General features: G+C 33.2%; 6 protein-coding genes and 1 long non-coding RNA gene across 12 annotated transcripts; 3 read left to right on the top strand and 4 right to left on the bottom strand.

Annotated features, from left to right (window-relative positions):
- Positions 1–11,207: 11,207 nt before the first annotated feature.
- On the bottom strand, positions 11,208–108,128 carry LOC119082075 (CCR4-NOT transcription complex subunit 6). 6 transcript variants are annotated; one of them, XM_037191419.1, is made up of 9 exons: positions 107,578–108,127; positions 106,587–106,759; positions 103,750–103,875; positions 103,499–103,685; positions 103,227–103,402; positions 13,466–13,534; positions 13,280–13,386; positions 13,008–13,213; positions 11,208–12,940 (listed from the first exon to the last, which is right to left on the bottom strand). In XM_037191419.1, exons 2-9 carry the CDS (start codon positions 106,606–106,608, stop codon positions 12,163–12,165), a joined length of 1,671 nt encoding a protein of 556 aa, XP_037047314.1. In that variant the 5' UTR covers positions 106,609–106,759; positions 107,578–108,127; the 3' UTR covers positions 11,208–12,162. The 6 variants fall into 6 exon arrangements, with proteins under 6 accessions (XP_037047314.1, XP_037047325.1, XP_037047334.1 ...); XM_037191430.1 differs by having other exon boundaries at positions 107,820–108,127; XM_037191439.1 differs by having other exon boundaries at positions 107,876–108,127.
- LOC119082035 (putative uncharacterized protein DDB_G0286901) lies at positions 75,206–79,222 on the bottom strand. Its single transcript, XM_037191363.1, has one exon. It carries the CDS (start codon positions 78,772–78,774, stop codon positions 76,945–76,947), a length of 1,830 nt encoding a protein of 609 aa, XP_037047258.1. The 5' UTR covers positions 78,775–79,222; the 3' UTR covers positions 75,206–76,944.
- On the top strand, positions 81,738–82,970 carry LOC119082670 (omega-amidase NIT2-like). The gene is made up of 3 exons (XM_037192250.1): positions 81,738–81,926; positions 82,018–82,764; positions 82,831–82,970. The coding sequence occupies exons 1-3, from the start codon at positions 81,908–81,910 to the stop codon at positions 82,917–82,919; spliced, it is 855 nt and encodes a 284-aa protein (XP_037048145.1). The 5' UTR covers positions 81,738–81,907; the 3' UTR covers positions 82,920–82,970.
- On the top strand, positions 89,470–90,705 carry LOC119082657 (omega-amidase NIT2-like). Its single transcript, XM_037192244.1, has 4 exons — positions 89,470–89,624; positions 89,691–90,034; positions 90,092–90,494; positions 90,557–90,705. Exons 1-4 carry the CDS (start codon positions 89,606–89,608, stop codon positions 90,643–90,645), a joined length of 855 nt encoding a protein of 284 aa, XP_037048139.1. The 5' UTR covers positions 89,470–89,605; the 3' UTR covers positions 90,646–90,705.
- Positions 108,129–110,682: 2,554 nt separating the features above from the next.
- On the bottom strand, positions 110,683–112,173 carry LOC119082471 (50S ribosomal protein L1). Its single transcript, XM_037191993.1, has 4 exons — positions 111,854–112,173; positions 111,478–111,787; positions 111,106–111,411; positions 110,683–110,981 (listed from the first exon to the last, which is right to left on the bottom strand). The coding sequence occupies exons 1-4, from the start codon at positions 112,045–112,047 to the stop codon at positions 110,730–110,732; spliced, it is 1,062 nt and encodes a 353-aa protein (XP_037047888.1). The 5' UTR covers positions 112,048–112,173; the 3' UTR covers positions 110,683–110,729.
- Positions 112,174–113,436: 1,263 nt separating this feature from the next.
- LOC119082558 (vesicular integral-membrane protein VIP36) lies at positions 113,437–115,928 on the top strand. The gene is made up of 6 exons (XM_037192084.1): positions 113,437–113,641; positions 113,792–113,907; positions 114,176–114,373; positions 114,438–114,764; positions 114,839–114,943; positions 115,796–115,928. Exons 1-6 carry the CDS (start codon positions 113,515–113,517, stop codon positions 115,898–115,900), a joined length of 978 nt encoding a protein of 325 aa, XP_037047979.1. The 5' UTR covers positions 113,437–113,514; the 3' UTR covers positions 115,901–115,928.
- LOC119082959 lies at positions 113,493–116,520 on the bottom strand. Its single transcript, XR_005088754.1, has 2 exons — positions 116,387–116,520; positions 113,493–113,682 (listed from the first exon to the last, which is right to left on the bottom strand). It is a non-coding gene; the product is annotated as an uncharacterized LOC119082959 (long non-coding RNA).
- Positions 116,521–117,349: the final 829 nt, after the last annotated feature.

Raw genomic sequence — 117,349 nt, 5'->3', positions numbered from 1 at the left:
AAGAGAGAGGGATAAATACAGTCCTTTTCGGCCGGCATGCATAAATACACGATCAATAAACGGTACAAACGTTACTCTGCGTGCGATTTCATATTCGCTGCCGTAATCCGGTGTCATCGAATCCCAGCTCCGGTCTAGTGCCATGGACCATCAAGACTTCAAAACTGGGCTACAAATCGTGCTTCAACGACGTGCACCAAGCATCGACGAAGTTTCATCGCATTCGTTCAAATTCCTCGGCGTACAGTTGAAGACATCATGCCATATACAAAGCTATACATTGATTTCCAAGGGCATCAATTGATTATATTTTATTCAAAAACTGTATGTTCCGCTGGACATTAGGACCAATATTAGTGATGGGCGGCGAGCACAAAGTGGTGGCTGTCGCATCCCCATATCCACGGATCATTTCCATCTGTGAATAGAACCTTAAATCCATACACAAAACGCGAACGGCTGATCGGCCGAGGTGCAATAGAAATGCAATGTCGACACACATCAAACACATGCCACAAAAAAACATAAATAATGCAGCAACCAAACACAACAGCAAGAACACACAAAAACACTATTTAAAACTAAGAAAAAAAAATTTAAAAAAAAAAAAAAAACAAAAAATAAAGAACTTAATGACAAAAAACATAATTTTTTTATGAACAACGATAAAATGAAAAACCACAAACAACAAAAATAAAACGCTAAGAAACTTGAATCAGAAAATAACGTAATATGGTGGAAGGCTAAAGCAGTTGTTTCTTCTTCTTTTGGTTATGTGCCAGTGATGATAGAAAATGAAATTAATTATATTAACATGGGAGAAAATCGAGAAAAAAAAAAACATACAACAAAGCAAAAATTTTAACCGCACTGGAAGTAGTTCAGGCCTTTAAACGATGTATTTTAGTGATTCTATATTCAATTTTTGTATCATCGACAGGCGTGCCAAAAACATTATAATACGGAACATTTTGCTAATATTATCGGAATTTCATTGCGTCGGACGGGACGAGAAAGCGATAAAATTTCAATTTGAAAATATCGAAAACAAAATAATTACACTTATGGACAACGAACAGTAAGCATTTCCGATGTTGCTATTAAATTTTAGATTTTCAATTTTATTTTTATTTACAAATCATTATGACCAACCATCGAAATATCTTTACGGGTTTTTACAGTGCGCTTTTTTATCGTTACTGTTGAAGCATTTTTTTTCTTTTCTTCTTTTTCTTTTGTATAAATTATAGTAAAATGAAACCAAGTTGAAAAGTTAATGGTTAGAGTGTATACTGATGAAGGTGTAACAATTTTGACAACACTTCAACCATACTGATTTCTTAGGTAATCAATTTCATCGATTAAGTCTCTATTTGTACAATCATTTTTCTCTTAAATAAAGTTTTTTTTTACATTTTTTGTCGATCCTTCGATCACAATTCAAATTGAATCGGACATGCTTAAAGAATTTGCAATAATCAATTTTCTCGTTAAAAGCCACATTCACTTCGATATTGAAGCGGCAAAATGGAAATTTTCTTTTAATTTTAAAGCCAATTTAAGGAATTTTTAAAAAATTAACAATTTTTTTATAAAAATAATTTTCGACAAAAATTATTGTGCATCGTTATAGCATTAATTGGAGGTGGAAGGTCTTCCGAGAAAACTATTATGCTCGCCGCAAGTTTCTTTTTTATATTTTATTTTTTTATTTAGTCCATTTACCGTGTTATTAGGAATATTTATTTCTTTTTATTTTGTTTTTAATTTAAAAAAAAAATTCAAGAACGGTATATTGTGTAAAATGAATTAAATTACAAAGAAAGAAAAATTATAATGATTATTTTTTCATTTGTAATATTTTTAGCCCCAAATACACAGACATATGGTATTACGTTTGAGTCGGATAGTGTTGCTGTTAAAACATTAACAGACGCTGTTAAAACAGTTAAATGACGGAATTATTTCCAGATTGTAGATTCATTAGATACGCCAAAAATTAAATATTTATTCGCGATCACAACAGTTTCATTTAACACGGCAGCCAGGGTGCATATCGTGAATTATGCACATTCGTACTTGAAGTTGTCACTTACTAAGGTGTCCATTTCCGAAATGCGAATCTTCAAGTACAACTGTCAACTTGATCAGTTGTCACCTAACACCTAAGTGTAGGTCCATCATGATTCAAATCCTCTCCCACAGAGGAACTCTCACAAGCTTACCGAACTCTTAAATTCATGGGGCAACGAGAAGAATGCATTAATTGGCTGATGTAGATGTTTTTTAAATATTAAATCGAAAGCCGCACTAATGCTGGGAAATTAGCGATTGGCTACTATAATGATTTAACGTATTAATATTCGAATTATCGGTCGCAGTGCAATATTATTACAAATGTTTTAGCAGTTAGTGTCAACTTGAATCCATGATTTTGAAATTATACGAAAACCTACTAAAAACTTTGCTGAATTTAATCAAAGTTGACCAAAAACCAAATTCGGTTAATTTAGGTAATTTCGGTAAATTTTCAAACGTAATTTCAGCATCAGTATTCCCAATTTGTTGCATTTGTGTACACTTTGTATTCAGTGGCTTTACAGATGCTGGTCATCGTAATATTCGACGTGCTTAGCCAACTTTCGTATGGAACTATATAGCTTTATGCGGATGTATGCAGTAGACCAATTTGCAACTACAGAGCTGAAGAAACTTTAATACGACGGTCAAATCAAAATTTATCGAGAGTAAAACTTGAGTGGTTTATGATTGGATTTTTATATACTTACTTTCTTCCGAGTGTCGAGAATTTGTAGCAGTTTTAAGTGTGATACAAAGGTAAATTATGTTTCTGTGTATCATTTGAAGGTATGAGCTTCTACAAGTCTACAATTAAATTTTTAAATATTTCGATGGAACTAGATATTTGATAGTTTAATTTTGCCCAGTTGTCTGTTGGTAATTTTTTCCGCGGTTTCTCATCGTCTCATGTAAGCGATGGATGTTTATGAAGCCTGAATAAATTTGCTCGTACAGCCTAGATTCGAAGAATTTCTTATTTGCTCGAATTTGTTTCCTCAACTCCTAATTGTTGTATTAAAGAGTTTTGCACTCACGTCGCGAAAAGTGAGACTTCCGCTGCTTTTTGCGAAAAATGTTGTATGAAATCGTAGAAAATGATTTTTTTAGGGCAAAAAAAAAAACAGTGCTAGTGCTGAAAAAGCATTTATACTCGGTTGTATAATTGCTAAATGAAAACTATGTTCTTATGAATCGAGTGCGAAGTACTTTATTAAGCCCTAGATGATATTATTATGTAATCGTCAGCTATAATAGTACTTCGGCACGAGACATTCATAAACGTTTTATGTACAGAGGGATATAAAGTTCCGCAGGTTTTCGAACATCATTGATCTCAAGTTGGCAATAAAAGTAAAAAAATCTTTTAGAAATTTTTGAGTGAATAAATTTTTTCTTTAAAATTTTTTCTCAGAGAAATTTTTTGAAATATGAAAATGACCAATTCTGTTTATTTTGTGTGTTAGATTGTGGATTCTTGTAGGACCATGTAATTCCGTGTTAATCGGATCGAGAATTTTGGTTTTTTTTTTTATCCAATAAAATCCCGAACAGAAAATATCTAGTCCGTCATCTTGTTCAAGGCAAAATATATACGCAGATCTGGCAGTTGGTGATCCATGCATGATCATTAAGACATAATCGTGTCGAGTGTTTTCACATTTCTTTCTGGATTGTATACCTTTTTTTAAAATCTAAATTCATGGACCCATTTAGGCGCATAAGACAAGAAGCAAAACAGGAAAGAAGCAATCAACCGTAAACATACATTAATTTAAAGAAATGACATTGCCATTAAAATATACATAAACACACCGTTATACCCTATTTTTTCCCATTTTTTATTAAATAAAAAATCCGCAAAGATGCAACAAAAAAGAAGCAGAAATTAAAATGAAGGCGAAAATCAATTCACTTTTTTAAGTGGTAGTTACGATTTGTAGCAAAATTTCAGAAAAAAACTCTTATTGTGTAGATTATTACTAAAAATGTAACTTTAAATATTTAATCGAGAAATTATAATAGTTTTCAAAAAGAACAACAAAATGAAAAAAGAATAAACAAGAAAAAAACGCATAAATTGATGATTATTATTGAGCTCGCACCGTGTATGATTCTTGATTTTCTGACATTTTTAATTTTTTTCTACAATAAAATACAAAAAAATTTTATTTCAACAATAAAATGAAAAAATAATTTTTTTGTTTCGATGTTTCTATGTTGTCGAGTTGCGGAATCAGCAACAGGTACATCATGACCTGAATCGAGGATTTTGATATGTTTTTTCTGCGCTCTTATGGGTTTGTATGCCCAGAGCCGTGTCTAGTATACTCGTCGAAAACACACCCGCAGTTGCAAAGAATCATTCGTCATGTTGTTAAATTTTTCAAACTCAAGTATGTGTGGACCGACAGAAAAAGAAGTCATTGGAATATTGTAAATATTGGTAGTATTATGATGTGGGCGGGACTTTCATGAGAAAAAAACAGCCATCGTTGCGAAAGACAGTTAGTTGCGTTCGTCGTATAGATTTAGTCTTGCATGAATTTGGTAAGATTTGGACTGTTAGTAACCGGAGTTATAAGGAATGGGTAGAAGTTCTGATATGAGAAATTAAAAGGAATTAATATCAAGCACATGGAACGCCACAAAAATGGTAATTTATACAGAAATATTCTCCTAAACAGTCCCGTTTGGTTTAGATTAGAAATATTTTTGCTAGGCAATCTGGAATGTAAGCTTAGTAACGAAACTATAATGCGCATATATGACGTATATATCGGAGCTGAAACTCAGTTTGAGTCATATGATTCTTCAAATAATATGGCTTTTGTCGACAGGTCTCAAGTTCTGATTCTTAGCAATTCTTGCTTATGTGTAAGTTGAAGCAAAAACACTATATTCATTTGATAATTCATTGGAATTTGACTGTACATTGGAGTAAATTTAAGTCGAGGTTGAATTGCTGTACTAAGTATTGCTAGCCATGATCACTAAATATAAGTGGATTATTATTGTTGCGATCATCGAATTCCTGTACACGTATAATGAGGGATTTTTAAAAGTGGACAGAGCTTCCGAAAAACTTTTTTTTAAGGCTCTTTGTTTACCATCGCCAGACAGCTTTGTCCCGCAATAGTCTAAAACCGCAGTCGTGTTAATTTTAATATTTCTTCTATGCGTTTTTAGCGCGGATTTTGACTGTACTTGGACTTAGAATATGGGCGCTTCTGTTGTGGTTTTTATTGTTTTTTTATTGTTCTGTTTAGCGTCGGTTGAAGTCTTGGATATGGTGAAAAGCTGACGCTCAGAACTGAGTGAACGTGGATCAGTGGCAATTTCCTTTTACGACAGGATAATCCGTAGACTCTCTAAACCTGTGCGTCTTTCTTAAGACGAACAGGTAAAAAAAGTCATTTCTCATTGAAGATGATATCAGATCAGAGCATTGTGTTTAACTGTATATTCTATATTTACAGATGTGGTAATTGGTTAGGATGAATGTGTTACAGACGTAGACAAGACGAGAAGAAGAACAATTGCTGTCATTGGATTGATAATTTGATTCATTAGGTTATAGCTCTTCCAATGAGTAGAGTATATAAAGGAAACGGCAAGGTAGGTTAGTGCCAACCCGATTAGAGAATGGATCGTATATTATTATTTGCGAACTGCTGAATCAATAATGAGCTGAATTTGAGGGCTTGCAGTCTAAATCGTGAAAATTCAATTGGACTGGGAAGAATACAGCTGACGCCGCAAATAAAGAATGATTGAAAGGAAATGAACTTCGCACCAAAAGTCTAAAAGGGTGTTTTTCCGTGATTTATAGGCGCTACAGGTTATGGGCATAACGGGGTTTGGGTTGTGTGGTTCATTTGGATAGTATTGCATGCATTATCGATTGATCTGTACAGATATGCGTACATTATCTGTACATTGTTGATAAATGACAGAATGATTTTTCAGTCAAAAGATAAATTTTGTTGGAGCTTCATTTATACTGGGTGATCTGCACACCTGGCTGATATTTATCTTTGATTCAGTGATATCGACATCAAGAAACATATAATTCGGTGCATTATTTGTTTCGAGTGAAGGAACCTGTCTTCTATGGCTAGTTGGGGTATTATTGTAAACTTATGTAAACTCTCTATACTAATCTAAGATAAATATTCGCAAGGTACGAAGCTCACATCAAAATTTCGGTCTTTGACTGAAACTTATTTTGGTTTATTTTCGACATTGGTCGAACTTGTAAGATATCTGCCCCGTATATCTATGTCAATACCTTATCCAATAGTACAATGATTCATAATATGTGCCATAGCCCGCAGCAACACGCAAATCCGATGGCAAAAGAACTTTTATATGACATATTGTGAAGTCAGCGAATAAAAAAATATTAAAATTAAACATATTTGCGGTTTTAGACTTCTTGCGACAAGAGCTAATCTGGGCAATGTACAAAAAGTTGCATTAAAATAGCTCGGCGACGGAGCCAGGTCCAGGTTTCAAATAAAAATTCCGCTAAAAGCTTTTTCTGTACATCAGCTCGCTTCATCTTTATGCTCCACGTTTCGCACACCATTTTCACGGACAATACAATACGAAGGTCAATTGTTCAGTTTCGCTCAGTTCAGGGAACTTCTGTTTATCACGGCATTTGCGCACGTGAAAAATTATGAAGCCATCGAATGAATTACATGAAAATAGTTCTTTTCTTGTGTGTTCATCGCTTTCAGGTGAATGAGAAAACATTTTTCCATTACTACCTGACAATACAAATATGAACGATAAGCGAGGTTAAGAAAATAGAATTCACTCAGCCTCAAATTTCGCTAACTAAAGCTGTGAAAGTCGTGATAGCTGAGAGTGAATCTGCTAAATATTGTCTTCCTGATTCCTTGTCCGCAAGGAAGAACCTTTGCGATTCGCTTTTTAATGTTCCTCTTACCCGCTAATATTGAGTGATTGTTCTAAATCTGTGATCAATAAAACTTTTTTGTGTCCAGTATTTCACCCGTGCTCTCAAATATATCGATAGCAAATCGAACTTGTTGTTACACCATTGGAGAGCAGACCATTCGTTTTGTTTTTCCATTGGGCTGCAAATGTGAGTATATATTCCAAATTTATCCCTTGAAATTTTTGAGCTGGATTTCATTCAAAGCGATGTACACGGGTGACCACGATCAAGTCGAAATGATGCCAAGTCGAAATGGCAAGTCCGAAGATGATGCAAGTCGTAATGATGGCAATCGAAATGATGACAGCAGCTTATTGAGAAAAGAGAACTTTACTGAGGATAGTCCAATTAAATTTATATTGCATTTCTCTGTAGTCGCATGAAAAAACAAAAAGTGAATTTATAGCAGGAAGAACATTTCTGAAAGTGACGCTCTAGCCACACACACAATAAGGTGTCTTTCGTTTAGTCAGCTGCTGATTGCATTTAATACATTAAAATTGGGTTTTTTTTAAAAATGTGGGGTTTAACTGTGCTAACGAAAAAACGCGTACGCGATATATTTACCATAGCAAAAACCTAGGTCGCAAATGCAACCACACTATTTTCGGATTCGATTGAGCCGAACGAGATTCGTTTCATTTTGGGAATAGTTGATGTGCTTTTCTTGTCTAAGTTCGGGAACCTGGGCCCATAATATAAGCTTAAGTAAAATTTATGATCGCGTGGAGTCGTTTGTTGTAGTGTCATTCTTCAAGAATGGCCGCATTCCAAGTTCACTTGGCCACCTGTGGAAAAGTAAACATCCAATTTTGAAATCATGTTAACATATTCATGTACAAAGATGACCAACAACGCATCGACACAATCAATCTGACTTTGTGTCGATGAGATTGGCTTCTAATAAATGGGGAAAATGGACTCTTTGCTGCGGTCTGTTCAAATGACAGCAATGCCATGTTTCTTTCCAATTTCAACTCAACACCTTCCGGTTGCTTTCCGTCTCCTTCTGCTCTGTGTTCTGTGCAATGTCAACGCATCTTCAATTTTGCCAGCTCCTGGAAAAGTGGCGAAATTCCGGACGTCAACAAAATGCGCTCCACGACAATGGAGTCGTCAATTTTACCTTTATAGTCGATGAGAATAGTAACTGTTGCACAGTGAAAGTACAGTAACGATCATTGTCCAACAGTCCGGATCATTGATTGACGAGATGCGTTGCCTCTTGGACCCAGACATTTGACGCATCTCGGATTAATATTCGATGTTCAAAGGGTGTTTTAGTTCAACGGTTGTTCAAACGGCCAGCTGTCCGATTCGAAATTTATTCGGACTGGATGTCGCCTACTTTGATCTTCTGTATACGTGCCAGCAATACAACCAGATCAAGGAAGAACGAAAAAAATCTTTTGAAAATTTCAATCACTTGCGGATTTTTTTAACATCTTCCGACGAAAGACCAAAAAAAAAGAAAAACAACACACAAATGAAATGTCTACAATACTACAAAATTAGTATATTAATAATGTGACCTGGTTCCAATAATGTATAATCACTTGTTCATCTCAGCCTGTTTGAATTTGAAATTCTCCAGACGTGATCTGCCATTCTTTGGATGTATTATACCGATTTAATTCATTGAACTCATGGTTGATTTCATAAATCTTAATTAGTGATTTGCTGCGAAATGTTCAAAATATTTTCTCTCGAAAAAATGACTAGACTCATTTGACAGTCGCAGATGACAGTTTGACAGTAAGTGCAGGGAGGCAAACCGCCATCTCTTTCTTTCATTTAAATCGAAAAAATTGCATAGAAGCTTGGGCCATTCTGTTTTCAGATAGGCAGCGATTATTTTGTTGAACGAAGTGGTGAACGTATTTTTAACAAAAATAGGTAAACCGCGGAACGGGGTCTGAATAGCATCAAGCGAGAATACCTCCCCAATATCTTCCTCGATTAGATGATTTGAACGAAAATGGTTTTACTATTTTTTGGTCACTTACGATTGCGTCACCTGTCCACCTCGTTACCCTTCAATTATCCTTTCGTGAAACGCTACATTCTCCCAATCTGTTTGTCGGCTTCCATTGCATATGTCACCCGTCATTGCTAAAAATCCGATGGGGTTTGCAACGAAGCTTCCAACCGACCATCATTGTTCAATATCGAAAACTTGCTAGATTCTTATTCTTGCGAACTTCGCTGAGAGTTGCGTAGCATCCAACGTTTTGGGCAGCATTTCGTCGAACTGCAGGCCATTTGTGCTGGCCTTCTTCCTTTGGCCGTAGTCTCGGCATTTTTCGAGAAAATGATCCAGGGGGATTTCCATACAACTTAACTTTTTCAAAATGGTGGGTCAATGGATTGATTGTACAATAACTGGAGAATGTGAATTTGTCATTCGATTGAAAGCGAGCTGTAAGTAGCACAGTTTAGTGATTTACATTGTTATAAGCGAATTTCGTGTCATTGTAATCTTACTGTAAACCTGTCGCAAATATTTTGTGTACAATGATGTGATCACTGAATCGAAAAGTCATAGATGGTGTTAGGGTGAAATGAATAATTTTCTTTGAGATGGAAAGCAATGTATTATAGCTTCCTAGCCGAATTTGCTTAAATAAAACTTTCTCAGGTATAAATAGTGTGTAAGACGTTTCAGTATAAAAGAAAAAATTTTAGGTGAAAACGACGCGGGCAACAACCATGAATTAGATCTTGGAGGATAAAATAAAATGTTGTGAAAGCTTAGCACACACCCCCTGGTCACTGCCGTGAAATTACTCTCGACTTAAATGCTAAAGAAATCCCTATTTTGGGTTCACCTGATCTTCACAAATTGACACCCTGACTCGACCTTTTAAAATATGTGATCCTCTGAACAGCTTAGTAAGAGAATATTATACGATCCACCTATTCATTTCACTCTTGTGAATGGTAGCTGTCGCGGTGATACATGCGCTGCAATCAATGCAGAGCACGGTCCATATGCTGAAAAGCAGAGAGACCATAATAGCATAACACTCTTTCCTTTTGAAAAGCGAATTATTTGCTAACGCTCATTGCTTTCGGGATTTTAGGTTGATGGGTTCGGACACAAGAAATTTATTGACTAATTGGGCCCCCCCCTCCTTTTTAATGAAAAAAGCAACGGGTGAGGTAAAACGAAGAATACTTTTTGCAAAGATCTCGCATGCAAATTCCCGTGGTAACGCTGCTTGTATTCTTTTGGGAACATTGGTAGAGAAGATTGATGATGTTTACTGTTTTCTTTTTAAAGGATTTTCCCTTTTTATTTTAAGAATAAGCGATCAAAAAGACTGCTCACTGCAGCAGTCCAGTTAAAATTCGATCTTTTCAAAACAGAAATTACATATAAATAAAGTCTTTGTCCACTCTATTCCTTCCCCACGTCCAAGAATACAAGCTGCGTTTCTCCTTTGATATAGGCAACTTGTTGAATTCTTGTGCAATAAATTAATCTGTTGATCGCTTTTCCGCTTCGTGAAATGTTTTTTCATCAGATCTAATTTCGCGTGACGAAATTTTTGCTTGCTGGGCCCATGCACCTAAAGATTCAACCAGCAAGCGGCGTGAATAATAATTTTCTTTAAGTTTTTTCTAAATAATGCTTATGCTTTATCTCTCCGCTTTTTCTGCAATCCTGAGCGTTGCCTTTTAAGAAGTTTCAACTATGTATGAAGGAGCCACGTATCACTGCGCTTCTACGTTTGGTGGTTCCCATAAAAGAGATATACCTGACTTCCCCACGGTAATTAGAGTATACCATCAGTCCTTTTACGGTCATCTCTAGAAATTTCTGGTGCTGTACAAAGTTTGGAAATCTGCTAGCAGAAAAAGCAACTGAGAACATCTCTGTTTACAGAATCTGTCGCGCGCGTTATTCCTGTCTTACGGCTTGCATGATAATCCTCGCATTGCAACCGTCCTTTTTAACTAATCACACAGACAAAAAAGAGAGTAGATATATTCTAAAATTTGGGATTTTATAAATTATTAAAGAAAATTTGGTCCAATTTTGCCGCTTCAATATCGGAAGTGAATGTGGCTTTTAACGAGAAAATTGATTATTGCAAATTCTGTTAAGCATGTCCGATTCAATTTGAATTGTGATCGAAGGATCGACAAAAAAATGTAAAAAAAAAACTTTATTTAAGAAGAAAAATGATTGTACAAATAGAGACTTAATCGATGAAATTGATTACCTAAGAATCAGTATGGTTGAAGTGTTGTCAAAAATTGTTACACCTTCCATCAGTATACACTCTAACCATTAACTTTTCAACTTGGTTTCATTTTACTATTAATTTATACAAAAAGAAAAGAAGAAAAGAAAAAAAAATGCTTCAACAGTAACGATAAAAAAGCGCAACTGTAAAAACCCGTAAAGATATTTCGATGGTTGGTCATATGATTTGTAAATATAAAATAAAATTGAAAAATCTAAAATTTAATAGCAACATCGGAAATGCTTACTGTTCGTTGTCAATAGGTAATTCATTTTGTTTGATAATTTTCAAATGAAATTTTTATCCCTTTCTCGTCCCGTCCGCAACATGAAATTCCGATAATAAATTAAGCAAAATGTTCCCGGTATTATATGCTTTTTGGACGCACTGTCGATGATACAAAATTGATAAAGAATCACTAAAAAATACATCGCTTAAAGGACCTGAACTACTTCCAGTGTTAAATTTTTGCTTTGTGTATGTTGTTTTTCTTTCTCCATTTTCTCCATGTTAAATATAATTTAATTTACAATTTTTCATCATCATCTGCACCATCAAAAAAGAAGAAGAAACGAACTGCTTTAGACTTCACCATATCTACGTTAATTTTCTGATTCAAGTTTCTTTAGGTTTTTTTTTTGTTGTTGTGGTTTTTCATTTTATCGTTTGTTCATAAAAAAATTATGTTTTTGTCATTCAGTTTTTCCATTTTTTTGTTTTTGTTTTTTTTTTCTTAAATCTTTTTTTTCTCTAGTTTAAAATAGTGTTTTTTGTTGTGTTTTGCTGTTGTGTTTGGTTGCTGCAATTATTTACTGTTTTTTTTGTGGATGTGTTTTGTGTGTCGACATTGCATTTCTATTGCTACCTTCGGCCGATCAGACCGTTCGGGGTTTGTGTTGGATTGTAGAGCAGTTCTAATTCCACCAGCAATGGAAAATGATCCGATGAGATATGGGGATGCGGACAGCCAACCACTTTGTGCTCGCGCAACCAATCACTAGATATTGGTCCTAATAGTCCCAGCGGAACCATACCAGTTTTTGAATAGAAAATATAATCAATGATGCCCTTGAAATCGAATGTATAGTTTGTATATGGCATGATGTCTTCACTGTACGCCGAGGCCAATTTGAACGAATGCGTAAACTCGTCGAATGCTTCGGTGCCCAACAGTCGTTGCAAGCACGATTTGTAGCCCAGTTCCTTGAAGTCTTGATGGTCCATGGACACACGACCGGAGCTGAGGAATTCGATGACACCGGAATCGGGCAGCGAATTGAAATCGCCGCAGAGTAACAGTTGTACGTTATTGATGTCGTATTTATGCGATGGTCGAAGACTGTGATTGGTTTCGTCAAGAATACTTTTCAGTTCGTTGCCGAGCATCATGGTCTGGATCAGCTTGACATCACAGAATTCGGGATCCCAGTGAATGTGTGCGGTACAAACCAGTATCGGTTGCGTTAATAGCGCCTGTTCGGGTGTTATGGATTCCCATGCCGAATCTTTAACTTTCAACAGTGCGGCCAGTCCGATGTTGTCTTTCGGCATCACACGATTCAGCATATTGTCCGAGCCCTCAGCATTGGCCATAGCAAGTTGATTGAATTCAACTAGATGTTCTTTCAGCAGCATAAACCTGTGGCAAGTTTTAAACGTTGAATTTGGAATGAGATTTTATTCAAACAAGGCACACAGTGACTTACTTTGATGTCCGATAAAAGATTGCACAACCATCCACATATTTACGTTCATTTTCACCCATTGTTTTTGCACGAGATTTTGGTGAAAATATGCCCTCGTAGCCGTCGTTTTTGAGCTCAGGTTTAAAGAAATGATAGAATTGTTCGGTTTCAATCTCTTGTAGACTAATTATATCAGCTGAGTAATGACGAATTTCATCCAATATGGCCTGCAAATATCGATTTCAGAAAATTAATGCAATTCGATCGACCAACGCATATTAATGCGTGTGTACCTTTTTCCTGTAATCCCAGCTGAGTGCCCAACTGGGACAATATCCATACATTTGTCGGGTGGCATATTTATCACACAATACGTTGTAACACATAACCGTAAAGATACCTGCGAAGAAGAAAAAAACGACAATCGAACCAATGTAAAAATCGATAGCAGATTTCGATGTTAAAATTAATTCACTTACATGTCGGCCTTGATCGATTTGGTCGAGCCAACGGAATCCACGGACGTTGAGGTGGTGGCGGCACATTCACTGCAAATAAAAGTAAAACATTAATTTTATGCATAGTCAGCACGAGGATGTGGCATTTGCTTTAATCGGACAGATAAAGGTAAGAAAAATGAATAAATTGTTGACTGTGAAGGATTAAATTGATGTCGGTAGTGTATCGAAACTGTGTCACATATTTTGGATGTTTCATCCTGATGGTCATTGGAATGTTAAATAACATTTTGTGAATATGGCCGGTATAAAATCGCTAAGCAATTCGTCATACTGTACGAGAAGAAATGTATTCATGTATAAACACAGTGTGCTTCAGGCATAGATTTGCATGTTTTGACTTTCAAACACTTTTTGTGATCAATTGGCATAATAAATTTTCATAAAATATTCGCGTATTTGTTCACTTATATGCATACAATTTCGGGTATAGCCTTAAGTGATCGAAGTGAGGAAATATATTTTGCACATTTAACGAACAGTTAGATTTCTCTTCCACGAGAGACACATAGAAATTCATCGTTTTTATGCTATGTATCTATCCGAGTAGAAAATTTCATGTGATTTACAGCAAGAGATCATGTCATTATGGTACAATTGGGAATTAGTGTCTCGATGTATTGCTTAAATTTGACGAACTATTTTTGGTAGTGGTGAGTGGTGAGTTAACATCTTAAAACTCAGCTCAATTTCGGATTAGTCTTTTCAACTTTTCATGCTGCATTGTTGATAACTCCCACCTTTGCCTACCAAGCTTCAATGAGAATGAGCCAATTGCTTATAGCAGTGAATGACGAATCAATCACCATAAATAATTCTAAGTTTTACTTAAATCAGCTGCAAAAATTGTGGACATACTCCTCAGTCCAGTTTTACACCAATGTACTAAAAATGTGATTATATCGAAGGGTTATATCCTTACTAAGCTAGTTTCGTGATTTCATTGATCGACTTTGAGATCATTATTTCATTACGGAAATGTTTTACGGTAAGCTGAGCGACAAGCCTAGTGTCGTTAGGGTCATATATATATTAGGAGCGAAACTAGAAGAAGTGAAATACCGGTTCTCTCAACGTATTGTCGAATTGAGTGCCTTCCTACCGCAGCAGAGTAAAATAAACCAGACAGGAGCGGTCAAATAAGAGACCTAATACACCGTATGAAAATGAACTCAAATGAACATAATTTAAATTAATTGTATTCGCAAAATATAAGACCACTGTGTAGATAATCGAGGTCCATAGTCAAATCAAGCACTCCTGTCTGGTTTATTTTATTCTGCCCTGCTACCACTTAACTAACTTGTTCCAATTACGTTGACGTGAGCTGATAGTATAAGATTACGGAATAAGGACCCTCACTTTAACGCAGTGCATAATATCGTTTGCAGGCAGTCGAAATATTTTCTTATTGGACACTCTAAAATGCAGTTAACATTCAACATATGTCTGTCCCGAACAACAGAAAAACTATACTGCAACATTCATTCATCAATAAAATAATTGAAACGGTCGATGCATTTCCACACGTTTAATAACAAAAGCCTAGCCACAAAACAACATTGTAACCGATACTCATTCAACGTCTAACCATAAATTTAACCTCAGTAACTAAATTCCTAAATTGTAATTGATGCAAATTACAAATCATTAAGCTAGTTTCATCGTTTGTTTAAATGTTTGTCTTTTAAAATATTGCAACATAACTCGAATGGAAAATAAATGCAAAAATTTTTGTGAATTCTGTTCCGTAAATGTAGACGATTTATCGCAGTAAACCGAGAGAGGAACTGTATCATAATTTATATGTTAGGCCGGTGGGCAGTGGGTGTAGAAAAGCAAAAGAACACTTAAAATAGTTTTGAATAATGGGCCTCGTTCGGATGACTGACCATACTCTTTGGCCCGACAATTTCTTTTTTCGAAAATATAATAATGACGATCGGATAGCAATGAGACAGGCAATACAAAATAGCCCATGCAATAACATACGACCTCTCTACATATACTCAACTATTAACCGAAAAATAGATTCTTACCAACAACTTTGCAAAACGTATCTACTTCCTATACCTAAAAGACTGTACATCATACAAAGGAAAATTAAATTAATAAAAACTTCAATCATTTTTTACGGCATGTCTAGTTGATATAGCACATTCAACGGTCTAGCTTTCGTTATAACATTGCACATTGCACATTTGTAAGCCATCAGTAGAGTGAACGTGTAGAACGTATTTAATACAAATATATAAATGGCTTGAGATAAATAAATATACTGAATAAATGGTGTGCCCTTTTCGAACTTATAATGAGCGTTATGGCTAATGATGTTGCACGAAGTTTCTCACATTTAAACCATTTTATTGAGTCACTCCTTGCATAATACCTACCGAACATAGAAAAAAAAATTATTTAAAAACCAAACAAACACAAACCAACTAACAAAAAACATGAAATCGTTTAATTCAATCTTATGCGCATATTGTTGATGATCGTGATCATTTCGATGTTATAAATTTTCTACAAATAAATACAATTTGAAATGCATTATGTGGAAATAATAGAAAGTTCCTACAATTTAAAAAATATGTCTGTCTCGAGCTAAGGTTATTTTTATGATACACATAAGTTAACGTTTAAAGGGCCTTTCAATCCAGCAATATATTCGTTGGCTGGCTTATTTGTTATACACAAAATATAAAAAAAAACTTAATTTGAATAACAATTTTTTTTGTGTGATTTCCATTGGAGATTAAATAAAAAAAAAATTAAAATTAGAGCAATATCCATAATAAATAGGTGTGATTGACTTCGACGAGGTCCGCATGGTATTTATTCTTCTTCTTCTTAGCTTGAAGGATTCAGTGAAATATCGTCTCCGGAATAAAATGTATTTATTGAAGCAATAATATAAAGAATTGGGATAGTCATGGTCGTCAGGCATTACTATTAGACACTTGAAATTAAATTTTATTCAATATCTTCTATAACATAAAGTTTAACGTTTGTTTGTCACTCTATATGAGCCCAGACGAAAAAAAAGCCTAGAGACTTGAAGAAAAGTAGTAAAGATGTACACTTTCATGCTTTATTCCAAGCGTGATTTTGCCTGTTCACTGTTCTTTAAACGAAGAAACATTTATGTAATGCGTGAAATTTTTTAACGCTTAAAAATATTTTTTGGGGACAGCTTATTTCTGAAGCGTGAAAACATGCTTTGGGGAAAATTTAGATTTGAGACGTGAAAATACTTTTGAAAGAAAAATCTACTTTGGCGTTTGAAAATATTTTTGGGGAAATTTAACTCATGAAAATAGATCTTCCCGAAAAATCTACTTTTGGGGAGAATTTAGATTTGATGCGCCAAAATATTTTTGGCCAAAAAATCTATTTTTTGACAGGTCGCGTTAAAATATTTACATATTTTGTCATTATAATAACCCCGATCAAAGCCGGTAGTAGTTCACATGCAAGAAGCTGAAACAGATGAAACTTAAATTCTTTTCATTTAAAAATGAGAAACGATAAAAAGCGAATGACAAATCGAAAAAGAAATCAAAAGTAAAATCGGAAAAAGAAAATAAAAACGAAAAAAAAAAACGGATAGAACTTTATCGAGTATTTAACATACATATACAACAAAACAAACAAACATTTTGAGGTCAAAATGTCTTCGTATGTATATGCACTGCACACGGAAGACAGGTGCATACAGCACAATTACGATTTCTATCTAAAGAGTTTTGTTATTTTCTTTCTGGCACTCTTTTTTGTTTATGCATATTACCGAAACGATGAGCGTTCAGCGTCCTGCTTTTGTATAGACCCGCATAATAGGAGGGCACTAGGTTTAAAGCAAGATGATCGTTTCGTTAATTGTATGTAAAGTGAGCCAAAATGAATGCACACACTTCTTCTTTAGCATTTTTTATTTGCTTTTATCGTTAAAAATACATTATGTTGTTTGTTGTTGAAAAGTCTCGGCTAAAAAGCATTAAATCACGAATTTTGTAACATTCACTGGGTCGCTCTCAAAACTAACAATCAATTCAGCAACAAAGAAAACTAGAACTTAACAAACAGGTGTATTTTATAATAATGAGATCTATAGTATAGTGCCGATCGTGACCACCATCAGCATTAAATGTATCGACAATGCATTCGGCGAAATCGTATGATTGAGATGAATACAAAATTAGAAAATGGAGATTCCTGAGTCCACACAGTGCTAGTAAAAACGAAAAATTTCTGACCTACCCCCGCTAGGGAATGGCACGGTATAAGAACGTCTACAGAGAGTGGGTTAGAAAAAAAAGAAAAATTCAATTGACTTTCATAAAATGATTTGATCGAATGTTTTCGCTGGGTATATGAAACTCAAAGCGACAAAGTAAATGTTCATACGAGATCTACAACGCAATGACTGTCAATTAAATTGTTGTTAAATCCGATACGCATTCGCTATTAGCGCATTGTTTTTTATTTATTTTTTTCTTCCAACGTGCACTTACTCTCACGTAATATCTAACATGGAATTAAATTTTTTTGCGTTCCACCTAAAATTTATTTATTACAAAAGCGGCATGAATTACCTGTTCGTAAGAAAACTGAAACAACTGGACTGCCCTTCAATTGGAAACAAGTTTTTTTTTCTTGTGCCCGTGCTCATTTATAAGATCAATTTTATGTTTGCTTTTTATTTTTAAGAACAATGCGCAGCTATTATTGATGTGTTAATTCGTGTAATATTGCTGTAGGTGACACAAACGCATTTTGTTGAATCAAAGAAACTACATTAAACGAACATTACTCACTCGCTTATTATTGCGTTGTATGATTTTGTTATTTCTTTCCATTAAACACGGACAAGTATACTTGGAATGTGGTGGAGAGCTGTCATAAAGAAGATAAGCTTTTGCTCAAAGCGGCGTATTCATAGTTTCCATTACTGATAGGTAGATGACTTGTTCGATTATGTTGTATCGTTAGAAATTATATTATTGGAAAAGAATGAAAGATGAAGGAAAACAAGTCCGGTGCATAACATTTAGAATCAATAAAAACGAATTTCGGTGTTTTTTTCCCTTATGCATAAATAGGCTCATTTCCAGAATTCTACAAAATTCAACAGAAATCCTTTGCTTTCTCTTAAAATTTTGTGGAATTTTGTAGAATCAGAATGTAATGGCAAACATATCAGTAGTTTAATACTATCGGGCTTACAACAAGCCGACCTGCATGACCAATTCATTCTATTCTATCTTGTGATTAAGATGAGTACGCAGTTCGAAAATGCATGAAAAATGCTTGCAAAATCAGAGTTTACATCAAGTGTGAAGCGTCCCACCCTGATAAAAATTGTGAAAAATATTTGGTATTTGTCTCATACATTATCTGTCAATATTTTTCACGCTTGATGTACACTCTGATTTTGCAAGCATTTTTCATGCATTTTTCACGATCTGTGTACTCGCCTTTACTATTTTTCGGAAAACATAATTCTCAACAGATAAACAACTTAGTGGAAAAGAGATGCACGATTTTGTGAGAGAATTTCATACCTTTACTCTTTCAAAATCTTGCATCTCTTTTGCACCAAGCTTTTTATGACATCTAGGGCAAAATGGAAATAGCTTAGAAATTGTTTGTTTCCATTAAATGAGTGATTTGGAAATAGGTAGGTTGCAGGTTGTACTGTGTTTACAGTCGACGACTTTGAAATAAGTGATGCATTAGGTTTCAGCTGTTTTTCAGCTGATCCACTCATACAAACAAAAGTATTCTACTTGTTTATATGGTGGAAAAAGCTACACGCACTTGCGCATTAGTGGTAAAACTGTTTAAAGCCGTACATAATTTTTTGTTTGTATGAGTGGATCAACTGAAAAACAGCTGAAAAACATCTGAAACCTAATGCGTTACTGATTTCAAAGTCACCGACTGTATTCTTAATTAGTCTTCGCTGTTTTGTCGGCTTTCTGGAGTCAGTGATTTAATTTGACAACAACTACCTTCCTCAACCGATTGAATTAAAATGCTATAAGTTTAATTCTCGATAATTAACAAGCAACGTCAAATATCAATAAAAATTGCTCTTATGAACGTAAAATGTTTAACGTCATGCGGAAAACTTTTAATAGAGCGGTTGTTGATGGGTTAAGAACAAATCCCAGTTAATCGAATTGGATCATAAACTTGGCTATATACAAGAAAAATGTCTCTGTCAATGAGAGCATTACTAAAATAAACACCGCAAATTGAACGAATCAGGAAAATCAAGCCATATTATGGTAATATTGTCCAACAACAACTAACGACCCGACAATTGACCCAACATACTGGAAAAGATAAGCATTTTTGTTGTTGTTGCCGTTTTCTTCTTCTTATTTTCGCTGCTCATTATCGTTTTCTATATTGAGACATTACGAACTTGTTTCTTTGAAGTTATGTTCTTTGTTTTTATTTTTCTTTATTATTGTTTATAAACAATTGTTTTATTAATAACTATATACGTTTTTTGTTTGTGCTGTACGCAACCGACACTATGTTTATTACAGACATAAAGTTGCAGCAATACTGCAGCTCGATCAAGGTAAATGGTATTTGACGTCAATGAGAACCACTTTTTATTCACAGTACAACTAAGATTTTATTCCGATTTTTTTTTCTTATTTGTTTGTTAATGTTAATTAGTACGGTGTTAAACGTTTTTTTTTTTTTAAATCTCAGCATCTGTCGATAACGAACAGATAACAGTTATTTCGAAATAAAAAAGGCATCAATGCAATGCAATAAAATTAGGAGCAAAAACAAAAGCTTTTTTCTAAATTAGTTATTTTCAAATAAACTTATACTTTATGCACCAGGAAGGGATGAGCACAGTTCTATAGTAAATGTAGATATGAAACGAAAACGTTTAGTTTTCAATACTAGAATCGATATTTTCCCACTATAAAATAAAAATGTTATAAAATCATCTTGGAAATATGAAGAGTATTTTGCGCACACGATCTGTTGCCGAACTCGCTTCGCTCGTATCGAATCTCATGCTCAAAACAACCCAATTAACTAGTTAGTAAAATAGCTATTTTCTTATGTTGACTTTAATATTTGACATCCGAAAATTTCGCGAGTCGTGTTGGGTTTGAGGGGCGGATGATCATTGAAAATACTTTTGTACTCCTATACTATAATTATAAATGTCACAAAAACATAAATCAAAATAATGAATAAATAAATAAATAAAATAAATGAATAAATTATCGGAAAATCCTTGTAACCAAAGAAAATTCGAAACAGAATTCCTTAAATAACGGATAGAAGAAGAAGCGGGTGGAATATAACCTACAGCTAAGCCTCAGATGGGCCTGTTGTGCTTTAAATAACGGATACAATAAATACTTGAAAAACCTTGACCTCGGAAAAACCTCGGACAAATATATTTAAAGAGCTTGATCTGTCTTCAGAAACGGCTAATCACCTGTTATCGACAGAAACGTCATGACCTATGGTTAACATGGTTTTATATAGTCAAGTCAATGTTAAAACAATTGAAGTAAAAGATTTTGTAGGAATCTGTAGGGCATACAACAGAAGTAGTAGATTAATTGATTATATCGCGATGGTCTTGCCGTTTTCTAAAGGTTGTTTAATATATTTTTAATCGTTGTGTTGCAAATTTTGTATGTAAATTCAACCAGAAGCCATGCCAGAAGTAGCCAAACTTTGAATCTATATTATTAATGCGATAATTCAGACCAATTTCATAAAAATAGCAAACTTTTCAACAAAACATTCGTATAAATCCGGTCATGGATCGGAATGGAAATTGACATTAATTTGCATCAAATTGTGTTTGGTTATCTTAATTCATTATAATCTCAGGTCTCTACATAATTAAGTCGCATTTTAATTATAAATATTTTATGGTTGTCCATCTTCGTAAATTTCGATAATAAGCGAACCGGTACACCGATACAGATATAACCGTATAAGCTATTACAAAAACCGTCTCCTACACACATCATCTATATTTGCATCGTTGCACCGTACTAATTGATCTAACAAGCACGGTAATAAAGATGCAAAACTATCCCATATTATTCACATGCATATTATACACGATTCATTTTTTATGCGTAATCATTCTTTTTGTTTGTTTATGCGCATTTTTTACATTTTAATCGGAAGAGAAATTTGTCAATCCTTAATAAATGGACAAGCTGTGAGTGTTCAAAATTGGTTGTTTTGTTGTAAGGTCTTTCTCATGTGATTTTTAATACGACAAAGGCATCTGTTGCGACCAGCGTCGATTAAAAGTAGCGGAACAGTTCAATATTCAGAACGCGGAAAATAAAATCAATTGTCGAAGGTCGTAGCAATTCCAAAAAATTCCAAAAAATTCATAAAAATTCCTAAGTTTAAGCATTCAAAATTTGTAAACTTTAAGGTAAGAATTTTTCCTAAAAAATTGGCTCTGGACCTCGATTCTCATGCCGTTCGTAACTTTAAGAATTCGTAACTTTAATAATTCGTAACTTTAATAATTCGTAACTTGACAGTTCTTATGTACTGTCAAGTTACGAATATTTGGAGTTACGAAAATACGAGAATCGTCATTATGTGTGAAGACTATGGGTGACTTTTAAAATGAAGACAGGTCAAAATATCAGGTTGATCTTGAAGCTTTCGCATTTTCATCTTTATCCTCAAAGACCATCTTTAAAATCACAGAGACATTATATGCAACGGAAAGCGACATATACCGATTATTGACCGTCAAGACATCCATAAAATCGTAATTTTTTGACCTGCCTGCAAATATGACAATTTTATTCTAAACTTCCATCAAAACACGTGAAACTTTAGATTTGAGTTTTGCGTGCAGAAAATTTAAATAATTTCATGTGTTTCGATGCAGACAGCATTATGTTTCTTATTTGTAATTCAAATAGTACAATCAATAACGTAAAGCTATAAATATTTTGCGTAATAAAAGTTAATTTATTGCGAGCACAGTGTGCATGTTTCATTATTTACACTACATTCGTAGTGTACATTCGATTCAATTCTCATAACATTTTATATTTGTATTTATGCAGGGAGAGTGAGAGATGATTTGTATTTATTGTGAATGAGAAGTCACAGTTAAGGCGTAAAATGTCCGAATAAATGTTTTATTTACATCCACAAATAACGATAAACATCCATTGAGTATTTTCCCGGCCAGATCATCATCTTCTTTTATGACAAACGTTTACGATTACATACATTTCCTACATGATAGTCTATCTAATTTAATTGTATCCAGTCAAGCACCCTATGTATATATACTTTAACCGTTCTGTACACTTAAACCATGTCGTCATTTACCAGTATCTCACCTATTAGCAAAAAATTTGTGTGGAAAATCATAAACATTTTGTTGTTCATTCTATGCGGTTGTTTGCATAAAATGTATACGACGGTATGTATATAAATGATGTGCATTTAACTATATACTTGAAAAATGTTTTAAATGCCATGCTATTTATTGTAAGAAAAGTGAATGGAATCGGAGTAGAACGGCATTTAGCGTACATTAAGTATAATATTATATATGTCTGCTATTGTTGATGCAATTCATGGTATATAAATTAAACATAATTATTGTCGAGTACAAAATGAATGCATTAAAACGATTAAATAATTTTACAGGTTAGTCGTTCATAGAATAAAGACTAAAAGAATGTGATACCGAGTTAGATTTGAAGCGAATAAAAAAAAACACATCGCAATGTCTAACAGAATTAAACTAAATTTTGCGGGAGAACTTAACAAGAACAAGTTTATCGAACACAAAAATCATTTTGGCTTTTGAAATGAGAAACAATTGTGTTGCGTAGCTGTTCGAATATCATTTTATTTTGGTAGTAGTTGGGCTTCTCAATCAATGATAAACGATTGGGAGTAGGATAAGTTTTCGGATAAGGTGACATGAACTCGTAGTATTTTGTAAGTGTAAGAGGGAGTAATGATTTGTTAGCTTTTATTTTGGCTCAGGCCGATTATTTACTGAAATTTTGGAAGATTTTCCACAAATTTAGGCAGATCCGCTAATTCCTGCTAATTTTTTTTCTTCGATTTCACAGCGTTTTGCTGAAGGAACCTTCTCGTAAAGAAGACCCTCTTTCGGTTACAGTGAGTGATATTCAATTTCGTATCGAATGCATTAAACCGCCAGCTGATATTAATCAGGGTATAATAACGCACGCGAAAATTACTGACACAAGCAGCAATATTGATTAAATGAAAAAATTCAAGCAAGAAAGAAAGAAAAATGAATCGGATTGGGCTTTTTCAATCGGTTAAATCCAACGTTTACAGGATTGATTCGGTTTAGAACCACGTTTGGAATGTCGTTTTTGGTGTGTTATGAAGTCTCGACTAAAATATTGAAGATGTTAAGCTATCAATGTCTAAGATTTGATTTTCTCTGTTTTTCGTATATCCTAATAAGATGAGTAATTAAGGGAAACATGTCTGAAAGCTTCAAATACATGATTTTTGTCCAAATAAGCTGTAATATTAGGAAAAAAGGGGTCAGCCGAAGATTATATTGCGATGCAAGAATGCTTTGCGTCCATATAGTTGCAGACCGTGCTATTTAACACCCAAGAATAAATCTAATGTGCATATTCATCATTTCAAGTGTAACTTATTCCATTGTCACTGCATTATAAATGAGCAACTCAGAACAGGTTGTCTATTTTATCGATTAGAAGTAATAAAACAATGTCAAACTAAGCTCCACCTAACATTTTTCAACTGTTAGATTCCTGGAAATAAGATCATCTTAATGCTGATTTTCACTTACATTCTACAATTTGAAAAAATAAAATTTAAATTAAAGAAGGAAATACTGTAGCAACTGTCGTAATCACAGAAGTGTGATTATGGGAACAATGATATTTATTCATTGTTTCTACATTGAAGCTATGATCTCTGATCAGTCATGTCACGACTATTCAAAGCCAACCAACATGAGAATCATGTTAAAATGTCGCAGTCGCTATCTACCAGCTTAGTATAACCGATTTTTTTCTCTTTAAAAATCATTTACGATGGGGAAAATCCCGGATAAAAAAAAATTGATTGATATTTATGAAGGAAAAAAACACACTCAACCAACTGTCTATCGGCGCAGCAAAGTGTTCACAATTTTATGACACGATTGATTTACGTAAGTTTCTCAAAAACAATTATATTACAATTGAGACTTTGTTTTCTTACAAATCATTGCTAATAATTGCTTTCTCACTGCAATTATTGACTGTAAATTGTGAACGAAGTAGAAAAAAAAAATTTATCAAATTTTGTAATCGCTGGAAATTCAACTCACAATTCAATTTACAATTAAAGACAAAAAAAGAAACATTTCCGTAAACTTTGTCTCAATAATCTAATAGTGTTGTAGAAAGTGAAACCTTATTAACTTCAAAGCATAGTAATATGACTCAATTTTCTTTACAGAAACAAAAAATTACTCGAACACTTTTCGAAGTCTTTTTCTTGCTTTTGTGTTTATTGTTACACACGAAAATAAAATAATAATAAAAAAAATTGTACGCTAAAAAATAATGTAATGACTGTGTTGTGTGCTGTTGTGACTATCAGAGCTTGAAGAATGTAACAAATTTGTTGGTTTGTAGATTTTCTGTGTGTACTGTAAATATTGAAACAACTTGATTTTTATAATTAAGGTAAAACTAATTCGTATTTGAATAGAAGAGATGTTTTCGTGCTATTTTGGCCACACAAAATAAAAAAAATAAAAGCCGATGTACATAGAGAAAAGATACGCTACTGTTCGACTGGTATGTATAATTACAAATAATTACCATGGCAATGCATGCTATAAAAGAAGCAGTGCGTTCTTTACAATTGTAACGTAAATTTATTTCCGAAACGATCGACCTAGAAAAAAATAGGCACAGAACAAGATAAATTGAAGATAACATTTTGGTCGATTAAATAACAAAGTACCTTGCACCTAAATGCTTTGTTAGTATTGTTCAGCAAAATAGTATGTTCAAGACTATCCAGTTTTTTCTAAGGATTTTTACGAGTGGTAGAATAGATTTTTTGCGTACCTACAAGGTTAGAAGGAAGCCTGATGTTCTTTCCACCAAGGAGCATAGAAAATCGTGTTACTCGAAAAAACATTTTGGAAGTCGCTAGACTTTGTCAAATGACAATCGTATGGAAAAAAAATCAAAAAAATCCTTTGATACTTCAAGAAAATCGGCTAAGTATTTTATTTTATAGACAAAATTTTATCACTCAAACCAACGCCCCTCGTCTTTCATCTCAATCAGACCACTGACCAAAAAAATCATTTTCTGGTATAATCATGGGTATAACACATTTCTTTCAAAATAAGTTTACTACCATCAGAACTGAATCCCCATAATAGGGTACGTGCACTTTATCAAAATCAGAAGCGTTTTTCGATGTATTCGGCAACTTATGTCAAAATTGTAATCATCGCTAAAAATCCAGAACCCGATTGACAATCCATTTTAAATGGCAATTGATAAAAAATCTTTTACTTCATTTGTTTTAACTTAAATTATCATTATATAAGACCACATTAGCAGTCATCGCTTACTGTTGTCATTGCTGTCGATAACAGATGTTTCTGAAATGTTTATCAATACACTCGTTGTGTGTTACGACCCCTTAGATTGGGCAAATACGAATAATTGTTTGTTCGTGAACTTGTGTAAACTGATCGAAATAACAACCAAACCGTTAAAAGAGATATGGTCGGAGTTAGAGGACAAAAAATTATCTCAATTTTTATCAGTAATCGAAGTAGGAGAAAAAAAATAATAAAATTAATGAACAAGGCATAGCATGGTCAATAATGCAAATAATGTTACATTGTATGCCGTACAAGCCAATTAAATGGTAATAAGGGAATGCGGTTTGGCAACAAAATGCTGAAAGAGCCGTGTAATCGCATAAAAGTAAGTAGCATTTTGCGCAACAGGTAATAAAATTGAGTGGTATTCACTGTAAACCATGGTAAGCATTATAATGCATAATGAAAGCATTAAGCTATAAAATAGTCAAGGTCATTCGGAAATTTGAACTTTTTGTGGTTCAAAAAAATTACATCTAAACATGCCTAACATGCACAAACAATCATTTCAATTTACACGTTTAAACGTGAAAAAAGAAACAACAACATCAACAACAACAACAACAAAACTAAAAACAAAATTGTTAATACCTTAGCCAGAGAATATCAAATTAAATGATAAGTGTTGTGCATTCCAAAACATAATCCGTCCACAATAATACAACGTAATCATAATCTCAAGACGAAAAATAATAATAATAGTCGAGTCAGATCGCATACTTTTGGTTCTCTTTATAGACCGCATATTGCGTTCGCTGCCTTTGATGTAATGAAATAAATATATGATAAAGTGAAGAATAAAAATATAAAATAAAAATGATTCCTAGAAATAAAAAGAGTTGTAGGTAAACATACCCATTCATTTATAACACCACATGAAATGAAATGTGTTAATTTGTATTCAACTAACGTTTTTGAGAACAAAACAAAATAAAAAAATAATTAAATTCATCTGATTCAAATTGCATGATTACAATACGGAGCTATTTGGTGTGTATTGTAGATATATACGTACGGCCATACATTTTTACGGCGTGTACATGGATATTTGCAAACAAAGCTTCTCTCCTCCTTTACATATCAATTTAAATACAGGTACTGTGTATTCATTTGGGTGACTATATTAGAGACAATAACAAAATTCCCGAAACTAATCAATTGATCTCGATGTGGAAAGCTGTACGCTTCCAATTACTTTGACATTGTTTATATCGATGGATGGATTATGGAATTGGTATGTTTACGTTAGAGATGGTTTTGACTAATTGTGTCAGAAAAGGAAGTGACCTCCAAAAATTTTCGTTTTAGTATGTACAACAGTTTTACACAAGAAACCGGAATCTACTGACCAAAGTTATCGAAAGTACTTTCAGAAGCCGGCAATCGAAAGCAACGGCAGAAATGAAGAGTTACTCACGGTTAATATGGTTCTACGTAGTAAAATTATTGTTCGATCAAATGAAGTAAAAGATTTTACTCACTTGGCCCCTGGGAAATGAGTCATTACTTCATTTGCATGAGCGTCCAAATTCATTTCCCGGTAGCTTAGTGAGCAAAATAACTTAAGTAATTATTTGTAACTTTGTATTTTGCTTTTGTGTGGTAGCATTCCTAGCCTTCGACTCGAGCTGCTGACGCCACACTTAGCAAAATAAAAAGTTCCAAACAAAGAACGTAACCTACTATAGTATCGAATGCTAGGTGATGTTTTCAACAAAAGAAGTTTCAGATTTAATGATGATATCGCAATACGTTTTTCGTTTCTGAAAGCCTATATCAAAAACGAAATTCCCTTAAGAATTTTTGGCTTACCATTTTCGATAGATGCTCGGCAAATTCACGTTAAATTTTACAATAACGCAAAAGTTTATCGATTTTGATAGCAACACGAAAAGCCGGTAACTCATCATCAACACTTTTAGAAAATGACACATTTTCGCTACAGAAATTTCTACATACGGTCATCGGTATTTGTATACAACTCCTAAGAAAAATTAACATTGAAGTAGGAAGTCAACAAAGCAAATCTGTTTTTGTATGATGTACTCAGACAGCTTAAAAGAGAACATTACGTGCTTCTCCTACAGAACATCACGAAGACAATGAGAAGAAAAAGAGCCCTGAGAAATGACATATGAATAAATAATGAAAATTTTGTTCTTTGCATTTTTGAACCAAATAACACATTGTCAACCAGCAAAATGTAAAATTTTGTGAATTACGACTTTATTCAATGATGTTCAGGCCATATAGGTGGATAATTAAACAGATATCGGAGGCAAAATACAAATAAACTGTAACCGAGATACGAGGAAATACAATGCATCGAAAGAGACCGTGAAGGAAATCGTTTAAATAGTCAAAGACACAAATACCCGAGAAATACGCAACAAAATTCAAAATCACAAATGAACTAAGCCTTGAGAGAAGATTATTTTGTTACATTACAAAAAGTTTACATTTACATAAATGGTGCAACATCAACATGCCGTTCGAAAATAAAAAATAAAAACTAAACAAACGATCACACGTTTTTTTTTCTTCTTAAAAATGAATGTGACTTTTTTGAATGACCAATGTCAAGCTTGATTTAATGGATCCATTGAAATGTATCGAATGAGTAATATGTACGGATGAACTAAGTCATTTTACATTCTGTAAATGTTTTCAATTACTGTCGTAGGATTTTAGTAAAAAAATAAACTTATTATTTTTTTCATGGCTCCGGTATCATTGTAAAGCTCGGTTTCTTGACATTCAAATAATAATTAAGTTTATATGGTTTAAATGTACCAGCCAACATTCATTGCAAATAGTTTTGTTAGACATTTAACGACCAATTCATATGAAGTTCAAAATTTCAGAGAATCCCATTCCACTCAGTCAGACGTGGTTAACGAAATATTCAATTAAGAAACGATATTTCGGAGCAAAAGTTACACTTTCGATGCTTCCGTAAAAAAATTCAGTGAATTCAGCATTTTTCGTCGTAAGCTCTAAAGGCTTTTTAGTTTTTCCACAATAACATGCGAACCGTATGGCCGATTGATTTCATGTCGAGCTCAAAATTCATTACTTTTGGCTGTCTTTCAATTAAAAAAAAAGTTTATCAAAATCGGTTGAGTAGTTTCTGAGATATCGGACATACGCCCTTTAGTTATGTTTACGACGACCTTGTAAAAGTCATGGGATTCGACTGTCCCAATCTATGATCTAAAAAATATTGAATATGTCATCTGGTGAATGGTCAAAAAGTAATGTCTTCTGATACATATGAGTCCTAAGAAGTCATGTGGTTCAACTGTAAGATTGGGATCTATTGGTTAAGGGGAAAGGGGAGGTTATGTAATTTCCTTGATAAACAGGAGTAGAAACAAAGAATCACTAGATTTTTGATTCATGGTCCCAATCTGAAAAAGTTATAAAGAACAGATAGCTGGAATGAGTAAATGGATTCACGTCTTGTTTCCCTTTAATATTCTGGGGTTTCTGATGTATCTGGAAACGTTTTTCTCAACAACGTATACTCCATGCCAATTGCATTTAGAACGTGAACCGGAAATAAACGCGAAATGTCGAACAGTTGCCGAATTAAAAGACAGTTTCTTTAATTAGTGCTGATCAAAACCGTTAAAAGTTCGAGTCATTTAAATTGGAGAAAAAAAAATCGGGATAATCTGAAGGCCGTTCTCAGCTTGTTTCTTTTTACCAAGAATCTCGCGAGGGTTTATAAACAAATTGCCATTATCAAAATAAATTCTTAATAATTCTTACTTATTACAGATCAAAATATGTAAATGGAAAGGTAAATATTGAAACGGCGAGATCTTTTTTTATTATTATTTAAATAAAATCAAAACAAAACTCTTAAGTATATTCGCTCAATGCAAATTAAAATGATGTATTATACTGGCGCTTGCAGAGAAAGAAAAAAATGAAACGTATTATGTATAGTTATACATGCAACAACCAGGCATTCGTCTGAACATATCCATTTGAATTTACTATATTTCAAGAGGTTTGCATTTTTCGGATTTTTTTTTCTTTATTCAGACGTTGTATTTGGAGTTGCTGGAGAACTTCTACAAAGAATTGGAATTAAATTATTTCCTATTGAAAATGGTCGGTTGGAACGCAGTCAATGTTTCATGCATTAAACACCGAAATTAAACCGACATTTACGATTAATGTAAGCACATTTGCCATATGCAGGCTTGAGAATTTTTTTTTTTTTGGTTTTGTTGTTTTTTCGTCTTCGGTAAATCCAGTTTGTTTGTCTGTCTGAATGTCTACCCCATCGACTGCAGACTGTTTGAGTATGTAAGTGTTTAGATTGGAAGAACATGTTAATTGAACAAATTTGTCCGTTTGGGTAAATGTATGGTAGCATATTGAGACGAATGCTTAGGTTTTGTTACGTAATGGGACTCTCTGATGTGTTACAATTTCATTTAATTTACTGTTCTCGATATATGGAACACGGAATGTGTTTTTCATATTTTTTGTGTGTTTACGACTGGTACAGTGATAACATCAAATTCGCAAAATGAGATGTCCGTAAAAAGCCATAAGGAAGTGGAACTACAAAAACTTTCTTGATTGAATTGCTGGTGTGTATAATCATAAAATGAATATTTTCTAAGAAGTGCAAATAATTTATGGAATTAATCAATTTATAAGAAATTAATCTTGATGCATGTTTCTACTGAAAGTCAAGACACATCACGTTTTTATTTTTCGTATTTTTTTTCCTTCATTTTGTAATTATTTTAATAAATTTATGAACAAATCATAGATTCATAGCTTGATTTGAGTCTATCATATTGTACGTTGTAATGTAACACAATGGAACATACTTCTTGGTTGGTTCTTTTTTTTCATTCATTCGTTCGTTGATATACATTTATACGACATTTAACGGTTATTTTAACAATTTAAAAATTTTTTCAAATCACAATGGCATTTTTTAAGGTAAGAAAGAGCCACATGAATTATGATTGTTCAAAAAAAAAACAATTAGAGAATGTACCAGACAATAACGGTTCGATTATCATAATGATAGGCGGCAAAATGATCGGGTAAATGTCGATATATACGTATGTTGCTGTTCTTGTTCTAATTGAATACATATTCGGGTTATTCCAAGGGTTTTTGTTAGAGAAGTAAGATACCTTCGGTTGTTATTACACCAATAGAAATAACTTTGAGGCAATCAGAACCGAACTCGGATCAGGTTCAGGTTGAATGAACTGTTTAAATGCAGATTCACCTGAAATTGATCTTGATCAAAGACACACTTAGTCGAAAGTGACGTGACTCTGAATGTAAGTAGTTTCCCTGATGATTTTATTGAAACGCAGCGTGTTAGTCTTAAGAAAAGACAATTTTGGAATTTTGGATTTATCAGAGTCGTAAATTCATAAACATACACAGTTCATTAAGTGCTTTCCAGTTTATGATATTTTGGCGCAAAATTTGAATTTAACAGGGCGTATTCAAATTTTGCGCCAAAATATCATAGACTGGTAACATCGATTACTTTGAAAACTCTTAAAACTCTTGTCAAATGTGTTTTTTTAGAATGAACCAACTGTACTGATCTTTCGGCTTTGCTCCAAAAACTAGCTTTGCGATTCATGTACTTAGTTTACTTTATCGGTAAATAGAAAAAATAGGTTACATTTTAAGAAATATACGTAGTAGATTTAATGATACACGCCCTGTCTGATTTGTTACAATTTTAGTTATTTTAAACTAAACCATTTTCTTAAGTAAATAATAATTCCTACTTCTTTTATGGAAACGTCTTACCTACGTTCCGGAAAAATTCAAACACCTCGAATGTTTGGATCCTTCATACAAAGTCAATTTTTGCATAAAAACGTTCTAGTCCATCTGCTGGCATCTGTAATAATTACACCGGCTTTCCGATAGTAATCTTGAAATATTAGCAAAATTATGGCTGGTATTTCAGCGAAGATTTTTAACTGACAAATAGTGCCAATCCTACGTTCACATTTTTTTAGCGATGGGTTTGATTCATTCGGTTTCTACTTCTACATTTTTAGCAGCAATTTTGTATGCAAATGTAATTGCATGCTAATTTAACTGCCTCATGATTCATTAGATTAATTATCAAATAAATGTTAAAGATCAAGAGGCATCAGCAATTACTTCGTTGAGTGATGCTACTGCCGTTGGCAGTTGGTTAACATTTTTTTTAGTTGTAATTTGTAGAAATAGATTGAAACGCATTAAAGGAAATCATTACAAACATTACGGATAATTTTAAATGAACCATGACTGCTATTTTTAATCGATGGAGATTAATTTTCTAGGCAGAGAGAAATGTCGGTGAGTAATTGTTGTACCCAGTCCCACGTTTATGTTCAGAACTCGTGAAGTTAAATTGTGTCACAGTAAACATCTTCACTTATTTCTACAACAGACATTATACGAAGGGAAAAAGAGGTTTTCATCATGTGAAACATGGAACTTAGTTCAATGCTATTGGGTCAATCACAGTTTTATTATGTATAAATTGGTACTTACGGATCCATCAAGATATTAGATTGCATTTTCACAATTAGGCATACCTGAAACAAACAAAGAAAAGACGTTAGAATGTGTCGACGATTTTAAAATAATTTTAAGAATAAACAAATTTTATCGATTGTGGGCTAAATAAATTCTAATTCAGAAATACACCAGTCTGTAGAACAAATATTAAAAGTGAGACAAGGATCGCTATTGATTAACTGCTTCACTTCGGCATACATTTGTTTAGTACTACGTTCAAGTTCTATCAAAGAAAGAAATCAATCCTACACATTGCCATCAACCATGCCCTTAAGATGGATCTTATGTTGTGTACCCGCTAACAGCACTAATGCACAATCAAGCTCTTTGGCTCATTAGTTATAATGCCATAGCCAATTACAATGACGATGTCATATTAATGATACATAAATATTTACGATTCAAAGAATGGCCACAAAACCTTGAATACGTTTACATCTGCTTAGAGTCTGAAACTATTTGCGAATAAATGCGCTACATAAATTCCATATCGCTCATAAAATTCATTGAAAATCAGCACCGCACTCTCTATGTACCTTTGTAACCAACATAAAAATTTCTTAAACCGAAAAAAAAAGATGAAGACGAAAGAAATAATTAACAGGAAATAATAATATGTACGAGGTCTGCAAAATGTCACAATCGTTGTGATGTTGTATATGTATAATAAAGTTAAACCCTTTTTTTGCAAAAATTATTCTAGATCGAAAAATGTGTGTTTGCTGGAATTCTAAAGTCACGCCAAGAAGAGGCACACACAACAGAGATATATTTTAATTTATGTCGTATACGTAATCCCACACACCCATCACATAACAATATAATATGAAAATAATATGCAAATTTATCTATTTAAACTGAAATAACAGAACGAAATGTTGAGTTATAGTGTTGACATCAAGAACAATATTCTTAATCATCAAGGAAGATATGCGACACATTAGAGATGACGCTCCATGTGTATTGCAATCGTTTCTTTTTTGTTGTCATTTTTTTCCATCATTTCATTTTATAAAAAGCAAGTACAAGACCGCAATTTAATTTTACAACCCACATCTACACAACATCCAAATGACATGTGAAACACATTTGAAGAGGATCATCTGCAACACCACAATTACCAGTGATATTAGGTGTAATTTGAACGCAGCTCATAATAATAGAATTTTTCATTTCGATGTTATGTTGCGTAGAGGCATTACTAGTTACCACACTTTACCACTGTACCACTGTTGCTATACAACTGACGGTATTGAATGGTGCAAACTGTCATTATTATGAAAACAAATGGTGAGCTGTCCGTTCATTGGATTTGCTGCTATCCCATTGCGAACACCGTTTATGCTCATAAAATGCCGCGACGAAAAGCATAATAATACAAGAAAATGGTCGAATGATTCAAAAAGAAGTCAAAGGATTAATTAGACCAAATATCAACTGTTATTACCACAACAATCTCCCCGATCACACAAATTGTCTCAGATTTGTCGAAATGGAAATTATGAATTTGGTAGTCCAACACGTATTGAAACTGCCCGAAGTGAATAAGCGAGCGCTCACCGCGTACCGTCGGAGATTTAATGATGAATTAAATTAAATTAGTGTCGAATAAGACGAAATTTCCATTTTTAATTTTGATGTCCTAAAATGAATTAGCGAGCTGTGAAGAAGTCCGTGCTCGGACGCATATTTTTTTACGAAATTAATTTCACTTTTTTTGGCCAAATAAATTTCACTTTTTTCTGTAAATAATAGTACATTACATTACGATGGGGCAAATGATGGAAATGGTATTTCTTGTGTGAAATTTACAGATCGAGGCGTAGCCACGTAAGGTATTTTATTCAAAAACTTGAGGTAAAGTTTTTCATCCGTGCAGTAAAGTTAACTTTACCTCACGTTTCTGAATAAAATAAATTTACGTTTTGTTAGCAAAATCGGTTGATTATAATTTCATTCTCAACATCCTGATTTAGATTTGAATAACTTCTTTATTTGAACTACGGTACGGTACGAAATGGTATGGTAATACCTTTTATCTCATTACCGACAATACCACAAATGTACCGTACCGTGTCATAATTAACATCGAATATGCTGCTAATTAAATTAATTTAAATTTGATCTGATTTTGTAAAAAAAACTTTACAAAAAGTTGCATTGAGTCTACGACGTTAATATTTCTTTTTTGGCGAATGAGAGGCGAGTGCTGGAATCGAATTCGCTAAAAAAGCCCTTTATCATAAGTTAGGAACAATGTTTTTCCTAAACGACATGGGAAATAAGCGACGAAGTCGCGATATAACAACACTAGTTAGGAAATGATGATGAATTAGGGATGAAATTATGATTACGCACTGCAAACCCTAACCCAGTCAAATAAATTCGAACCACGATATGTATTATGACACACGGTTTGCGGCCTCGTGTCATATTTACACAGAGCCTAATAAAGTACTTTGCACATCGGTTGCATTTACTATTATCTGCTGTACTGTCATAATATTCACAATCTGCTGACAATTTTAGAATCAAAATGAGCTAGATTTAAACACGTAATTCTCAGAACGTAAATCTATGAGCTGAAAATTTCGATAATGTTTCATTTGCGCACGGCTAACTTCGATAATTTCTCATTTATTCAGGGCGAACTTCGATAATTTCACTGAAAATTGGCAGATTCTTGACAGTGTACTAAATTAGAGATTTGTTTGTGGGGAATATGAATATTTGACGGTGTCATGGCGTATTGATGTTTCAGTTCGATTTTTTAAAGTAGTTTTTTGATGTCTTGCCGAACTCGCTTCGCTCGTATCGACAATCTCACATCTAGTGCGCAAAAAACTCCCATTTACTACCTTATTATGAAAATAGCTAATTTTCCAGATATTTTAAAGTGTCATACTCGTGATTAGACTATAGAGAGAGTAAACATTGAAAATTACTGCACTCCATAACAAACGCACACACGATAATCAAAATGGGGTAATAATTTAGCGAATTGTTAGCATACAATTGGTAGGTATATTAGATTAGAGATGTTCCAGCGAAAACGTCCTACGCTCGTAACAATTTCTTGAATAGAAAATATTGGTGGGTTTTACATTTGTATATCGTTTTGTATAATTTATTGTTAATATGATGTTTTATGGTTGTTAATCGAAGGAAAAAAAATCTTTTCGAAAGATTTGCACAAAAAACTATTGAAATTGACGTGCGCGCACGCTATGCAATTAAAGAAATTGTTTTGTTATCCGAAAACATTATAAAGATATTTTGCATCGTAAATTGTGACGATTCCTACATTTTTAACGTGAAATATACGAGTGTTGACATGTCATTTTTAAACGAAACACGACGACTAATCTCAATGTTAAATCAAAAACTTGCGTTTAAAGCTTCAACATTTAAGACAACATCTTTTTTTTCGTTCAGACGTAGATGAAAGGATTAGCTCGTCTCTCTTATTTTGTCTCACCAATTATCATACTAGTTGATGGTTGTGTGACAGGGACTATTTACAAAAAAATAAATAAATAAACAAGTCGAAATACAGGTATTGTAGTCGATTAGACCACCATAATCAGTGGATTTTTTCTTCTATTCTCCTCAACTATAAAAAAAATTATAATTTCGATAATTACTGAGATATATCCCGAATTGTGATATTTTCCTTTAGATGTCTCGACCTCTTGGCGATTTTAATTAAATAAAAATATTTATGTTTCTTCATTAAAACTGGATTGGTTGCATCTGCATCGACATTCAGGTTATAAATGGGATGTACGTTACATTTAATTAGATTACACGTGACAACGGACTGTAGTACATTGAAAATAAATCATTAGCTCTAGACTATACGTTCGTACAAATGAAAATTGATGGAAATGAGAATGGAAATTAATCATATGATTTACGAATGTCGATTAGTCAGTTCAGTTGGTTCAGGGAGCAATGAGGTGTTTCCATTGATATGTACTTGTTCACTTGCTGTGTTTTGATTGCAAATTAAAACGGAGATTTTGGGTTCGGTAAAAATATTAAAAAGTTGTATGACAAAAGTCTTTTTTTTTGTATGCAGCCAACTTCCAATATTTTTACGGACCCCAAAAGACCGTTAACACCATGCACATCTTACAATTACAATTATATAAACAACAAAACCTGCCTAATGGATAAAATTTAATTTGACATGAAGCTGCGCAACTTCTTCTTTCAGAACGAACAACAATCCAAGCAAAATGTTTAGCAGAACAAAATTAAAGCATTACCAATGACCCTAAATGTATTTACTCTGCTGACCCTTAATAATCTCGCCTAAAAATGACATAGGACCCCTTATACGCTTCAACATCAGACAACGGTATTACCAGAGCTTTAATATTACCTTTTAAACGCTAAACGCTAACGGGGTATTCAGTGAAAGGGAGTGTCCTTCAAACTGGCTTTGTTTGTGTTCAACCTGTTGGTCTATGAGATTGATTTCATGAGACTCTTCAATAAGTTTGCTTTTATGTAGTCTTTTCTCCAGGGACTATTTATGAGAAAATTTAGGGAAATGTTTTCCCTAAAATTAGTTCCTGTTTTTCTCACAATACGAATTCTACAATTTTCCTTTCATTATTCAGGAAAATTGTCAATAACTGTAAATCTCTAATAACTTGCAAAATTTGTGTATTGCGCGAATGTAAGTAATGTAAGTCACTGCGAAATTACTTTAATAGCAATTCAATTTGCTTTATCTGTAGCAAATAAAAGTAAAATGATATAATCAAAGACGAAGACGAAGAAAGAAAAAACACCGTTGCACTATACAATAAGAAAAGCAAAACGCGTCTAACACACAAATCGTAAAAGTGGATCAATTTAAGTTCAGCCTATGGCTAGAAAAAGAATTCGAAAGTCATGGGAGAACCCTTAGTGAAAAAAAGCAAACAAAATACACAACAAACAATCAACCGAACACACTAATGAAAAACAATGTAAAATAATAATAAAGTCTAATATCTGAGATTCAATAATTCATTCGAAACAATTGGCACATAATATCTAAATTTATTAACGTAGAAACTAGTTCAAGATACCATTATAGCCATGAATGAAAAACAATGGTACTATGGCAAATATTAATAAATTTATAGTTTATACACACTCATAATCCAGCCATGTATTTATCGTTTTTCTTCAAACAAAACAAACTCAAAAAAAAATTTCATCTATTCCCATTTGGATGAATCATGACAGCAGTATTACGTTATTGCTTGTAACTTGCATGAAATTATAAATTTAATGGGTGAAAAATAAATAATGAGAAAAATATCGCTTTGTAAGGTATGTAATGTAACAGCCAACAATACATAATAAGATCCATCAAACCATCTTCTCGATGCATATATATAGAAATGTGTTTTCATATTGAAGAGGAAAAAAAAGAAGACAAAAAAATCAACCAACCAACCAACAACGATATGATCAACAAGAGAGTGTGCGATCATTTTACAAATTGGTGAAAGTGACCTAGTAACTTCCGTGTGATATGTGAATGTTTTGTGTGTTTTGATATTATTTTATTTCCTTTGTTTAGGTCTTCATGTAAGTAAAATTTTCGAAAACAAATTAGCCGATGTGTACGTACATGTGTACCATGCTGTTGTTGTTGTTGATGCTACAAACATAATTCGTTTTTCTTTCTCTGTGTCTACTCTCTCAATGCAATCGAAAGAAAGTGGGTTTTACTTTGGCTTCACTTTAGCAGACATTCAGCTAATTAATTGTATTTGTATCACTTGCCATGAATAATAGGTGCGTGTGGTGAATTTTATTCTTGGACGATTGAATAAAATCAAAATTCACCTCTTTCAACAGTACCCGTGGGTTTGATGAAAACGTTTAGCTGAAATGTTCGTAATCGAATGGGATCAAAAAAGAAGTAAACGTTTTTAGCACAGTTAACACATCATAATAGAGTGTGTTCCAGTAGTAAGGCTAAATTGGTAAATTTTCACTCTACTTCATTATACGACACAAATACACGACTGGCACGACTCGGGACGTTTTTGACTGATAGGGACGGTGCTGAAGAATTGAATGAATAATTTACAGTCGATGTCAGAAAATTGCAACGATGATATGGCGTCCTGACGATTTTAAAATAGAAATACACAAATACACTATACGCGCACCACCATAATATGCATGCACTAAAACAAATTTTTCTTTCAGTAATGCAGAGTTTTATCATGAAAAATTGAGTCTAGCAAGGGGCAATTGTGTTTGGGTAAGTTGCTAATTTCCGCGAAACCTAACGTTGATTACTAAACGACGCACACATTATATTTATTGTTAGGAAAACTTTTTTTTACCTTTCCAAAGAGATGCGTTAAATTGCTACCTTTTAAGTGGACCACCTTGAATCTAGATTATATTTCTCCACCATATACTCTTCCTGCACAATTTATGCAAAACCATTTTTGCCTTAATTAATTCATAGGCCAGTAATGAGTTCTAGATGTACTTATTGATCGAATAGATTAAAATGGAAGAGAGATAGAGATTGAATATTAAAATTTTATTATGTGGCCGGTAATACAAATAGGAATGAGGAGTTTGAAGTATTTAAAGTTAATTGTGTTTCTCTTCAACAGTTTTTTTTTAAATTTATTTATTTATATCATTTGCTTCATTCCAGTTGGTTTTTTATTATTAATTAGTTCAGAATGCCGTATTATTTCTTAATATTAGAATTGGTTGCGATTTATATAAATGAATGTGTGTAGATTATACACACACAGCAGATTCACATATTAATGTATAGCTAACAATTAATTGGCGATTAAAAACCAGAAACTACAACATAATAACAACAAAACATATATAATAAATGTTAAGAATTCAACTTTTAACAAGGAGAAATAAAAATCATTTATATATCACGTACGATACGATACGAACGGACGAAATAAAAAAAAAATTGTTGCTAAAAGTATAAAACTAAAAGGAATTTTTCCATTAATTTTATCAATTTTCTTGGCTAGATATTCGTTATTCCACGACCATCAATTAAAACAAATGTCTGGCCGTTTGTTGCGGGCTCTAGCTCGTTTTCCAACATATAAATTTTTGCCGGGATTTTGCAACAAAAGCAATTGACACGAAACGAAAAAAAGTCACAATAATATTTTCATATCTCTTACTCCATATAGTGCTGGAGTTGTTCATGTTGCTGTTGTTGTCGTCTCTCTGTGTGTAATTATATTGTACCCAGCAATAATTTGCCATAATCAATACCAAGTGAATTAATCGAAGGAATTGTTGTTTTTGAGCAATTCTATAAGTGTACACACACAATATATTTACGTATATTGGCTGGCTTGGGAGGCAGCGCTATTTTAATAATATGTTTGACAATAATAATTAACTAAAAGATAAAAATGTTGCGATATTTTCATTAACGATCATGTTTTCGTATTTACCATGAATAAAGTACAGGATGCACGTAGAGTACTTGTTACGAATGTTTATAAAGTTTGTAATTTTATATATATAAACAAACACACCGGTACAAACAACTTTTGTTATACATTTGTCCTTCACACTAACCGGGGCTTCGTTAACCATTTAATTCTTTCTAAATAATTTTGTTGGTCTCTCATTACAAATAAAAAAAATCATTTTTTTTTTCAACAACTCTTTTCGTTCCGCAAGACAAAAATGCATTATGGCATCGAGAATCACAAATTCTTATGTCATAATGACCTATACCGCCATTCATATCGTTGAAAAATAAATATGAAATTGAAAGAAAGTGAATTGAGACAGGTTTTAAAGTGGTCGCACAAAAGTCCAACGATAAGTCCATTCGGAGAGCATATCGACTTTCACTTGTTCAATACGCTTGTATGGAACGAATGAAAAAAGAAATATTGTGATGTGTTTCGAATAAACATCGAATCGAGAGATTCTAATTGTATACACAGTGGGTTTGCAGCGGAACAAAAAAAAATCAATTTAAGACCTGATCCGGTATATAGAAATAGTGATAATGACGATTTTGTTCCAATATTCGTAAGCTTTTTTCCGCCAATCTTTAATTAAACTGTTTTCTGATTAACATGACACCATACAGCGTTTTTTTACCATGCAGCAACGATATTTCTTCTTTTTTTTCTCTACAATTTTGTTTCATTCACTCAATAAACGTGTATGGTGAGTATAAAACCTGGCATAATGTATGTCGTGATTATTCGACTCGGAAGAAGAGAAATATTAAATTAGAAAGATGCGGATGGAAAAAAAAGTTAACAGCAATCGAGAAACAGAAACCAACAATGTGAATGAGATCATATGGGTCTACTACAGATTTGGTGAATTGGCAATGTTAGCCCACTATATTCGCGTTAGTTTTATAGCCGCAGTAGTTAAACGAAACAGAAAGAAAACTCATCGGTATGTTAACGACACCAATTTGTTTATTTAACGGATGCATCTTCATTAGATATCCAGCAGAAAAGGTAAATGTTTTTTTGTTTTGTTTTCACTGTTAAAACTATAATAGATTGGTCTATAAACCTTACCGCTAACATGGTAAGTAAATTAAATAACGAAACATTTTAAAATCATAAAATCAGCAGCGTTTCATTAAATTATTCATTAAATTATAACGACGTTATTAAATTCATATCATATAATACACACACAACATATAAACATAATACAATATGTGCATTGGTTGGGCTGCACTTCACACTTAATTTTACATACTAGGTCCCACCTGTTGGGTGGGTCAGATCGCTTGAACTTCTTGACTGAACCTCTCAATAGTATTTTTATTGGCAATGAATGGATGAAATGAATTGTGACTTTTAATGACCACAAAAACATATTTAGAAGAAGAACTACTAGAAAGGTCTAAATCTCTCATCAATAATTTAATTCTGTTTAGCTTCACTGAAATGGTTCGAAACGTTGTCGATAAAATGACACGGTAAAAAATGACGTATGTTTTCAATAAAACTTAATCTCCATGAGATTTACTCAAGTTATCGTGTTAACAAAGAGCAGAAAATTGTTACATTTAACGTTTTTAATCACATTTCCATACATTTCTAATCATAGTGAACATGTTACGTACAGGGTACAGTGTATTTTCTTTTGTAAGACCCATGACTTACAGTCAAGGGAATAATACCATTTAAGGTCGTAAAAAGTTAAGGAAATGATGTGAAACTTTGCGAAAGAGAGAGAGGTAAGGAAATCTGAAATGAGAGCTTGGAGAGCAAGTGTGTATATATAATACACATAGCACACATTTTGAACAATAAAAAAATAGAAAGTGTCATAAAACTCTGCGAGCATCGCAGATTTTATTATTGGCAAAATAAATACTTAAATTATCCCGGAAATGTGTACAGTGTACATACAAAACGTTTAATTTTACTATTTTACTTGTGCAATGTGCATAATAAATTCAGAAAGGCTTCAATACCGTGTCATGCTCCGATTGGTGTTTTATAACTTTATATAGCTCGCACGTTACAGGACGTCAGAGAAAGACTTGACTTAATTTCATTAGACTCACATCCTACCAACTGCCTAATTATCAATCAGCATACGACAGTTAAATGAGCAGATTCAGGGTTACAATCGTTACAGACAAATTGATCGCCCATATGTACATTTAACACCACTGCATATTATTTTGAAATTGGTGGGCATGACGGATTTAAGTTTCATGTCGAAACGATTACATTTTCAGTATTATAAATACTGAACTGGTACGTTGGAAACTATCCCAAAACGACACACAAGTACCATATGTAATCCAATTTATTTCGGAATTCGAATGCATTTCAGTATATTATTATGTTACGTGATTGCGCGTCTACCTACACGCTGAGATTATTTCAGATTTGAAATTGAATATAAAATTTCGAAATCTAAGATTTTGTGAACTTTTCTCACACATAAATTTTTATGTGGATTGAGTGTTATGTGAAAAACTATAACCTGTGTGTTCGACGAGTATAATTAATTGAAGGTTCCAGCCAATTGAAAAAAAAAGTATCAGCACACACAGCACACAAAGATTTATTTTATTCGACATTTTTAAGACACAACCGAAAAGTAATGTTGCAATTAAAATTGTGCATTTTGAAGGAAACATACATACAAGTGTATGGTGGATAATAATATATTTTCTCCGAATTGGCTCTCTCTAAAAAAGCTAATAAATTTTTGATTGCCATAAAAAGAAAATGCATTAAAAATCATGACAAACGAAATACGTATTTTGATGATGAAACTCTTCGAGAGACAGACAGGCGTTTTGGTTTACTTCAATGGGTTCTATTATGCTCAAATGGTTAGCTGTGGTAAATAATAAAAAGATGAAATTCGTGCGATTTGAAAGATTAATTGTATGTTCGTGGCTTTAAATTCGTTAGGAAACGTTTCCATTCTAAAGAAGAATTATTAAACGATTTTTTTTTCAGTTAATTTGTTAAACGAAAGTGGGTCATCGATGAAAATCTCCTTAGCTAAAACATGGATGAATTCAGAAATTGCAGTTGAAACGATGTTTAATTAAGTTTTCAATATTTTCCTGTCAGATTTTATAATTTTATGAATAATAATACATCCATCCATCCGTCCGTTCAATTCATTCATTCATGTCAATCGATGAAGATGTTGAGAATGGAGAAAAAAATATCTCAATTTATGATAAATGAATGGTGTGCATTGTAACACAACACATTTCACACGACTTACCAGATTCTACGAATGCTAGTTGGATGCTGTTCAATTGCAGCATTTTGAATAAATTAAATAAAATTTGCATTTGATGAGGGACGGAATTGTAATTTATTAGTTTTGATTGCGCTAATTAACGTTACTTGACTTTCACTGTGCAAAGATGGAATTAGAGAGAAGGAGGATGACGAAGAAGATAAAAAAAAAACGAAATCTCAAACGATCACTTTGGTTTTGTTCAACTCTTAATCTTCATTAATTCATTAAGTATATGGTGAACACTGATTTAAGTGGTGAAAGTTTTCCAAGCACTCAAGTGTAATTTAAACGAAGGTACTTTACATTGTCAGATATTTTACGTTTGTATCCTCCATAGAGTCACTTTTACTTGGTTTATTGTTGTTATGTATTCGTATATTCTGTACAATTTCAATTTATATTCCCATTTAATGTCCATAATTATATGTCCCAAATGTCAGTAACAGCAACATCGTATACAACGTAGAGCTTTTCATTTGTTTGAGAGTTTTAATCTGGCGCTGATTTTAACATAGATTTGCATGTAAATTGCATTTTAACATAAAAAATAATTTGTGATTTTCCTCAATGGCGAAATTAATTAATCTTCTATTAGAAATGGCTGTTCATCTGTGTTGGTTCTAGTATATAGGAAGGATGGGACAGTTTGATTTACTAATGAAATTGTGGATGTTGTTGCAATGCGATTGCCTTTTATTAAGGTACAGAGACCACTCACTCTGTTTACATACTTAAATCATACTTCCTATCTAGAGTTAAAATGTATTAATCTTCGGCTAGTAGTTGGGAGTCCTAGGCAGTAAGAAAATTTACTAATATTAGATCTGAGTTGCAAGGAAAATATCAGAAGGTTTCCTCAATTTGATATGAAGTTTCCATTTTAACTCCAATAGTGCATAATATTGTGCGTACGTACAGTGTCTAAACTGCACATCCCTTTATGAAGTCACTCAATGCTTCGCTATTCGATGATACAAAAATGGTTGCTTCAACTCAAACGAAAAGTTATGAACAGTGTAATCTAATAATATTATTTCGAATCTCCATTTCAATGCTATGTGTGTCTGCATAGTACATTCACAAAATATTATCTGCATTTCGAACCGACAAACATATTCAAAAAAAATATTAAGGAATCTCTTAGGATGCAAGAAGTCAAAGTAAAAATTATATGCAAAGTGTTTGTAATAAACGAGTCGGTTATAAAGTCGCACTTAAGTATATATTCTTGTTAACATATCACGTAAACAATAAAGATATTTCTGGCGTTGATTATTTAGATTATTTTAACAGATTTGCTTGGTACTTCTAAACATATTCATTATTTTCATATATGCACACAAAAGGCGAATCTAATACGAAAAATTTATTTAGAAAAAAAAAATTAATTTTAATTTCAAACAAGTATTTTACTCTTCAATGTGAATAAAGTTTCCACATGTAATTAAAGTCTACCCACGCAATACATATAAACATAAATACAGTCATGCCAAACAAAAAGAAACGATTAAGGAAGACATTGTAATACAACTGAAAATAAAGTGAAAGGAAATATTCGTATTGTGGAATCAGCCAATTTCATTCAACGTCAGACGAAGAAGAAAAAAAAACATCAATTACAATAATTGCCTATTGGAATACGAAAATGGACCGGACCCGTACGGATACAGAGTGTCAGGATGTCGTTCGCTTTATGTGCACTGATAAAATGTAATAAATGACTGTAAGGGTTTTTTTTATGGTTGGAAGATCATGCTAGACCGTTTAATTATTACCATTACGTAACGATGTCGGTAAAAATTATAAATATTCAAGTTTCTAAGCTGGTGCTACCTTTTTTTCCGAATCGGATTTAATTATGGTTACGTAATGTTTGATTATTGAAAGTAGTACCTGCCCATTAGTCAACAAAAGTCCCATAAAAAAACGGTTTAACGAATCTGACAACATTTTGATAATTGGTTAAGTCTGGTGTGTAAAATGAGAAATCGATGGGATTAAAGTTCGCTGTGTCTTTTGCATAAATAAAATGTAAATTTGCTGACCTGTGTAGCAGAACAAATGTAGCAACAAATCATCGAGACATTATGGATATGAGTATTCATTGTGGGTTTTCGAAAATCATGTTTTTTTTACCTTTGATCTGTCTTATTGTATGAGGTTACACAAAGACCCCACATATATGAATCATGGAGCAAATGAGGATAGCGAATCTTTCTTGTCTGTCAGGTAAGATACAACTTAGGCATTTACTTAGCTGTGGCCAGAGCACACAAATTCATTCATTGAAATTTATAATTTTTACATCTGACACTCAGGTTGGGTATGATTCAATAAACCTAGCGTAGATGATGCGTGCACTCATTTTCATTTGTGTATGTGCCACAAATAACTACCAATTCAACTCACGAAAGTTAATCCATCATTGTCTGCGTTCTCGTTTATTAAATTAATTTAAATTCGTCCAAATTTCTGACAGGAAATGTTATAATTTGAGTCATTGAAAAATTCAAACATTTTTGATGGAAATGACACGTAGAGAACTGAAACAAACAATTTGTCAAAATAACATCGCCTGATTGTATTAAATTATGATGACTCTGCAATGCAATTGTAGATCGAATGATTTATTATTGAAGAAGTAAACTGACTCTAATTAGATCAACAGACAATAACACGATCCTAGTCTTCGAAACACATCACATAAACAAAGGTACATTCAGCGTGAGTATAATAAATCTTATTCAGACAATGAATTCCACACTTCACTCAGACAATGTTCATGTCTTACCCCCTACGGGCATTTTTATTTTTACAAGAGACTCACCGGCTGGTAAAATTTTTCGCACCTAATGCTTAAAAATCGCGTTACTTGTAAAAGCAATTTACAGTTACACCCCTTTTACTTGCATTAAATTCTCATTGTGTCGTGTGCTGACTGTTGACCTAATTATCCAGTGACCCACTCATTTCTTTTTCATTTCAAAGACTGCATTAGAAATCGTCTATAATATTTACTTATGGATATTCAAAGCAAAACTGGTATTGTTCCACACCGCAAACAAAACGTACAAAATTGTATATGGACGATGATTTAAAGAAATGATCGAAAAAAGCACGCGAGAAAATTGTATTTAAAACAAACAAACGTCATGCCGGTTTCGTTTTGCTTATTGTTATTGTTATTATGGATGGATGGATGGATGGAAGGAATGAAAATTCATAGTTTGCACCATTCGATGCTCGATTGTGAATATCGAAACGTTTAAACAGTCGCTGCATCGATTTTTATTCATATGATAAACGCGAAAACAAAGCCACATTTCGAGACATACAGAAAATAAAAACGCCAATCAACTGATTAAACTATAACGGCCCGTGTTTACTGTCGCGCCATCATTCAAACTTTTTTTTTGCTTCTTCTCTTCAATAAAAATTGCAAAAGAAGTTGCGAAAATCGGTTTGCTGATAATAATAAAAAAAACGCGAATAAAGAACAACTCTTATGGTGCGCTTCTGCGACTTCTGGCAGTTATGTGTGCTAATAAATAAATAAAATCGTATATAAAAATGAACATAAAGAGTTTTCTATTTCTTTTGCCGACTTTTAATAAACGATCGAGTTTATACCTGCAGGAAATGTTGCACTCTATAAGTTTCTTGTGTTACACCGTGGTTATTGTAATAAAGAAGGTGTTTATTATAAAATTGAAGAAGCTATTAACCGTCCGCACACATGGAAAATCCAGCCACAACTGAAACGAATTTACATAAACGAAGACTGAACGCGATATTCATTTTCCTATATGTATAGAGATCTGATTATGTTATAGTATAAACAGATTATTGTGTCAAAGTCAACAATGCACTTAATAATAATCGTTTCCAATAATGAGTACTTGACTCGTAGGTAAACCATAACATAAAGGATTTAATCAACATCATTGATGAGATAAAACTGGTAATTTTGTCTTTTAATTTCGTAATTATAGACAATGTGTGTGTATAATAGCTATGCGTGTATCAGTCATTTTACTTTTATAGGAACTGATTATTTCTAAATTAATCAACATAAATAGACCACAATCTCTTCATTCCTTTTATTTTAAATAGACTTATAACTATATATACATGTGGATGCTTGACTTTGACATACGCACTGCAGATTCATCCGAGAGAAGGAAATATTTAATTTCATATTCCAAGGTGATTTGCTATATCGGACAAAGAGCATTGCCGACTCATTAGTTTGTTCTTTGTTGGCAAAGAAAAAGAAAATCCAAAAAGGATTTTCTTCTCGCAAACTTGGACGAAGTAACAACCCTGAAGCCGTACGACAAACTTTATTCGTGTCGGGTAAGTAATGTAATAATCTGACACATAGGTTTTAAATCGGATAGTATGAGGAACGCTATTCCGACTTCTGATAAGACAGGGGAATTCAGAAGTAGATTCAACTAAAATCAGCGACTCAAAATTACTTTGATAGAAAAAAACCATTTAGAAAGCAGCAAAAATATTGCACTTGTATTACCGGTTGCATCAGCAACACTTAAGTTTTGAAAAATCAATCCATTCACAAGCAGCGATTTTTTTCTATTTATTGGTTGTATTTATAGCGAACCGTCTTCAAATCACACTTCAACGGAGTCACATCAAGAATAAAATCGAAACGAAGCATCGAAATGTGAGTTGTAATATTTATCTTCCTGTAGAAAATTTCGTGGGATGAAACTCAACGTTTTTTAATTAAATGTTTATTCAACCAAAACAAAAATTCAATTCCAACATTTTTATTATGATTAAGCAATTGATTTCGGAACTTACAGCAAAATAATGCAATTCGCATCAGATATAGAAGTCAGATGGATAATGATGCAATATGGAAGATTAATATCGTAGGAAGGTATTCCCATACATTATTTTCAATTAATAAGATCAGCGGTAACTGTATTCTTGTCTAATTTTCTTCCGAAAACATTCTTAGCGTTCATAGGAAAGGTCAAAATTACCGGTCAACATTTTTTTGTTCTAAATTTCTGCCTAGATCCAGACTTAAAGTTAGAGGCTTGATCCAGTCTCTTCAAACTGACTTGCCAGCTGCACATATACCGAATTAAAATGGTCAAGATTGGCTGTCTGAAACGCCTTTTATTTAGACAAACATTTAAGTTAAAATACGCTGTCGTACTTAAGGGAATTTGCTGAAAACAAACAGCAACAAAAATTGCAATTTACTTGACGTAGTTTTCATAGTTTAATGACCACAAGTACACTGGCAGCATAATTGAAATAATACATTTTTATGTCTTCTTTCTTAACATTTATGGGCTGTGGCTAGAGGCATCAAATATAATAAATAAAATGCCACACATATCTGAGCAGGAAATAATAACAAAAACTTTTATCTTATGGGGGTTCCGTTTCATATAAATCTGAAAACGACATTAAACCGTTTTGTTTGAATTAAACGGAGAGCTTCAACGAATACGTACAGTGTTTGGTTTGTTTTTTTTTTCGTAGTGTTTGTTTGCTGGCTTCAAATAAATGTTATGTTATTTAAGATGAGAAGTGACGAGTGTTACATGTATATATACAGACATTGTACACACATCTCTCTATTTCATTATAAAACCTTTCGATTATAATTAAAGAATATTAAATGAGTCTATCATCTTACAATAACCAGTTGATGTTTTGTATTAGATCCATTTACGTTTATGTTATGACACACGTAAAATTTTACTTATTCGATTGTTGTCGTTTTCAGGACAGCTCTTTTTTTATATCGTAGCGTCATGTTCAATTGTGCCGTAATTTAGATTTTTTGTGTTTACAAAGAAATCATAACCATTGTAAATCGAACCTTCGAATGAATATCAAAATTTTATGAAATTGTTCATTGATCGACGAATCAAGTGAAGAAATGTCATTACAAAATCGAATCATCAAAATATTCTTTTAAATAAATTGAGAAGACAACGCAATCGGTATACAGTAAACGTCTGTGAAATTTAGGCAAGAATTAGCCTAGCCTGTTTATCAACTGGTCCACAGGTCCACTCATACAATCTCCTTATATCACGAGAGTTTGTGTAACTATTTCACTCGTATAAAAACGTATGGTTTTTAAGAGTGGACCAGTTGAAGCAAAGTAAAATCATGTCTAAATTTCACTAACGTCGACTGTATGTTTGACGAGATCAATAAATAGGTTTAAGTTTCTATGTAATTCGCCCTAACGACGCCTTTGTGATGTCATAGTTCGTTGTATACTCCTTTTTCAAGATTTTTTAAACCCCGCGGTATTCTTGATGGAAAGGCCAATGCGTAATCTAGGTATGCGATAGAACGGAAATTAAGATAAATCACAGCGGTAAATCATTTTCGCATGACAGCATGACTCCAGTGTACACTGTACATGGTAAGTGCAGTAAAAGAATTAAAACCAAATAACAATGAAAAACATTCGAATGTATTGATATTGACAACGCACTTATCAATTACGAGACCACTTCATTTCCATCAATATGCGCTTTAAGCAATCTGTTTAACTCATGTCATTGACAGCGCACATAATATGCAAGTCCAAATAATAAACGAAACAATAAATAAAACAAAAACAAAACAAAAAATTATAATGAGAAAAACATCCGCCTCCGTCTTCTTATCAAAATAAAATCCGATATCAATGCGGTTTGCATATTAAACAAATTTCTTGTTTTAAAATTCAAATTTTTATTTTTTTATTTATTTTTATTTAATCCTACAAGTAACTGGGTATGATGTATATTTGTATATAAAACGTAGAACAATAAAAAAAAAAACATTTTGTATTATTGTCGCACGACCGTATGAAAAATATTGTTTTATTGTAATTCATATGCCTTGTGCGTGATCACCTTACCTTTGTCATGTCAAAAACTGTACTATAAACTTATGAGAAAATGAATAATAAATCTTAATGTATGAAATTCGTGTAAGCATACGCTTCAATTCAACAGGAAAAAGAGTAAATTTAAATTATATGAAAATTTGTTGTAGTAGGTATATACATACATAATACGCTGGCGTATACCTCATTTTTAAGTATGTTCGTATTTACATTAACAAGAGTAAATATTTATTGATGTAATTAATTATGATAGATAGACAATACGATATGATGTTCTGATGTTCTTTTTCGATTAAATCAATTTGTGCGGTTAAAGTTAATTCAGATTATCTTCAATTGCCTTTGGAAAATTAAATGAAAATTCATCAGAATTAGATACAATAAAAATAAAACGAAGTAGAGAAATAGGCTTATGGGACAATTCGTACCAGGTGCTGAAGATCAACGGCGATTGTAGATCATTCCCGAGAACTGGAGAAAGATAAATTATACATTTTAAAGCTTTGCAAATCTAAATTTATCGTAATAGTTCAAACAAGAAATGGTTCTACACCACAACTTCCAGGTGACACTGAATTATATTTTTGGCATCAAGGAATATTCGAATCCAATTTTTAATATAAACTGATATTCATATGTTACCAACAGCAATGAGAAAAATGACTTATGTAGTGAAATGTATGTTCAAACGAATGATGTAATAGATTTCGGGTCAAAATTTGGGCTCTACTTTGACCAAAAGAAGTGATAGATTTTGTCGTTATATAAACGATACGCTTACCTAAACAGTCTCGATGAAGCTTCATCGAGGCTGTTTAGGCTTACCATTTCAAAAAGATTTAAAATAACATTTAAGGTCGAGTCCCACTGTCTGTACCATATTGTTACACTATTAAGTTCGAATGTCTGTTCTGAGTACTGCTCTACGGCCCTAACTTACGTCTACAACTCTGTACAAGCTTACATTGTTGAAAAAGCTTTGTGTAAATAAAGGTGTCATATGATTAGTGAAATTAGCCAAAATAATTATCGATCGACCTATGACTCGGTGCATGCTGCACAATGAATGAAAACATAAATTATCTGATGAAAAGAGCAGAAAAAACTGTGTCAAAATTTAAATGTTTGGGATCAGACTCGACATACCATTGAATCCGAGCCAAAACAATGTAAAACGTATTTCTTTGTTCGCCTATTGCAAAGTACATTTTTTTACACTAGGTCTATTGGATAATAATCGGTGCTTTTCCATAAAAACCACACAATTCCCATAGCCTCCAGCCCGAACTGTTCAGATTCTCAACTTCAACAGAGAGTGGAGCGGATAAATTATAAACGCTTTCCGATTCAAATCACGAACTGATAGAATTCTGAAACAACCCTCATAATGTGATGTGTAATCTTATTCATTAACATATCGTGTTGTTGCGAGTTGAATAAACTCATAACAATAAAACAGAATTCCTGAAAATAATTGATAGGCCTTATAAAACGAATATAAAAAAATAAAAACAAAAATAAAAAAAACAACAAAAGAGAAGAAAAAACTCAACAAGAATATTCAATTCAGATAGACGGTTATAAAATGGAAAGTTCGATGCCGAGAGAGATGTGATTGAACACATCACATATTATAGGAAGAAGTAGAAGATTATCGAAAGATTGTTTGATTTTTGTGTGAGTTTATGAATAATTTGAATTAAAAAAATTGTGATTACGTAAAAATGATAAACAGAAATATAAAATGATTACAACGAGAAACAAAAAATTTATAATGTCACAATTTTGTTGAGTTATGACACACACAACAACCTATTTTTTTTGGTATATTAAAGAAATATATTTATGCAATATATGCTTCATTCAAGCATTATATTTAAACTGATGAGACAGCTAACCTAACCGTTGAAAAATAAATTTTGCAATAATTTTTTTTCATTCTTTTTTGTACAAAAAAAAAACATTTATCCGCTATTTTCAACGTAGACTCTTTTTTTAATATGTTTGCTGGTTTAACAATGCTTCGCAATATACGAAAAGAGAGATAGTTAAATAATATCAAGTAATTCTTGTACTGCACTCATTACAAGAATATAATTTTGAAATTTTAATAAGTCTGCCAAACAAAAATATAACAGAACCAACGTTAACATTTCTTTATTTTCAACAACAACAAAAATATTCTTTCTAATTTAGGCCATTCACAATTATACCCATAAAACTTGAAACATGTTTTGTGAATGCGGGAAACTATGAATTATCGAATAATTATACAATGGACGATAATATGGGATCGATCAATAATTACTCCTTTAGCCATTCATGTAATGCTTACATGATTACGGATACAGTTCGGGCTCTTTCATAGTGGTATGCTTTAATTAAATTATGCTAAACGGAAAATTATCGTTTTCGGATTTGAGAGCAGACCCGGCTGGATATTGGATGTTCGAAAGGTTTTTTTTAATATTGGCGCCATACGCGTCATTAATAGTAATTATTTTGACGCCATTCAGCCTAAAGCCAGATACTTTTTTCATTTCGTTTATGATTCGCTAGACGTGTACATGCCAAAAGGAATAACAACCTTCTTTCGTATTTAAAAAAAAAATTGGAAGATTGAAACAGTAGCTTGAGAACACTCATTGTTAACATGATTTGACAAGTTTGAGCAGATCATCATTTGAGACACCTGGAACTCATTCCTGATCACAACGATGCTGAAAAACTATTTTGTGCATCCGACAACTGAAATACGATCTATTTTGCCATGATTTTTCATTAAGAAATGTCAGTTTTTCCCGAACTATATATCGTGCGGGAAAAACTTCATTTCTTTACGATTTATAGTGCGGGAAAAGAATTACATGAATTTTTCTATGACTATACGATTGATTAAATTTAATATGGTGAATGTGAAGTGTGTATGTTTTCAAGTAAATTGATGTGTTTTGTCTATTTCAGTTGTCCGATGCACAAAACGTTGTTCGTACCTCGACAGGAAATGGATTTTTTCAGCGCACGTCCTAATTTTCCTTACTCGCTTCGCTCGTAAGGAAAACTTAAGACTGGTGCTGAAAAAATCGTCATTCCCTGTCTTGGTACGAAAAATACTATTAATAGACGTGGTTCATTGAGAAATTGTTTCTAGAGGCACCAGGACGGCTACCATGACGCATATGATGGACCAGGAATTTAAGCAAAGGATCAACTGATCTGTCTTTCGCTATCTTTATTGATAGTCACAACCTGATAAATCTACAATTTTTGATTGCTGCTATTGTTATTGAACCTATATTTGCATAATGAACAGTTACTCGATAAATAACAAAATGACTCATTTAACTCATTGCAGATTACTGCTTTCGTCGCAAAAGCCAATAACAATGTAAAAAGTATTAAACAGACACCAGCACAACGAACCAACGCCCTAAATCATTTCTATGTTTAGTGTTATAGACCATTTCCTCTGATGTACAGATTGTGTTCTTGAATTCTATTCACATTCATACACACAATTTCTATTCCGATGGCCACTGGATTGTGCGGGATATAATCCGTACTTATGCTGTGGTTTTTTTTGCAACAACAACGAGATCGTTGCCGCACTACAATTTTGTTATTTACAATGTTTGGTGTTGTTGAATTAATTGGATTGGCAAAGTTATTAAAGTCGTGCGTATCGATTGCACGCGGATACAGCAAATCAAACGCTTATAAAATGTAGAGTGTAAAGTTTATTGGGTGATGATATTCCCTTCCCAACAATTAATATTTCTAATCAAAAATTCTTCCATTCGATATTATTATACATTATACGAATAATATATGCCATCGCTGATTGCTGGTTATTATTGAATGGTTTTTAATGTAAAAAATATTATAAATAACAAAGAAACGAGCAATGTACAACACTAAAATGTTTCGATGCCAAGAGTATATCTGCATATCAAATAATAGAAATTTGAACAAAAATTATTTTTCATTTTGTTTCCAGACAATGCACATAGATAATTTTTAAATGTCCGTAACTGAAGCAAACAAACAAAACATTTTTCGATCGACCTAAATTCGATCAGAAATTTAAGACCAGAAAAACAAATTTAGAGTAGTCAATTCGGTTACATGCAGATTATTGTGCTAAGTATACAAAAAATAATCTTTGCTCTATCGTCGTTTTGTCTCTAGTTTGAGTCAACCAGAACCAAAAACAACATTTGCATAAAATGAAAGATCTATTTAGTCACTCGACTGTAACGAATATTTATCAATTAAAGTTAAATAATGATGTTATGTTAAACTATATTAGTAAAAAGAAAGAAAGAAATGCGATCAAAACTAAATTGATTTTACCGATTTATCTGTTCATTCTAGAAATCATTTTTTTTTCTTTTTTTTTCAATTCAGTCTAAAATTGCGTTACTATATTGCATTACCGATTCTCAGTAAGTAACTTGTGCACAGGAAACGATCGTTGACAAAACGGCGAAACGTGATATTTGATTAACGACCAATTCAACAAACAACAATTATTTTTTCACTCTGTTGATTTGTGGTTTGTGGAGGTAGACTATAAATTTTGTGACCGTCGAAGGGAAATGAAATCGTGCTGTAATATGCCCTGTAAGTAGTGGCATCAATTATTTAGTCATAGGCTGGATATATCATTGAATATGTCCATTCCGCATATCATATTTATTAATTGAACTATTGCAGACCTAGAGCCCGCAGGTTTTATCGTCCCTCATCGAGTCTCGTATTGAAGTTAGTGTATTGTTGTAAGATTTTGCAAAATTAAAAACATTTTATTTTTTTGTACGACACAAATCACACACAGTCAGATAAGTTGAAAATTTGAAAATTTAGCTTGTCAGGCAGACCACCAAAAATGTTATTTTTCGATTGCAGTTTTGGCTTTTTTTGCCCTCAAAGTATCCTATTTTATTGTAGTGATTAATCAGACGTTTTTGTTCGTCAGACATTGTACTGTGTGGCACAATTTGTATATTGAGCGCGTGGAAACCATCAATATTTTGAGCTGGTTGTTATTATAATCATCCGAAAACTCGTTGAAAAATATGTTACCGATAACCAAAGTAAAACATACAGACATGCTCTGGGTAGTGTTCCATTTTATAGCCAAAATGCATGTTGAAACTAATTAGGTAACAGATTGTCAATCGAATATCAGGCGACACTTTAAACGAAAGAAGTACCAGATTCTAGGTGTTAAACATGAATATCGAGGTCAAAAGTTTTCTTTGTCCATTTGGGTAGACTCAGTTAAAATTATTCTTCATTGAATAACGGTTCATACACTATACGCATTCGTACATTAACTTTAACATAAACAAATATAGGGCGAACTAGGAATAAACAAGTTTGTGGGTCAACCACATATTTCGTAGAGCGTACTTATTTAGAGTTTTTTTTTATTCGTTAAAAAAAAGTGTATGAATTGAACAATAGACCTTTAAGACCTTTAAAATAAAAATCACGCAATTCTCTGTACGTTATACGATTTCTTCTACTATACGTAAGAAATCAGCATTATTAACCAGTTGCTGGTCTTGTTTTTTTATTCTTCCTCTATTTTACAGCAAAAGAGTGGTAATGGTAAAAAGGTTTTCGTAATTCTGTCCGAGTATAATGCGTCCGAATAAAGTTCTTCATCAATTAAAAACATAAATAAATAAATCAAAACGCATACTGTATGCCTTGTTAATAATAGTGTGGACAGTCATTAGCCTTGATTCAATCCAATTAATAATTAAACAATCTTTTCTTTTCGGCTGTAATTAGTGTTTCAGAAGTCATTAATTACTCGCAGCTTACATAATGAGAAAAATCTTTTTATGGAGTCAATATGCCACTTCCTTAAGGCAAATGCCAAGTACAGGTTGGGTTCGTATCCGCAAACATGGACATGGACGCGTATGGTTATAAATATGTGTAATTCAGAAAGCTCTGAAAATGTGTACAGAGTACAATCCAGAACACATTTCCATAGTCAGTCCAATGGTGATTACAAATTTTTAATTTCCTAATATGAAGTGTAGCGTAATCACTTTACCGTCAACTACCTGAATCATTCTTACCAGTTTTAAGCCAGGTACATTTTTAGTGACTTATATTATGTAATAATGCAAGTTACTTGTTCGTCTACTTTTATATTACAAGGACGTCTATTGTGAGAACAAAATACACTCAAAAAATCAAGCTTCTTGTTTAATTATGTTGTTATTATGTTTTTAATAAATGAATATAAAGAGAAGCAAAAAAAAAATATTTGATTGTTCGTTCGACAATTAAAATCTTAAAGATTCATTTTTCAGATAAATGAATTACGGCTAACCATAATTTTAATGAGTGACTGTAAAGTGATTACAAATAAGCATCAAATATACGTGTAGTGCTGATGATTTACAGACGTCGATTGAATTTTAAGCTTTATAGCAATTGAGCAAAAAAATGGCAACAAGTGTGAAAATCGCAAATTGCAAATAAAATTTTCTAACGAGTCATCATCAAACGAGACGTTAAAACAACAAGCACTTAATCGATTGATTGATTGTAGCTGAGAGAAAGTTAGAGTTCAAAGATCAATTCACGTTAATTGCAATGAATAATGAAGATTGCATCGAAGGAATTTTCGCTTGATTTGTGTTTGTAGGACCGGCTATGTTGGCAATACAATTTATTTTAACTGGGTACTGGTCTGTTAAAATGAAGAGGAGAAAAAAGAGCTAAACGGAAAGAAATGTTTTCAATTAAAATTATGCCATCACATTGTTTATGATGACATGACAACATTTTTGATTCAAGTTATTATTGAATTTTCTGTTCCATCTAAATTTTGCAAATTGGAAGAATGTAGTTTGTTTCAGACGGCATAGTCATTTTTAATTTAATTTTAGGAAGAGACTTAATCGATCGGATGCCGAAGTGGGTTAAGAAGTCATTAGTCAATCCAATAGGTTTGCTTCAACAAAAAATTTAACTGTAGGAATGCTTGTCAACAAAGAACTATTTCTTCCGACAAAACCAGTTAGTCTTCGCCAATCCTCAGCCTGCACACTATGTCGGAATGGTAGTAGGTGATATTATTGGTAATTTTATTAACGAAATTTACCAACAATTTAGTGAACTTACCGAAATTTACCGAATAAGTTTTTCGGTAAATTTCAGTCATTTTAGGTAATTTTCGGTAAATATAATTACAAAGAAAAGACGCCAATCAGGAGGTAGAGACCATAGTATCGCTTGAAATTGTTCTAAGCGTGTAAGATCTCAATTCGAGGCCTCAGTGTATGTCTACTTAAACTTAAGCTTTTTAGAATGTTTCTAATAATAATAATAACATCAATCTCAAAGGAACACGAGTAACAACTTATCTAAAAATCACAGCGAGATCCTTTCTTTACTAATAAGAAACCTACATAAATGAAACCGTAATTAAATCCCTCAGGATGTTGTTAATAACTACACAGAAATATGGTTTGATTTCATAGTTTCTAATTGTTTCTTTAGACTTTTTAATGAAATTTATTGAAAATATCTTAGACAAGATCTTAGTTGACTTTTGTCGTATTTAATATGAATTTCCTCCTGTCGGCTTCTGTGACTCTTTTTCTCTCTCCACAAACTCGTTTCATAAATAGTTGCAAGATTAATCATTTAATTAAATAACCGGCGTCACAAATGTGGAAACATCAGACATTCGTTGAATTGACACTAATATACAATGCAACCATTGTTTTAACGAAGTTAATAACTAAGTCAGATTTTCTCATATATGTATCGCGCATACACCTAAATTAAAAGAAAAAGTAATAAAATAATCGTGGAGCTCTAAACATTAATTAATTCAATTCACGTGGTAATATAAGAAATTTAAATAATTGGGTTTAAACTTGAACACATAACAACTATGCATCGATTTATGAGAAGTTAGAAGTCACACGAATATTCGAAAAGAAAAAGAAAATCGTTGTTAGTGAGTCTTTTACTTCCAGAAGACTCATTTAGGTTTGTAAATTATGAATTCGATGTTTGTCGGTGCAGATGAAATAAATTTTTCCTTAGGATTGTGTTTGTAACACAAACATTTTGATGGCAATTAAATGAACAATAAAGTTATAATTTTGGTAGTGTTTTTGAAAGATATAAGGTTTTTGACAGTACCTAATTATTGGTGAATTGATCGAATTGAATTTCTTTACCAATATCATGTGTTGGTAAATTCAGTAGATAACTTTCAATTTATCGAGTTTAACACTGATATGCCCGTATGTTATGTTAACCAAAATATATCACACGAAGAGGGCTCCTTTTTTTCGACAGTCAGGGGACAATCGATTTTTAGGTATTATCTTCAACTTTTGAATGATTTCTGGAGATTTTTAGGATTCATTAAGGAAAATCAGTGAACCTCATGATTTTTTCAAGAGTTTCCATTGTTTTGGAAAGATTTTCCATTTTTATTAACGTTTTTATGAAGATTTTCAAAGAATCCATCCTTCGATCACATATTAGAGGATAAATGTCTTGTACAGAAAGGTTACCTCTCCTCTGATGACAGTTCAGTTGAGAAAGTTTTTATTTTCTCAAATCTTGTTTTCCCATGAACAAGAGCTTTTTCTCGTTGTAACTGTCACTTTGTTTTGGTTGTGAACAATAGTTTAACAATAGTGTGTTGTCTCGTGTATAAAAACGGATGTTCACTCCACGCACGAATGAAACTATGTGTTCACTTCAGAGAGATATAGGAAATTCCTACTCGAGCGAATTGCAGCCCTCGCTTCGCTCGGTCCTCGAACATTGCTCTTATCTAAATTTCTTATTTTCTACCATTGGTAACCAAACAACTATTTCAGAGTTCATGTTTAGAGTACATTAACTATCTGGCATGGATATTGGTTGTGGTAAAGTGTGCGAAATTTTTACGTCGAACCAATGTAGAGGACTATATCTCACGCGGCGAAGCAACACATTTCCCAGCAAAACAGCTTGTGTTTATGAAAATAATGTTTCATATAGTTTTATTGAGCCCAGAAAAAGTAGTCGGAAACTTTTATTTATAGACCATAACCAGACGATGAAACTTTTAGCGAGTTCTCTAGAGCGCAGCACAAATATGAAGCAAACTTTTCACACTTTACCGAATATGATGCTTAGTTTTAAGAAGATGGTTTAAGAATATCCGTCCTTTTCCAGTTGAAGCAGCATTGATAACATAGGCAATGGAGTAAAAGAAATACCAGTTACGTGTCATTTATGCATTTTTATTATAAAATTAAATTTTCTTACTTACAATAATTGACATTTTTTAGTTTATATATCAGGACAAATGTTGAATAAGTAAAAGAAGGAAAAGGAAAAAATAATAAAATGAAAAATCAAATTATAAACACCACCGAAATTTAAAGAAATCCATACTTAACACATTCATCGTGACATGATAACTAAATAATAGTAAATTATTATTTGTTCATTTTCATTTTTGCTGTTTTTTTATATTTTATACAAAATATTTATTATATATCACAATAAAAATATATAAATAGAAAAAGGGGACTGTACGTTTCGTTCAACTCATTTTTATTTTTAATTGTTTCGAAATATTTTTTGTTTTTGTTTCGTTCAAATATTTATTTACTTTTTTCTTTAGTTGATTGTCTATATACTTTAACGCTTTTTATTGAATGGTTCGCAATGTTATTATATTTTTTAGTTTGCGTTGTTTATCAAATACATAATCACGAACTACAAAATATATATAAATAAAAAAAAAGTTTCTACAAAGCTTATCAAACTAAAGTGTATTTTAGTTATGCAACAAATTGGGTTAAACATTTAAATTTATAATTTAAATTTTCTTGATTCTTTTCTTTTCTTTTGTAATTTCGCACTTTAAAAAATAATAATAAAAATAACAGTACAGCCTTCTTCTCTGTAAATTTTTGCCACGAGAACTATTTAAAAAAATGAGAAATAATAATAATCCGGATACCTATTATATACCAATAACAATAATACAGAAATTGTATGCGTATTTTGTTATCAGTTTACACTTGCGTCGAAAATTCACTTCAAATGATATTTTAGGCCTGAGCTTAAAAATTTCGAGATCAACTGTTCATAATGGAAATTGCATTTCAGTTTGCATTCATACAATCAGTAAATTGTAATTTTCTTTCGTTCAAATTGTATTTTAGAAACTCCATCAGCGACTTCGATTTTTGAATATGCATAGGCATAACCTCAAAATGGACTTGTATAGAAATAACTAAATGCAGATGGGGGGGAACAATGTACAATTAGCGAATTATAAGTAGAATGAAATGTAATTGATTTAATTTCGTTTCGAATAGTGTGACGATTTCAATAGAAGTTTCTTGATACTTCCGACGGAACAACATCGAAGATGAAGATAGATTATTGAAATTTCATTTTTCTTATAATTCTCTAATTGGGCATGACTACTTTCTGAATTAAGATATTCGTAGAAATATTTTTAAGTGTTTGAGGATAGACCTCAAGCATCGTAAAAGAATATTAGAGGTGTCAAATACAGGGGCTCTTTTTAATGTGAGTTGCCACTTACGAACTTTGAAAACTCAGCCGTGTGCAAAGAAGTCACGAAAATTCAGCTTTCATGAGTATTTAATTGATTCGAGGGGAAGCCAAAGGTAACAAACACACTGAAACCTAAATTTTCATTTTTTTTTAGTTACGCTGCTTGAGTGCTATGTTGTTACGTCTTACCACTGTTGTTTAACGAACTTTCGCGATTTTTTTAAATCTTCACCCCCATAGAAGCTCACTTATATTGACGAAAAGACAGTTAACGAAAATTTGTGAAAATTCTTGAAAATGTTTTGACGAATGAAAGACTTGAATTTATGGATTCCCGTCAGCTTTTTTCGTTTATTTTCTCTTATAAGCAACGTGTGACTTTTTTTTGTTATACGTCACCTACCCCGTAAAGAACTGATTATGGTCGCCATAACAGGAAATCAAATTTGAGGCACTTGAGTTAACATTATTGAGACTGATTTATCCTTATGTATGGTTATGTTTCCTGTTTCCTCAGTCTTAGAGTTTTAGCTTTAGAGTTTCTAAATTTAGAATGAACGAGTCGGTCGAACCATCCCGGACAGAGTTTATAAACTTTTACCCTTCCAATTTTTGGAATGAATTTTTATGCAAATTACCGTGACTCTACAGATTCATTACCACTGATGTCCGTTTCTTGAGTCTCTAGCAAAAGTTGAGTGCTGACATCATGATAAAAAAAAACCAGTCGAAAATTTGTCTTGTTGGTTTTTATAACGATAAATATGATCAGTCGATTACTTAATAAAATAACAAAAATAACATTTCGAGTCAGAATAATGATATGAAAATTGTGTGCATTATAAAAAAAATTATTTTGCGAAAAAAATTGAGTGAAATCCAATCAAATAATTTGATCGGATAAAAAATAATTTCAGTGTAACTTTTCACTTCATTTAAAATCTAAAGTCGCAACTACTAGAAATTGCAACGAATTCAACTGAACACATATAATAAGGGCTTTACAAAATAACAATAAAAGCCCATCGTTCCAAATAGAATTCGCATTATCACCCCAAGGAGAAATAAAATAAAATTTACAAAACTATACGCTAAATGTTAAGGCTGTTGTGTATGTGTGTTTGTGTGCAAGCGGATTCTTCCGCAATTTAATTCACAGATCGTTCTCAATATTGTGCTACATGTCATATAGTGGAATAATGCATACAATTTAAATTAAAACAAAAACTTAGAACAAAAGATTTAAAAAAAAATTATTCAAATTTTGCTTCTTCCTAATCAATTAATAGGAAAAATGCAACTTACAAATAATTCATGAGAAAATTCTTATTGGAATATATTTAGTTACAAAATTTATAAACATTATTGTTAAAAATAAACAAAAAAAACTTTATAAAATTAGGTGACCATTAAATAGTATGATTGATGCATGAACTAAATTTTAAGAGATTCCTTCTGACGTCAGACTGTTACACTAAGCCACTATAAAGAAGATTAAGGAACCAATTTCTGAGGAAAACTTCAAAGTAACAACACTTTGAAGAAAGCTTGTCAAGCTTTAATGAAAGTTGAGTTTTGAAGACTTTGATAAGGCTAAAAGTCAAATTTTCGTGTTACTTTCGATCTCGGCTTCACCTCGAATCACTTAAACCAAGAGCCTGTGTTCCATGCTCCCTCGTAAAGTTGTAGCTTGAAATGTCATATTATCACACTACTCGATACGAAATTATCGTAAAACAATAATGTCGTTCGCATCGGGTAGTGTAATAATATATCAACGGTGTAAGTTTCAAGCCATGGTCTTTCGATAGATTGATATGCACACATGGTCTCGGTATAAATGAAATTCGCAGGAAAAATCAGCTTGTAGACTTTTCGTCCCTAGTTGTTTAATGAAAGCTTGTGTAATAAGTGGGTGCTTCAAAAAAGCTTTAGTCTTAAAAACTTCATCAACAAAGCTTTCAATGACGCTTCAGAAACTACCTTTTAGAGAATAGCATATATTACAACAGATTTGCTGGTAATTTTACATTTCATTTTCGGATCGGATTCATAACCCGAATTTATTTCAATTTTAAAGAAACTAACAACAATCCGAGAACAATTGAGCGATTATGTTGAACTTGTAGTAAGTGAAGCAAAGTCTAAAATGTAACAAAGCTTAAAGCAAGCAGTGTGACTTCATATGAACACATTTATTTAGCTTAAATGCCCCACCATTACGTGTATACGCTTATCAGACTAAATCGCACCATTATTGCGGCAAATTATAGGAAAAACGTATAGGTAAGGTAATGATTTGAACAATTATTTGAATATTTTTACGACCATTCGATAAAGCTGATGATAGTCCAAGCAGCAGTGTGTGAACATGATGGTCGTAAATCAAAAAAATACCAACACCTTGGTTCACTTAACAACTTTGTATTTTGCTATTTTTTATTGCAGTGAAGAAGCCTATACCGAAGGTGTCAAATTAACGATCCACTACTCGCTCCTCATATGGACACATATAATACAGAAACAAAATTACGGGTATGCGCGCAAGCACCACAGCGGTGTAATTATGTTTAACAAGATTACTGTGGCTGTGCTATTTTTGACACCCAACATAACATTATTTAATTAAAAAATTAGCAGATCATCACAAAATGATATATTTACTGCACAAATATAATATGACCGAAAGGCGACCGACTTTGAGAGTTTTGAGTTTTGAAAATTTTACGCAAAAGAAAAAACGAAAATTAATTTCATGTTTAAACAAGACGACTTAATGAATATTGAACGATTGATCGTGTGTGGGGTGGTGATGAGGATCAGATTTCGATTTTTTTTTTCGATTGAAATTAAAATTTCTGAATTTTCTTATTTCAACGAATTCGTACGGATTAAATGGAGAACTGGTATTATTTAATAACAATTTTGATGGTTTTGCAGAGAATGTTTATGTAAAATTATAATTTTTTATAACTCAATTATAGCAAACACTCGACACATTGTGTTGTTGGTATACGGTTCTATGTCGAGAATCATTTTATTGGTCATAAACGATATTATTATGATTCGTTTTGTTTGTTTAGTTTTTTTTTATTCAAATCTTCTACATCGTATACAAATTACTAATGACGAACTTTATGTATTCTAAGCCAAAAAATAAATAAACAACCGACAGACGTATACGTCCAGTGTTTCGTCAAAAGCGAATATATGTTATTGCCATTTCGCACTTCACATTTCGAACATTTATATGTATAAAATGGACAATAAATAATGTTTAATTAATTCACATAAATTATTCGCTACTCAATTGTGAAATATTATTTTTGCACCCACTGACTGCTATAATAAAGACAGGAATACAAGACACACAGCGACAAAAAAAAAGAACGACCAACTTGTTTTTGTTTCATCTCAGAAATTAATCAGAAGATTTTAATTTTTCATCTGTGGCGACCTTTAGAAAAACAAACCAGAGTATCAATTTTCTTCGCTTTTAAGATTAAATTGTTTTTTTTTTTTTTTTGCTTTTGGACATGGTTCCTCTTGTGTGAGTTTTTGAGAGAGAAAAAAATCATAATAATAAATTTTATGTTATGTCTAATAAATAGAAAAACATATTATAGCCGAACAACAGTCTATATCAGACTCAAATCCAATAATATAATGGAGGTCATTTTTTTGAATGTGATCCGATGATACACACAAATCGCGGGCCTTTTAAATTCTGAGTGTTAAGAAGTTAATTTGATAAACATGATCGAAATAGGTATTGTCGATCGACCAAAAATTTTGATATTTGTATCGATTAGGAATCCGGAATAAAGAATTGCAAAAGTTTTAGTTCGTGGCACGATTTTTTTCTCGTCTATTTTTTGTTTACCTTCTTCTAATAATTTGGATTAATCGATTCTGAACCGAACGAGACAAAAAAAAAACTCGATTATTTATTGACTAGAACGGAATGAAAATAAAATTGGATTAAATGTCAAAGATTTGTAGTTCCAATTCGTTTTCATTTTAGCTAAATGTCACAGATACTGCTTTTGGATGTGTATATATTACATCGGAGATTACATTCGCTTTTTAGTGACGGTGATGATTTTTATGAAAAGAGTTTTTGATGACCTTTTCGGCAAGAATAATAATTTTGGTATAAAGATTTTCACACACACAAAAAAAGTTGTTTCAAGGATGGATTCTATTTTATGGAATAACAATAAAAATAACACTTATTTGCACCGACGGCGAGCTAGATATTCATATTTATAAATATAACCGAGAGAGATCCGAAATGTGAAAATGTGCAACCTTTTCGTTTATTTTATAATTTATGAACTAATGTCAGGTGGAGTCTCGTTTTTTTTTCTTATCCGTATAGAAAAGACAAAGTGAATTATTTACACCGAACTGTTCAAGGATAACACTCTGAAAATGTTTTCAATATTTTACAAACAAGAACTATGAACAATCTCTCGTCACTTAATGTTCGCTTGATTTTATATTCAATTCTTTTTTTCTGTTCGTTTTTATTTTCATTTGTAACTTGCAATTTTAACATTAAATTCCTTTCAGCAAAATGCAAATATCAGTCGATAAAATGATATTAAAAAATCGGTGTGTCTATATGGTAAAAATGGTAAGCGATACACGCATTAACGCCATTAGCAATTTTTCAAATCAAAAATGTAAATAAAATAACGTTAATCAGATGATAATTGATGATCATGTTTTTGCCTAATAAACGGTTTTAATGTTTAAGGCTTCGGATGGTTTTATTTTTGCTGCTTTTTATCATCTTCATTCATTCGTATTCAGAAAAAAAAAAATTGATTTGAAATAAAGTTTTATATAGTCATTGACAGAGGTATATCGAAATTATTATTTATTTTTTTCGTTAGGTGTTACAATTCGTTGGTTATACTGGTATACTGGCTAATAAAATGGTTTGATTACTACAACAAATTTATGGCATTTGAAAAGTAGGGAACCGGTTTAGACTGTATACTAATACATGATTGATAGAAATATTCTATCATTCCTCAATAATAAAACTCGCAAATTCCCAACAAAATTGAAATAGAAACCAAATATTTAGTTATACGCTTTGGTTTCATGTTGTGAGTGGATGTGTATACGAAAAACAAAAACGAATTTATTATATTTAATGCTCTAGCCTTGTCGTATATATCAAGTTACAAACCGAAAAAAAACACCTCTTTCAATTTGTCTCAAATGAAACGAATTCCATTAACGTACCAACAAAGTCTATAGTTCCTTGTAAATACATTTAATTGTCCAAACATCAAGTACTTTAAAACGAATTTGTCCGGTAGAGATACCATTTATTACCAATACCATATATACACCCGAAAAAACGTGAAAATTTGAACAATTTGTATCAGTGCAAACACCTCAAGGTTACTATTCGGTCAATTACTTATGAGCTAATATTTGCAATTGAAATTATCTCGTTTAGGAACAAAGATTTTTTTTTGATATTTTTTTGACACAAAATTTTTGCGCCATTTTTGGCGACTCAAATGAGCTGACTGATAATTGATCACACGAAAAAGTAGTAGTGTAATTGGTCTTTGGACGTTTTTGTTGTTGTTGTTGCCACAAATGTTAAATTATTTTGTCATTTGTCCTACGTTCTCTTTTTCACTTTTTTTCCCTGTATCGCGATGAGTCACATCATTCTAATCACTCTAATCGACATTCACCAAATGGTAGACCACTCCGAAATAAAATGTTCACATTGTAATCTAACGAAATATTTTATTTGCAATCAGGTCAATTGGATCACGAATAATTTTTAGACTAATAATTTGTGCTTTAACTTCCTATATCCATACACACACGTGCTTGGTGAATTCAGTTTTATCGAGAGTTTCGTATCGTGATTGCTGGCTGATCGGAATGCTTTATCGGACTGGGGTATACGCACATAAAACAGCGTTTTGCATTCAAGTCTAAGAAACTATTTTGAACAAACGGGTTTTGAACACCCACAATTTAACGATTTTCTTTTCAGATAAAAGATTGTTTTATAGTTCACTTATGTCTGTAATGACCGAGTGAATACAAAAAAATTAATCGAAAATTGGTGTTAATAAATAGACTGCAGTAAGATTTTCGAATGGCATGAATGTTAATCAACACTGAATCATTGATTTTCCTTTGTTCGAAAATTCATTACGAATTACATGATCTTGAAAGAAATCTCATAAATTTCCCGAGTGAAGCTGGTTCATTCATTGAAGAGAAATGTCAGTCAATTGAACTGAAATCTATTGTCTGCAAACATCTGAAAAGAGCCGATGATTCGAATGCATCTCTAATTTATTCCATGAGCAAATTGACCACAAAACAAAACCAGAAAAAACTTTTAACAGAATGATTCAGTGATCAGTTACAGTAAATCCTTTTGATTAACTGGAATGAGAAAAACCTTTTCACACATAATTTAAAGTGTACAATCAATAAGTCAAATATTTATTTCGTTTTAATTCCGATGTATCCAAATTTAACAATAAAATTAACAAAAAAAATATATAAAAAAACACCGAACTACTGCCACAATGTTTTATTACACAGCACTGAGTGCTGGAGTGTATCAAAAGAAATCTTGTTCTTTTCGAACGAAGGAAATGGAATGATGAATTCTTTTCGGAATCATTAGAATATTTTATGGTGCTGTGAGGTATTTCACGCAAATGTATGTTGTAAAGAAACCTTTATTATCGTCTAATTCGTCAATGAAGAATTTCCAAAAAAAAATTCTAATGACTAACCAGAACCTATGATTCAACTCATCCGACAATCGACTTTGCCACTGTTTTAGTTTCGTCGTCAAACGCATTAAACAGATCGCCCACATGATATTATGCATGTATAATCGTATGGTATTTATATACACTTCTAGTCCTTCAAGCATCTCAAGCAACCGATCGTCGTAAATCTACCGACTAAATCGCAGGTACGATTTAGCATCAATTATGCCCGTTTTCTTGACGGCAATAAACTCATTTAAGAAAAATAAATTTGAAGTTCGGTCAACAATTTATATGAATCCAGTAGAAAATAATTGCAGCTTTTTATGTTGTACCAATCGAATTAGATGAAATTCTGCAGCTAACGACATAAACAAGTCAATTCAGAGATGGTGTCATCAATAATAATCGACTATACGTGAAACTAAAGTGCGGAAATTGTCGTAATATAGCAACTGAAATCGTATAACATACAAATCGTCGTTACAAACAATTTTTAGTGAGTCAAAAAAATGTCTCATCCCAACGATACAAACAAAGACTGAGCTAATACAGAAACAAAAACAGTCAGACAATATGAGCCGAATAACGCATACAAATTACGCACGCTCAAATATTCATTTTACATATATAACTATCACTTCGCTATTGTTGTTGTTATTTTGTCGCTGCTTAACCATATCTGCTACGGTAAGCAGATATACGATGGTTACTATATATATACACACCTATAACTGTAAGGTGAAAACGTAAATTAAGAAAATCTGAAAAAGAGAACCTGATTTCGCACGTAATTAACGTTAACTACTATGTCTACTTTTATGCATGTGCGCTTGTTATGCTAACTTTTGAATGGTTCGGTTAGGCAGTTTTTGTAGAAATTATTACGTTTTAATTAAATCGATTTTGACATGCAGTGAAAGTGTTTCAATGTCGATTTATTTGAGTTTACCAGTTTGTTGTTGGACATTTTTTCTTCTGACAAGTGTGGGGTATCCCGGGCATTTAAAATCTCTGCATTTCGTAAAAGTTGATACAATAATGGGAGAATCGAAACGGGGAAAAAACGTATTATTGGTCTCTCTGGTTATGGAAACCTGGCTAACAAATCAGAAATGTTGGTACATTTTAATTTGATTCTGAAATCTCACTTTGGAATTGTTAATTTGATATAAAACGCGAAGAACGGATAATTGGTTTTATGAGTGATGGGAATTTCAATCATTTTATAATGTTCATGTTTATATGCCAAAGGACGCTTGTTAATCGTTTTATATTATTCGAGTATAACGTAATATTACATAATTCATTGAAGAAGAAAAAAAAATCTCCTAAATATTCAGCGCAACCGATTCATAATAGTCTTGTTCTTCTGCTCGTTTTTTTTTCTTCTCCTTCTTCTTGTTAACCATAAAACTGTGAAGAGAATCTTCTAAGTTTTTTAATGACGTTCTATCATGTAGGTAATTCTGCTAAGCTTACAAAACAGCATGTATCAACATAGCTACGAATTAAGGTAGTTGCAAAGATTGCTTGAAGTCATGCAAACGTGTTGTAAATAATAAATTCGTTTTTAAAATGAACACATATACTGTTGCGACGGTTGCATATTAGGCTGAATAGGAGAATCAATTTTTCTTTTTATTTATAATAAATAATAAAAAGAATGAAAAGAAGATGAACGAAAAAAAAGCTGTGATTATAAAGCGTTCGCAGCTCCCATATTTTTCTGTTGCTCTTTAGAGCCGATTCTTCACTTAATTGTTGCGTATATTAAAAATATTGAACAATTATTGACATAACAATTTATAATTGAAGATATTCGTTGCGATAAGAGAAAAAAAATTTATCCATAATATATATACATTAGGCTAGTTTTTGACTGTATGAAAAAAAAAATATTGTCGGCTACGGAAAACCTTGACCCCCTCAAAATATTGTGCCATTAAATGCATCTCAAATATATATTTTTTTAAATTTTTTCACGCAGCTTTAGCGTGGATAAAAATCATTGAAGATTTTTGAAAAAAAATTTTGTATGGGAAAGTTGCTCTTTACTGAATTTTCTCCACCGCCAAGGCTGAATGAAAAAATAAAAAAAATATATATTTGAGATGCATTTAATGGTACAATATTTTGAGGGGGTCAAGGTTTTCCGTAGCCGACAAATGTTTTTTTCATACAAAAAAAAACTAGCCTAATATACATCGTGGGTATGGTGGCATTATAAACGAGCAAAATGAATGTAGGCTGCTCAATGCATTTTTTATGTAAAACTATAAAATCGCCGAACACCTGAGAGACACTTACGAATTTGATATTTGCTTTAAATAATACACTTTCAAACGGCAATTCATCTTTCTTTTTTAACATGAAATAAATGGAAGAGGAAGATGGATACGACAAAAAAAAACACAACAAAAACAGAGATTTCGTTTCTAGAATTACGCAAATATTGATTTAGAAAGTGAATGATTTTTTTCTTCTTCTTTCTTTCGTTTCACTCAGATGATGTTGATAGTTACTAAAACTGACCTTAATTGGGATGTGTTCATTATCAATATTTGTTATCATTTTAGTGTCAGCCCGCATTAGTTCCTATCGTAATAGCCGTATTATGCGTTCGTATTGGATCGTTTGAGTCGTTTCGATTAATACGTTTCGGTCGTTATAATTACAGGCCATATTGGTGTGTAAGAGCGCAGACTAATATATCAACCAATTAATCATAATTTTCTGACATAGGTCAAAATGTAATTTTTATGAGAGATAAATCATAATGTTGGTCAAAGAACTTACTGTGATAGACAAGCAAAATAATGGGAAGACTATTTCACTCTGCCGATGGATTTTTTTTTTTTTTTTTCATAACCTTCGTATGTGTGTATACGGTTGGTTGTGTTTCATCAATTTGAAATTGTGTAAAACGATTATTACGTAAAGTTATGAAAACAGTAAATACTACGAGATATATACGCAAAGGAATTGTTAAATGTCAACTATAATTATGTAGTCAAGTGAATAAATGATGTTTCTAAAATGCAAGTGAATTTAAGTTCATACACTAATACATTAGCACAACGAATTGAAAAGACTATAATTCAGAAATTATTATTATTTTTTTGGTTTCTTTCTAAACACGGAATGGAAAAAAAACTACTTATGATGGGCTTGTCAAGTGAATTGGTTATTTAAATATTAATGAAACTTAATAAAGTATTACCTGATCATCACTGCGGTCAATTACGTGCAATGAAATGAATATTATTTATTGAGATGGCTCAATTCAAAATGATTGTGAAGAAGTTGGAAGTTGAACGGAAATTTATGCTTTTAGGTTTCTCTTTGTCTTGGGATTCTTCTGCTCATAAAAGAATTTTTTTTTAAATGCCAACAGAGTCAGTTTTTGATAAAGCATTTGCTTCTACCATTACCATAGATCACGCTTATCTTATGGCGCACGAAAACTCTGTCAACTTTTGGGACACTTGGTTGTTTTTTTGTATAGAAGAACATCAGACTTGACGAATATTTTGTGTTTTTTGTCAACTGAGATTTTTCTTATAAAAATACCAAGTGTCCCAGAAGTGATCTATGCAAAGAGTGTAATGCTGTTGTGAATCCTACACTATTCAAATATCACGGGAAGAACCACACAAATATTAAATCATGATCGAAAACAAAATTGCACGCCAGCAGGAGGTCCAACAGTTGAGTTTTTTCTTCAGAGAACACCAAGTAGCAGACATACTTTATGTGTATTCCTATAACGTATTTTCATTACATATATTGTATGCGGCTTAAGCTAATTGCACTTTGTGATGGTGTAATTTGCAAATAATCAATCGATTAGTCAAAAAAAAAAAGTAATCGATTCGTACATTGTTGTCAGAATTAGATCATTCTAATGCATGGGTGATGTGGGTGTTGCTTGATCTAAACGAACACAATAAAAAACGGATTACGACAATTTTCTCGGAATTGTTTTTGAAATTCGTTGAATAAAAAACTCTCGACTTATAAGTGAAATGAGTCATTCAGTATATGTCGGAAGACACCAAATGACTTCTGAACAAATAATATAATCTCCGAACGATTCCAAGAAATTTTTTTGTTCAATTTCCTGTTCTTTGGATGTTAATTTAAGATTATTTTTGATAAACCCTCGGATCAACCAATTCAGTGGTTCAACTTTTTTTAAAGCGAACTGTCAATGTAAAACAGGACATCGAAAGTCATTGAACCCTCATATCCAATTTTCTCTCTCTCTCTCTCTCTCTCTCTCTCTTCAAAAAAATAATCTTCAAGAATTCGATCTTCATAAAACTCATTTCCTATACTCAATTAATTTACGCCAAGTTATACATTGCTTTCAAAAAATGATACATTATGATTCCAGAGAATACCATCCTGCTTAATTATAGATTCTTTTAAAAAAAAAAGTATTTATTATGAAAAGATTGATACGATATTACGAATGAAATAACATTTCAATAGATGATTGATCACACCAACAACAACAACAACAACAAATCAGTCGACTTCGCAATTTATTACAATGAAGAAGAAAATACGCACTCATATTGTTATTGGAATTAAAAATGTATAACACACTCGAAGCCGAAAACCCTGCCTCAATGAAACAATATAATTAAATAGTAATTAATCAAAAAAAAGAACAGAATTCAATGTGAGAATTGCAATGGTAAATTTATATAAATTAGCATAAGTAAATAACCACACAGACACCAACAAAAAAAAATTGAGAAGTTTTAATAAGAAGAAAAATTAAATTAAATCTTTAAACTTTTAACGTTAGCATAACTTCGCATAGCGAATATAAAATAAAAAATTCATATCGTGGAAGAATCAAAAAAAAAATTGAAATAATAATAGTGTGTGGGGGCTCTTCACGATGAGATTTTGATTATATTTTTTTTTACTTTAACTTAATTGAATTAATCAAATACAAAACATTACGACATTCAAATTGTTTTTTTTTTTGAATTTATTCTTGACTTGATTCATGGCTATGATCTGGAATAAATTAGTTTTGGCACATCAGACCAAAAAAAAAATAAAGTGAAGATCGATGGAACAACAAAATGTTTCAAAAATAATTTAGCAAGATAATTAAACGAGTTGAAATCGCTTCAAGAGGCCGACTATTTAGTTTGCTGAAGTAACAAGTAATTTGAAAATATTGCAGAAAATATGTGAAATCTCTGAACATAAAATTTTTTATATTCGACTCGATGCCATTTTCTATTATAAACCGAACCAAATGAAAACTTGTTTCTGATGAAAATAAAAAAAAAAAGTTATTTTCACAAGAAAAATAGTGCACATTTTTCTCTGCAACAAAAACCAAAAAACATTTACATCGAAAGTATTTAGCTCATTAATACGTTGCATTCAGCAAACACATTATTTCATTCATCCATCGTTCATCATTAAGTTAATGGAGTTTAGATCAGGTTCAACAAATAAAAATAAAAACCGAACATAATAAAACATAATAAACGAGATAACGTCCTCTGGAATCACTTCGAAATACAAGAATGTCATCATTATTATTAGGCGTATGTGGACACGCAGTGTGTGTTGGGTTGCAAAAAAAAAATATAATAATAATCTTACAACCGAAACCGGACATTGCCAGACCAGATAAACAATAAATATATTTTACATTTCGACAGCTAATGACCTGTATGTATAGCAAAATTTCCTTTTTGTAAAATTTGTACAAATTCATATAAACTACTGACAGAAATATTTATATAAAAAAAAAAAAACACTTTCGTAATTCGATGTGATGCGATGCATCACGTTTTACTTTCACATTTTATTTTAAAACGAAAATAAAATAGAAAGTGATTGGTGGTTAATAAATTAAAAATTTTGTTTTTTTTTTCGGTATTCAACGCCGATATACACACACACAATGCTCGGATGTTAAAATGCAAGAGATTTTCGTTTTGAGGTCAAAACATAAAATTTTTGCAAAAATATTCAAATTTTTGTCGGTTAGAAAATGTTTTATATTTTTCGCTTGTTGGCTCGAAACATGCATAGAGTAAAAAAGAGAAAAAAATGTTGACGACTAGTCGAACAAAACAATTGTGAACATTTCAAAAATCAAATATTTAATATCTGCTAACTCACGTTTGATCAGTGCTTGTATAATAAATGTGATTCTCAGAAAATCATATATATAACTTATCGAATGGTTTAACCTAGGGCATACCAATTGATTTATGATTATGATTCCGACATACCTCACTGTGTACAACCTGAGAAAATGAATTATCGAAAATAAAAGCAAAACAAGCGCATAAAACTATTATTGTAATGGGAAGGGAACAAAAAAATTAATTGTGAATTTAACACCCATAAAGCGTGAATGATATGGAATTTCCGTATACAGTGTGAACACATACAGCAAATAGCTAAATGTTTACCACGTAAAAATGGATGAGAGCTAAGTGTACCCTGTATACAGACACACACACGATTCTAAAAAAAAAACATCGAAGCGATTGAAGAACCCTCCAATATGCCATCAAAAAATGCATATATACATATGCTGCGTACAAAAGGAAAACTATTAACAAGCACTTGAACAGACAATGGCTTCCAATTTAAAACTTAAGAAAAAAAGAAGTTTCCCATTCTGGAGAGTGATCACTCAAATCAATCAAATCAAATTTGATCGTTGGTTGTATAATGTTATTGTGTGTAAGATCAGAATGTATAACAGATCATTAAACTTTTGACAATGAAAAGCAAATATTTTAATTTACAACATGCGCAAAAATTCAAACTAGTTTTAAAGAGTTCATAAATTCTGTGGTGTCTTGTATTTGTCGCTTAGAGTAGTAGGAGCAAAAAAACTTTTCACATTTTTTTTTCGGAATGCTTGTTGATTGATTCTTTCATTCGTTCTGAACGAATCGGTATAAAAGTGAAAATCGTGACACAAAAAAAAACGTAACATTCTACCACACAATCGTTCCTTAATTTGCATTGAAGCAATTTTGTCAACATGTCGATGTTTTGTCGAAAAATATAAATAAAAAATGGCTGACTGGACAGGCCGCGCCTTCGTGGGTTCGATTGGTGTCTGTGGTGAACGTTAGTAGCCTAGAAGTCAACAAACCTCTAGAATTGGTCAGCAGTAATACTTTCTCGTCAGAAAATTTAGTCAAATGTTAGTATGTCAGTCTGTGTCTGTACATGTTTGAAATCAATTACGAAGGAAAACCCGATTCGAAAGCTTGTGAACAGCTTAAATGAGATTTTTTTGTCGGAATAGCTCAGTTTTATCTTTATTGACTACCAAATGTTTCGACCACGGTTCATGGTCATCTTCAGTGGTAGACCACGGTTCATGGTCATCTTCAGTGGTTTGATTTGAAAATAACATTCTAGAACAAAGATGACCATGAACCGTGGTCGAAATATTTGGTAATCAACTGAGCTATTCCGACAAAAAAAAAATCTAATTTATTTAACAAAACTCAAAAACGACGTAAAAATGAGCAGCTTAAACATTTTTTTGTATTCCGTTTGTCCACGAAACTACGTTCCATGTTTTCCAAAATATTAAACGATTTTTTCAAAACCCCTAGAATGTACGCAAAAATTTATTGAAAATGCTGGTTCGGAAAATGTGTCTCAATCGAATGGTTTTTAGATTTTGTACGCCTAACCTTTGCTTGATATCCGAATGGATCGTAATAACATTTGTTTATTAAATGTCTGAAGGATGAAACACCTTCAATTATGACCATAAAGTAAATATTTTTTAAGTAATTTTATCGTTGACGTGAATATTTACTACTCCAAACACAAATCGCCTTCGATTTAAAATAACTTGTAAAAATCTTCCCGCCTAATTAACACAATTTACCGAAGAAAAAAACAAAAATAAAAGATTTTCGAGAGCAGCGAAAAAAAAACGCTAAACCGAGAGAGAACAACAAGAAGAAGATAACAACAAATCACTAAATTCATGTAATTTGACTTCAGGCGTTCATTATATTATACGGTGAAGAACGTTTTACGCTTCTCCTTTCTTCATTTTTTTTAGCAAATAATTATGTCTTCCATCTCGGTGTGGTCGTTCGGATCAGTCGTTCTCAATAATATATACCACAAAAGTGTTGGTTTTTTCTTTCAAATTCAATAGTGTGGTTCCACCGAAACGATGTTTTCTTTTCGATTTTTTTAATTAATTAATATTACTTCTCGTCTGATGATGTACTAAATGAACGTTTGAATGGGAATAAACGTGTTAGGACTACCATATTCATTGATTTTCGTCCGTTGATTTTGTTTAATTTGCACAAAGGGCTTAAGGAATGTTTGTTAGTTTCTCTTAAAAAGATGGTTGTAGGGTATACAGTAAGGTTTAATATTAGGGCTCCATTTTTTGCTTCAGCTGGTCGTTTGGTATGCAAACACGCGTCTCTCACGATTAAACCGATCGAACGAGAACGAGCGCATACTAACTGATGTTATGGGAAACAGTGCAAACGGTCAGCTGAAGCCGAAACGAAATAGTGTAACCTTTATGTTGAATCTTACTGTAGATGCAGTAATTTCGGGTTCAAATAAAAATCAGCCAGAGTAAAAATGAAATCACAATTTGTCAAAATGTGCTTCATTCGAAAATGCTTCATTTCTACCGGTTTTGTTGAGCATAATCTACATTTTCACCTCGGAAGTGATATCGATCAAAAAATTCGGAACAAATCAATTCTCGAATTAATGTGAACTAATTAAATTTGAGTATTTTATAACATCGGCATACTATTTAATGGTCACTTGTCAACTATAAGTTAGGCATATCTTATCTATCAATAAATCTATCTCATGTTTGAATTGAATTTACGATTTAAATTTAAAAAAGAAATGCTTCATCGTATAAATCTTAGGTCAAATGGTAAAAAAAGTGTCTTAAACATAGTCATAGCCTGTTTTACTGTTTAATTATTTTTTACCAATTTCTGTGTGATATCCATTCGTTATATCGTTGAGAAGTGTATAATCCGAAATGATGAAATGCGTCAAACGTAAATTGAAACATAAACAAACAAAAAAAAAACAAAATGTTGATGACAATCATTATCAATCATTCTTCCACCGGCTGCAATCGTCTATTCGACCATACCATGTCAAAACAATTTATCACTTCATCACCGCGATCTTTCTCAATAAACACAAACGAATCGTTTAAATTTGTTAAATTATTTTGTTTGGCCGGCATTATGCTTTCACTATCGTTAATTGTATGTATTGTTTGATTAGGATTGAAAAACATTTGACTGGTCTGGCCAGCATTGAATAATTCACTTGACTGTTGTTGTAACGATTCGATATTCATAAAAAATTCATCACTGAAAACGCTATCCGAAAAAACACTGCCACTGTCCTCAGACGCTGATGATCGACCGGATAAGTCCATTGATTCCATCAATTTACGCGAAATTTCATTGATACTCTCACCGAATATCGAATTATTGTCCGTAACATTTGTGGAAAAATTGAATTCTAAATTATCGGTTAACGGTGACGCTAACGTACTGTGATTGTCATTCCGACTATTCGATCGTAAAATATCATCCGAGAAACTTAATCCACTCAATATATCGCAACCAGAATCTCCCGAATCACTGAAGCTTCCCTTTCGCGATCCAATAAATTCGAATCGATCGCACAGCATGGGACCGTTGGCCAGTAGTTGCGGTGAGCTTCTCCACTCATTTCGTACCGTCATTACGCGGTTGCTGCCGATGACTCCAACATTTTTATTTTGACGAATTTCGGTTTCACTTTTATCGGAACACGATCTGCGCAACGGGAATGCCCAAATACGACACTGCGGATCACACAAACGGCAACTGCACGAACTTGTCTCTTCGACAATTCCATCGGTCTTATTTTGAATATCGGTCACACCATCCGGCAAGTCATTCAGTTCCTGTTCATACCTTTGCATAATTTCATTGGGAAGTGAATTTTTCATCGAGCTAATATTGCCGATCGGTGTGGTGGTCATGTTGATATCCTGATTGAGCGGTTCGAAATTATTATTGACACAATTGAAGTTAACATTTTTGTTATTGTTGTTGTTAATCATGGCATTGCTATTGTTATTGTTTACACCCTGAACCAACTCCGACTGCTGAGTATTAACGTTCGGTTTTCTGTCCTTTTTTCTTCGCTTTCTCGGCTTTATAATGCGAGGCAAGCACGTGTCCACATTTATGCCATTGGATGAATTCGAACTTTCGTCACTGTTCACCGAAAAATTATCCAAAGTTCCATTAGCAATAACTGCATTGGTTGTGTTGGAATTATTAACATTATTGTTATTATTATTGTTTCTGTTGTTGTTGTTATTATTGGTGTTATGAATCATTTGCTGTTTATGATGTAGCAGTGAATAACCATTTCTATCCGAATCGCCTTTATTAAATGTACCAGATGCTATTTTTGATTGTTCTCTTTTGTGTTGCGATGATTTATTTCTATAGCGACCAGCTAATATTAACGGAGCACCATGGGCATGAATAGCCAATCTAGACATTGCATTTTCATCAAAGTCGGTTAATTGATTCGTTGATTTAATTGTATGGCGATTGTTGTTGAATTTTTTCGGACGTCGACTCGCTGTCGATATTAATGGAACGCCGGCCCATCCATTAGTATTTTGATAGCAATTTGTCACATAATTTCGATGATGTGGATGATGTGATTGTTGTTGTTGTTGCTGCTGCTGCTGTTGCTGATGAGATCCACCACCATTACTTCCACTATTTCCTCCCCTACATGATGTTCCGTTAGCAATATTTTTCTGATGAAAATAATTGCTTTGATTCGGTGTTTGATGATGAGACATTGGTGGAGGAATCATGTGTCGACTGATATATCGATCCATGCATGATGATAACGTAGTCATTATTAGTCTCAATCATTGATGTTTAGAATGAACTGTTCAATTAAATCATTTTGTTTTTGTTTTTTACTTCACTCAACAAAATGCAACAAAACCATTGACATTAGCGCACAAAATCAGTAAACATTTATAAATATGGAGCACCAGTTGTAGTATCGAATAAATTACAATTACTAACACGAATCATGTCTTTTCAGTGTGTAATGCATTCAACTTTAATATATATAAAAAAAAAAAACAATTTAATAAACTTGCACACACTCCATCAAATGTAAAAAAATATATTATTTTTACTGCATTGAAATCATATTTTACTCATTGTATGTAGTTCACGAATGCGGATTTACGCAATATCAACGATCCATAAAAATAATAAAAAAAAATAAATTTTCGAAAAAAATGAGCGCTCGGTACGACTTCAACGAAAGCCGGTTGGCAACTAATAAAATTTGAAAGCGTATACAGTATCAACAAGTGGTTCTCCCTGTTTCGACGGTGAATGGAACTCACATGTTCGGCTGCACTCTGAGCGCGTTTTTGTTTTCATGAATATAATGTTTACACCACAGCGCCGTGTATTATACACACAAACCGTAGTATAGTAAATAATATTCCACGATTTCTACAGAAAAAAGTCTACCAGTTTCAGACGAGGAAGAGAGTAAGAAATCGCCGCGATACAGCGGAATATATCATTTTATAAGAAGAAATAAAAAAGTTAACGTCTCTCATGCATGAGAAGAGATGGAATATTAATTCAAAATTTGAGTACATGCACTCAGTTTTTTTATGTATAAGAAACAAAAAAAAAAGATTACAACAATAATCTATGCAATGAGAAAGTATGGCACTCGGTTACTAAGCCAATTTATCATTGGTAAGACAAAGAAACCTGAGACCATATGACCATTTACGTATATATAGCGAGACTTTTTTTTTGTTGTTGTATATATATTTTACGTTGAGAAAGAGAAAATTAAATGTGGTTTTCTTATTTGATTTCTTAATACTTTTTTTTCTTCTTCTTTGTTTTCTTTTATACATGAGATTTCGTGTATATTATATCCGAATACACCAAATAGTCATCATTGTAACTATACTAATGTTGGAATAAAAAGTAAAAAGTGAAAACACGTTAAAAAATTTAGAATTAAAATGCAATTCACAAAATAAATTTTTTGGAAAACTTTTAAAGACACGAAGATTGTGATGTACATTATGTTGCATAAAAAAATTGCTTGTCAATTCGTTATTATTTTTTTTGGCTACTCAATGCATGCATATGATATGCATACGTATTATACCACTTTATTCGCCAAGATGTTTCGAATGATGATGGTGCATACACACGTCTACCGATTATGGGTACGTTGGTTGATCACACAACGAATATGGTCATTAAGCGAAATTATGAAAGAGTCATATTCAATAAAATATTTATTTTTTCGTGAAAAATTTAATTTGAATTTAAAGCTACAACCAGTGTGCAGGTGATCATTAAATTGAAAATTTAAAAATCGATTAGAGATATTACAAAAAACAGAAACAATGGAACTATTGAATAAATTTCGGTTTCGGATAACAAACAAAAAATAAATTTGACTATGCAACCGACAAAATGGGAATAAAATTGCCACCCAAGTCAATCATAATGATAAAAAGATTTACGAAATTTTTGAATAGAATTTTGGAGGGATTTTTTTTAGGCCACTTGAACTCATAGTTTTTCTTGTTAAAATTCGTTTGACTTTTTTTTAACATTAAAAGCAGAATTTGTGTTAACTGTCCGCCTACACTTTGCAAAATCGCGATGAGACAGAAATCTTCTTGAAAAGGGGATTTGATTGGTCGATGAATGCTCTACACAAAATGCAGCCAGTATAGGTATTGAATATGAGTGGGATTCATAGTCGCTGATTGTTCATTAATGTATGGAACAGGGACTTTTTTTGCGAAAATATTGCCCAATTTTTTCTCTGAATTTGTTTAACTGATTCAGGGGGATCTATCAATAATAAATTGAGGAAAATTAATGGAAAATTGCATGTTTCAATATGGTTGTACTGTACCCATAGATTATACAGGTGAGATACAGGTCAGGTATAAAGACATCGAGAAACTGTCCTTTCGGAATTCTTTGAAAAAAGAAGAAAATTCTTTATGAAAGGATCCAAAAAAATGTCCTGAATACAATTAAAAGTTGAAGGTAGTCCTTAAAACTCGAAAATCAATATCCACTGACTGTCAGGAACATTCTGTGAAAATCGTCTCAGGTTATTTATAAATTTCTTTTCGAAATTCTTTTATCACTCGAAGTTATCACAGTTTATTGTTAATTGACAATAAAAAAAAAATTGAGACAATTCTGAGGTGCCCTGGGAAAGTAAAATTGTTAAAAACAGTCCCTGGCATGAAATCACCCAAATTGGAATAAAATTGACGAACGGTTTTGCAACCTATTTTTAACTTGGTATTGACATGAAACACTGTCCCATCGGTTTTGTTTTTGCAAATTTATAGGTACATATGGACAAATAGTTAAGCAGTTGATGTACAGAGAAGACCGATTAATAGACTTATGTCCATTAGTGACGTTTGATGATACAAGAATTGCAACCACGATTATAATTTATCGAGATTAAAAATTTAAATTAAAAAAAAAATTCATGAAATTTTACTTACTGAAAATACATATTTTGATTGGGCGTATGACACCAAATAATTTGCGAACATACCTGAAAGGAAAAAAAATTTATTAATTTCATTGATACGCTCAGCTAATTAATTTAATTCAATTAATGCATACTAAGACATCATTTTGTTGCAACAATTTATTATTTTCAATAACCTTTAACATTGTCGCTCAAGAGCATCAGCGACGACATTGTTATCAGTGCGAAAACAAAATCACTTATTAATTATTACCAAAAATTCACAACAATGTAACCTAACGCTTTAGATTGTACGTAATCAAATTAATGTCTCCTCTGATTACACACCAATTCGGGATATCGTTTCGTATAAAAAGGCTGGGCTTGGGAATGGATTTTCGTAGTCTGGTACAGTGGTGGTGTAAATACAGTTTGTTCGATTCTCGTTTTCTTAAAAGTGTTTTGAAATACTAAACATAATCAACATGCAACGTACAATGAAAAGTAAGAGCCAGTTCGTTCGTGATTGGATTCACTTAATACAAACAAAATGATTTTGAAATTAATATTTCTTTCAAAACTTGTATCTATTCAGAAATGGGAATTTGCCTTGTGCAAATGCATATTACGAAGAACAAGGATGTTAACATTACAAACGCAGTCACCCTCATCCGACGTGCAGTTAAGAAATACGATCCAAGAATAGTTGTACTACCCGAATACTTCAACTACTTCTTTGATAAAATGACTGTGGATGATAATGCTGAGTATATTCCAACTGGAGAGACCTATACTGCTTTGATGAATGTTGCCCGTGAAATGAGAATCTACTTGGTTGGCGGTTCGATTATCGAACGCGATGACAAGAACAAGAACCTTTTGTACAACACCTGCATGGTGTTCAGTCCAACCGGTGACATGATTGCCAAACATCGTAAAATCCACTTAACCGACATGGAAATGGATTACGATTTCAAACTTAGAGAAACCGATGTTCTTAAACGTGGCCATTCATTGACTATGTTTGACGTGGATGGCATGAAAGTCGGCTTGGGAATCGGGTACGATATGTGCTTCACTGAACTAGCAACATTGTATCGCAAAAATGGCTGCGACATGCTCATTTATCCAGTTGTTTATCCAGCTCGTTTGGGACTTATGCAATGGGATCATCTTAACCGTGCCAGAGCCATTGACAATCAAATGTTCGTTGTTGGAGTTTCACCAGCTAGAGACACGACGAAAGAATTCACTTGCTTCGGTCACTCGATGGTCGTAGATGGACATGGTCGTATCTTAGTTCGTGGTAGTGATACTGAAGACATTCTATACGCTGAATGCGGTAAAATTCAAATTACACTTCTTCTAATAATCTTAACAAACTAATTTTCCCAATTCTTTCCCTTAGATTTATTGGACATGGACAAGTATCGTGATCAAATCAAACTTTTCGGACATAAACGCACCGATATCTATGACACACTCGTCAAATATTGATTGGATCTGAACTAAAAAAGTTAATTTGAATAAACTGCCGTAAAAACTTCTCAATATTTTGTTTTAAATTATTCCACCTCCTGCAGAGCGAACGTTTGCAGTCCATCGAATAGATACTGACTTTTACAACATATGAGTCGCATATAAAGATCATACATTTTGTGTCGCACTCGAGATTGTGCAGTTGTGGTGGTTATCAACTACAAACGAGTAGGTACTTTATTCTTTAAAACTGCAGCTAATTTAAAAAAGAAATTCCTAGAATTATATGTGCGTCCCTGTGTGCAGACGTAGAAAATGTAATGAAAAAACCAAATTTATATTTTATAGTAGGTTAATATACTCTATTCCTCTTCCCTTTCTCTATGCACATCGATTTTTATTCAGCGTAGAAAAAGAAAACTTTTGATTTATTGAAAAGGAATTTTTCCATCAAGAATGGAAAGTAAATGCACTGAAGAAACTGCGATTATCTTTATCATCGTTGAGCGCAGGTTGCTACAACATAGTGTTGTTTACTATTTATTAACGCCTTAATATTGCACAACCAACCACTTATTTTTAAATTTAAGACCTTGAATGATTTTTCGTAGAATTATTAGGTTCACATGGCTCGTACGGCAATCTCCATTAGAGCTACGCACTGTAACAGCAGCTTATTATTGTTGGCTGAGTTGAATAGGTCAACTGTGAACATAATTTCACAGTCAAAACTGCGTTTATAATGAAACTATTCTAGCGACAATAATAATAATTACTCACATAGTCCTACAGTATTTTCAATTTTTAGATGTGCAGTTTTTTGCTCCAGCTGAATTTATCAGTTGGATCACAAACCAGGTGGATGCGCTAATCGTGCGCTACTTTTCGTTTGTCCCATGACGTTGAAAGGCAAAGCTGTCCCTCGCAACTACACTAACATTTTTTGCTAGGATTGCGACATCTAAAAATTCTTCTGAAGCAGAAATGTTGATTGAGAATTGACAACCCGCACTAATCACAAATTTACAGTTAGCGCGTTCAATCGAAACTTCTGGTTCACAGATGTGTACGTCGTTGGAAAAATGTTAGTGAAGCAATGATCAACTTTTCCTTTGAACATCATTATGAATTTTGGTTTAGGTCATCGAAATTATGCGGTTAGCACAGCTCGACCTACAGCTCGTCAAGCTACAACGTCTCTGCTGAGTTGATGTCATCTATTTGCATACATAACGCATTAGTGTAGTTGATTTTCGATAACTTATTTTTACGTGTGTTGACCAGCTGGAGCAAATACTGCATCTTTCAGCATATACAGCCCGAAAGACACAAGCTCAATGACAATTCACAGTTCAGAATTGCTATACGTCAATAATATGGCATCAAGCATCCATAGTTGAAAGTTGAAGAGTAAAATGGGAAGAGTATTGGTACTTGAGGTGGAAGCTGGCAACACCATTTAGCAAAGATCCCGATACGTCAAAAATTTATGGAAAAATGAGAGACCTTTGATCATGCTCTTTTTTATATGAAAATCACGCCCTCTACAGTGCATCTCAATTGCCCATTGCGAATGTCATTATGCTCTTTTATCTGTAAATCGACAGAGACAGAGTATTTTAGGAGAGTCTCGCATTTGCCAGAAATATTTTCAGTAATGTTTTCTATGTTATAGTCTTCGAAACGAGACGGTAACACATGAATCGAATTACTTTGAGTCGCTTAAGAATGAGAACATTGCTTCCGATTTGTAGACACACAAATTTCAGATATCAATTCAGTTAAACACCATATGGTTTGAACTTGTGTCTAGTTTCTGCTATCGATTGTTTGTTCAACATTTAATATACAACCAAAACTAACTTAAAAAGATTTTCAGATCCATTCTATAAATCACTTTTCATGACAATAAGAAGAAGAAAACCTAATATTATCCATATCCATGGCACCATTGATCCCAACTACTGCTTTATTTTCTTTTATTAGACTAATGAGCTAAACACAAAATTCAAATACCGACACTCAACTATTTTCACCTTAATGGGGAAATGTAGTGAAAATTAAACCGTTATCGGTTTCAAGTTTGTTGAATGAATCGAAATAGAGATTCTTTGAAACACCCACCCAATATTATTCTCTAAGGAGCTTTAAGTTTTAAGTTTTAATTGACAATAAATGCAATATTTCTATGCACAATTGGTAATTAAGGTTGAAGTTGTAAACCCTTGAAACTGAAATAATTACCATCACCAACAACCCACCAAGTTTTTTCTTTCTATTTTGTAGAGACTTATTCATCAATAAAATTTCATTTCGTTACCACCTCATACTACGGTGCATTGCACTCAAAGTATGTGATTATACATGACAAAAGCCTCACTAATTACATTTGTAATTGATTACAACAAAATGTACTTTTTTGACTGATAAAGTTAAAAAAATATTTTGTCACGAAACGACCTGTTTCCCTTAAAAGAATGCTCATTAATCAATGTGATAATTTGTAACAGAGTAAATTCAATTTTGGAAATAAGAATTTGCATTCAGTGTGCATATGGTGTACAATCGCTGCATTGACCCTTGACATTATATTGGTTTATATCGCATTACTTGTTTCATTTTTTTTATTCAATTGTCCAATTTAAAAACAATTCAGAAATGTCTAACTATCTGTTATCGACAACGACGACTAAGCTCAGCAATTATCTGGTAATCAAATACAAAAAGTATCGTTCTGAATCCTTGGTACTATCGTACTACCTCACAACGTCACAACATGTATCTGACGTATTTGTGGCTTGTGTTCAAGTATATTTTATCTAAAATGCATAAAATGTATAGGAAACTACATTACTACATTTTTTGCGCTCTATTTTCTTGTTGATATAACTTCATCCGAAGTATCCATGAAATGTCACAACTATGAAGTCGGTTCACAAAAAATAGAGCGCTGACTAAGTAGTTTTGTGACAAAATGTACTAAAAATGTAATATAATTTTACGAAAATGTATTACATATGAGCTTTAGTTACCAAAGAGCATTTCCCTATAATTAAAGTGGAATTTAGTCCTTCATCAACAAAAATTTCAAAAAACATCGAGCGAAAAGTTATAGTGAACTGGAAGAAATGTTGTTCAGTAGAGATTAAGAAGGATTATATTCTTCAATTTCATGTATTCCATATATCTTTGTCAACGTTAAGATCATTTACACATCATATAGTTTTGTAATTGACAAGCGATCTGAAAAATCTCAGTGCGGAATGGTACTCTTACAGATAGTTTTAAATAGTAGATAAAATTGTTTGGAACTTTTTATTTTGCCAAGTAACAATCACACACGGAAAATTCGAGGATTTCGATAAAGACTGTGGAACTTATAATATAGCTGCAAGACTTATAAAAATATAGCTACTGAACGCATATTCTAAAAATGTTGGTAATTTACGTGCAATATGAGTTACACAACTATATTATGGATCACATAGCTACATTATGCACCGACAACACATGTTATAGCTAGGATATGCATATTGTGGCTGTGTACTCTATATCGTAGCTGTGTAACGCATATTTGACGTATGAAAAATATAGCTGTGGGCTGCATATCAGAAAATGTATGGGACCATGCATTCAAGTCATCCGTGCTGATGCTCAATTGACATTATTGTTAATGGATAAAGAAAAATCGCACCAAAAACTGTTCTAAAATAGCTTAGCTGATTATAATGAGGTTTCATCATCAGGTTAATGGTAACGCCTCTTCAATAGTCAAAATCCGTAGAAACACAGACGAATGAAAATATCAGAAATTTCACTACATTAGAAACGAATTAAGTAATTAGCCAAGTATTGCTCCTAAAAATCAAAATCGTCATTTCACAGAAAATAATTGAATTGGCGATTCTTCACACACAGTTTCAATTCACTTTCTTTCAGAACCTAAAACCATTCTCCAAGTGACAACTGACAACTCAACAAACTAAAAATGCTAAATATAAAAGCTGCACACTTGAATTAGGCTGTGTGCCGCATAATATAGCTGCAGAATTTATATAGTGGTAGCAACGCTTCGAAGTAAGAACGTGTTAAAGCACAAGCAAAGTTAGCACAACAGCAGCATAGGTGACGGTCGGATTCTCGGGTTAAGCATCAATCGGCGCGGTAAGTACTTAGATGGGTGACCGCAAAATTCATGAAAGCTTAGAAAAAAAAAAATATTTCTCGTGATAGATTTGAAATGCGGCTCACAGCTATAATATAAGTTGCACAGCTATTTTAACTACTGTCTTCGCAATATGCATTTCACAGCTATATGCCAAAAAATGGGGGTGCTAAAGTCCACTAATCTCACACGCATATTGGGATTTTCCGTGCACAAAGCAATACGTTTCAATCCATTACGTTGGGGCAGATGAACTTGGACACTCCATTGTCATAAAAAAAACCTTACAAATCTTTAACTTGATAAGAAAATCCACAATAAATTCTTGCAAAACTAAAAAATCCATTGAAATCCACAAAACGTTAACACTAAATTCCCTAAATGAAAAGTACGGTTTTCGACGCATGTAGCATGTAAAACATTTTATCACATACGCGCAGTGTTCGGATGTCAAAATTACTCAACTAGAAGAATAATTCAAAAATTACACTTCTGGTCTATGTTGTTGTCTCGTTTTCACTTATGTGATAAAATAGAGTACACCTACACACTTGTCACTATCAGTCTCGGCAAGCCTCGACTTCTTCGTGACAAGTGTGTAATATATAATACCAAACTAGGGAAATAATTTGATATATTGTATAACGATGAGTAAACATACCTCGTATGTCAATGCAGTGAGTGCAGTAGGAAAAGGTATATTTCGAGAAGTTTCAGTTTGACCCACTACTTTGCTAGTGATAAAATGAGTCTTACGTTTCTGACATGCTGACTGACTAGAGATGCTTCGTTAAATATGAATATTTTAAAGCTCAAATTGAATTGGTGTGACTGACTGATTGGCGTCATTACTTCGGACTTCGTAAAATATTTAAACAAAATTTAGTCTTCAAGTTTTAAATTGCTAATATTCCCATTCCAAATCCGATTAAAATACAAAGCTTTCTGCTGAAACTGTTGGATTAGGTAATTTACACTAATCTAGTGTTCGATGTTTAAACTTTAGTAAGCCTGGAAACTAAATTTTCTCGTACATTTTTCATTCTGTTTTATCACTTAATACAATTCAGTTCGTAATTAAGCTGCTCTGTGTTTCAATACAATTGAAGGAAATCTACGGAATCTAAGAGGTTATGGGCCCAGAATACGCAGTAAAAGAATACAATGGCAACGGACGCAAAAAAAAATTGAATGTTTCTTTGGAAAGAAATATGAAAGAAATTTTTGACAACAATTGTGCGGGAAGCTGCGATACGATTTGGCCTGTGAGGTAATCGAGGAAGTCGAAGCAGTTACAGAAAGTCATAGAGGGAAGAATCGGAATGGTGATACATTTGCATGGGAAGCAGTGATACGGTTGCAGCAATGTTTGAAGCGATCGAGGAAGTCACAGTAATTGTAAACGAGGAAGTCACGGAAATTAGAGCTACGGAACCTAGTTGTGGTATCGGAATTAGAACAATCGAGAAAGAATCGCGGATTATACAACTGAATTGGTGTTAGTGGTGTTGGGAGTGGTGTATACCATAGTCCAGCTAATGCCTGAAGTGGAAATTGAATTTGGATTGCCGGAATCAACAAGAAATAGAAGTGGTAGAATGAATTGACCACTGGAACATGGAAATAGAAATGGAATATGGAAATGGAAGGAATATGGAAATGGAAGGAATATGGAAATGGAAGGAATATGGAAATAGAAGGAATATGGAAACAGGAGGAAATGGAAAGAAACAGGAATGAAAGCGGAACATATGGAATATGGAATCGAAGCTTGGAAATTTAATCGGAAATTGAATCTTTGATTTATGTAAATTAAGCGGGGGTGTTGGATTAGGTAATTTACACTAATCTAGTAATCGATGTTTAAACTTTAGTAAGCCTGGAAACTAAATTTTCTCGTACATTTTTCATTCTGTTTTATCACTTAATACAATTCAGTTCGTAATTAAGCTGCTCTGTGTTTCAATACAATTGAAGGAAATCTACGGAATCTAAGAGAAACAGAAGTTTTTTTGCATTTATTAACAATTGTTTTTCTTCGGAACAGACGAATTTTTGTTTCATTCCATCCCAGATAATAAAGAATCGTATAAGGGAATTATAGCCTTTTGTGGTTCTTACAACCCATATTACCCATATTACCCATATTACCAATGTATGTGTTTGTTCTATTATTTTACGGAACTACTGAAATCAAGAACTTAAAAAAGATTCTGCTAGCTGGACTAGACTAATTCCTTAATGGAATTTAAAAAAAAGACCACCTCATGACCTGCACAAACCGTCAATCGCTTAATTAAAAATTAATTCTGATCAATAAAAACAAACATTGTATCTACCGCTGAAGGTTGATGTGTCAAAAAAGTCACGTAGACAACACTTATCACCGCAACAATATTAAAAATTTGCCTTTATCTGCACAAAAAATTCAGTATAAAAGCTGTAGAATTGCAGTTGATCAACATTCTAGTACTGTGCCTTGCAAAAGAGTCAGTTCGTTTCCTGTGTTCAGTCAACTAATTCCAAAACTCAACCGAAAATGCAGAAATACAACACCAGTAAATATTCACTTGGCCATATTGCAATATAACATTCGAGTTTTAATTATTTTCCATTTTTTTCAGATCTAGGAGTTGCACTTGTGCAAATGCACGTCACCAATGACAAGACCGTCAACCTTACCAATGCAATTCGTCTGATCCGTACAGCTGTGCACAAGTACAGCCCAAAAATTGTGGTTCTACCAGAAAATTTCAGCTTCTTGTATGACAAGCTTAATTTCGAAAAATATGCCGAGGTCATTCCCCATGGTGAAACATACATTGAACTGTCGAATATTGCAAAGGAGTTGAGAATCTACTTGGTTGGAGGTTCGATCATTGAACGTGATGATAGAACGAAGACTATTTTGTACAACACCACAATGGTCTTCAATCCGGCTGGAACTCTGATTGCCAAGCATAGAAAGGTATATGTGGTGAAAAAGTCGAATTGAAGTGAAATTAATCGTGAAAATTATATACAGATTCACTTGTCGGACATGGAATTAGACACTGACTTCAATTTACGCGAATCGGACATTCTAAAGCGTGGAACAACATTGACAACGTTTGAAGTTGATGGCATCAAAGTAGGATTGGGCATCGGTTATGATATGTCGTTCGGTGAAATGGCAACTCTCTACCGCAAGAATGGCGTTGACATGCTCATCTATCCATCGGCCTATCCAGCTCGCTTGGGATTGCTTCACTGGGACCAACTGAACCGTGTTCGTGCAATCGACAATCAATTGTTCGTTGTTGGTGTATCACCAGCTCGTGACGATAACACCGAATTGGTTTACTACGGACATTCTATGGTCGTCGATCCGAAAGGTCGCGTTTTGGTGCGCGGTGGTGACAGGGAAGAAATTCTCTACACTGACTTAGGTAAGTGATTTGTATTCAAACCGGTAAATTTGATTTTTGAAACCATTTTGATTTTGGTTTAGATTTCCAAGACGTTGACCGATACAGGGCCCAAATTCAATTGTTCCCACACAAGCGTCTTGATGTCTATGACACAATCGTTAAATACTAGAATCAATTTTGTGACGCTCATGTAAAAAAAGACTCAATAAATTAGTTTTTATTTCTCGAATTTATGTTCTTCTTTATTTGAATTACATCCAGCCGCAGGGACTGAAAGCGTTAAAGTAAATGAACATCTCGTTTAAAATAAAAATAAAAAATGCGAAAAGTGAAGAACCCAACGACAACCAGCAAATAAAATTGTCATAGCAAAAGAGTATTATAAAGAGGCGCGCACTATAAAGAAACGACACGATAGCGGTGGTAATTATCAATTTTAATGTCTTACGAGCATCGTAGCATCTCTAGATTATAATTGCTTTGATAAATTTACCGGTGCTAATCGCCTTGTCTTTTATTTTATATATTGAATTTTATGAGCGTGGATCTAGACCGAAAATGCGAAAAAAAAGAAGGAGAAAAATGAATAACATTACTGGTATACCGTTTGAAGTCTTCAGAAAGACAACATTTTAGTGGACATAAAAAACGTGTGTTGGTGGGTAAAGTTGAAAGTACTCTTCGAGTATTGCAAAAATACGCAAATTCTAAAATCATCCATGGCTCGTATACATAGTTCGTTTTAACGTCTTAACAATCAATTTATTACACGCATTACATGAAAGATGACAAGTTGAAGAAATGTAGTACCGATGAGATAAGATTGCCATTGTACGTCTTAATATATCAACAAATACCCACAAAACAAAATCATCCTACACCTCCGTGCCAAATTATAATCTCATTAGGTTCGTACAACAGTTCTCCGCATTTTCTATCCGCGTCTATGTGTGTTACCATTATAGATCACACCACAGAGCAAAGAGACACGACTGCGAGACGTAGCAAAATATCAAAATATCATCGTTCATAATGAGATTGAAGTGATGAAAGTGCTTCAATTTAAACAAAAGTAAATAATTTACACACGAAGCATATTATTTATTTATTATTCATTAAGCAAACAATACTTTCTAACAACAACAACTGTTGATGAATATAATAATACTGAAGAAAAAAAAACCATCCTACGTTAAAACTACCGTCTCGCTCGAATGATTCAGAGTTTTCACCTAATAAGAAGTAACATTACATGATGGTGATCTTCCATGCTTTTGTTGTTTGACCCAAATTTATTTTATGTAAGATTAATTCTGCACACCAGATATCAATTCAAGTAAGGAAATTTTATATGCATGCATTAATGTAACGCGAATATAAAGCAAAAAAAAAAGAAAAAATCTCTCACTCACACACACAGTTTACTTTATATAGAAATTGTGGATGAAACCGTGTGTATCTCGCCGGTGTAATATGCGGTCCTATAGATTCGGTATGTGTGGTGTATAAAGTTTCGGATCAGTGCTACACAAAGACCGTGAATATCATGGAAAGGAAATGCGTTTCAAATTAAAGCAGTGGATCTTGATATAAATTAAATATTCCACACACTATGCCTATGTTTGGACATGATAAATGCGAAAAGTAATAAATTAATTGTTTGTTCTGTTGAACGGAGCGTGAATTGAAGGGGTTAACTTTTAGTTTCATAGAAAGACGACTGGTTTGAAAGGTCATGGACGCGTATAATTTGAGATGTGCAGACTTAGAGTGAAAAAAACATTTCGTGCGACGGTAAAGGAAATTTTGCACGTTGGAACTGTGTCTGCTTTACTACAAAGTTTTGACTGGAACCAAGAAAGTTCCCCGAAACTCAATTTACATAAAACAAGTCAACACTTAGGATATCATCAGATGGAGTAATTATCAAACGGCTTGTCATTTGTTATCGTCTCCAACGACAAAATTAGGCGATGAGTTTCGTCTAACACTCTTCTATAATCCGTAAAATGTGTGTTAACACGTGGGGGATAATGCTCGAGCAGGCACTTTAGGCACACCGAAAAGTGGTAAGGGGGTCGAGTAATACCTCGAAATAAATTTCTAAAAATCAAAAGTCAAATTTTTGATTTTTAGAAATTTATTTAGAGGTATTCCTCGAATCCCTTAGCACTGTACGGTGTGCCTAAAGTTGACAAGTCACAATAACCGGCGGCAACGTGTTTTGAATGTAGAAAAAAGGAGCCGCCAATCTACACCGTTTTTTGCTCAATTAAATTAATTGACACATGGCATGGGGTTGTCAGACCCCAAAAAATTAGGAATCCAAATTTTATGAGGAAATCATATCAGACGGAACAAGATCAAAGGATCCTTTCACTTTGAGATTTCTTGCTCTAAAATATGACGGAGGCTTTCAATTTTACTCAAGATTTCTATGTTCGGAATGTAAAAATCTTCATCGTCGACCTTCTTAGCAATTCGAAATTTCATCAAATCAACTCCCAACCACTTCGTGTAATAATCCCAATTCAGAATCACTTTCCATTAACATTTTATATTGCACGCAATGGTTTACGTTTTCATCTAGCATTCCACATCTCTATATATGCATTATCCCTTATACGTCCACGTAACGATTTCGTATTAGACTCCACTTTCAACATTTTCCAAAATGCCAATGATTTATACGTGCAATCAATTGCAATTTAGCGTTAAAAAGTAAAAATCAAATATCTATACGTACGTCTTCGTATGATATTTTTGAAATATTCTTTCATAAGTATCTACGAAGACAGACCAAATAGAAAAAAAAACGCCGATGAAAAATGATTTATGTTAACCTCAGTGTAACAATATTATAGGTACACACACACGATTTGATTGAAATTCAACCAGAAAGCAAAAAGAAAAAGGAGATAATATGTAGGAATACACACAGAGAGCGCAAAAAAAACGGCAACGAATTACAATGTTTGAAACACGTCAAGATGTCTGAAGTGGTTTGATCAATAAGTGGAAGCTTTTGCGCACCGCATAAAAGTTAAAAAACCATATCTGGCCATCACATGTACACATGTAAGTATCCAATTGCAAATATAAATAACATTAACCAGCATGTGCGATTCAACACATTATTAATTTGCTATGAATTACAGCAAAAACATTTTTTTTATGGTTGACGAATGAAAATGGACAACGGAAAAAAAGCAACACACAACACTCCACCACACAATACATTATATACAATTTCTTTAAAGTCATTCCATCTTACGAGCAAAAAATCAACCGACCAATACACACCATACATTAAATTGTATTTTATTTTTTTGACCCCTCACATTCAATTATAAATTTTAAGAACATTATAAGAGAATTTAATAACTTATTGATAGAGTTCAACAAACGATTAAGTTCTAATTTTTCGATAATTGAAAGACAATTTTTTTATGATTATTATATTGCCGGATTGGTGTTACCTACATTAACCATGTAAAATATAGGTAGATATGTCTTCGAAATGTACATATTTCCATTTAAACATCTCTATACTTCTATGCACTCTCTCTCAGTATTATAATGTAATGTTGGTCGATTGGCTGATAGTAAACCAAGTTCATTATAAGAATTTTTTTTTGATTTTTTTCATCTTATTAATACCTACATGTGTGCGCGTCCCAGGTATAGTGGATCAAATTAATTCAATTTTAACCTTGAACTTGGAAATGTTAATATACAATCTCTGTTTGAAAGATAAATATAAGTAAATGGATACAGACATATTTACATAAAGAGATATTCAAGAAGAGAAGAAAAAAAAACCATACGCGCGTTATATTTATAGTGTTGTGTGCGATTCAAATCAATTCAAATCTGGAATTTTATGTACTAAAAATTATTAGACTGAGAGCCTATCAGACCATTTCAGTCCGCTGAAGGGCTTGGAATCTATATTACTGCACTGATACGAAAAACGTTTCTGTTACAACTTTTATTTGTTAAAACAATTAAGTATAGTCCCAACTGTCAAACATCGTAAAACATCCAAATCGACAACAAAATGTGGATATTGTTCCAGTCTTTAGGAAATTGATTTGTTATAATTTACTGGACAATTTGCCAGAATTTCCTGGTTAGTTTTCCAGAATTTGCGGGTTAATTTTCTGGTCAATTGCCAAATTGATCAAATTTTCAAATTTTGGGTCATGGGCCTTTTATCAAAGTTTTTAAACTTTTATTTTGATTCGGAACTACTAAATTAAACTCAATTAATGTTCTATACAGCTTTATTTGTCCCACAATGTGGAATTGACATCGTTCCACATGTGGTGAACAAAAGAAAGGTAGAGAGAGAGTGTGTGTGTCCTTTCATTTACACGTGGATGTTCTTATGTAAAACACGTGGAACGAATAGAACAAATGAAACAAATAAAATCCATCAAAAAGTTAAAATTTATCTTGAGTTAAGTTTAAATGCATTAAAATGTGTTATTCAACCCCTACGACGGACTGATATGAACCCAGGCTCTCTGTCTACAGATCATTCTGTATTTTTGTAAAAGACAAAAACTCAAACGAAAACGCTTCTCTATTGCATTTCGTGCACATAATTAATCAGTACAGTCATTTTGATATTCAAGTTAGATAAATTAGTTGATAAAAAATAATGTAATTTCATAGATTCGAAGAAAAAAAAAGCATCTCTGTGGTAATATGTCTTCTCCGGTCGGCTTGTTGGGAATCATCGTAAAAACAGAACTTGAATCTTGAATACAGAAGAAGAAAAAAAAAAGACTAGCGCAACATACAACCTAACAACACCTTATATTGAGTTTTATTTGAAATTGTTCTTCGTCAATTCTTTTTGTGTTGAGTTTCGACGAAAACTATTTTTTCATCGTTAACAAGAGTATGAATAGCTGATCTAAGCGGTTTCTTTTCGTTTCCTCCTTACAAGAAATTGCGTATTAAGGTAGGGCTGACGAATTTAGATCAAAATTTCGAGTGAAATCGGTGGACGCGTATCTTAATATCAGTTGGGCACAGAGACTCTTTGTCTCCAAATTGTTTTTTATATTCTTTTTACATTCTTAAAAGGAAATGATAATAATGTTTACCCTTCTCTGTGTGTGTATCCTGTAGCGGCTTACTTGAATGCAAAATCTTTTACTTCATTAGTTTTATCCGTTAGCAATATTAGAGTTATAGGCGTTTATTAAAAAAAATCAACTTCAATGGTTTTTCGAAAAAAAAACAATCGAAGTAATAGATTTTGTAATCAAGTGTATTTCGTTGCTCAGTTAGAAAAAAGCTTTGTGAATTTGTCTTTAAAGAAGCGAAACGTCCCTCAGGTGAAATTATCTTCCAATTTTTATTAAATTTACGCATGTATGACAACAAACATTATATGCACACATTTTGCTACATTCACATTTTTGTAGGTTCGTATTCGTCTAGCCCTGTAGTTGTACGCACATTCAAGTGAAACTGATTCTCATTTCGTTTTAAAGAATGAATAAAATGTAAAATGTAGCCACAGCAAGTGTATTTAATTGAGCGGCGGAGAATACCGAAAGATACTTATAGAATCCAATTAAGTCTGAACACCCTACTGTAACGGATCTGAGCTAATTCGCTTAGTATATCTAGTAAAGAACGATTTATCTTCCTCGATCAATAAGAAATGGTAAATTAAACCGGAAACAAGTTTACGAAAAATATCTGTCCTGTGGTCGATTAATTTTGGAACTGTGTCATCGCAAAACAAAAGAAATCCATCTCGTCAGAGACGCACACATGTAAAATTGTAATTTGCCAGGGAGTTTTTCGATACTTAACTATACTATCACGACATCAAGACATCATCCATCTTTACAATGAACATTCACTTTTCACAAAAACTTACCGAAAAAGTAATTTACAAAAACAAAATTAGTACGATGTCGATTGATGCTTTTTCTTGTTGCTGTAAGTTTATTCATGTGTTAAAATCCCAAGAGAAATTTTTTAGTTAATGTTTATCTCATCGCTTATTCGTATATTGCTTACATCCGAAAACAAAAACAGTGTAAACTGATCCATAATTCATATGTTTCGACAACAAATCCAGAGCATTAGGTACGTTCTGCCTGAGACGACAATTTGTATTCGAACATTGAGATGGTATAATTACCATAACTCAGAGGAGTAAAATAAATTTTGCTTAAATTGGTAGTATAATGTGGCGTTCTTATTGGTTCTTATTAGAATGAACTGAATTAATTAAAGTACTTATGGCCAGGTCTTGATCGGATACGTCGCACAGATGCCAGCGGGCATAACCTGGCCTTCAGCAAGCATGCAATCATTTTTCAATTGTACAGCCACATTCTTTCTCTTAACTGATTGGAGTGAGTGAGATTTTAAGTATTATGTTGGATAATAAGTTGGATTTTACCTGTTTTCCACACTGACAAAAAAGTTTCGAAAAAGTCAGCTGTTGTAGGTAACTTTGTCTCCAGGTAATCTACAATAGCTGACGCAGCAGTAGCGCCACATACAAAAAATACAGCTGCGGCAGATAATGTAGATTACCTGGAGACAAATTTACCTGCGACAGGTGAGTTTTTCGAAACTTTTTTGTCAGTCAAATTCTTGAGAGTTAATTCTTTAACAGTAACCGTCAATAAAATTTACACATGAATTTGCGTCAGCTGATTTTCAGCTGGTTTCAGCTGGTATACAAATAAAACTGCTCAAACGTCTTTATACGGTTTCCCCACTAGCAAGCGCGTACGTGATACTATTTTATCCGTATAGAGACGTTTAAGCACTTGTTTGTTTGAATGGACCAGCTGAAAAACAGATGAGGCAAATTCTTTTCTCATGTTTCATTGAAGTCGACTGTAGAAATTTAGGTAGAAATTTTTCGATTACACTCAGGTAGCTATCCCCGTGGCCTGGTGGAGCGAATCGTCGAAAAATATAAAAAAAGACAATGTTGTTCCAGTAACTACGGATCTGGTAATACTCAAGTTATCGACAAGAAAAACAAATTGTTGTAACTCTCAAGCAAATGTATATTTGCACCTTTCGGTGTGCTAGTTTGTTTTTTGTCAAACATAAAAAATGTCGATAAGTCTAAAATGCCATAAGAAGCATCCTCCATGTGAATGGAATGCAATATCTACTTAGCTGAACAGAAAGCTACATAATTTTCAGCATTTCGCACCGAAGAAGAAGAAGAAGAAACAAAATGAGATATCGGATAATGAATTAAGTTGCACAAAGGTTCCGACCGCAAAATGCACTTCCCATAAGATTATAGAATTATAAGTGGCCAGTAAAATAGCAATAATTTATGAAGCTACAGATGAATATAAAATGACAATGTTTCCACCCCATATAATACACACAATTAAAATGAAACGGTTTTTTTTTTTTTTTTTTGAAAAACACAACCAATTGTGATGTATTGAAGGTTAATTCCTTATTTGAGTTTTATCAAGGGCACCCGCACCGTCTCAATTATTATAAACTTCTCTCTTGTGTATAGATTCGTTGTTTTTTTTATTATTATTATTTTTGTATCGCAATGTTCCAGTCTCGTGCATAAACTACATTGATACAACCCGAACGCGGTCGTTATTTTATATACATACATATATGTGTATATGCAAACGAACAGACATAAAAAAGATAATTTCATATAAATACTCTTAAATTACCGTCGTTTTCAACATTGCTTACATACATTACCATCCCAACAACCATTTTATATGATATGCAAAAAGCAATATTTTTAGATTTTATCTTAAAACGAAATCGTCTCTCTTCAGCATCAATTAAATATTTGTAAAACATATTTAGCCCCATTGCAAACTGTTTAAAAGTTATAGTTGTGCGATTATGATCGCAAATCGTAAGTATTAATCATAACGATAAATAAATTGATGGTTTCTACTTGTGTCTGTTGCTGGTTGTGTTGTTTTTTTATTATTATTATTAATTTCAATTTTGTTCTCTCTTCTATTACAATAAAAAGATGTTAAAATATATGTTTTATCCGAAGGTGAAGGAAAAAAAATGTGTAAATTTCAATTGCCTAACACAATTCACCAAACTATCTACCTGTATCTATATGTAATGTACAAAACGTACGTATCATAAATTCATATTTTATTGGCGATGCTGTGTAGAGCTAATGGCTAATATTAACTAGATGAATTAATGTTGTTTCGAATTGTTGTTGTTGTTGTCGACTTTTTTTCTCTCTTCAATTCTTTCCATGCAATGACTCCTTGTTACAACATTTACAAACAAAACTACAAAAAAAACTGTGTTGTTAACTTATAACTTATATGCCAGGCAATGAGAAGTCACATTTCACTTGAAATATATAGCCGGCAGTAGTTGTAAGCTTATTGAAAAACTTCTACGCTTTTTTGTTCCTTCAAATTGTCATGAAACAGCGATTTGATTTGAAAGTTTCCATTTAATTATTATTTATACCGTGTGTTGTGTGTGAGTACATCATATGAATTGATTCGAGAATGGGATATTGATTAGAATGTATAATTGGTCAACGTGTGTGAGGCTTTTTTTTTCATTGGCCCAAGTTCCAAGAAAGTGAAGTTAACTATCGTCACTTGTGTCTGTAGTTTTAATATTTCTCACATTACAAAAAAAAGATGTTTCGTTACGCTCTTTTTTGCCATCGGAAACATGTTTTAAAGAAAATTGATTCACATCATCAATAGGAATTGATGTTATTATTGATTGTGACGCATTAACAAACTTTTGCACACGGATAGTCATCGGTTATCGACAGAGACGACAAAAATATGCTAGAAACTCTCTTGTCTTGCGGTATTTTATAACAAAAATGTAAGGTTAAGATGAATCGGATGAATCAATACTAAGGCGATTGTGGACCATGTGGCAGTTTCCATATTGTATTTTGGCATGATTTTAAATTGATCGCAAGAAAAAAGGAATTGATCGAAAAGAAAAGAGAATTTGATCGAAGTAGAATGAAAAATCTTTATTATTTCTTTATAATATTGTACAAGGAAAATGTATTATGCGATCCAATTGTCTTTTTCTAGTGTGAACAATTCTTCTTTTGCTGCTATCAGTTTAAATAGTAACCGGTAAATTTGTTTAAATCCCTCTAAAACCCTTTGACTGAGAACTTAAATATTCTATATCCTAACCGGGCGATAAAATCACCGGATGGGCTTTGATAAAATCTTCGTTAGTCACGGGTAAATGTTCAGTGAATGTTGAACATTCTATTGAAATTCATCCAATAGCGGTTAATGATTTCACTGCCCCGTTGGATAGTTTAACTTGTTGGGCAATAGGGTTTTCGAAAACATAGAAAATCTACCGCATGAAAGAATTTCAATCATTGGACAGACAATCTTTTTTGAAATTTCAAAGATAAAATAAGCTTTGAACAAAAAGTGTAATGGCTCATTATAATCAGTTTAACATCAGTGACCAGTGTACACAAATTGGTAGATAATAAGCAAAAAATGTATGAAACCTTTAACACATTGAAATTAATTGCGGCTTGCCAACTTTCGGCACCCTGGACTTTACTCAAATAGTCGGGGAATGCCTCCAAATAAATTTCTAAACATCCAAAACTGAATTCTAGATTTTTAGAAATTTATTTGGAGGTATTCCACGACTATTTAAGCAAAGTCCAGGGTGCCGAAAGTTGACAAGCCGCAATTATTTTGAATGTGTTAAAAAAATTGGAAGGCCTAGATCGACCTTCCAATTTTTTTAAGATTTCAAACATCTAAGTCCCCATGGAATGTATTTACGTTACGTGACATTACTTTCTGAATAATCCCTTGGAGTACGTTATAGTCTACATCGCAAACAGTTTTAAATTTATAATTCAAAGCAAACATATTACAGTCGTTTTATCCAAAAAATGTTTTCTGTGCAACGTTGTTGTCACCCAAAACTTAAAATTTGTGCTAAGCAAATCCATTGCTTTCATTTTATAGAACAAGCAGTATATTTAATGAACGAATATATTGTAATGAATGCAGAATGCTCTTACATTGAGAAAAATTAAATGAAGATTTGGTGATCATTGATTCACTCCCATGCCAATAAAAAGTTGTAGTTCCTTGACTTCACTTTCGAATGAGAATAAGAAAGGAAAAAAAAACAACAACGAAACGAAAAGGTGGTATACCCCAAGGTAAAATTACTCTCATTCTTACTAACAACTTTAGAGTACCTTTAACTGTTTTATTTACTGGTCCCCTTTATTAGCGTTAATAAAAATCGCTAATAAACAAATATTTTCCATTAAAAAATCAAATTTAAGTCGGACACGATACGATCGTAAAAATCTTAATTGTATAATTCGCTCGTAACTCTCTGGGTGGACGGTATATTAACACTTTTGTATAGTTCAAAATGGTTTAATTTTATGTCGATGTTAAAATTCCATTGGAATTGATTCTTTGTCACCATAAAACTGCATGTTTAAACAACGAAATTTCTTTTTGTTTTGCTTTTGGCTAATTTCGTTGAGCAATCTTTGTTCTGAGAAAGTCCGACCTAAATAAGTTACGAATGAAAATAAGTTGCTAAATCAACAATGCCTATCTACCGATAGTGTTGATTATGATCACTAATATAACCGATTCATGATGGGATTCAGATTGATATGATTTCGAAGAGCTCAATCTAAAATCTTCATGAGAAAAAGGATTTGGCTCATAGCATTGATCACCAGGATTTATTTCATTACAAAACAACCACATTTTTTATGATCATTCTACCCGCGTGAGCAAATTATGTGTATCCGTGGTATACAGGATACCGAGAAATTTTTGGGGAAAAATTCGGTTACCGGCAAATTTTATGACAGCTGAAAAAACCAGCGGGAAGTGTATGTAGCGGGAAGTCATTTTACCGTTTTTGGTTACCGGGAAATTTCTACTCGGATACCGGGAAGAAAACATAGTTTGTACATTTTGCGACATTTTGGAAGTCATCTGTTATCGACGACGAAGACAAAAGTAAGCGACGAGTTCAGACTTATGTTATCTTATATAGAAAAATGTTTGTTAAAAACTAGTGAAGTAAAAGATTGTGCGTGACATACTAGGAAGTCCTTCAAACAGAAGAAATAATAGATTATGCTCGACGGAAATCGTCACCTTTCGATATTATTAATATTTTTATCGACACGTGTCGTTTGTAACAGGTTCAATCGTTGAAAACTTTTTAATTGTCAAAGGGCATGTCTCGATGTTTTGAGCTTGATACCAGATACCATAGAATGAGCGGAAATTTGTTGTTTAAAGACCACCGAACACTGTTCGGCGAACAGGATATGTCTCGGATGACGCTTTCAGTAAAATTTAAAGAAAAAGTACAAGACTGTAATGTGATGTGGTCCAGAGCCGGTCATATCGCAGACATTCGATAATAATTTAGATAAAGACTCTGCTCGCGAGGTTATTGATGCAAGCTAACAGTATTAGAAATCTACTTTTAAATCGCCAAGCAGTCAAAATACTTCTTCGTTTTTTATATGATCCCAGCTATATTGCAAAAACCAACGACCGATCGCGTCAAAACTATAATTGAATGATTGCCTTCATTAATCTTTGCATCAAACTGTATAATGCCCATTCATAAATCATTTTTATTTAATCGCCGATATTTAAGTTATGCTTTAACAAGTGTCTTGTAGTTTTAATCGTCTTGTACACTTTTAGTCGTTGTGTTGAAGAAGAAGAAGCAGAAAAAAATCCATCTGAGTTTGAAGAACCCAACGCTGAATGATGAATTGAAATTCATTTGTTTTTTCGGTTGAATTTTCGAAACGATTAAAATAACAAATTGTTTTCTCGCTGGATACGAATGACAATCAAACATGTATTTATAATATGACATAATCGATTAGGAGGAGTAGTGCCACTTCAGATTAAAATAAATAATGATTCGTTGGACGATCTCCGTGTCTCGCAAACGAATCGTTAAGAACACAGATTGATGGAATTAGGAATTATCTTATCTGCCTGTTTGTTGTTTTTTTTTTAAGCCAGACCATCAAGACAAATGGTAGTATTTTCAATCAAAACACCATTCCTTCGTCTTTTTCGAGTATGAGCAACAACAAAAATCGACGTATTTTTAATGTAAGCCGACTGACCTCTAATATTCTATCATGCCAGCGCTGTGACATTTGAAGGATGTAAACCCAAAATTGGGTAATTGTTTTCTGAACAGGAGATACATACTCGAGGGACTTAAATGTTACCATTTAAGGCAAAAATATTAAATCGAAACGCAATGTGCTTGGCAGCAAGGATGAATCGTGCATTTTGATTAGTTTGCTTTCTCTGAATTTGGTGTTCGTGTGCCTGGTGGAACTTAATACAGAAACGAAATTCTGTGTGTGTTCCAAGTAAAACCGTCCCTGGTGATACAATGTTATGTATTATTATGACGTATTATAAAATCGTCTACGAACTTATTAAATTTATAAAGACGCCACGGTTAGACTGGCTCGGAAAATCCCTTTCGGTGCCTACATACAACTCATTTGTAAAAAGCCCAAAAATTAAAAAAAAAATATACAAAAATCTTAAGGTATGGCTACTTCGGGCCTGAAAGACGCCCAGTTGACGCCATCTTCAATCGAGCTCATTATACCTTCCCGTAAAAGTAAGAATATTCTGTCGATTTGACCAATTCGTTGAAATATTTTACAACTAAGTCACGTACCTGTTAAATTGTCCAGTAAATACGTAAGCAGCTTCTGAGTTCCATTCGGTTCATTGTAGATAGACATTACATCTTTACCCAGTGGATTGCCGTGCAAACCGAGAATTTGCAAATGAAACAATTTACCAATTTCGTACGGCAATACCCTCAGCAAATTATTATTCAATAATAACTCTCTGCAACAAAAAAAACGATAAATCGAAATTGAATTCAAGGCCAGCCAAATAGAAGTAAAGGAAGTAGAAAAAAAACACCACAGAAATCCAACTCACCTTAAGTGAATTAATTCGCCTAACTCAGCTGGTAGACTACGCAACTTATTACTAGACACGTCCAATGTTTTCAAATTACATAATAGACCGATGTCATTAGGAAGTCTTAAGAGATTATTATCGTTAATATAAACAGCAGTTAGATGCTCAAATTGCCACAATGTTGGACTGAGATTGCGAACATTGCCTGAAAAGAAAAAAATTTAGGAGTGATTAGTGTCACATTTCTTGGCGGACTTTGCCGGTCTTACCTGTTATCTCAATGCCATGCCAGAAAGTCTTACGCCCTGCTGCGATATCTTCAGGGGACAAAAATGTTTGTTGTCGTCGTGAACTATTTTCATACTTCTCTTTCCTGGACATTTTGTAGATGTTGCCTGTTTCCGAAATAGATGGAACTGTTAGAATCCAAATGCAATTCGTATGGTAATGGAATTTTAAATATTAGCTGTTGCATCCAGTTAATAAAATGACTGTAAATTTTGTGTTGAGCACGGATCAGAATGCTATTGGAACAGAAAAACAAAATGGGCAGGAAAAAAAATGGGCAGCAAAGAGACTAGACAGTAACTAACACAAAAAAGAAGCAGCAATTCAAACAAAAATTTGTTAAATAAAACAGAAGCAAAAACCTTCGACCAGCTTCAATGAAATCGGAATGACTTGATCGACTGATTACTTCATTCGGAGAAATTAGTAGAACAAATTTGTTTATGGAACAATGTCACTTCAAATGAATGTTTCTCAGCAAAATAACCGCTGACAGCGACATTTTTTTTCCTATTCTCGATCAGTCATCTTGTTATCGACAGTGACGATACAAATTAGCGTTGAGGTCTGGATTATTTTGTCGTAATAGCAAAACGAATGTTAAAACTGGTGAAGTATAAGATTTCGTATCGCATACTAGATGCTACGTTCTACGTTGAACAAAAGAAGAACCGGATTTGAAAGATTATTATTGTTTCGCCGTTGTCACTGATCAGCGAAAAAGATCACAGAATCTGACTGACGGTGGTACTAATTTTCAGGATATCGCACCAAGAGTTTTCAATCTATTGCTTGTGATTGATGCATTACATCGATACGACATTTATGAGTGCTTGAGTGCTACAAGTTACTCTATGATGAAGAAAAATTGTTCTTTAAGATAAAGGAGGAAGAGGGAAATATCGTCCCATGACATTTGCTTCCAAACTCTTTTCAAAATAGCGACTATCAGTGTGTGTCTCGTTCAACTATACACGCACGACGAGACCACTGTTCTGCGAACCATACAATAATAATGTTCCAATCAAATTTCTCAGGATAGAAACAACGAATCGATTCAGTTACTTAAACATTGTGGATGGTTTGAGTCTTGGCTGGTCAACTTCGTTCATTAAAAACATATTATCTTGCTTCAAAACGAGCCAAAAAATCTACGTTGACAAAAAACAACGTTCAGAAGCAACAAAAATTGTTAGTGTTTGGGTTAGTTACAATAACACACTGACTATTGAACTGACTATTTAATTAAAACCTCCTGAAACAGGATACACTATTTTCAACAACTTTAGCTGAACGATGTCAGACCCCAACGAAGAGGCTCAGTATTGTGAGTACGACGAAAGGAACTAAATTTATGATTGCAGTCGCTTATAACTCGTTCTCTTGTCTGCAGACGAAGACTTGCCATTCCGGTCTCTTCTCTTTCCAATCTTTAAATCAGATTAGTCAATCATGATGACACCGGATTGCTGCTTCTTTTTTAGTTGTCCTAATTGAAACTGTAATAAGGAATGAGATAGTGTCCGGGAGAGAGAAATGCCGAAACAGACGTTGAAGCGTAAGAAATTGACGATTGATGTGGGTTTGAGCCAGTAAATAGGGGAATTACCAACACAAATTTACAAGAATATATAGATCAATATCGAGAAGATAGCTAAGGTCTTTCGTAGGACATTCGATATTAGAGATCATTTTTGCTTGCGCTATTGCATACCAACAAACGCACGTACTAATTACGAGAATTTGTTCGTATCCCCTCCATAATCGTATAGACTAGTAAGACAATCCTATCTAAATATTGAGTGGAAAAAATCCGGAGGGCCGACCAGTAACTGTTCTCTATCATTGACACTGTTTTCACACGAATCCAGTAACCTGTAGACATTCTGGAGTTCACTGGAAGGACGATCTTGTTGGTCTATCTACATCTATCCACTGGTTGAGTACCCACGAAATATTTCGCAAGTTGTTTCGCAAGCCCGTCGTATAATAAATTGATAATAATTGAAGCAGGAAGATGACACGAATCAAGAAAGTGGCTGCATATCAATCCGGAGTTGAAATGAAGTAAAACCAAATGACGTTGGGCTTCGCTCGTTTAGAGCGGGATGAACTCATCTCATTCGGAACATTGACTGGTAAATATTATCGAAAAACAGATGTCAATTGTTGTCGACAACAAGAGATATTCATCATCGTCAATTGAATTGCGTAGATGTAAAACAAATACAAACGTTGTGCTAAGCCCAACGATAACATTCCCACCCACCAGAGATGGAGCCGAATCTTTATCGATCCCGAGAGGGTACACAATGCATGGATGTATGTATAACCTTGAAATGGTTCAATGTGACGAACGAAGGTCATTCTACGTGGATCAAAATGATATTATATTCAATTGTGGGATGGACAATAATTGATATTCGAGTGGATAATGTCTTTTTTTGTATGCACAATATTGGTGACCGAACGACACGACAAAAATAAAGAAATTCGTACAATCGGTATCGGGCTCAGTCTGTCTACAATATTGCCCATTCAAATGTATAAATGGTATGAAAATGAGCAAATAATGCAAAACCCAAGTGAACGAAATCATAACATCGAATAATGTTGTGAATATGGTCTTAGCGGTGTATGTATAGTATATGAATGTAGGCAGTGTTGCAACACTGTGGATTGGATACCCATGAACCATTTATGTATAACACATCAATTGCAGGGGGAAACATATTGGTATAAGGAAAATAAACCTAAAAAAAAAGTTTTGTTTGTTTTTAAATGAAATAATAAAAAATTCAATTGCAAAAATTATAACCTTTTTTGTTTTTGTCAGTCATTTCGATGGTGATTAGAAGCGATTAGAATCATCCAGCAGGAAATTAGGGAATATATCGTCAAATAAACAGAATTTTTTGTATATTGTTGTTGATGTTTCTTATTATTTTTTGTTTGTTTGTTACAGTAAACGTTAGCGTTTTTCTTTTTCCTCTTCAATCATCAAAATAAGCACAAAAATTATTATTTTACAAGAAAAATAAATAACCAAAGTAAACAAAACCAAAACAAAACCACAATTTTTCTGCACGAAACAAATAGAATATGTCAAACTTTAGCGCAATGCACAAACAAAGTGTGAATTTTTTGTGAACAAAAAAAAGTATTTTTTTCGAATTTTTAATTACTTCAAACAATATGGGATGTGTGTGTGCGTGTGTGTATGGAATAAATGTTTGTAAAATGATATCAAAAAATAAAGAATCGATTGATGGATTAAGATGCTGGAGGCTGAGTGTTTCTTTTCCCCTTTCTTTCTATTTATCACGGGTACACTTCAGCATGAAAAATGTTCGAATGTAGTAAATGAAACAAGCAATTTTAGGCAATTGCCTAGTCAATGTCAATGAAATATTTTATAAATCGTTGTTGTCAAAATTTGGATTTCTTGAAAAATTCAAGAAATGACATTTGAACAGGGACTGGTAAAACCATGAAAATTGTACCAATTGGCAACAATAAAATATGTTCTAAGTTAAATATTGTGAGCTGATATTTATGTACAACAAAAATAATGGAAAATGCTCGGACTGTATGTCATATTTTTATGTGTACGCTACGAAAAAAAATAAATTTGCTTTATCAATAAATTCAGTTTCATTTTACCGCAATGTCGGGTGTTATTTTGTCAAAATAGATTACAGTTTTTCCGTGTGTTGTTTGTTAAGCACAAAAATAAAAATTGACCAAAAAAAATTTATAAAGAAAACCTAGGAACAACATAGAAAACCGACAATGTTTGACAAAAATACCTTCATCTACTTTTTATTTATGTGCCAATTGTCGCTACTTCTTCAAGAGGACAAGGTTCTGTTATAGCAAAATGTTTCACTAGAAAAGAAAAATGTAAATTTCACACTGTCGTACGAATTGAATAAAAGGTGAAAATTTCGGTTTGACAAATTGCGGATTACAACAACAACAAAAAAATTCACTTTAGTTTTTTTTAAACAATTTGTGTTCGATTGGAATTGAAAATTTTTTTCACGTTTACAATGTATATTTTTTCCGTCCTTTTTTTTGGCTTTGTTACTGGATGTATGCACACACTCAATTTCTTAAATTTTCAGATCACTTTTGTTTGCCTTTAAACACTTTTTATATTAACACACATTAGCAAAACACAATATTTATGCTAAAATCAGACTAACATCTATCTTAGATAGTGTAAATGAGAACTTTTTTTAAGTTTTTTTTTAGTTTTTTAAGTTGATGGCTTGGTTTTCGCAGGTATAACAATAAAAAAAGTGTCAAAATACAGAATCCATGTATACTTGAACTGTCAAATCCCGGAATCCGTCTTCAATATTCGTGCAATTTTACATTTAACCCGAATGTGTGACACTTCGAACGCAAGTGGTATACGACCTATACGACTAGTAGAGTTTTTTTTGTCAGGTTGAATTTCCATATACAAACTGTGTAATACCAGACGAAAGAAATGGTAACTTTAGTGGTAACCATATCAGTGTCTACATGGAAATTCAACTTGACAACAATAAAAAACCCGCTCGCTTCAACAAAACACAATTGCTGCCGTATAACATGTCTTTCTAAATTAATAATGTTTCTAATACTTAATTGTTTTTTTGGTAAAAAATGTATTACTTTTTACAAGATTATTTTTTTAAAGACATGACTCGTTAAAATTGTACCAAAATATTGGGTGGGTTGTTTTCGGCAACAAATTGCCTGGAATCCCAGTAGCAATTTTATGCCGTGGTTTCTTGTTTGTGGGATTTGATATTCTCTATTGCGTGATAATTAAATAAAAGACGCAGAATATGTTTCAAGATATTTAGGCCGGGAAAAGACGAGTAATTTTGAGAGGTTGAGGTGGACAATTATACTGAGCTTGCTATTGTTTAGCCTGTGGTGAAAATCTGAATACAATGAATAACTACAGCATAATTGTCTACCTAAGCAACTGAAAGTAGGTCGTCTGTTCCCAGCAATACTTCGTACTTAATATATGACGAACTAACTTAGTAGTATTTATTTTCTCGTTCTTGTATCTTGAATTTAGGTATTTTATAAATTCCGTCCTGTGATAGGACATTATCAAATAATCAAGTCGAAAACTCACACCAGCAATTTTGAGTTGCTGAGATCGACAATTATGCTGCATCTTTCATTGTTTAAGGTATGCTACGAATCGAATTACAATGGAAAATTGCTTGTATACTTGGTCTAAGACGAGCAAGGCGGAAATTCAGGAATTTAACATCTTTTACATCTGTTTTGGACGATTGTTTTTGGCAATTTCGCGAGTTGTACATGCGAAAGTTCCTAAAATCAATCGTCCAAAACAGATACTTAAAAAAAAAATCATGTAAGGGTTCGAAAACCAGAGAAAAATCTCTAAACTCCCTAATTTTCGGCCCCGACACATGAAAAAATTTCTTGAAAGTAATTTATCGCAGCTAGCAAATTACCGCAATGAAACTAGAGACAAATTAATTTCACGATCGACAGATGTCACTCCATTCTATGTATGATTTTTACTTCTTAGTGACGATATAAATATCTACGCTGTATTTTCGGCAAACTTTAGTAAATTTCGGTAATCTTTGGAAGATTTCAGTGAATTCGGTAAATAAATTTACTAATAATAGTCCTTAATTCAGATCCTCCTAAGTATTTTTTTAATAGAGTGTTTAAGTAAGAGAGTTGGCGAAACGACAACCTATTGTTTCATCTCGGGGTCTGCGCTGTCAGATTCTTTTGTATTATCGATGACAGTTTAAGAAACCACAATTTCTAGTAGTCAATCATATCCCGGGAAAAATGTTGTATTAAAGTTTAGGCACACTAGACGCAAAGAAATTTTTCCTAGCTAGTATTGAAATATCGCTTATGTCCTCCGTCTTTTAGGAAAAACGTTGTTCCTAACTTAGGCTAAAAGGTTTTTTTTAGCGAATTGGATTGGAACCTCTCATTCGCTCATACGCACTTAGTGCTACGAAAAAAAAATCTATAACATACAGTATTGTAATGGTTTTTACATGCTTAATGCGTCGAAAACCGTACTTTTCATGTGTCAAGCACTTCTTTCGACGACCTTAGCATGTCAAATCCATTACATAACTCGGAATAAAAAATGAAAAGTCTTGTTTTCTTGTGTTTATTGACCTTGGCTTCGCCTCGTATCAATAAAATTCACACAAAAACTCTACTTTTCATGTAAAATACTATTATCACATACGCGCGGTGTTCGGATGTCAAAATTCCTCGCATTCACTTGAAATGTGCCGAATCCTGACATTTTGCTAAACCCTAAATGTCAGCCCTTCCAAGTGAGGGCTAGAAGAATAATTCAAAAATTACACTTCAGTTCTATGTAGTTGTCTCGTTTTCGCTTATGTAATAAAATAGAGTACACACTTGTCACTATCAGTCTCGGCAAGCCTCGACTTCTCCGTGACAAGTGTGTAATATATATTACATACTACATGCATTGAAAGCCGTACTTTTCATGTTTCAAGCACTACTTTCAACGCCCTCAGTATGTAAAATCCATTATCGTTTTCATGTGTTCACACGAAAACTCCAAAAGGCGAAAACTGCGATTTTTGATTTTTCATTAATTTTTTGGGTTTTCTCTGCCAAACTGGAATTTAATTTTCGGATTGACAAAATACAATTTAAGGATTTTGGAGATGGTAGGTGTGAATCGAATGTGCAAAGTAAGTATTCGTATTGGAAGACTGTGCCTGAAGTTATTTTTTGAGCAGTTTATTGAAAGGAATAGAATATTCGGTAAGAAGTAAGAGGAACTTTCGGTTATCAAATCATATTTCCCGTTATGTGATTGCAACCAATCTACGAATCGATGGAACATCAAAAAAACATCCTACTTCGATCACTAAATTTATTTTACTTAACAAAATGAATAAACCGAATTCTAGTTTTTCGCTTCGGCTTCTTTGTCCTCGTCCTGCTCGTCACTTACTACCTCTTTCTTTTGCGATTTTCCCTCCACTATTCGTTCCTCAGGTATGTACAAAAACGGGTCAATTTTGAACATTTCGCTGGACGGTGGACTCTTCAACAGAACTCTGGTGATGAATCTTCCTTCGCGCTTCGGACGCTGTTTGTTCACGTCGGTCAACAACGCAACTAAATTTTCTTCCAAATGTTTTTTATCCATGTTCAGCTAAATGTGACAAATTGGAAGTTTTTAGTTCAAATATAAGGAAAAAATGTGACACTGATGGACGATCACGTCAACAGAAGCTATGAGACAATTATATGATTATCTGTTCTTTCGAGTAACTTACCGTTCCGATAGACGTATTGATCTCACCATAATTTTGCTGATAGTCGTCCTTGACAGCCTTATACTGAATTCCGGTTAATAAATTGCTGACCAATTCAGCTAGATCAACACCTAGTGTTCCATTATGTGGACTCGGAAATTTCCTTTTTAACAATCCTCGAACGGCTACCATTTCCCCCATAATGTTTGGATGAGCCACCACATATTGATATTCGCTAGGCTTAACGTCACCGCTCTGAATGTTTTGAATAACGTCGACACCGCCAACCAGCGCAGCACCAGCATCTCGAGCTTCTTTTAAAATATCCTGCAAAGAATGGTTAACCACTTGATTTACAGTTACGTTCGCATTCAAATCATTGAATCAAATTACGTCGCCTTTAGCCAGGACCAAGATGTTGCGCTCTTCATTCAGGTCGAATTTGTGGGGTATCATGGCCAAACGAGTAAATTTATCAACAAATCTCGTAGCCTTCTCGCCTTGCATATTTAACTCAATGGTTACGTTCAGCAATGCGTTCGGTTCGTTATACATTGATGGGTGATGAGTCTCCCGATGACATTCAATTGCTTCAGGTACCGAATATACACGCCACTTGCAATACCTGCCGATCCATACATTATCAATGGATTCTGACTTCCAGGAATCGTCGATGTGTTTCTCTTGGCGTAACGCATTCAATCTGTAACGTAGTGGATTTTGATGATGAAACACTAAATTAGTTCGTAATTATTGTCAATTGACATACCTGTCCTTTCCGCGCTGATTATGCGGAATGAAACCGATCTTTTCAATTTCCACTTTGACTTTCTTCTTCCTCGCCTTTTCTCTTGTACCCTTGCGGGCAGCCGAGTTTGCCGGTGTTGAATGAAGAAATTGAACGTGGTGAACGACCAGCGGTCTGATAACTAATTGCCGTAGAGTAGCGACACATGAAATCATCTTGACTGACGGAATCGAATCTTTGTTTAAATGTTTCGATTTTACCGAAAATATATTTTTTGGAAAGACAGAAGAGGTTAATGGTTATGACATGTTGGTGACATTTCGCGTAGATCAATGATGAAAATTGTGTAAAAATTTGCTTTTGTTGAAGTTTTGTTTCAGTGTTGTCATAAATTGAACGCGGCCGTTTAAAATGTATTGAAAGACGTTCTGGTAGATACCAAAGTTCTTAAAGAACAAGTTACAGCACATATTAATGAAACTAGAGAATTATATTGACAAACTTCTTACTGATGTTGATAACCTACAAAGAACAGGACAAAGTTATCAAGTTCGCTAGACATATGCAGGAAACGACAGAAGTTGAGTTCATTCGAGACATGCAGTCCTCAGATTACGATGACGATCATGGTTCTGTTTCTTCTCTACCTTCTTTGGGTCATGAGAACCTTTACTCCAGCGTTAGAGCACCAAGACTTCCCATACCATTACTCCGAAAATAGACGAAATTGACACAAATATAAGAGGCGAAATGGAAATGGAAAACAGACGGATTTTTGACCAACTTAGGAAACGCATGGATCATGGAACAAATAGATCAAAAAGAACGCTGTAGATCACACATAGTATATGTAACAACAACATCCGATATCAACTACACCTAAGGAAGTACAAACCAGGTATTATCGCTTGTCACTTTCACTTCGTTCGGCATACAATTCGTGAAATCCACAACAAAACGAAGTCCACAACAGATACAAACTACTTGTGCCACTCTGAACAATAACAATTAAAGTAGACTATTTGCCAACATCATTGATACACACATATGCACATATTTCATAGGGAAAGAACAAAAATTTTGTCTGAATAAATCGCACACCTCTTCCACACCTTGCTGGTAGTCTTGGAAATACAATTTCAGAATTTCCCACCTACTTCTATTGGCGTCCTCTCAGTTCGTTCGGGCTGCTTCTCACGAAATTGCCTAAAATATACCGTGCACCAGTCCACTTCAGATTCAGAAATAACTATTCCTCAGAATAAAAAGGAGTCTTCGTTCTCGATTCAATAACATTCAAACGACTTAATCACACGAAATTTAGTGTTAAGTATGGTTTACACTCACAAAAAACACGCCGCTTTGCCTCCATGTACCTAAACTACGCCTCTTTTCTATTGTTTAAAGAGCAAACGAAGAGAAAACGGAGTGCTTTTTTCGTAAGTGGAAATCAAGGCTTAGAATGATCTACACATCCCTTTGCCTTTTATTCAAAGATGCGTCTCTATCCTTCAGAACAATGATAGATGGCGTTTTCCGTTGTATTTAGATTTAATATCAATTTTGTTGTTGTTTTTTCACGTGCTTGCATTTTCAAATTCGGACGGCATCACTAGCTTAGCTGTCAAACTTTGCAACCTTAACCAATAAATATAAAAAATTTTTACCAAATAAATTTCAAAATGCAAAAATTATCGAAAAATTTGATATGTTTCACATTGATACTAATATTGTGCTTAAAAACCAATGCACAAACTGACCACGATAGCTACATGAAAAGAGAACACTCTCTAGTCAAGCCATACCAAGGTAAATTTAATTAAAATTGTTGGTCTTGGATATTGCACGACCTATGACGACTATTGTTTACTGATTATTTTGGCTTACTCACTGCGCTACAATGGCTACAATGCAAATTTAATAGGAATGGTTAAATGAACAATTTATGATAATTTATAGGTGCGGGTATTCAGATACCGTTTTGGGATTTTTATGGGAGCACAATGGTATCAACGAACTACGTAAGGTTAACGGCAGATCTACAGTCGAAAAGTGGAAGTTTGTGGAATCAAGTGGTAAGTTTACTAACGGAAATGAAATAAAAAAAAGTACGAAAAAGACGCACGGAATTCCTTCCTATGCCTAGGATATATTTATGTCGATGCTTGCGACAACAATCCAGGATATAAAAATTAAGATCTCATAACGACAATTGAATAACGGCCTTGTGAATGGAAAGGTTTTCTATCATTCACTCGTAGACCATTCATTACTCTGACCACTATATCATTATGAGATCTGTAATCATGACCCGACTAACCCGACAATAATTCCGTTTTCCAGCAATGCATGGTTCAGAACTGGGAACTTATCGTTCAATTCAAAGTGCATGGCAAAGGAAAGGAGTTGTTTGGAGACGGATTAGCTTTATGGTATGCCAAGGACAGAATGGTACCGGGACCAGTTTTTGGTAGCAAAGATTATTTTAGTGGATTAGCCATTATCTTAGACACATACAGCAACCACAATGGACCACATAATGTATGTGCTTGTGTATATATGCAATACCATGAGATTGTTATTACTGTTAACTCTACCGTTATAGCATCAACATCCCTACATAAGTGCCATGGTAAATAATGGTTCATTGACTTATGACCACGATCGAGACGGCACCCACACACAACTGGCTGGTTGTGAAGCGAAATTTCGAAATAATGACTATGATACGTTATTGAGCATACGATATGAAGATGACGTGTTGACCGTATCGACTGATATCGAAAACAAGAACGAATGGAAACAATGCTTTCGCGTCGAAGGTGTTAAACTACCGACCGGCTATTATTTCGGAGCATCGGCAACTACCGGTGATCTTTCCGATAACCATGACATCTATGCCTTCCGATTCTATGAAACAACGCCAACAAATGTAAGAAGAATATATTTGTGACGAAAGCACAAGCGAACTATTAACTTGACTATCGTTGTGTTTGTTTGTTGCAGCAACAAAATTCCTTGAACCGCATGAATATCGTACCAGAAGCGTTACTATTTGAAGCACCCAGACCGAGAGCGGATGACCCTAAACCGGGAATGTCAAACATCAAGGTAAATTAAAAAATCATTTTTGCCAACGTGCTAAGTACAGTGGGTGTTTCTGTGATCGTTCTGATATATCGTTTGTGACTCTGATACAAACAACACCCTCGAAATGAAATTGTAAACTTCTTTCCCCTTGGTGAATAAATAACTATTTCTTCACAGTACCTGACTCAGAATTGACCGATAAACAAAATTGTAAAAGTGACTTTCCGACATATATTTCCTTCTGTCCCCTCAATAAGCCATGATAAAATTATGTTTTGTTGACGATTGGTCATGGCATTTCTAGTGATAAAAGTGCAGCATTTTCTATCACGTAGGGAGCAAATAGAACTTTACTCACTTGAACTGTGACTTTGTTTATGTTTTCAAAAATGGTATGGTGAAGACAGACGGTGAATCCCGTCTCACCTCCATGAAAAACATTGTGTTCACCTCTGAGAGAAAAAGGAAATTCCAACTCAAAAACTCCTTGAAATTTACTATTTTCTTCCCTCGGTAAACAAATAACTATTTTTTGACACGATAGACACACGTGTGATGGTAGATTCTATTGGACATTACTGCCATAGCACCAGCCAAGTTTAAAGTGACAGTTCACAAAAACAGCATGGCGAGAGAGGGTACACTTTAGGCCCTAAAGTTTAGGGTATCATGTTCATGTAAAAAGTAAAGGTGCAACTACCCTCAAAAGAACATTTTTCGCTCGGGAAATGATAGTTATAGATCGTGAAACGGTCAAACCTGCTACTGTCCTCTTGATTTAGGATTTATAACGAAGAAACTTAATTATTTTCATGAAAATGTTTCATTTTTTCGCGTAACTGTCTTCTTTCTAAAAAACAAAATTTTTTACAGATTTTCTTTATCTTGCTATTGGGAATGATAGTGGCTGTTGTAGCAACGATATTCGGAATCATGTACTACCAACAACGTAAGGAAAATTCCCGAAAATTGTGGTAAAACATCAACTCAATAAATAAAATTTGAGTGTGTGAAAGTGTGTTATGCTTGGGTAGGATATGGAACAATTTTCGAGGCGGATGATTTTTTTTTCTCGGTAACGTGAGGCATCAAAAGTAACATTTTGTTTATTACTCACATGTAAAATTGATTTGATTTTCGTTTGTTTTCTTTTTCCTTTTTTTTCGTCATAAATTAGGTTAATGTCTCCTAAGTCATCACATATATGAATTCCAATACGTGTATCCAATCCGTATTTTGATAAATCCAAATTTAACATTACGCTTGTACAGTGAATTTTAGTCAAGAAAAAATATGGGCGGAAACTTTAAAACGAAAATGATTTTCTTTTTCTGTAAATTGGGTTGATTTTGAAAACATTTATACCATTCACTTTAGCTCAATTGATTTTTGAATTTTGTGTAAGTGACGCATCTTCGTTGAATTAAAGAAGGTGAAATACCAAAAGTTTTTTTTCTGTTGTACAGTGTTGAAAAAAGTCTTAAAATATTATAAACAACGAGACGGAATCCACCAACAAAGAATATTTTCCACAAATTCCACAATTTAGTTCCAAGAAAATTTCGACCTAAAAAACATAAAACTTCAACAATTCCATTCATCGGGACCGTTAAACTAATTCGTCTAGTGGTTTAAATGAAAAAAAAAAAAAAAAAACTCCTCCATATAACAATAATTCTATCAAAACCGTCTACATGTTCTGATGGCCATCTTTTTCTTGACTTATTGGTTTAACAAAAAATATGAAAGCCTACCACATGCATACGGGTCCCTCATAAGACCACGCAAAATTAATCGAAAAATCAATTCACCACCGCACGAAGATGATAAAAGAGTTAGCATAATGATTGAATGAGCTAAAGTGATCAACTCAATCATATCTTTAATTTAAGTTTGACTGACTTCGATATTAAAACTTGAATTAAATTAAGTTATAAAAGAAAGGAAATAAATAAAATATTCGTTAAATAAAATAAGTTTCGAATTTATTTCGACTGTTCGTACCTACGTTTGAAGTTAGCAACAGTCGCAGCCACAATGCTACAATGTTTACGTCGAAACTTTTCTGACAATAATATCAGAAATAGATGAATTATAAATAAAGGGCATCGCTTGATGCGCAGTAATGTTGTTAGGTGGAACCATACTTATTAGTGTTGTTGGGAGTGGTTTCATAGCTGGTAGAACTCGCAAGAATGTGGCTGACTCTGGTCTTGTCATACCACGTCTGAAGGAGAATATGACAAGTTTGGACTGTCTTATGAAAATAGTCGGGAAGTAGGAAGCAAGGGCGGTAATAACAGCTACTTCGAAAACCGACTATTTGAAGACAGCGTTTTCGAGTCGTAACTCCGCTATTTCAATTTCAAAACACCTATTTCCTTGTTTAACTTTTAAGAAAATCCTTCAGACAGACTTGACCAGACC

The sequence above is a fragment of the Bradysia coprophila genome, chromosome X, assembly GCF_014529535.1.
Source record: "Bradysia coprophila strain Holo2 chromosome X, BU_Bcop_v1, whole genome shotgun sequence".
NCBI lineage: Eukaryota > Metazoa > Arthropoda > Insecta > Diptera > Sciaridae > Bradysia > Bradysia coprophila.
This window is presented reverse-complemented; position numbering and strand designations above follow the sequence as displayed.

Excerpts from the sequence above, each read along its gene's own strand:
- LOC119082035 (XM_037191363.1), bottom strand. The coding sequence starts at position 78,774 with ATGACTACGTTATCATCATGCATGGATCGATATATCAGTCGACACATG.
- LOC119082670 (XM_037192250.1), top strand. Across the intron at positions 82,765-82,830 it reads CATTCTATACGCTGAATGCG|ATTTATTGGACATGGACAAG; the intron begins GTAAAATTCAAA and ends TCTTTCCCTTAG.
- LOC119082558 (XM_037192084.1), top strand. The coding sequence starts at position 113,515 with ATGCAAAAATTATCGAAAAATTTGATATGTTTCACATTGATACTAATA. Across the intron at positions 114,374-114,437 it reads ACCACAATGGACCACATAAT|CATCAACATCCCTACATAAG; the intron begins GTATGTGCTTGT and ends CTACCGTTATAG. Across the intron at positions 114,944-115,795 it reads CGGGAATGTCAAACATCAAG|ATTTTCTTTATCTTGCTATT; the intron begins GTAAATTAAAAA and ends AATTTTTTACAG.
- LOC119082471 (XM_037191993.1), bottom strand. The coding sequence starts at position 112,047 with ATGATTTCATGTGTCGCTACTCTACGGCAATTAGTTATCAGACCGCTG. Across the intron at positions 111,412-111,477 it reads TGGTCCTGGCTAAAGGCGAC|GATATTTTAAAAGAAGCTCG; the intron begins GTAATTTGATTC and ends CATTCTTTGCAG. Across the intron at positions 110,982-111,105 it reads TCAATACGTCTATCGGAACG|CTGAACATGGATAAAAAACA; the intron begins GTAAGTTACTCG and ends TGTCACATTTAG.
- LOC119082657 (XM_037192244.1), top strand. Across the intron at positions 90,035-90,091 it reads TGATTGCCAAGCATAGAAAG|ATTCACTTGTCGGACATGGA; the intron begins GTATATGTGGTG and ends AATTATATACAG. Across the intron at positions 90,495-90,556 it reads AATTCTCTACACTGACTTAG|ATTTCCAAGACGTTGACCGA; the intron begins GTAAGTGATTTG and ends ATTTTGGTTTAG.
- LOC119082075 (XM_037191419.1), bottom strand. The coding sequence starts at position 106,608 with ATGACTGACAAAAACAAAAAAG. Across the intron at positions 103,876-106,586 it reads GACTGACAAAAACAAAAAAG|GCAACATCTACAAAATGTCC; the intron begins GTTATAATTTTT and ends TTTCGGAAACAG. Across the intron at positions 12,941-13,007 it reads ATCTTTTATCGGACATCAAA|GTTTATGCTGCTGAAAGAAC; the intron begins GTAAGTCACTGT and ends AACTTGCCACAG.